This window comes from Tachyglossus aculeatus, chromosome X1, assembly GCF_015852505.1.
Source record: "Tachyglossus aculeatus isolate mTacAcu1 chromosome X1, mTacAcu1.pri, whole genome shotgun sequence".
NCBI lineage: Eukaryota > Metazoa > Chordata > Mammalia > Monotremata > Tachyglossidae > Tachyglossus > Tachyglossus aculeatus.
The window spans coordinates 112,066,397-112,186,799 of NC_052101.1; the positions used below are offsets into that span (position 1 = coordinate 112,066,397).

Consider the following 120,403-nt stretch of genomic DNA (forward strand, 5'->3'; position numbering starts at 1 on the left):
CTTGTACCTAGCTATTCTATTTCTTTTATTTTGTTAGTACGTTTGGTTTTGTTCTCTTGTCTCCCCCTTCTAGACTTTTAGCCTCCGCCTCCAGTGTCCCGCCCCCCGGGGCTGGGGCGGGGCGGGCGCGGTGCCGTTGCGGGGCGCAGCCGGCAGGAGGTGCTGGTGCGACGCTCCGGGAGAAACGAGGAAAGGGGAAAAACATTGGAGAAAGGAAAAGCAGCCAATTCCCTCCCCGCTCCCGGCCCCTGTCTCCTCCTCCTCCTCCTCCTCCTCCTCCTCCCGCCCGGACAATAACACAGCTGCGATGCTGCGGAGCCTCCGCCGCCCGCCGGCTCCGCGGGACTAACCCCACCACCGCCTCCAATCCTTCAAGGCAGCTTGGAGATCCTCCCCTTCCCCATTCCCTTTCCCCCTCCCCTTCCCCCTGTTCCCTCCTTCCCGATCATTCCCCGCCTCCTCGGCCGGCCAGAAGAGACCAGGACCGCGGGGAGATGGAGTGAGTAGCCCGGCGGGGGAGGGAGGGCGCCGATCCCAATTCCCGTGCACCTGCTCTCCAGGCCCAGTGGATCCGCATTGGGGGCTATGGGGAGTGTGTGTTGGGGAGATGCCTGGATTAACCTGTTGTATCATCGCCATTCCCATGACGCCTGATGTGTCAGGGCGGGGGGCCCCCCCTGGCCCCCCGATCCCTCTCCTCACTCTCCCCCGGTGGAGATGGCAGGTTGGAAGGCTTCCCAGAGGAGGCAGGGGGTGACCTCCTCCCCAATCCCAACCCCTCACCTATCCACCCTCAAGGCCTGGGCAGCAGAGAGGCGCAGTGGGGAGGGTGGAGAGGTGGGTGACTAGAGAGGGAGGATCTGGGTGACTCAGGGAGCCAGTTGCGGGGGGTGGCCCTGGTTAGACTCAGCCCACTGTTTTCCCCCCCCCTGACGTCTCCACGGCCCCCACTCTGGTGTTTAGGAAAGGAGGGAGCTGGGCCCCAGGACAAAAGAGGAATTTGCTTGGGTGGGTTGGTGGGGGCAAGAGGTTTACACCCCGTCAGATGTCTGACCACCTCCCCAGCCTTCTTCCACCCATTCTGAGCGTGGCTTATGACATCCTGTATGGAGGGCTTCTTCAACAACGAAGGGACATACAGTTCCATGGACCCCAGTTGGGGATGGGTGTTATGGGGAGTCAGATTTTGTTAGTGTGTTTGGTTTTGTTCTCTGTCTCCCCCTTTTAGACTGTGAGCCCACTGTTGGGTAGGGACTGTCCCTATATGTTGCCAATTTGTACTTCCCAAGCGCTTAGTACAGTGCTCTGCACATAGTAAGCACTCAATAAATACGATTGATGATGTTGATGATCCTGAGTATTGACCAGCTGGGAGGGGTGAACGGTGATTTCACATCTTCTGCACCCACCCCGCCATGGATCACACTTCCCCGTGTTGGTTCCTCCTTGTTATTTACCAGCTGTGGTTTAGTTGGGATTCTCTCCCCGTGCCCCTTCTCATCCCAGTCTCTCAGTACTGGGGGGCGGGGGGCATCAGAGGGAGAACTGGAGGTTGCGGGAGAGCCTCAGGGCCTGTGAAAGTGACTCTGGGCTTGGTGCTCTGGGAACTTTTAGAAAGTGACTGAGTTCAGGAAGTAGCTGATGGCCAGTGTAGTGGAGGGGTGTGTGCATTTTGGATTGGGAAGGCAGTGGGTGAAGAACTGTGAGCTTCTGGGAGAATGGGGCTTGCTGTCATTCCCCTCCAAGTCCCCTTTTCTGCCTGAAGGTGGGAGAGAAGGCTTGGGTTTCTGGGCTGCTCCAGGAAGGTGCTTTGAGATCTCCATGCCGAGAAGGACTGTGAACATGTAGGGTGGGAATTGGGGATCGAGTCGGGATTCCCCCTTATCTTTCTTTTCTGCCCAAACTGGCATTAGCCGAAGGATGTGTACCCCCACCCCAGCTGGTGGGCGTCCTGCAGGGTCTCAAGGCGGCAGCTATGAGGAAGGCAGGAGGCTCAGGATTTGGGGATCCAACCGGCTCTGAAATCAGCCTGGGCAGATATAGGGAGCGCCAGGCATGGCCCCGACGCTTCTCTGGAGGAGAGAGAGGCGTTGGCTGCTTGGCTGAAGTCTCTGACAGTGCAGGCAGATAGACAAAGCCCCCGTCCCTGAGGGACTCTGTCCTGGATGGGAGAGGCGACTTGGTGGATCTGGGCTTTCATCAGTCGGCTTGTTTACCCCCTGACCTCCAAGGGCAGCAGAGCCTTTTGGGAGGGGAGAAGGGGTGAGGAATGACGAGATGGGGGAAGGGAGCCTTTAGCGCAGGTCCTACCCAAACACAAGGGCCGGACCCAAGGCCTTTCTGGTGAAGGAGCCTGGTTTGTAGAGAGGATGTGGCCAGGGCCAATGGCAAACCTTTCTGTAAAATCCCCAGGAATCTCAGGGGAAGCGGGGTGATGTTTGTTGTTCTGGAGTGATCGATACCTTGCGTGTTCGGGAGAATCTCCGGCCTGGATCTCAAAACGTGAGGTCTGTTTAACAGTGGTGAAGGACCACTCCGCCATCCAGATGTGCTTTTTTTTTTTCTCTTTCTCCCCCACCCCGCCTCATGTGATGTGCTCTGATCCTTGATCTTCATGTTCCCTTCTCTGAGGGCTCTGCTGACCATGTGTAAAATCTGGGACCTTGAGTCCCCTCGGTGGAATTTAGGATGTTTCTCCAAATTCCTGACTCCGGGAGGGGGAGAGGGAAGAAAACTGAATTGGTCAACAAGTTTTTACTGAGCACTGCCCTGTCCCTGGACCCTGGGAGAAATCCCAGCGAACCTTAGGTCAGAAAGGATTCACACCCAAGAGCAGGGAGGGTGTGTGTGTCTGTCTATCCTGTCTTCCCTTGCGTCAGGGAGCTCCTGATCTGGGAGGGGAGATAGAACTGACCCACACACAGTTCCCATCCATTTGGAAGACTACAGTTGTGGCTGAAGCGGGAAGGTGGATCGTGGATGGTACGGGGCGGAGTGAATCTGGGAAGGCTTTCTAAAGGAGGAGGCAGGGCCCCAGAGAGGGGGGTGCTTTCGGGATAGCCAGTGGTGCCTCCGTCCCACCAGATGGTTTCTGGGGAAAGGTAAGATGAGTCCCACTTTCGAGGGGACCCTGTTGAGGGAAGAAAAGGAGACAGGTAGGTTGAGGCACAGGTGTAAGATGGTGGCGGAAGGCGCAGGGGCATATTCTGGCTCACTGATTGGATTCCAGGGACACTTTACCACTCCTCCAGGCCCACCAAAAAACTATCAGGCAGCAGAGCCCAACACATAAAATCAGGCAGCAGCGGCAGGGCTCCCCAGAAATGGAGCCGCCTCTGCTTCCCCTTTCTACTTCCTCCCTTGTCAGCTCAAACGAAGCCAGTCTGGTGGCTGGCGGATGTTTGTGTTTCTACCCCTGTGACCAGCAGGCCGAGAGGGTGGGTGTGAACTCAGAGAGGTGTAGAGGGCCTCGGGAAACCATGGGTGGGGCCGGAAGCAATTAACAGTTATGTCTTACTCGGGATGAGGTGATGGCTGGAGGCAATGTGCTGGGGATGGGGGCCTGTGGGCATATTGGCTCCAAAATGGACCCCGTACTAGGTTGGATGCCTGCATTTTGTGGTGGTTTGTGGGATGGTAGGTATCTGGGCCTCCCAGCCAAATATTCTTTACTCCCCCCGCCAAGCTTAACTCTTCCAGGATGGGTGATTATTTGTTAAGCGCTTACTATGTGTCAAGCACTGTTCTAAGTGCTGGGGTAGATACAAGTTAATCAGATCAGACATAGTCCCTGTCCCACAAGGGGCTCCTGCCTCCCGGTCCGTGTTTCCTCTTTAAGTAGGAGGAAGAACAGGTGGTAGATAGGGACATGTATGTAGACCCCGTTTGGAGATTGCTAGATTTTTATCAGGGTAAGGAAACTGGGAGACACTGAGGCAAAGTTGGAAAGGGACTCTGAGCCCTGGTCTGGTGCAGGTCCAGGATTTCTGGGCAGGAGAGACTGTGGGGGGAGATACAGGCAAGGGAGGTGTTTGGGGGTGGGGGTGCAGTTAAGCAGAAGAGGAGGAAGAAGGAGTCCCGTGCCCTTGTGCCTTGTGGCTGGTTTTCAAAGACCTGTTTGTTTAGACTGGAAACCAAAGCTGGCAGCAGCTTTGACTGCCCCCGAGGGCTAGGAGATCTAGGTTCTAACTCTAGGACCAGAACTGCCTTCCCCCTTTCTCTTCCTTACTTCCTTCTAGGTAGTTTAATGGAAAAAGGAGGAGCCTGCGAGGCAGGAACCTGGATGCTATTCCCTTCTCTGCCCCTGACTTGCTGTGTGATTTCAGTTGTCAGTTAGCCTCTCTGGTCCTCAGTTGTTTTGCTTGTCTGCATAATGGGGATTGCAGTAATCACCTCTCCCTCCCTTACAGTGATGCTGGGTGGATAAAGTCAAGTCACTAATGCGGAGGTACTCTGGAAAAAGAAAAGTGCTATTAAAGGGGGAGGTGCTGAGGCAGCCTGGGCTATCTGGGAGTCCCCTCAATTCCCCGGGGAAGAAAAAGTAGGGAGGAAGAGGTGTGTGGGTGAAGAGTGGGCACTGACCTCTGCAGTGCCACCCCATCCCGTGGCCTGGATTTGCTCCCTCCTATTTCCAGGAGCTAATCCAACCCTCTCCTGGAAAAGATGGGAGAGAATCTTTTTTTTGTTTTCATTTTAATGGCCAGCTGCATTCAACTGCTGGAAAGGTCTCCAGGCTTGAGCTCTAGATCAGCTTCTGGGAGGAGAAAACATGATTCCTGCCCTAAAGGGGCTATGATAATAATAATAATGATGGCATGTGTTAAGCACTTCTAATTAGAGGAGAGAAGACACATGTAAACCATAAACACAGTTACAAATAAACAGGAAACAAGTGACAGAAGCTTTAAAAAAAAAAACCAAAACCAAACACCTGACATAGGAGCATGAACCACAGAAACAAATGGCGATGTACCTAACTGACACAGAGCTACACAAGAGCTAAGAGGGGATTCATGACCAGAGTTAGATGGAGTTAATCTGGGAAGTGTTCCTGGAAAAGAAGGTGGGTTCTTCCCTTTGTTTTTATTAAAGGAGGAGAAAATCTGAGATCTCATCTTTAATATGCAAGTGCTAATAATAAAAATGGCATTACACACTGTGCTAAGCACTGGGCTAGAGACACAATAATAAGATTCCATGTCCTACATGGGGCTCACAGTCTAAGTGGGAGAACAGGTATCGAATCCCCACTTTACAGATGAGGAAAATGAGGCACAGAAGAGTAAGTGACTTGCCCAAGGTCATGCAGCAGGTAAGTGGCAGAGCAGGAGCTAGAACCCAGGCCTCCTGCCTCCCAGTCCATGGTTCTTTCCACTAGGCGATCCTGCCTTCCTTTAAAGGCACTTTTGATTTTATTTTTGGACCTATTGTCCAGAATGCTGACAATTCCTGCCAGACATCCATTTCACCCCCTCATTGGGAGTGGGGAGAGACCCCTGCCCGAAAGGGAGCTTTCCAGAATTAATGCTATAGTATGGGACCTTTTCTGGTGAGTATGATAACCGTACACTAGGTTGTACCTACCCCCTTTGGGTGTTGGCTGCCATGTTGGTGTGCTTCAGGGAAGGTGAGAGTAGTCTGTTAACTTGCTTGTTGGCTTTAGTCTCCTGTTGGGTCCATTCAGTGCAAAGAGGTTGTTTACAGTTACCCGGAGAACTTGACAAATGGTGTTTTAGTTCTCCATTCTGCCTCTATCAGCTGTTTTCCTGCCACTTGCTACGTGGACCTTTCAGCTGACTTTTCTTTTTTTTTCTTTTTGTGGGGGTGGAGGAGGGGAGCTGGGGCCATGGGATTTTTTTTTTTTTGATGGGGCCACATACCCCCAGTGAAGGATATTCCAAAGAATTCCCAAAAAACCCCTGTTAGAGAAGTCTACGTTGTCCAGAGGCTAGGAGCCAACTCTTTATTGTGGGGGTGAGGCTTGGGAGAAGTGGACAGACGGCAAAGAGCGAATAAATGAGCACGGAAGCTCTTGGCTCTTGTTGGAGACCCGGGGTGAATGAGGCTGAGAGTCTAGCCCAGACAGACATGAGGGGCTCACAGCCTAAGAGGCGAAGAGAGTAGGTATTTTTTTCCCCATTTTACAACTGAGGAAAATGGGTACTAGTAGAAACATTTACTGAGCACCCACTTGGTGCCATGGTCTGTACTACGTGCTTGGGAAGTACAGAATAAAGAAGTGACGTGTTCTCTGCCCATAAGGAGCTTACACTCGAATGCGGGAGATGAACACAAGGCCATATAGCAAGTCAGTAGTGAGCTGGGAGACTGGGTCTTATGCCATTCCACTAGGCTACCCTCCATGAAAATACCCCTTTCCTTCCATCCCACTGACTTCTTCCTTCCTCCCTTCCCTATGGCTTGATCAGCTGACCCCAAATTTGGAGGGGAAGGCAGGGTGGTGAGTGTGGAGAGCTGTGGCAGGTGAGGGAGGAGCCTGGGTCCAGACCCCTTTGGTGGGGGGCTGGTCAAGAGGCACTGAAAGGGGATGGTGGAGTAGAAGTGCCATGAACTCGGCAGGTGAGTAGGCTAAACTGCATGGCTTTTGCTAGGTGGCTTTAGTCACCGTGTATGGACTCCTCTGCTGAGGTGAATGGTTATTTTCATTTGGGGGGTGGGGTGGGTTGGTGAGTGGGGCAGATGAATTTCTCTGACCCTCGGCTTCAAGGCTCGCCACCTGTTGGCTCTTCCCTAATTGCCCTCTTCTCCTGCCCCATCCCAGCTCGCACTCTTCAAGCTTTCCAAGATATCTTCCTCAGGGTCACCATGCCAGCTCGCACCTTTTTCCCAATCTGAGACAATTTTGCCTTTCAGGGGCCAATCCAGGCCCCTCCTCTCCTTAGGTTGCTCTTACCAAGGATGGCTTCTGTCAGTGTTCGGAGGAAGCCGGCTGTCTTTTTTGCCAAAAAAAGATGGAGACGAACTTTAGTGAATTTCACTTTGGCCAGCTCAAGACTCCAACAAGCGCTTGCTAACACCTGGGGAAGTTCAGAGGTGGCCAACCTAGAGTGTGAGCATGATCCAGGAAGAGCTGGGTGTCCTATCAGCACTTCAAGCTCAAAATATTCCAAATTGAACTCTTTCATCTTCCCTCTCAAATCCCCTCCTCCTCCTCCTAACTTCCCTATCACTTTTGACCGCATCACTATCCTCTCCGTCTCTTGGGCCCACCACCTTGGCATTATCCTCAATTCTTACCATTCTTTCAATTCTTGTATTCAGTCTGTCACCAAGACCTCTGGCTCTTCCTTCACAACATCTCCAGAATCCACCCCTCCATAATTATAATAGTTACGATATTTAAGCAGCATGGCGTAGTGGATAGAGTTTGGATCTCGGACTCAGAGGTCATGGGTTCTAATCCTGGTTCTGCCACTTGTCTGCTGTGTGACCTTGGGCAAGTCACTTCACTTCTCTGTGCCTGTTACCTCATTTGTAAAATAGGAATTGAGACTGTGAACCCGAGTTGGGCCAGGGACTGTGTCCAATCCAGTTTGCTTATATCCATCCCAATGCTTAGTACAGTGTCTGGCACACAGTAAGTGCTTAACCAGTACCATTATTATGATTATTATGATTATTATGATTATTAAGCACTTACTATGTGCCAAACATTGTACTAGGTGCTGGGGTAATTACAAGGTATTCAGATTAGACACAGTACTTGTCCCACATGGGGCTCTTCGTCTAAGTAGAGGGAGTAGGATTAAATTTCGACTTTTACGGATGAGGAAACTAAAGCACAGAGAAGTGAAGTGACTTGCCCAAGGTCACACAGCAGACAAGTGGCAGAGCCGGGATTAGAACCCAGGGTCTCCAACTCCCAGGCCTGTTCTCTTTCCCCTAGGTCACGGTGCTTCCTGTGGCCCTTCCTCTCCTTCCAAGCACTTGTCATATCCCACCTTGACTACTGCATCAGCCTCCTTGCTGACCCCTCTGCCTTCCAGTCCATACTTCATTCTGTTGCCCGGCTCATTTTTCTAAAACATTATGTACATCTCCCCACTCCCAGCCTGTAGCAAGACTCCCCAATTTTCCACTTGTCTAGAAAACCCACTTCTCCCTTTCCAAGTTGAAATGTAGGCTGTCGGCAAGAAGTAGAGGAGAAGAGATGATCGTCTTAGGAAGGAAAGTGAATGAGCAAACCACTTTGATAAGCATCCCGATACCTTGAATTCCTATAGGGCTTTTGCCTTCATTATCTCACTTTATCTTCGCAACATTCCTGTGAAGTAGGACGGGGCAGACATTATCCCTATTTTACAGGTGAGGCCCAGAAAGGCTAAGTGCCTTGTCCAGATTTACACAGTGGGATCCAGTGGTAGATCTGAGACTAAAATCTAGGTCTTCTGAACCGTAGACCACCCATACCCTTTCCATTGGACCATGCTTCCCGCTTACTGCTAGAGACATCTTCTCCCACTGGGATTCTTCACCAAATTAGTTTCCTTGCCTCTGGGCAGAACCTGCCCTTCAACCATCCCAGACCAATGGGCAGGGTTATCAATCAGTCAATCAGTGGTATTTGAGCACTTACTATGTGCAGAGCACTGTACTAAGCGCTTGGGAGAGTACAGCAGAATTAGCAGACACGTTCTCTGCTCATAACGAGTTTACAGTCTACAGGAGAAGACAGACATTAATATGAATAAATAGATCACGCAGGAGATCGAGAGATCATGACCTACTCTAGGACCTTGCCAATCCCCTAATCAGAAATTCTTTATTTTCAGTTTAACCCGGCTCCATCCTGTTGCATTTCAAACCCTGGTCTCTGGGATAAGCTCTGGTAGCAAGGGGAAGCCTTCGGGCTTTCACTTTCCATGTCTTCAGTGGAAGAGAGGGATAGTTGAGAAGCAGCATGGCCTAGAGGAAAGAGCACAGGCCCGGGAGTCAGAACCTGAGTTCTAATCCTGGCTCTCTCTTGTCTGCTGTGTGACCTTGGTCAACTCACCTTTTTTATGGGTTTTTTTAAGCATTTACTATGTGCCAGGCACTGTATTAAATGCTGAGGCACAGTCCCTGTCCCACATGGGGCTCACAGGCTTAATCCCCATTTTGCAGATGAGGTAACTGAGGCCCAGTGAAGTGAGTTGCCCAAGGTCACACGGCCAAGTGGCAGAGCAGGATTAGAACCCAAGTCCTCCTGACTCTCAGGCCCATGCTCTACCCACTAGGCCACGCTGCTTCTCACTTCACTTTCTCAGTTTCCTTATCTACTAAATGATGATTCAATACCTTAGTACAGTGCTCTGCACACAGTAAGGGCTCAATAAATACGATTGAATGAATGAATACCTGTTCTCCCTCGTACTGCGAACCCCATGTGGAACCTGATTATCTATCCCAGTGTTTAATACAGTGCTTGGCACGTAGTAAGCACTCTGAGCCCCATGAGGAAGAGGGACTGTGTCCAACCTGAGTAGCTTGTATCTATCCCAGCGCTTAGAGCAGTGCTTGACACCTAGTAAGTGCTTAACAAATACTATTATTTTTATTGATCTTATCAGTAAATACCACAACTATTATTAGTCTTCAGAGGAGAGATGTGAGAGTTTCCTCTTGTGAATTAGCCAAGGGTTGGGGGTCATCCCCAGGCCCTGACCAAGACAACACGTAAGCCAGCCGTGTACAAAAAGACCAGTTTACCAGCCTACCCTGCTTGGCAGGATGGTCATAGTCTGTGATTCAGCTAGAGGGTGGGGAGAATTCAAATAAAGCAAAATATTCTTTACCATTAGTCTGGCAGCTGTTTGTACTTGCCATGGGCAAAGACTATTGGCAAGGTTAGACTGCCTTGAGGTCAGGGATCCTGTCCATCTTCTCTGTTGTAGGGTACTCTCCCAAGTGCTTAGTACAGTGCTCTACACACAATAAGTACTCAATAAATACCACCGATGAAGTCTGTTCTAATTCATTCTAGGATGCCCAGGCAAGTCCTCCAAGTGACTTGTTCTCAACTAGCCCTATTTCAAGGGAACTGGGCTTCCACTGCAGACACAGCCCTGATATGTGGAGATTATTGGTAGAGAACGGGTGAAGCTCCCAGCCTCCGGAGCCCCTGCTCTGATGTGGGAGAGTGGGACAGGCACAGGAAGGAATATGGTGGGGAGGAGAAGGGTGGGCCTGGATTGGACTGATAATCGGGAGAAGGCTTGCATCGGGGCTATCCTTTGTGCATCAAATCAGTGTTTTTCAGGCTGGAGTCCAACCTTGTTTCAGGTGACCTGGGTGCTGGACACAGCCACCGCACCCATCTTGGCGTCAGATCATTGGGTTTTTGACGCCCTCCCCCTCGCCGGCCAGGGACCTGACCCTAGTTGGCTCCTGAACATGAAAGGCAACCATCTCCCTGTGCTCAGATTTCCAATGTGGTGCCTACCTTTCCCAGCTCTCAGCGCAGCTGGGAACCTGCAAGGTCTGGAAAGAAAGTCTCTCGACAGTCGGATGTGTGAACCTCCTAAACCTCCCATTCCCAATGGGTATATGACTCTTCTTTCTCTTGTGTCTTTTTAAATTGTTACTATTTTATTATTATTTTCTTTTTAGAGACCTCCGAAAGTTTCCAGGAAGTTATTCTGCCTGGTCAAAATCTCTCCTGCTTCCATCCAAGTCTTGTTTTTCTTTAGGGTGGAAGGGGACACAGATTCTGCTCCAAGCCCAATCTTTGCCCTGCAGAATAACAAATGTTCCCCCAAGGGGAAGGCCCCTGGGCTGACCCAAATCGATTTGAACTTCTGGCGGGGTGGCTTCTCACCAAAACCAGCCCTTCTGGGAAGCAGCATGGACTAGTGGAAATCAATCAATCAATGGTATTTATTGAGCACTAACTATGTGCACAGCCCTGTATCAAGCATTTGGAAGAGTACAATTCAACAGAATTAGCAAACATGTTCCCTCCCTTAAAGAGTTTGCAGTTCAGAGGGGGAGACAGACAATGAAGAAGTCATTTATAATATATCATTTAAAGATATGTACTTAAGTGCTGTTCAGTTGGGGGTGGGGCGAACTCAAATGTCCAGAGATCTCAGAGCCAAGTGTATAGTCCACGCAGAAGGGAGGGCGAGCCGGGGAAAAGAGGATTTAACCGGGGAAGGCCTCTTGGAGGAGATGTGACCTTAATAATGCTTTGAAGATGGAGAGAGTGGGGGTCTGGCTTATATGGGGGAGGAGGAGGGAGTTCCAGGCTAGGGGAAGGATGTGGGAAAGGGGTCAGCAGTGAGAGGGACGAAACTGGGGCACATTAAGTAAGCTGGCACTAGAAGAGTGGAGTGTGTGGACCGGGCTGTAGTTGGACATCGATTGAGGTAGGATGGAGCGAGCTTATTGAATGCTTTAAAGCCAGTGGTAAAGAGCCCAGGCCTGGGAATCGGAGGACCTGGATTCTAATCCTGGCTCCGCCACTTGTCTGCTGTGTGACCTTTGGCAAGCCACTTCACGTGTCTGGCCTCAGTTCCCTCATCTGCAAAATGGGGATTAGATTCTACTCCCTCTACTTAGACCGTGAGACCCATGTAGGTCAGGGACTGTGTCCAATCTGAGTATCTTGTGTCTACCCCAGCATGTAGTACAGTGATGATGATGATGATGGCATTTATTAAGCGCTTCCTATGTGCAAAGCACTGTTTTAAGCGCTGGGGAGGTTACAAGGTGATCAGGTTGCCCCACGGGGGGCTCACAGTCTTAATCCCTGTTTTACAGATGAGGCAACTGAGGCACAGAGAAGTTAAGTGACTTGCCCAAAGTCACACAGCTGACAATTGGCGGAGCCGGGGTTTGAACCCATGACCTCCGACTCCAAAGCCCGTGCTCTTTCTACTGAGCCACACTGCTTCTCTAAGGCACGCTCCACTGAGCCACGCTACAGTGCTTGGCACATAATAAGCGATACCATAATTATTCTTATTCCTGGGGAGTGCTGAACCCAACCAGCTCTGACCCGAACTCAGGGGGTCAAAAGGCAGCCCCATGTTGGGTAGGGACTGTCTCTATATGTTGCCAATTTGTACTTCCCAAGTGCTTAGTACAGTGCTCTGCACATAGTAAGCGCTCAATAAATACGATTGATTGATTGATGAATGATGAGGAGAGGAGGACTGGGAAATTTAGGAGCATAAGGACCAGGCACCCCCACCCTCTGGTTCTTTCACTTGTGGGTCGGGCCTTCGTTCCCACTCCAAAGACTGACTGTCCTCCCCCGGAATAGTTCCGTTCCCCTCTGGCAGGGGCCGGGCGTCAGGACCTGGATGCTGGGGATTGGGAGGGGAGGCCAGGATGGAAGCCCTGGATCACTCCCCAGTTTGAGGGAGGCTGATGGGGGAGGGGTCTGGTTTTCCTTTGAGATGGGACTCAAAATTCCTGGTGAGTCAGGACAAGTGATGGCAGAGGTCAGGAAAGCACAATTCCTGGGTTCTTTCTCTTTATTTTCCAAGCGCCCTCTTCCCCACCCCCAGCCAAGAGGTCAGGAAGGGTCATGCTGGCTGGTTCCTTTCCATTAACGCAGGAATGTTCCCTAATTCCAGAATTTGCCTGCCGCCTGCCCTAGTAGGGCTGGCTGGGAGCTCAGCTTTCTGCGGCCCACATCCACCTCATCTGTTCTCTTGCCCCATGCCCGAGGGGGAAAGGCAGCCCCCTCTCCCGATCAGGTCTCCTGGGCCAGAGGTGTGGCAGCCGGGCACCTTCCTACCCTGTTGTACCCAGCGGGCTGAGGTTAAGAGGAAGTGGGAAATGTGGACTGACGGCTCTGCCCGGGAGGGAGACTGTGGTTCCAGTGGTTACTCCCTATGTGACCTTGGGCAACTGCTTCTCCTCTCTGGCCCTTGGTTTCTTCCTTCTGAGAAATAGACTTGACCACGTACCCTGTCTCTCAAGAGGTGGCAAGACAGATTGGGCAATATAGCTGCAAGACGCTGTACCCTGGTTGGGGCTGGAAGAGACCCTCTGGAGATCCTGGTTCCTCTTTGAGGGACACCCCTTTTCCATGCCATCTTGGCTTTGTGCCCCACTCTATCCTCCCTACTTACCCAGCTGAGGTTCCTCCTCCCCCCTTTAGCCCCTTCCACCCCCCAGTTCTCTCAGATCTAGGAGATCATGAGTCTGTCAGGAAGAAAGGGAGCTGAGATTTCTGCTCATCTAAGGGAAAGGCCAATAGCTCGTGGGTCGTGGGAAATGGGGAAAGTTGGAAAGATGAGTGGGTAGTGTTAGGAAGGGGAGTTGGCATGTGTTTTCCTGGGTGTGGCCAGGTGCATGTATGTATGTACCTGCACACACTGTAAAATATGTCTGCTGGGCTGGAGGTTTGATGGAGTGGAGGTAGGGCTAGAGCTAGGGCGTTTTATTTTCAACGTGGCTGGCTTTCTCCTATCTCTCTGCAGGGAGAGATTATTCTTGGCAACTGCAGGGCCGTGGGTGGGTGCAGGTGGGGCGTGGCCTAGGCTGTGGGGATAGCCGTCGCCGAGTGCGTGTGTGTGGAGCGGGCGAGGGGGGCTGCGGGGGGAGAAGGACGACAAGCTCCAAATTCAGCCATCTCGCCTCCCCTTCCCGCGCATCTGCCAGCTCCCTGGATGCCTGGCTAATCTCTGTTGCCATGGTGATGTTGCCACGGCACCCGCCTCCCAGCGGTGCCTGCTATAAATCACCAATAAGAGCCTTCCAAATGGGGCCCGGGCTAGCCCAGAAAGGGAGGTGGGAAAGGGGACACTGGAGATGCTGGACAGTTGGCTCAGTTGCCTGAGGTCTAGGATTTAGCTACTGGGGGGTTGGGGGAAGGGGGGTGGGGTGTGGGGATGGTCTGGGTTCCCGCCCAGAATCATGCTGTAAGAGATGTAACCACTCTAAGATTTATATGGAGGTGGGGAGAGGAACTGGGATGGGTCATCATCTCTGGCTCTTACAATAATAATAATAATGGTATTAAGCACTATGTGCCCCAAACTCAGGGGTAGAGACAAGTTAATCAGGTTGGACACAGTCCCTGTCCCACACAGGATTCACAGTCTAAGGAAGAGGGAGAACAGGCATCTACCCCTATTTCACAGATGAGGAAACTGAAGGACAGAAGGTATGTGACTTGTCCAAGGTCACATTGCAGGCAAGTGGCAGAGCCAGGATAAGAGCCCAAGTCTTGAATCTCAGGCCTGGGTTCTTTCCACTAGACCACGCTGCTTCTCTCCTCCTTCCCCATCTTTCTCCTTCCTCATTGCTGCTGCTCTGCTGCTCCAGTCATGGGACAGGGCTCCCTTTGGAATGCCAAATGTCCCAGACTCTTCTCCTTGCATTTTGCACTGGACACACCTTTACTGATCTTAAAGAGAGCTTGTTGTCCATCCCCAGTCAGAATCGAGAGGTCACCGGGTACTGCACTTGTCCTGTGCATCGGTAGAAAGGGTAGAGGGAAGAGAAGATACAGTTCTTCCCCTTCAAGGGGCTGGTGGTCTAGTGAGAAGACAGCACAGATATACATACACACACCTCCTATTTATTGATCTTCTGCCTGAGACTCATTCATTCATCCATTCAGTCGTATTTATTGAGCGCTTACTGTGTGCAGAGCACTGTACTACCAAAAGCTCCCTCAGTTTTGTTTTTTTAATTGATATTTAAGCACTCACTATGTTCCAGGCTCTGTATTAAGCGCTGGGGTTGATACAAGCCAATCAGGTTAGACACAGTCCCTGTCGCACATTGGATGAAGCAGCATGGCATAGTAGATCGAGCCCGGGGCTGGAGTCAGAAGGTCCTGGGTTCTAATCCCAACTCCCTGTGCCTCAGTTCCCTCATCTATAAATTGGGGATTGAGACTGTGAGCCCCACATGGGACAGGGACTTTGCCCAACCTGATTTGCTTCTATCCCCAGCACTTAGTACAGTGGCTAGCATATAGTAAGCACTTAACAAATACCACAATTTATTATTGTTATTATTTTACAGAAGAGGTAACTGAGGCACAAAGAAGTTAAGTGACTTGCCCAAGGTCACACAGGCAAGTGGTGGAGCCAGAATCGGAACCCAGGTCCCTCTGATTCCCAGTCCTGTGCTCTATCCACTAGGCCACATTGCTTCCCAGTTACCATGTTCTAATTTTTCCTTTCCCCTGTAATTACCACCAAGTAACTCTTCCTTAGCTTTAAGGAAGCAAAGTGGTCTAGCGGAAATAAGTACAGGCCTGGGAGCAGAGGACTGGGTCCTAACCCTGGCTCTGCCCCTTGCCTGCTCCGTGACCCTGGACAAATCATTTCACTTATCTGTGCCTCAGTTTCCTTTTTTTTAATGGCATGTAAGCATTTACTATGTGCCAGGCATTGTACTAAGTGCTGGGCAGTCGGTTTGGACACAGTCCATGTCCCACATGGGGCTCACAGTCTCAAACCCCATTTTACAGATGAGGTAACGGAGGCACAGAGAAGTTAAGTGACTTTCACAGGGTCACACAGCAAGCCAGTGGCTGAGCCAGGATTAGACTCACAAGCCTGTACTCTTTCCACTAGGGTATACTATTTTTTTACAGATGTTTCCTCATCTGTAAAATGGGGATTCAGTTTCTGTTCTCCTTCCTACTTAGATTTTGAGCCCCATGAGGGACAAGGACTGTGGCCAACCTGGTTATCTCATATCTATCCCAGCGCTTAGTACAGTGTTTGGCACATAGTAAGCACTTAACATTGTTATTGGTAGTATTATTATTAATAATAATAAATCTTGACAACCCAACTCTCTCCTGCTTCCATTGAAAGCAATTGTAGATTTCACCTTTCCTGCCACTTACATCCTTAGACATTAGAGATACCCATACAAATAACCATAAAGGGCCGATGATAATCTAGGAAGACTTTTTGGAAGAGGTGGGTTTAGGGAATGGGGCCCTAGCAAGGCCAATCAATCCTGTGTGCTGGTCTAAATTAGGCAAGGTTCTGAGGTTGAAGGTAAAGGGGTGGTTTGGAGGTGGGGTTGGACAGTGATTTAAGGTGCCATCCCTCCCCAACCTCCAGATCTCCATTTGGAAGAGACTGCGAAGTCCTGAGGTGGCTGGGTAGAGAGGGGCAGAGCAGAATCCTTTCCCCTCACCCTCCATCCCTCTCCTCCCCCACTTGTTTATCTTCCTCTTCTTAGACCTATTGTTGTGGTTTGGGGCAAAGAGGCCATCAGTGGCCTCACACACACATTTCTAATTCCAGAGTCTTCTGCCCTTCGGTTCCACTTCCTCTGGTCAGGCAGCAAACAAGTGGCTTCAGAGCAAAGACATTGGTGGTGTTGTCTTGCGGCAGGCGGCCCGGGCCTGAAACAGCCGCCTCTGTGTTTGGAGGCTGTGAAAGGCAAGGTCAGCCGGGGGAGACTGGGGACAAGCTGAGGCAGGAGAGAGAGAGGCGGTGGAGGGGATGGCACCACACCCCATCTCTCTTTTCAAAAGTCATATCTCTGGCTTCCCCAATTCCAGAGTAGTGCTGGAAATATCTTTGGGGTTGACTACCTCAGGACTTTGATACCTGAGGGCTTTGTTTGTGGGTGGGCACCTAGGCCAAGCATTCCTTCTCTTCCCTGCCCAAACAGAAAGGACCATGGTTGGGGCCTTCACCATGAAGAATTATCCAGTGTGATGCCAGCAGCTTCATGGTTTGGGGGCTTGGAGCATATGCATTGTGTGGTTAGGAAGCCACCTCAGGAGTCCTGGAAGTGCCTGAGGCCTTATTTGTCTTGCCCACTCTCTCTCTCTTGTATGTCCCTGAGGCTGAGGATCCCTTGCCCCAGAGCCAGGTGGTGCTTGTTTTACTGCTGCCCAGGGAAACCAGTGGGATTGGGCAGTGGGCTGGGCTCTAATCTTCTCCCTTGCTGTCAGTATTGATAGTGCCTTCTCTCAAACAAGGAAACATAGCTGTTTTATCACAAGAAGGAGGAAGCCCACAAAAGTGAAATCCATGGGTAAATCTAAAATACTCCTGTTAACCAATGATTTACACCTCTTTCCTTCCCTTCTCCTTCCTCCCTGTCCCCAGCATCTTTTTTTTTTCAGCTCTCTTGATGAATAGGGGAAGGGAGGAGGAAAGGAAACAGGGCGGGGATCATGTCTACCAACTTTACTGTATTTAACTCAAGTGCTTAGTACAGTGCTTTGCACACCGTAAACACTAAAGTACCATTGATTTAAAGAAAAAATGGTTAACGGGAGGAGGGTTGGGCAGTCCACAAGCTGGGAAGTCAACCTTAGGGAGATGCAGCGCCTGGGAGGGCTCTTCTGTCTAGGAAGAGGCTGTAGCTGCTAGTAGCCCCCACCCCCACCTGCTTATTTCCTAAAAGTGCTGCTTTTCCCCAGAATGGACCCTTTACTTTTGACATGGATTTCCTGAAATGGGTTCTGCGTCATGGACAGGGAGGGAGGGAGGGAATGGTCTGCCTCCCACATTACTGACCTCTGTCCCTGTGCTGGGCAGGACAGAAGCCTTGAGAGGAAATTTGAGCCAAGTCGCTGTTGACTCCTATGCTCTGATATAGTGGCCAAACTCCACCTGTGGAAGGGAGGAGGGCTCTGGGGCTCCCGAAAGAGCCCCTTATTGTGCCCTTTTACATACACATACTTACATACTCACACACACACACACATACGTGTGTGCTCCACTCCTCCCCAGCTGCAGATTTTGGCTGTGCCTGGCCTCAGAGGTTTTGCAAAATGATCTCCACCCATGAGCTCAGGCACCCGGCGTTCAGCAGAAACAATTGGAAAGGGGATGGGGAGGGGAATGTGGTCCAGCGAGGCGCGGCGAGTCCGGGTTGTTTGCGTCGCTCAATAAGGGGGTGGGGGAAGCCAGCTTGCCAAGCGAGACGAACGGGAGAGGCCGGCCTGGCGAGGGGCGGGGGGCTCGCAGAGCGGGTGCCCTAACCTACCACCAAACGGCGTCATGCACCTCAGGAGGTAGAGGCCCAAGAAGGGTGCTTCACCTGCCCAAGGTCACTCGGCGTATTCGAGCTGCAGCTAGAACCCAGGTCTTCTGACTTTCAGCCCCTTCTCTTCCCTCCCACCCCATTATCCGGGCTCCATCTTCTGGCCTGTTTGGAACCTGTTAGCCAGGGGGCTGGGAATTGAGGCGTAGGAGAACGAGTATACTGCTTTAATTTATTTTTCCTTATTTAGCTTTATAATTCAGAAGGATAAAGCCTCAGGCAAACGGCTGGAGGGTCCTCTTTATTTTAGCTGCAGACAGCTTGTTCCATCCTGGCCTGGTCAGGTGATGTCATTGCCAATCTCACCTACACCCTGCTCTCTTCTCCTCCCACACAGACTTGCCTGGGGTTGGAGTAAGGTGACTTGGGTCAGGGGAAAGGATGGCCCTGGGGTGGTAGGGAGCTGGAGAGGGGAACAAACCTTCACAAGTTGGCACAGGTACAGCTAGGTTCTCGTGTGCTCTCTCTCTCTCTCTCTCTCTGTCTCTCTCTCTCTCTCTCTCTCTCTCTCTCTCTCTCTCTCCCTCTCCCTCTCTCCCTCTCTCCCCCTCTCCCCCCCTCCCTCTCTCTCAATCTCTCTCTCCCTCTCTCTCCCTCTCTCCTCCCCCCAAACCAGATTCCCAGTCTGAGCCCCAAATCATGAATAGCTGCTTCCTCACTATCTCTCCTTCTCTCCTATACCATATGCATACACAGGTACCCATTTTGGCCTTTCTGGAGGTGGGGGGCCGCCCGGGCCAGATGACCACTTAGTTTTGGAAGATGGGAGCTGGTTATTCAGCCCCCAGGTTATGGGGGGGGAGGGTGTCCCTCCAAATGATGATCCCTGATGACTCAGTGTTCTGAGAGGTAAATGAAGACCTGGTCTCAGTGTGGCAGTCACTCCTGTCCCACAGTGAATGGGATTTATTGAGGGCCTGCTGAGTACAGGGCACTGTACTACAGAATTGGGAGAATACACTAGAAGCCAAAGACAAGGTTCCTGCCCGTAAGGAGCCAACAATCTAATGGGGGAAGACTAATACGCAGTTATTTACAAATAATGGTAGCATGAGAGAACATGCATATACTAGGTAGTAGGCAAACATCAGAATGAAATAACTGAATGAAGAATTGAATGTATAAATATATATGTGCTAAGGATAGGAATAAACTACATAAAGTTAATGGCTGGGTTGGTATGATTTATGATAATTAGGGAAGGCTTCTTGGAGAGGTAATCAGTCCCACTTTGCTTATCCCCACTACTCTTCTTCCCCCCACCACCCCCCAACACCTTGCAGGGCTCAGGGGTAGACATACTTTGTCCCCTGTAGAATGGGGGTGAACAGAGTCTGGATGCCCCAATGTCTGCCAGCCCACAGGGAAGGAAGCAGAAAAAAAACATAAGCTTTTGGTAGGGAACAAGCCCCGGCCTAACTGACTTCCACCCATAGGAGTGTGGAGGTCGAAAGGGGACAGGGGAACCAATGGAATTGGACTAACAGGTCAGAGAAACTCAATTTGGGGCTTTTTTCATTCATTCAATTGTACTTATTGAGCGCTTACTGTGTGCAGAGCACTGTACTAAGCGCTTGGAAAGTACAATTCAGCAACGTTTGGAAGCTCTGGGGACTTGTTGGGGGAGTGAGGCCAGGGAGTTGGGTCCAGATAGCAGCTAGAAACACGGTCGGGGTGGGAACAGCATCTTTACCCCTGGCTACAAACCCGGTGAGGGGTGGGGGCGGCAGCATGGGTCACACTTCCCCTCCATCACACTGAGTGAAGCTGATGCTCCCACCCCTACCCTTCCACCTGGTGGAAAGAGTGTCCTAGTGGCAAGAGCACCGGCCTGGGAATCAGAGGACCCGGGTTCTAATTCCTGCTCTGTCTCTTGCCTGTTGTGTGATCTTGGGCAAGTCACTTCTCTGGGCCTCAGTTTCCTTTAAGTCTCTCCCTTAGACTGTGAGCCCTATGTGGTACAGGGACTGTCTGACCTGATTATCTTATATCTACCCCAGTGTTTAGTACAATGCTTGGCACATACCATTGTTATTTTTACCACCTCCCTCTGGCCTAATCTGTAGGCCGAAAGAGACCTGGTGAGGTAATCTCACAATTAAAAGTGCATATGTCTCCCCCTGACTCTTCCTCCCCTCTTCAGAGACTTCTCTGCAAAAACTACCAGCTCTGTTTGAGCTTTAGGGGCATCTCCTTTTAGACTGTGAGCCCACTGTTGGGTAGGGACTGTCTCTGTATGTTGCCAATTTGTACTTCCCAAGCGCTTAGTACAGTGCTGTGCACATAGTAAGCGCTCAATAAATACTATTGATGATGATGATGATCTCCAGAGTTCAGTGTGGGGCCAAAAGGCCAGCGTGTTGCCCATGTCCAACTGACAGCCGAGGCTGTGAGAATCTTAAGAACTTGTGTTTGCCCCTTCTCCCTCCCTCCCTCCCTTACCTAGGAAATTGGTGCTGCCCTGAATCAGAGGGCAAGCGTTCAATAAATGCCATTGATCAGAGTGCAGGAAACTCAAAGCCTGGAGGGGGCAAGCAGAGTGTGTGGGTGGGGTGGGGAGGTGATGCTTGTGGTGTTGCATCAGGAAAGTCAACTACTGGAGGGCATGCCCAGGAGCTCTTGGTTCCCAAACCCCTCCCTACCCTTCGGGCCCACCCCTGCCTCAGAGGCATCAGTTCATTGGTGGCCAGTGAGCTCCCTGACTCTTTGGTTGCCCTCCATTTCACCTTCTATAAAATGGGACAGAAGGTCCTGTGTACTAAGAACTTTAATCTTGGGAAACCAAAAATAAATTTGTTCTGGCTTAAAGAAGTCAAGCTACAGGTGAGGAAACACTGGCCCTGGCAGTGGGGTACTCAATCCTCTCTCTTTCCCAGATGGTTGGGGGCAGAGATGGTGACAGGGAGTGTTGACCAGTGTCTGTTGTTCCCTTTAGCCCCTTTATATACCTCCAGGTGAGCAGTTTTGTAGGGGAGGGAGTGAGAGGGTGGGTGTGTGTTGCTACTGGCATTGCATTCCATCCCTTTTTCCCAAACGCCAGCAACCATGAGAACAGCCCTCAGCCAACCATAATAATAATAATAACGATGGTATTTGTTAAGCGCTTACTATGTGCCAAGCACTGTTCTAACCATAGCCACATCCTCGCCAGAGCCCCTTTCCTCTCCCCTTTCCTCTCCCCCAGCTGTTATAGCCATCAGCCAAGGCTTGCTCTTTTTTTCAATGTCCATTTCAGGAAAGAGCTGGAGTTTCCTGGTTGTTTGAATTTCGAAATAGGCAATGGGAACCAAAGGAAATAAAAATGATAGGACTCGTGAAAGGACTGGGATTCCCCTCCTCCCCCTCCCACCCCCGCCGCCCCAGGGTGGGAACAGGATGAGAACTGGTGTTTGTGCTGATTTTTCCAAGTTTCTGGGTGTTGCTATCAGTAATCCCCTGTCCAAACCTTTCCACCCTCTCCCCTGGGGGGCCTGGACTCTTGTCCATATCACATCCCCTTCACTGCCTCTGGAGTGTCACTGGGTGACCAAGTTGGGGGAGGGAATATAGATCTGACTGGGAGCGCGATTTCTGGGTTCTAATCCCAGTTTCACCCAATGCTGCCCGCAAGGGATTTACAGAACCCAAGATCCCTACCATCATTGGCTGGACTTGAATCTGGGGTGAGTTTTAAATTCTTCTCTTTAACATTGCACGTTTGAGCTGTACTGGGGGGTGTGACATCTGCCAGGAGTGCCTTCTTTGTTTTCAGGGGCAGGTAGTCAACTTTGTTGCTGTGAAGACTGGGATTATGGGTGCAGGTTCTTCCTGCCCTGGCTCAGCAGGGAGATGTGGAAGAATAGGGGACTTGAGGACATTTAAAGGAGTGCAGGTGGCCCCTTTCCATCAGCCCCTTATCTGCACCCACATCCAGACCCCACTGATGGAGACAGGGAGAGCAACCAATATGGAGGAGGATTGGGAGGAACGGCAGAGGGTGGGGAGTAGGGAAACATGGCCCTAGCTTTTAGGAGGCAGGAGGCTGCTGAGGTGATCACCCCCTCCTCTGCTCCCTGGGGCTTGGGGATGTTTTGGGAGCCAGTAGTCTCCAAAAAGGGACAGGGGGTGGGATGATCTCATTGACAGCGGCTGTAATTTCAACCTTGCGGCTAGGGAGAGAGATAACTGGTTTTGCAGCGAAGTTTAGGTTGGGTGGAACCTGGGAGGAGGGGGGAGACTGGCCCACAGTCTCCAGCCTCCCCCTTCGCTGAGCTGGCCAGCAATACCTGTGAGTGACCCTGGGGCCCAGTCAAGTCTGGCAGCTCCTAAACTGGAATGCTCCCACCTATTTTGTGTCCCATTACCTGACCTGTACCCCAGGGGGTTAGGGACTTTTTAAACTTTTCCGTGGAGCAAGGAAGGTCTCAGAATAAACCTTTGCCCCCAGAGTTTAAAAGCCATCCCTTCTGCCACCCCCAACCAGTAACCACTCTTCCTCTTTGGTCACTGCCACAACGGCCCTACCCTCTGCATTACCTGTTGTTGCATCCGGGAGGATTGAAGTGAAGATTAATGTGGGATCTCTGAGGAGAGAAAAGGCTTTGGAGAGATGGCTGCAGAGAGTGTGGTGGCTTGGTTTGGGGGGCAAAGCCACGGGTCCTGAAACCCAGGATTCTTTCTTCCCACCCATTATTTATGGGGTGCCATTTCCAGGGGGAGAGGAGAGATGGTGCGGTTCATATCGTATTTTCCCAAACACTTAGTATTGCACTCAGTGTGTACTCAAAAAAGACTAGTACCCCACTACATGGCTCTCACTCTCAGGGTGGGGCGGGAAGGGGAGGAGAACAGCTTACGACATCAGATCAGAGAACCAAAAACAACACTTACAGGGTCATGGCAAACTCTTATCTGGCCACAACCTCTTTAAATCAAAGAAAAGAATCCCCACCACTACCAACGGGATTACTTTCTTCTTCTTTGGGTAAGACCCCACCCGCCCCGAGGAACCGTTTAGCATTGGGTAGAATGGACAGGTTCCAGGGAACGGCCTGGGGACCTCTAACTCCGTCCCTTTGGCCCTTAGGGAGTCCAGATTTATACCTGGCAGGTGGAAGACGGTCCCTACACTCAGCTGAGGACGCGGGGTTCTCTTGAGGGGGGGATAAGGATGGTCGCTCTCGGGCCTCCGAAGTTCGAGTCTTTTATTTCCAAACTCCTGGCTCAGACAGCTCCCACCCGCCGCCGGAGACGATGGACTCGAACACGCCTCCCCGACAACGATCTGGGAGCGGCTGCTCCGCGGTTGTGTCCCTTTCCCTGCCCTGCCGCAGGACCTTGGTGGTGGTGGTGGTGGGGGCCGCAGAAAGGAAGCAAAGTTTCCCTGCCCGTTCAGCTCACGGGTGGAACAATCTAGTGACGTGGGGCGGGGGGCCTGGCTCTCTGGCCCTCCCTTCCCCGCTCCCCGGGCCGCAGGCCAGCCTGGTCAGCAGAGCCTGACAGGAGAGAGAGGGAAATCCAGGGTGCGGATGGGTGGGGGCCGGTGGAAGAGCCGTGTGGGGCTGATCATGTGGGACTAATCGAATTGACACAGCATTAGGAGCAACAATGGGGCTCTAGTCTGGCCCCAGCCTCACGGGGTCTGGCTAGTATCGGGGTGGGGAGGGGCCCCCAGGCCTGGGTTCCACCCTAATGGATTTGCACTTAACCGTGGCAAACGTTGTGCCCCCCCGCCAACACCCTGCGGGGCACCTATCAACTGAAGCAATATTCCCAGCCACGTTTCCCTCCACCCTGGACTTCCCTTTCGCCCAGACTGTAAACGAAGGCTCCTTTTCTCCCACTCCCGAGGCCCCGGGCTGCCCGCTGCGATTAGAAGTTTCGAGGCCTTGCGGGATTCTGATGGGAAAATGGGGCCTCCACCCACCCATCAAAGGGACACTGTTCCCCTGCCCTTCGTCCAGGTCACCGACCGAGCTGGCCTTCCCCCACTCTGTCACCCGAATCTTTCCCCTCACCCACTCTCCCCCCACCCTATGTCTCCTCTGTCCTGCGGTGGGGGAGAAGGAGGCCCTGGCCTGTCGAGTTTGGCCGCGCCGTCTCCCACTGGCTGCTCTAGGGTTGCTGGCTGCAGTGCACCCTCCACTTCCTCCAGCCCCATCCCTTCATTCAATCGTATTTATTGAGCGCTTACTGTGTGCAGAGCACTGTACTAAGTGCTTGGGATGTACAAGTTGGCAACATCCAGAGACAGGGCCTCTGCACCTGCGTCCACACCCTTGAGGAAAAAGTGGGAGCAAGGTGGGCTGGTGGAGAGAACTGCCGGGGCCCTGGCAGAGAGAACAGGAGGGGTTTGTTCAGGATTAATCCCCCACCCCTAACCTTCCCACCATACTCACCAACTCCTCAGTCTTCATGTGTTTAATAATAATAATGGCATTTTCTAAGTGCTTACTATGTGCAAAGCACTGTTTTTTTAATAGCATTTATTAAGTGCTTACTATGTGCAAAGCACTGTTCTAAGCGCTTGGGAGGTTACAAGATGATCAGGTTGTCCCATGGGGGACTCACAGTCTTCATCCCCATTTTCCAGATGAGGTAACTGAGGCCCAGAGAAGTGAAGTGACTTGCCCAAAGTCACACAGCTGACAAGTGGTGGAGTCGGGATTTGAACCCATGACCTCTGACTCCAAAGCCTGGGCTCGTTCCACGGAGCCACGCTGCTTCTCCAACACTGGGGAGGTTATAATGATAATAATAATAATGGCATTTGTTAAGCGCTTGCTATGTGCCAATCACTGTTCTAAGCGCTGGAGGGGGATACAAGGTGATCAGGTTGTCCCACGGGGGGCTCACAGTCTTCATCCCCATTTTATAGATGAGGGAACTGAGGCCCAGAGAAGGCTGACAATTGGCAGAGTAGGGATTCGAACCCATGACCTCTGACTCCAAAGCCCGGGCTCTTTCCGCTGAGCTACGCTGCTTCTCACTGATATCTGGTCTCTCAATTTAAACTCTAGAATTTTTGTCTGTGCATCTGCCGTCTCCCCTGTTAGTTCGTAAACTCCCCGAGCGTGGGGATTGTACCTTTTACTCATTACGTGGATATAATCCCGAATCCCTAGTTCAGGGCTCTGCCATAGGTGCCAACTTCCTGGCAACTGTCTGATGCGGGCTCCCCCGGGGGCTCCAACAAGACTCCAGAGCTTCTTTCGAGTGGGGCTGGAAAGATTCCAGATCGGATCTCTCTGATTTCATTTACCTGCACAGACTGCCCAGGCCCATCCCTATGGGCCCCCTGCTAAAATTTCCATCCCCAGACTCCCAGCGAGAAGGTAGCCCCCCATATCCACATCCAGTAGGAGCTCAGCTAATCTTCGAATTTGCTCCCCACCCCGGGTGTGCCTTGCGTTTAAGAGCCACCCTCTCCCATTTTCCTCCCTTCAGTTTCACCCTCCTCTTCCCTCTCTGCAGGATCCCTGAGGCCACCATGCAGCAGGAGCGCCTCCAGGCAATCGCAGTGAGTATTGGGGGGGCCCCTTGGGGCCTGGGGGTGTTGGCCGATTAAAGGGGGGCATAGGTGGGGACAGCCACAGGCTAAATGTGCTAGGGGAGGGAGGCCCAAAGTAAGGCCAGGGGTTGGTGAGCAGTGGAGAGGCGAGGCCCAGCCTCAGGCTCTGGAAAATCCAGGCCTGTGTTTACTTTCCCCTCCACCATCTTTTCCCTCCAGTGCCTTTCCCAGCCCTCTCTGCTTGCTGGTTGCTTCCCTCCCCCACCTGAGGGATGCCAGCCCCCGTGGTGGAATCTCTGGGGCCGATTATAGTCATTAGAGGCCGGGGGCCTGAAAGCAGCATCCGCGCCTAATGAGTCTTGTGTGTCAATCTAGACTATGTCTACCTCCCTGTTGGGTGTAGGGGGAGGTGCCCGTGTGTGTGTGTCTGCTGTCTGTGCCTGGTGCTGTGTATGTATCCGGGGTGGGGCTGTGGGTTTGTGAGAGGCTGGAAGCGGAATGGGGAGGGTCTGTCTGGGAGGCTCTAGGGGTTTGTGTTTGTGCATTACCGGGAAGACTCCAAGGCGGCTGCTTAATTAGCATGATTTACTGACCGAGTGCTAATTACCATTCCCAAATCCCAAAGATCCCTTGCCTTCCCCCGCCCCCCGCAGTGGCCTTTGGCTGACGTATGTAGCTGCTCATATGTGTATGTGTCTGTCTCTGTCTCCCATCTCCTTCCCTCCCCAGCACAACATACCAGGCTAAGATTACCCTAACAAGGTCAAGAGGGAAAAAAATGGCCTGTGTATGCCCATGTCCTTCTCTGACCCAGGCATAACATGCTGGTCTAATATTACAGGAGACAAAACCTGTTTTTGCTCATCTGTGTGTCTAAAGAGGCCTCCCCAGAAGATGAAATTTACATGGGAAATCACGTGTTCATGAACCCCTATTTCCTTTTTCCCCAGTTGGATTATCGTTGATTCTTTTTTTTCCCTCCCCCTTCCCTCATCATCTTCTTTGGAACTGGGGGGAGGCCAATTTCACTTTGTTTTGATGACCAGGCTGGGCCCAACATTTAAGGATCCTGGCATTTATCCCACCTGGCTATACCACCCCCTCTTTCCCAGTCTCTTTCTCTTTTCCCAACTCTACTCCCTCCGTTTTCTTCTGTCCTTCTGTGGGGTCTTCCTGTGGCAGTAGGCAAGGCAATGGGGGGGAGGTGTGCGCGCACGTGTGCACACACAAGATGAGAGCCAATGGCCCCTTCTCCCTCCTAGTTCCTGGCTGTGAGGAAAGCCATTGTTTTCCTCATCCACCCACCCCACCCCTGGACTGCAGTCTGGGCTAGACTTCCAGCCTCACTCACCTCTGTCTCTATCTTAGACAAGACTCAGAAACTTTTTCTGAGCCAGGCTAACTCACCCAGATCCAGTGAATGGCCCACAGATGATGTGTAAAAAATAAATAAATAAATAAAAAATTCAGACCGTGGATTAAGGCATTGCTTGTAATGGTACTGCAGCCACAGAAGGCTCTTCCCTCCCCCTCATCCTTACCCCCTGAAATAGTCATACCTGCTGTCGGACAAATTGTTTTAATAGTCATGATTAATAGTCATTCCTAGTCCAAGTAGTGCCTTCTGTTCTTCCTGCTTCTTTCTCTGAGAAGTCTTCATACCCTTTCCCAAAATGATTTCCTCCATTCTGTCTGGTGCTCGTTTCTCTCACTTAACATCTCTGGACCTCAGTTTTCTTATTTATGTTGTTTGCCCTAGCTCACAGCAAGGAGGTGGGTCCAGGATGAGTCTATGTAAGGTTGTCCCTGATGGTTACTGGGAGGATCAACTGAGAAGCAGCATGGCTTAGTGGAAAGAGCACAGGCTTGGGAGTCAGAGGACGTGGGTTCTAATCCCGGCTCCGCCACTTGTCTGCTGTGTGACCTTGGGCAAGCCACTTCACTTCTCTGGGCCTCAGTTACCTCATCTGTAAAATGGGGATTAAGACTGAGCTCCACGTGGGACAACTTGATTACTTTGTATCTACTCCAGTGCTTAGAACAGTGCTCGGCACATAGTAAGCGCTTAATGAATACCGTCATCATGATTATTATTATTACTACCTGCATGAATTCATGGCAGCTGCCCTCCCTGCCCCTTCTCTCTCCCTGAGACTGTAGTACCCCTCTCCCCACCCCAACCTGGGGAATGGAATTCTTGATTCCCACCCCTTCCCAGAGGGGGGGTAGAAAAGGCCTTCAAGAGGAGGAAGAGGAAGAAGACGAAGCGGCAGCTAGCGAGGGTTTTAGGCTGGCTTAAGGTCCCCGACACATCTCAGAGCATTCCCTGCGGGCATCTCTGAGTCTCTTCTCCATCCCCACCTCTTCGGTTTCAGGAGAAAAGGAAACGGCAGACGGAGATTGAGAACAAACGGCGACAGCTGGAAGATGACCGGAGGCAACTCCAGCATCTAAAGGTATCAGCACTTGGGGGTGGGCAGATCTGGGGTGGTGGGAAGAGAAGAAGCTTGGTATTCTTTGAATCCAGAGCTGTTGGAGCAGGAGGCAGAGGTGGGAGTGGGGAGAGTGTCGTGAAGTGTGGGTGGGGCCTGGGCACATGTCGAAGGCCCAAGGGATTTTTTTTTCCCAAAAGTCTATCTGCAAGACTGATTTGAAAGGATCTTCAGGAAAGAGGAAGAGGGTAGGGATAGGGGAGAAAAAGAGAGGATCTGATCCACCCTGGGGGGATGCGATGCTTCTAACTCTTCATTCTCTGGCAGTCCAAGGCCCTGCGGGAGCGATGGCTACTAGAGGGTGCCCCGTCTTCTGCTTCCCAAGAGGATGAGGCCATGAAGAAGCAGATGCAGGAAGATGAGCAGAAGACTAAGCTCCTGGAAGATACCATCCTGAGGTAATGGCAGTGTGGATGAGGCCAAGGAGGGGAAGGGGGAATGGGAGGTGGGAAGCATCTAGTGAGATGGTAGGCCCTGGCTTGGGGACCCCCAGGTCCCCACTGGCCCAAAGGGAAGGAGGCTAGAGGTGGGGAGCTAGTGGATGGGAGAAGAAATCAATTAATTGTATTTATTGAGCACTTACCGTGTGCAGAGCACTGTACTAAGCACTTGGGAGATTACAATATAACAGGGTTGGTAGGCATGTTCCCTGCCCTTAATGAGCTTACAGTCTAGAGAGGGAGACAACTCACTCTAGCTTGAATTTTGATAGAAAGTGCTCTTGGTGGATGGGGGGCTGGGGTAGGGGGGATTTGTGTCCCTCACTCAGCAGCAGCAGCCATGACCATCCTAAGTGCCAAGGGGCAAGGCTTTTTAGTGGGGGCAGAGCAAGCAAGATAGGAGCTGGGAAGGGGGGGCAGACGGACTGCGCAGAGCTACGAGGGTCAGAGACTCAATTTCCGGCCCCACTCGGAAGCTCCACGTTGTGGCCAGAACCCTTGGGGGAGCGAATCCAGCCCAGGCAGCCACGGGGACAGGAACAGCGGCTTCACCCTTGGCTAGGAATCCGGCATGAGGATTGGAGCGTGGGGATAGCACTGGTCTCCATCCCCCCACTCCCCTTTGGAGCTAGAGGTTCTATCTGGGATTGGAAAATTGGGGGATTTAGCCGGGAGCAGCTTCCCCCAACCAGCTGAAGCCTAGAGCTCCACTGATGCCCCCTCTCCCTGTGAGTGAGCTTTCAACCACTTTTGAAGGGGCCTGAGACAGGCGGAAGAGAGGTCTCCTGCAGGACAAGGGGTCACTGCCTTCCCAGCAGGCAGGATGGTAATCCTGTGAGAGAGCATGCCGGATAGGAGAGACAATGTCTTTGGTCTGTCTGCATCTTCCCCAGGAGCAGATGGGAGCAAAGTCTCCTAAGGGTTGTTCAGGGTCAGATGTGGTGGGGGGTGTCAGAAGGATGGGAGGGGCTGGGAATACAGGCCCCTGGGGATTCCCTCCGGTTTGGCCTCCAGCCCACTCAAAAACTTCCTGTGGTTACCCATCCCTCTCCGCCTCAAGCAGAAACTCCTGACCATTGGCCTTACGGCACTTGATCTGTCCTCTCTTCCCCAGTATTTATCCTCTCCCACTGCACCCTAGCTTGCACACTTTGCTTCTCTCAAGCCATCCTACTTACTGTGCCTTGATCTTGCCACTCCCACCTCTGAATTCTTGCTCACACCCTCCCTCCTGCCTGGAATTCCCTCCCACTTGGAATCCACCAACCCACAACTCTCCCCATCTTCAGAGACCTTGCAAAATTATATGTCTGCCGGGAGGCCTTCCCCGACTAATATCTCATCCTCCTTCCCCCTGCCATTTCATCACCAGCTATGCATAGGGACCACTCATAGCACTTCTGCACATATCGACTTACATGCCCTGTTATTGAATAATAATAATAATATAATAATGGCATTTATTAAGCGCTTACTATGTTTAGAGCACTGTTCTAAGCACTGGGGAGGTTACAAGGTGATCAGGTTGTCCCATGGGGGGCTCACAGTCTTAATCCCCAGTGACTCATGTGCGTGGCCACTTCTCCTTCCTCCTATCTGTAAATAATTTGAGCGTCTCCCCTGCTAGACTGTAAGCTCCTTGAGGGCAGGGATTTCATTCATTCATTCATTCAATCGTATTTATTGAGTGCTTACTGTGTGCAGAGCGCTGTACTAAGCGCTTGGGAAGTACAAGTTGGCAACATATAGAGACAGTCCCTACCCAACAGTGGGCTCACAGTCTAGAAGGGAGAGACAGAGAACAAAACAAAACATATTAACAAAATAAAATAGAATAAATATGTACAAATAAAATAGAGTAATAAATACATAAAAACATATATACAGGTGCTGTGGGGAGGGGAAGGACTGTACTAAACACTGAGGTAGGTACAAGTTAATCACGTTGGACAGTTTATTTCTCATACATAGTTCTCAGTCTTAATCCCCATTTTACAGATAAGGTAACTAAGACAGAAGTTGCAACTTGCTCAACATCACAGCAGACAAGTGGCAGAGATGGGATGCCTACTGATCTTATTGTTATTCTCCCAAGTGCTTTGCACATAGTAAGTGCTATTGATTGGACTGAGCTAGAGAGGAAGGGGAGAGAGGAAAGCCACCCCTGGGGTCCAGGACTTGGCTAAGGAGTTCAAAGTCCCTCTTCTGCCATCAGCTCTCAGCAGGCCAGTGACCGGAGGGCATCCTCTGTGATTTCCTTGCCCCTTTTTGCTCCTTTTGGTCTTTCTTCCTGCTCCCCGCTATATGAGCCATTGCTCCCAAGCACACCCAAAACAGATAGCAGGGGCAGGTGCTTAAAGAGAGAGACAAAACTCCAACTTGTCCAGTGGTCTGGCAAGGGAGCAGGGTGGGACAAATAATTTGACGGAGAGGTTTGGATTAACAGTGGGTATCCATTACCCAGGCTTCTGTGGTCCCCAGGACCATGGATGATAAAGAATGGGTGGTAGAATCCTCATAAAGGCCTTGATTGGGAGAAGAAAGGGGATGAAGAAGTGGGATAGTCTGAGATTCTCCCTGCTTTACAGACTGGGGGGACTAAGGCCCTGACATGCTCTTTTCCTCCCCCCAGCCCATTGAGAAGTGGAGGACAGAACTGGTATTCAAACCCAGGCTTCCCAACTCCAAGTCTGGTGTTTTCTCTCTTGTGAAACCTGCAGTCTCCCCTAGGGAAAAAAAAAAAATTTTGCAACTATAATGGGAAAAAGAATCTACAAAATCTCTACCAGAATTTTCTGTTAGAAAGGGGAGGGGTGGAGGGAGGGAAGCGATATGTGGTCCTGCCAAGAGGCAGGGGATTGAACAAGATGACCTTTGGAGCAGTCTGCAATTCTGTCCCAGGGTACTCTGCTCATGAACTTCTTGGCTTGATTCATTCAGTCATATTTATTGAGCTTACTGTGTGCAGAGCACTGTACTAAGCGCTTGAGCCCTGCTGGTTTGGAGAAACCAGGGCAAAGGAAATGGCATGCTGCTGGTTTTTCCATCTGGATTTGTTGTGGAAGGGAAGACAGGGTTCCTATCCCGGAAAGAGGAGTGGGTGGCTACCCCAGATTGGTGTGGGGAAGGAGAGAGCCATTTAAAGGGGAAGGGCTGAATTACTGGGCTGAGATTTAGCACAGCTCTCCCCCACCCCTCCCCACTCAATCCCCAGGATAGGCTGTTGGGCCTGTTGGTGAGAAGGACAGCAATGATGCTCTTGCAAGCCAATCTCAGTCCTCCCTCCCTCCCTGTAGATCTCCAAGCACTTTATAAGCCTACTTCAGCCCCCTACTTAAGCATTATAAGGCAAAATCAGCTGGGAGGGTGCCGTGGAGAGCATAATAATAATAATGATGGCATTTGTTAAGCGCTTACTATGTGCAAAGCACTGTTCTAAGCGCTGGGGAGGATACAAGGTGATCAGGTTGTCCCAGGTGGGGCTCACAGTCTTCATCCCCATTTTACAGATGAGGTAACTGAGGCCCAGAGAAGTTAAGTGAGTTGCCCAAAGTCACACAGCTGACAAGCGGCAGAGCCGGGATTTGAACCCATGACCTCTGACTCCCAAGCCCGGGCTCTTTCCACTGAGCCACGCTGCCTCTCTCAAGCATGGGACAGAAATGGAAATCTAACCTAGGCGTGCCTGATCTCCAGCTGTTTGTGGGCTTTCATTCTCATTCTGGGAAGAAGAAAAAAGACTATAGAGAGAAGTCAAAGGTGTTGGATTTTCTGTCACTAACAATGAGGACAGGTGTCCGGGTGGGCAGCGCTTAGAATAGTGCCAGGCACATAGTAAGAGCTTAACAAATGCCATGATTTTTAACTGTGACCACGTTTCTCCAAGTGTCCTGGTGCCATTGTGAGAGATGGAGTCCTGGGCTGGACTGTCTGACCGCTGTCTGACCGGGGACAATGGTGATGAACATGACATTCTCATGTCTATTCTAGTGCTCTCTCACACTTGCTCGGGCTTCTCCTGCCCTGCCCCACCTCCCACTAGAGCAGTGGGGAAGGGCACATCCCAATCCAGGACCCAGCCTCCTGTTTCCAGCTCTGGTAGTGGTTTTGAGGTCTCAGATCTGACCCTACCTCCCACCCCCACGATAAATCTGGGAGCCTCTTCATGGAGACTGAGCCTGGTGGGGGAAGAGGCATAAATCAGAGATAACAGGGTTAAATCAATCAATCAATCAATTGTATTGAGCAGCTACTGTGTGCAGAGCACTGTACTAAGCACTTGGGAGAGTATGAGTTGGAAGACATATTCCCTGCCCCCAGTGAACTTAACAGTCTAGAGGAGTGAAGCTTGGAAGGTTTCCTGGAGGAGGTGATGTCGTAGAGAAGGGGAGGGCACACAGGAGTAGGGAGGCTGGTCCATACCTGAGGACTGGCGGGGTGGAGGGAGGCGTTCGGGGTTCCTTGTATTGAAATTCCTGGCTTTGCGGAGTCCTCGAAGGGTCATCTGATCCATTCCCCCACCCACTCTGGGTGTCTCTGCTCCCCACAGACTGGAGAAAGAGCTGGACGTGCTGGAGAATGGAGACTCTGCCACCTCCACCCAGGACAGCCTGGCTGAGGTGGTGGCCACAGTGACTGTCAGAGAAGAGGTGAAGGAAGAGAAGGTTGTCAACGTCCAGAAGGTTAGGTGTGGGGAAGCCTCAGGCTGGCTGAGCCCCATCTAATCCCAAGGGGAAGAGCACTGGGGGAGTGAGTGAGAGAGGGCCCAGCCCTTCACGGAAGTAGAGCCAAACTGTCGATTACTCATGGCCTGGTGATCAAGTGAATTATCCAGTGACGTCCTTGCTTCTTTCTCTGCCTTGGCACCTCTCCTTGGAGAAAGGAGCTGGGCCAGAGTGGAGAAAGGAGGTGGAACTGTCCTGTGTTTCTCCCCCTCATCTGGGGGTGGGGGGGCTTGTGGGGAAGAGGATGGATTGGATGATTAAAATGAGGGATTTGGATTATCGACACTCCCCTAGGATGATAGATCACTGAGACTTGGCTCTAATCCTGGTTTTCCACTTGGATCAAAATCCAGTGGCATCTGAGGCTAAACTAAGACCAACAATTAGTCTATTATATTTCTAGAGTGGATATTCTATTATATGCAGGTATTATATTGCTGTATTGGATTTCTCTCACACGACTTTCCAAAGGACTCAGAGTTCCTTACCTATCCATGAGCTCACTCGTCCTCCCATGCAGTCCCCTTGAGCCAAGGAGGGACATGGATTACTCTCGCCCCATGAGGAAACTGAGGCCAAGAGATTAAGTGATTTGCCCAGAGTCACACAGCACCCTGGGAAGGAGCTGCCATTGGCCTACTTGCTGTCTTCTATGACCTCCACCCGAGACTCTATCCTTGACATACTCCTTGCTCAGGCAGAAGACCCCTACTTGCCCCTCCCTGCTCGCAAGACCCGTACTTCCCCCCGCGTGTCCCGTTACCCCCCTCACCCCCACCATGGGCTTCTCCCTTACCCTCCCATTGCTGCAGGGAAATATAGACACTCCTCATAGTGTCTGTTCTTGGTCTTTTTGGCACCCCTCCCCGCAACCCCCAAGCCTAAACGGGAGGCTGCAGCAGCTGTCTGATCCCACCAACCTAGTTCCTCTACTGGTGACCCCAGCCCAGGGAGGGGAAAGGGAGGGTTCAGGAGACACCTGGTCCTTAGTCTTTGGCAAAAGCGCCTCCCCCCCCCGCCTTCCTTCCTCTCTGCTTGGACATTCCTGTCCTGCCTCCTAGTAGGTCAGACAAGGCTATGTGTCTTCCCACCAGTGTCTGGCCCCCTCCCTTGCTGCCGTTTGGAGCCTACACAGATCTGTTTGTTCTCCAGTTCTCGGGGCTCCCTTAGACACTGGGGTAGCAGATCAGAGATCAGAACCCCAAGGTACCCTGTTGAAGTGGGTGAAGGGGGAGACTGGCCCATGCTTCCAGGACAGAAGTCATTAGAGAGACTCCTAGTATCCTGTTTGCCCAGTTCCTCCAGCCCTAGCCATCTCTCCACTAACCCCAGAGCCTCCATCCTCTCTGCTCTGTTTCCTCCTCCCCGACCAGCGGGTATTTTGTTTCAGTAACGGCCCCTCCCGTGATCAGCCGAGGTGGGTGCCGTGAAGGAAACGGATAAAAGGAAACGGCCAGAGAAGCAGCGTGGAAAGAGCACGGGCTTGGGGGTCAGAGGTCATGGGTTCTAACCCTGGCTCCGCCACTTGGCAGCTGTGTGACTTCGGGCAAGTCACTTCTCTGTGCCTCAGGTACCTCATCGGGAAAATGGGGGTGAAGACTGTGAGCCCCACGTGGGACAACCTGATCACCCTGTAACCTTCCCAGCGCTTAGAACAGTGCTTTGCACATAGTAAGCGCTTCATAAATGCCGTCATGATGATGATGGCTTAACCGATACCATCATCATCATCTGCTTTGCAGTTTGCCCAGCCGGGTTGGTTTTGCCCCATGCCACTGGGTTAAGTCCCAGACCCTTAGTGGGGGGATGGAGGGTGTCAGTGGGCCCAGTTTTGTCCCCTGGAATGGTGGTGGATTTGCGCCAGTTTTCCCATCTCTTAACCTCTTTGTCTTCTGTCTTGCAGACTCCTCTGGGCACACCCAAAGGTAGGTCGTGACTGGGGGTGTGGCGCCCCCTGGTGGGCAGAAAGTGGGGGATCGTGGAGTCGCTGAGGTGTCTCCCCACCTTTGCCCCTCGACTGGGGTGCGGCCAGTGGAGTTGGGGACAGTCCAGATGCCCCCTTCAGAGAGCCGCAAGCAGCTTAAGGCTCCCTTACCCCCCACCACCAGTTCAACATCTGGAGCGGGGCTCCCCCAGAAAGCTTTTTAGGGCTTCCCTGCCCCAGGGAGTCCAACTCATCATCGATCGTATTTATTGAGCGCTTACTGTGTGCAGAGCGCTGTGCTAAACTCCAGGACGAATGGCGGAGTGAGGGTGGAGCTCTCTGTCCTGGCAGATTTTTGACAGCCAGGAGGGCTGTCCGTCTGTTTCGGCTGGGTTTAGGGGTTTCCCCAGCTGAGGGGGAGCTACAGAAGAAGTGTGAGCCGAGGGGCCGGAGGAAGCCTGGAGCTCTTGAACCCTCAGCCAGATAGTAGTAATAATTGTGGGGTTTTTTTAAGTAATAATAATAATAATGATAGCATTTATTAAGCGCTTACTACGTGCAAAGCGCCGGGGAGGTTACGAGGTGATCAGGTGGTCCCACGGGGGGGCTCACAGTCTTAATCCCCATTTTACAGATGAGGTCACAGAGGCGCAGAGAAGTGACTTGCCCAAAGTCACACAGCTGACAAGCGGCGGAGCCGGGATTTGAACCCATGACCTGTGACTCCAAAGCCCGGGCTCTTTCCACTGAGCCACGCTGCTTCTCCAAGTGTTTACTATGCTCTTAAGTGTTTACTATGTGCCAGACAAGTTAGGTGGGTGATTCGTGGTAGGGTCGAAGAGCTGTGTTCTTTTTCTCTGTATATCAAATTATAATAATAATAATTGTGGTATTTGGTAAGCACATACTATGTGCCAGGCACCGTGCTAAGTAGTGGGGTAGATACAAGATAATCGGGTAGGACACAGTCCCTGTCCCACATAGGGCCCACAGTCTTAATCCCCATTTTATAGATGAGGTAACTGAGACACAGAGAAGTTGTGACTTGCCCAAGGTCTCACAAAAGACAAGTGATGGAGTTGGGATTAGAACCCAGGTCCTCTGACTCGCAGGCTTGTGCTCTTTCCAGTAGGCCATGCTGCGTCTCATCCGTTCTGTTGTTCATTTCCCCCCCACCCTCCATGCAGAAAAGAAGGTGACCAACAGTCCCATGAAGGTGGTGGATGGTTCCAGTCTAATGAAAGCTGGTAAGTGAGCCCCCCGTCACCTCCACCCCTCCCATCTCAATCTTGTTTTCTACCCCCTTTCCAGGACTGTCCCAAGCTCTGTGTCTCAGGAAGGCAAGTCACAGCAGATTTCAGAGTTACCAATTAATCAGTCGGTGGTATTTATTGAGCGCTTACTGGGTGCAGAAAACTACTAAGCACGTGGGAGAGTACAGTGGAGTTACAACACAATCCCTGCCCACAAGGAGCTTACCAAGATGCTTCCCTCTTCCTCCTTCCTCCACTGACCCACCCCAATCAGAAGCTTTTGAATGGTCAATCACCTCTCCACCATTTAAATTGTAATTAATAATTTTGGTATTAAGCACTTACTATGTTCCAAGCGCTGTACTAAGAACTGGGATAGGTCCAAGATAATTAGGTTGGACGCAGACCCAGTCCCACGTTGGGCTCACGGTCTAGGAGGGAGAACTGGTCAAAATAATAATAATAAATAGTGGTTTTTGTTAAGCGCTTACTCTGTGCCAGGCACTATAATAAGTGCCGGGGTGGGTACAAGCAGATCAGGTTAGGCACAGTCCATGTCCCCCATGGGGCTCTCAATCTTAATCCCCATTTGTGATGTGGGGCTGCCAGTGGGGTGATTTTTGAAGTGTTTAAGGGGTTGATACTACAGGCAATATTGAAGGAAGGGCAAATAGGTGGAGAAATGGAAAGTCCATAGAGAATAGGAAGTGCAGGGATAACCAATAGAGACCAGCATAGCAGATGAGAGCTCATTCATTCATTCAGTCGTATTTATTGAGCACTTACTGTGTGCAAAGCCCTGTATTAAGCACTTGGGAGAGTAAGATATAACAGTAAACAGACATATTCCCTCCCCACAGTGGGGTTACAATCTAGAGCTTGTTGTGGGCAGGGAACATATCTACCGACTTTGTTGTATTGCACTCTCCTGAGCATTTGGTACAGTTTTCTGCACATAGTACATGCTCAATAAGTACTATACTAATGGAGAAGCAGCGTGGCGCAGTGGAAAGGGCATGGGCTTTGGAGTCCAAAGTCATGGGTTCAAATCCCAGCTCCGCCACTTGTCAGCTGTGTGACTTTGGGCAAGTCACTTAACTTCTCTGGGCCTCAGTTACCTCATCTGTAAAATGGGGATGAAGACTGTGAGCCCCACGGGGGACAAACTGATCACCTTGTATCCTCCCCAGCGCTTAGAACAGTGCTTTGCACGTAGTAAGCGCTTAACAAATACCGTCATCATCATCATAAGATAACCAAGGCACAGAGAAGTGAAGTGACTTGGACAAGGTCACACAGCAAGTGGTGGAGCTGGGATTAGAACCCAGAACGTTCTGAGTCCTAGGCCCGTGCTCTGTCCATTGGGCCACACTGCTTCTCTGTCCTGAATCCCTGTTGTTCAGATGAGAAAACAGAGGCACAGGGAAGTTGTGACTTGCCCGAGGTCACTTAACAGGCAAGTGGCAGGGTCAGAATTAGAACCCAGGTTCTCTGACTTCTAGATCTGTGCTTTTTCCACTAGGCCACACTGCTTGTTCCCTGGCCTACCCATGGAGGAAGGGGCGAACACCGAGGATGGGGTGGGGGGACACCTCCTAATTCTGTGCTGTGACTTTCCTTCTCTTGGGCTGGGAAAGTGGGAGGGAGAACTTGACCTGAAGTTGCCCCCTGGACTTCTTGGGGAAGGGTGGGGGCTGAGCAGGCCGCCTTCCTCCTGCCCACCAAGGGAGTTCAGACTTTTTTCTTTTTTTTATGTTAAGTGCTTACTATGTGCCAGCCACTGTACTGAGTGCTTTGCTTTCTTAGCAGCGGTTTTCCATAGAGGCAGGGGGCTAGTCCAGATGACTTTGCTTCTGTGAACCACCAGCCACTGGGCGGGTGGGGAGAAGAGGGGGAAGGTTGGTGTGCTTCTGCATTCTCTAACACGAAAATGTGGCTTTCAGCAAGATCCTGGATGGACTGCTTTGGGACTGTGCGGGCCAAGTAGCTTTTCTATTGTTGCCCCACTGGAAATAGTCCAACCCCCGTGCATCTCCCCAGCCTGTGGCTTCCTCGCTTACCTGGCTGCTGCTGGCAAGTGGGGGAGGCAAGTCCCAGGGCCCAAACTGGCAAGCCAGAGCATCCTTCCTGGCTAATGCAGATTTTTCCCTGACTTGCACTCCCTCCGCCCTAATCCTGCTCCAAGCTAGGGCAACAACTCAACCCATTTTGCGTTCCCTGCTTCCGCCTCCGAGAGGGTCTGGTGGGAGGGAGGGGCAGAGGGGTACCAAGGCTGGAGCGCGGAGTGAAGAAGTGAGCAGAGAAGCCCTAGCCGGGTCCCCGCCAGACTTCTGGTGGGGTGAAGCCAGGAGGGCAGGGGCACCCCGACACCTTCGGGGGCCGGGGGCCGTAACTCTCCAGGGCTCAGGCCGGGGGCGTCTGCCTGGCGTACCAGCACTTCTTCTTGGCTGCTGCCCCCACCTTCTAACATCTGCCTCCATCTTTGCCCAGTCCTCTCCCCGCCACCCCCACTCCCGACCCTGCTGCCTGCCTTGTTTCTGCTGCTGAGTTCACGCTCCTGCTGAGAGGATGCACGGGCAGACGGTGAACAGGGTGGGAAGGCAGAGGAGTCGGGTCTCTTAACCGCTGTCCCGTTTACGTCCCAGCCATGTACTCCGTGGAGATCACGGTGGAGAAGGACAAAATCACTGGGGAGACCAAAGTGCTTTCCAGCACCACCCTCCTCCCCAAGGACCTCTCTCTGCAGGGGGTCAAGGTATACGAGGATGAGATGAAAGGTAGGGCCCTCCCCACTTGTGGGGGCGGGGGAGGAGGAGCAGAGCTCCCCAGCCTCTCTCCCCTCCTTCCCCTCCCCGTCTCCCTGCCCTCCACCCCCACCCCCCAAGGGGGGCCGATGCCAGAAATCACTCAGCCAGGAGATGGGGTTGAGAAGTGCCAAAGTTGGTCCTCGGCGTAAGAAGCTAATCTCTACTGCTCCCATCCTGTGCTGGTGATGGGGAGGGGCCCGAGGCCCGGGACCACCTGAGCGCCAGCGGGACTGCAGCTCTGAGCCGGTAGCACTGCGGGGGCGAAGTCGTTGTTCCCTCCCCCGCAGCCGTCTGGGCCAGACTCCCGGCCTCGGCCCGCACACCCCCAGACCCCAGAACTGCCAAGCGGGGCTGAAGAAACCCCAGATCGGGGTTCGTGATCCGTTGCTTCGACCACCCTGCCCACCCTACACCCCCATTCACAATGCACAGCTGATACCTGTGTACGAGTCGGAAGTTACCAGGTGACCGGGGACATCTTGCTGAGTGCAAGAGTCCTCCAGCCAGGGTCAGCACAGGTTCCAACAGCCAATGCCAACCGGACTCGAATAAGGCCCCACCACTCTCTATGAGAGCCAGAGGGGATGGGTGAGTCTCCATAGGTGGGGGCCGGTCCCCATCCCAGCATAGGGGCTGGCCCCCACTTCCCCCAACACCCTCTTACACTAGCTTCTGTGTCTAGGTATATCTTGGACAGTTGCTGTGGGGGACAATTCCCCCTCCGCCCCCGCCACACACATGGAAAACTCCAACCTTTGGGAGGATCCTGAGCCCTTCTCCCTTACCCCTTAACCGCCCCTGCCCCCAACCCACCGTTTCTGGCCTCCCAGTTTGGTTTCAGCCTTGGGCAAGACCATTGGTGTGGCCCCTTGGCCACGGTCACGTTTTCCCATCGATATCCCAGTGCGGGGATTAGTCGTGCTCACCATTTTTCTGATGGATGAAACCAGAAAGGTTGCTGGGTCCTATATCACAGCAAGAAGAGGTGCGTTGAATCAAAATTTGAACCCCACCCACCCGAACGCTCAATCCAGCCGGGAACACTGAGTGGATCAGCCCAAGGGCAGAGCAGAGATAGGGTTGAGTGGGGAGGGGAGAGAAGAGTCTTGTCTGGTGATGTCCGTATATCCTGCAGTATCATGGGATATATGTAGCGGCGTGCTGTCCTGGAAAGAATTCATGCAAAGGAAGTTTTCTTGTCTTTTGCCCCAGTCAGGTCTCATGGCCTTATCCTCTGGTTGTGGCCAATGAATGGGCCTCGGTCCTGAAGATGTCATGGTACGGGGGAGGGGAGGAATCCTGCTGGAGAGATAAGCAGGAGCAAACCCCCCTCCCCCTACCCCCCCGCCCCCAAGGAGCCTCCCTTCCCCATTCCCCTCCCAACTTCAGTTCTAGCTCTTTCTTCAGCCCCGTGGTGCAAAATCGGGGCTCTAGATTCTAGAGACACTGGGCTACGTGTGACTTCCAGGTGGCTGGCCGTTCGTCGACTCGTGACATGGGCAGCCTCGGGATGGAGGTTGCGCTGTGGGGATGGGGGCGAGACTCTCCTGCCCTGGCTTCCCTGCCTCTCCGGTTCTCACGCTCGTCTCTCTTGTGTCTCCCGCCCCCCCTCGCCCCCCGACAGTCGTGCACGCGGTGCGCACAGAGGACGGGGCCATGGAAAACGGGATTCAGCAACTCAGCTCCTCAGAGGTGGATGAGCTGATCCACAAGGCCGACGAGATGACGCAGAGTGAAGCCTCGGAGCAGGAGCCCCCCGGCCGCGGTCCTGGCCAGACGGCCACCCCCCGCAAGGAGATCGTGGGCGTGCGGGCGCAGCCAGGAGAGAACCCCGTGGTGACGGGGGTTGTGGCAGCAGCACCGGCGGCGGCAGGAGGGGAGGGGGTGGCTGAGCCCAGCCAAGAACAGCCAGTGACCATGATTTTTATGGGCTACCAGAACGTGGAGGATGAGGATGAAACCAAGAAGGTGCTGGGCCTGCAGGACACCATCAAAGCAGAGCTAGTGATGATTGGGGACCCCCCGGCGGTGGCCAAGCCCGATCCCCCCCCACCCAACGGCAGGGCAGCGGAGTCCCCCACGCCGGCCCCGGCAGAAGAAGCCCAGGCTGCGGCCCAGCCAGCTGAGCCCACGGGGGCCGAGCAAGACCTGGACATGAAGAAACAACGTTGCAAGTGCTGCACCGTGATGTGAGCCCGGCCCCGCCCCCCCCACCCACCATTCTCCACCTTCTGATGTACAATCCAGACCAACCCTCCCCCTGCTCCCACTCCCACAAACTGCAGATACACAGTATTTTATTTACTTATTAAAAGGAAAATCCCTCCCCTCCCTTCTCTCCCTCCTCCACTCCCCCACTCCCCATCCCCACGTTTTTCTTAGAGATGGGAGAGTCCCAATTTCCTATTTGTAATGTGTTCACGCTCCATCACGAGCTTGGGAGGAGCCGCAGCTGGGGCTGCGGGCACCGCTATACCACTATCCACTCTCTGCCCCTTGCCGTGTAGCTCGGGGGGGAAGGGGAAAATGGCTTGGGGGTGGGCCCAGGTTGCCATTGACGATCCAGCTCCAGGGCGCGGAGTGCACGGTCAGCTCACCATCTCGGCAACCCATCTCGCTGCTGGAAGCCATTCACCTGAACCACTGCTGCTAGTTGGATGTGGCCCATGGAGCAACTTTAACTGGAGTTGGAGGGCAACCCTCTGCCCCTCCCCAGAACTGATCTACCACCCGGAACGGAGTCCAGGACTGTCGCAAAGCGGGGAGGCGGGGGCAGCAGAAGGATGGAGGGGGTGGCGGGGCAGCGCTCTTAGCTGTGCCCACCGTGATCGGGATGCGGTCTGGGAGGAGCCAAGGGCTGATGCCAGCAGTAGGAGGCTCAGCTACCACTTCTGGAAGACAAGGGAGGGGATTGAGAGTACCTGCCCCAGACAAAATCAGTGTTAGGAGCGGGGGTTGCCCCCTCTCCCTTCCTTCTCTGCCTAGAGCCCAGATCTGCAAGGCGGGGGAAGGAGCTGGCTTGTCTGGGGTAAAGTACCAGCCCTGTCGCCCTCCCCTCCTCCCCCTACCCCCAAACATATACACACACACTCTTCTGAGCCACGTCTCCTAACCCTTGCAAGCCTGTGCCAAGACTAGTGTCTGCTCCTGGAAGGCTGGAAGTCTCACTGCTGTTCTCGCTGTAGTCTATGCTGCTTTTAAAGCGAGGCTAGTTGCCCAGCCTAGACCCAATCTGATCCAGGAGTCCTGGAGGAGCGTGCCCGCCTCCCCAGTTTTGGGGTTTGGCGTGGGGATCACCCTCAACTGCCCCATTCTAGCTTCTCTTCCCGCTTTCCCTACTGGGGCCCAATCACTTGGTGCTTTTCTGATATTTGGCTGAGCCAGGCCCCAGGAGGGAGCACGCTAGACTCCTCGCTTCAGGCTTCTATTTCTTGGTTACTACCCCCCTCCATAAGCCTCCCACCTCTGCCCCTGCTGAGCCTTGGCCTAGCACCTTATTATACCACCATAAGGTGCAGAGAGGGCAGAGGGTATTGCCCCCCTCTGACCTTTCTGGCCCTGCCTCTCCTGTAAGCCAGCAGGGCCAGGGGATGTCTGAAAGGGTGGCTCTCACCCTCCAAAGGAGTAGGCTGGTGAGGGTGACTGCTTGGCAGTCTTGTTTCTGGGGGAGGTGGTTGGGGGTGAGGGGGGAGGTGTGGGCAGGGTGACCTCCCTCCAATCTGTGCCATTAGAGATGCCAGGCTACAGGGGTAAGCGCTCAAAGGGTGTGGGGGGGATGCAGTGTGGATGAGGGCTCCCAAAGCACTGGTGCTAGCCTGCTTTGGTGGAGCTGATGTTGAGGGACCACTGCCTTTTCTTAGAGAGGGCCCTCCCAGCTACTGGGCGCTGGCCCCAGGAGATCTAGTACCCATCAAAATGACCAGCTAAAAGAAAATCAACCCGTTCAGTCCCTGCACACTTTCTCTCTGGCCCTCTTTGAGAGGTGGAACGATTTGTGGGTCAGAGCTGTCTCAGTTGGTTCTCAGCTGGGCTAGTGAGTCAGCTGCTGCCAACCCTGGGTGGGGGCATTAGCGGGATGATTGGGCCCCAGTCGGACCCTGAGACAGAGGGGCAAGGGGCAAGACAAAAGCGAGAACGTTGCCCCCCACCCCTTTTCTCTTTGCCCAATTCTTGGCTCTGTGACTAGCCTTAGCAGTGGGATCCCCTCTTGAGGCCTTGGCTGAAGGAGAGGTGATTTAGCGGGGCCAGGGTTCTCCCCCTGCCTCCCTCCCATCTGTTTTCTGTAGGGGTAATCGAGTAGGATGGTTTAAACGGGCTGACCCAAGAAGCGGTCCCTCCCGTTCTCCAGCGGTGTCAGATTCTTCATCTTGCCCACCACCTCCCCGTAGCCCCTCGGCGAGTTCGCCCCCATTCCCTCCCGCTGCGTGATGATGCTGAAGTGCCCTTCGCCCTCCCGTGCGTGCTTTTTACTCGTGACGAGGCCGTTTGAAGTTTCCCCGCGTTGTTTGTACTCTACCTGGAGAAGCCAATAAACGGTGTGAATGACCCTGACCTTCCCCCCCTTTAACCCTTCCTCGTCTTCTGACTCGCTTTTTTTGGTGGATGGCGTTGGGGGGAGAGCCCCTTCCCAGAAGGACTGGAATTAAACCAGAGCTGGCCGGCATGGACTTCCAGCAGAAGAAAAGCCAAGGAACAGCAGGGTGGAACCCCAGCCCACGTGGGGCGGTTCGGCTTCGCCCCCCACCTCCCTCTTTACCCTACCACTCTCCGGGCAATAATGACGACTCTCCCCTCCAACCCAAGTTGCCACGCAAGGCTCGTTAGGCCTTAGGAGTCGGGGTCTGCCGGCTTGTGGGACGGATCGAACCAATCACCCAAGTTGCCCGTCTCCACACGGGCCGTCCGTCGTTCGCTCCTGAATCCGCCCATCCACCCAAAGATGGGATCCAAGGGAGTCATGAAATAATAACCATAATTATGGTATTTAAGTGCTTACTGTGTGTCAAACACCGTTCTAAGTGCTGAGGTAGATACAAGGTTATCTGATTGATCACAGTCCCTGTCCCGCATGGGGCTTGCAGTTTAGATAGGAGGGAGTAGAATTTAATACCCATTTGATAGAGGGAAACTGAGGCACTAAGTGAAGTGACTTGACCAAGGTCACTTAGCAGACAAGTGGCAGATCCGGGATTAGGTTCCAGGTCCTTTGCTTCCCAGGCCCATGTTCTTTCCAATGGGCCATACTGCTTCTGAAAACCCCATCTCACCCATTTATTTCTACCTGGGCCAGCCCCCGGGCCAGCTAGCCGAATCCCTTCCTGGATACCCCAGAGGTGTGCCTGGGGCAGGTAAATCATGCCCAGCCATCCATTCATTCGTTTGTATGTGAGTGCTTACTCTGTGCAGGGTACTGTACTAAGCACTTGGGAGAGTACAATGCAATAATAGACATGATCCCTGCCCACAGTGAGTTTATAGTCTAGAGAAGGGGAGACAGCTCATGGGAACTTTTAATGAGGACTAAATTTGTGCCAGGGCTCAGCAGTTTATAGTGTTGGCCCCTCTGGGGTTTCCATTTCACTTGTAAAATTTTAAAAAGCCTAGATTTTGGAACTGTAAACATACGTTGTAAGCACCTACCGCTTGAACAGTACTTTACTAGTCGACTGCTCTTTCAATTAAACTTGTTATAACTGCCTGTGGGGCAGTAACGTCCTTGGCAATAATGATAATAACCCTGCAGATTCAAAGTCATTAGAAATTTCCAATGTAAAAATGATGTCATCGTCTGAACCCTGGCGCCTCTTTCATTCACAACTCGAGGCATTGCTCTAGGGCAGGGGGAGCCCAAACAGGATTTTTTTTCAGGTCGAACCAGCCTGGCTTGATGGAACAGTGACTGGGAAGCTCTGGGGCAGGGGACAAGGTGAATCCGTGTCCAAATGGGTTCCTGTACCTGGTGGCATTCACCAAAGGCCATGGCCACAGGAAATGATTCCTTAAGCGTGTCGTCTTAGTGCTGACTCAGCATCTTCAGGATGAGCCAACAGCTCTAAACTCTGATTCTGGAGAAGGTAGAGAAACCGAGCCCTCCTGGGTTTGTATGGTGCAGAAGGACCCCAAGAACTGGAGCCCTGGCACCCAGGCATCCTGGCCATGGGCAGAAGTTTCTGGGCCGGGGGCTGGTAAGCAGCTGTTCCCATCCCTGTGACTATTTGGCCCTGACTCCCAGCCTTGCTCTCCTCCCAGGCACCAATATGACCTGAGAGCTTCAAGTCCCTTCCTGCTTCCCCCTCTGAAGAATGGGACAATGTGTGTCCACTACCTGATGTGCTGTGTGACTCCAAGTCAGCCACACTACCTCTCTGGGCCCCTCCACTAAAATGATCTCTTCTCCTTCCTCACCCCACCTCCCAACCAGGGGCCTGGTGAGATTAAAAAGACACAGAGGGAACGTGGAGATGTGCTCGTGAGTTCCTTCTCATTATTATTCTAGATAGTAAAAATAATAATAATTGTGGTATTTGTTAAGCACTTACTATGTGCCAGGCACTCTGCTAAGCGCTGATAATCTCTTGGGTCAAGCTTCTCAAAGCCCTATGTCGTCCTCTGCCTGCAGGCAGGGACCCCTGCCTCCACTGTGTGAAGTCACACAGCAGGCAAAGCGCTGCTTTTTTCTTTCACCCAGAGCACCAGAGGGCCTCTGCTGAGCCAAACCACTCCCAACTCCCTCTTCAGCAAGCCAGGGTCAGAAGGCAGGGGTTGCCAGCTTTCGGTTTCACTCTGGCTTCCTGATTTCCTGAAACTATTCCCCCTCCCTCTTCCCCCATTGCCCCTCACCTGTTCTTCCTGATGAGCAGAGTCTCCTGGAGATCCTGCGATATCCGAGGAGAGAAGCGGCGTGGCTCAGTGGAAAGAGCACGGGCTCTGGAGTCAGAGGTCATGGGTTCAAATCCCTGCTCCGCCAATTGTCAGCTGTGTGACTTCAGGCAAGTCACTTAACTTCTCTGTGTCTCAGTTACCTCATCTGTAAAATGGGGATTAAGACTCTGAGCCCCCCATGGGACAACCTGATCACCTTGTAACCTGAACAGTGCTTTGCACATAGTAAGTGCTTAATAAATGCCATTATTATTATTATTGAGAGACAGAGACACAATTACTACTACCCAGAGAGAAAAGGAGAGAAAGAAACAGGGAGAGCATCAGAGACAAGCATTTGGAGCAAATCGGACAGAAAGAGAGACAAGCAGTAAGAGAGACACAGAGACACACAGAAAGAGAGACACCCTGAGAGACAAAGAAACAGTAAGACAGAAATGGTCAAAGAAAGAGACACACACACAGACAGAAGCACAGAGATTACAGAAGGAACAGGTTGGCACCAGCAGCTGTCTGGTGGCAGATTATATCTCTACTGATGCTGCTCCACAGGGCCTGGGCACAGGGACCCTGGGGAGGGGGCTGCCAAGGCTTGGCCTATGGAATTGGCCCTCAGGTGAGGGCAGAGATGAAACAGTGGCTTTGGCTCCACACAGAATATGATGAGGGGGCAGTCCCTACCCCAACACAGAGGGCCCAGCCTATCTTGTTGAGCTCCTGGTTGGATGGGGGGTGAAGGAGAACAGTCCATTTCATCAAACGATAGGGAAAATGGGCAGAAAGACAGTCCATCCTGTCAAGCACTCGGGGAGGGGTGAAGGGCAGGGACAGGAAACAAGCCATGGTCCAGAGGACCAGCTGGCTTCCCCCTCCCTAGAAACCCTGTCAACTTGGAAAATCCCGGGGGCCAGCCACACCCCCATCCCATAACAGCCCTTCCTTCCAGCCCTCCCATGGGCCAACCTCTCAAAGGTCCCGAGAGCCATTAGATTATAAACTCCTCCATTACAGTTTAAGCTCCTTGGAGGCAGGAACGTGAATTTTGCTTCTGTTGTACTTTCTCAAGTGCTTAGTACAATATGTGGAACTCAGTAGGGGCCCAATACATAGGATTGCTGAAGGACACCCCTGGCTTGACTCTTCCAACTTCCCGACCCAGCCCCGGGGAGAATCACTTGGGAAAGAAAAACATCCACTGAGTGTCAGGCTTCAGTCGGGAGACCATCAGCACAAGATTAAGAGAAGCAGCGTGGCTCAGTGGAAAAAGCCTGGGCTTTGGAGTCAGAGGTCATGGGTTCGAATCCCAGTTCTGCCACATGTCTGCTGTGTGACCTTGGGCAAGTCACTTAACTTCTCTGAGCCTCAGTTACCTCATCTGTAAAATGGGGATGAAGACTGTGAGCCCCCCGTGGGACAACTTGATCACCTTGTATCCCCCCAGCGCTTAGAACAGTGCTTTGCACATAGTAAGCGCTTAACAAATGCCATTAAAAAAAAAGATGGGTCTTGAGTCTGCGGGGTGGGGATGGGGGGAACTGCTGTCTATGTTGGAGAACAGACAGAGCCTCTGCCTTCAGGGAGTCCCCAGACTGGAGGGGAAGATAGGCTCTTGACCTGGTGGGGGAGACGGGATGGACACACCGACAGTCCCCCACACATGGATAGGCTGACAACCATCAGGGCAGAATGGTGCATTTTGGTAGGGAGTTTGTGTGGAAAGAATCCGGGAGGGCTTCCTGAAAGAGGCAAATCTGAGCTGCACTCAAGGATTCAGGGAATCGACTGGAGGGAAATTTCAGACCTGGATGAGAGCAAGCCCTAGGAGAAGACGGAGTCAAGCTTGTATCCTGGAGGAAGAGAAAACACTTGAAGGGCAGGAAATAGTGGGGAGGGAAGCAAACACACTGACTAGGCTATGGAGGTGGTCAAAAAAATACCAGTGCCAGAGTGGATCCCAAGCCCTCTCTGAGTCAGAGACTTCAGAGGGATGGGAAGAGGGAAGGGATGGGCGGGGGGCCTGGGGCAAGCCATATAGGAGAGGAAAAGGAATCTGGGAGGGCAAAGGGCCACTCTCTGCCCCATCTCTGCCATCTCCTCCCTCCCCCAAAATTGAGGACCCCCCTGGGGGAGGGGAGTGGAAATTATGAAAACTATGATTGCACCTAAACAGTCTGATGATTCAGCTCATTTGGGGGCAAAAAAATCCATTGTGTCCCTCATGATCTAGAGATTTGAAATAGGCAGATTTGATGGTCTGAAAGAGCCAAAGGACTTGGATAATCTCCCCTAGTAGACCCCTGCCTAGAAAGCTGGAGTTTCTAGAGAAAAAATGAGCTATGGGACTAGGGTCTTAGAGATGGGGATCCATAGAAAAACAGCAACTTTAGTTTCTCTCCTTCTCCCCTCTCTCCCCACTTTCAACTCCCAATCAATCAATCGTATTTACCGAATGCGTACTGTGTACAGATTCATTCATTCAATCACATTTATTGAGCGCTTACTGTGTGCAGAGCACTGTACTAAGTGCTTGGGAAGTACAAGTCGGCAACATATAGAGACGGTCCTTACCCAACAACGGGCTCACAGTCTAGAAGGGGGAGACAGACAACAAAACAAAACATGTAGACAGGTGTCAAAATCGTCAGAACAAATAGAATTATAGCTATATGCACATCATTAACAAAATAAATAGAATAGTAAGTATGTACAAGTAAAATAAATAGAGTAATAAATCTGTACAAATATATACAAGTGCTGTGGGGAGGGGAAGGAGGTAGGGCAGAGGGGGGGATGGGGAGGAGGAGAGGAAAAAGGGGACTCAGTCTGGGAAGGCCTCCTGGAGGAGGTGAGCTCTCAGTAGGGCTTTGAAGAGAGGAAGAGAGCTAGCTTGATGGATGTGTGGAGGGAGGACATTACAGAGATTACAGATCTCTGAACAAAATGCTTAGGAGAGTACAATACAATAGAATTGGTAGATATGATCTCTGCCCTCAAGGAGCAGGGGGAGACAGGCATTAAAATACATTACAGATAGGAGAAATTGCAGAGCATAAAGATATGTTCATAAATCCTGTGGGGCTGGGGGTGGGATGAATAACACATGTTTAAGGGATACAGACTCAAGTGCATAGGCAACGCAAAAGGGAGAGGAAGTAGGGGAAATGAAGGCTTAGTCAGGGAAAGCCTCTAGAAGGAGATGCAATTTTATAAGGGTTTTGAAGGTGGGGAGAGTAGTGGTCTGTTGGATATGAAGGGAGAGGGAATTCCAGGTGAGAGAGAGGATGTGGACAAGGGGTGGGTGAAGAGAAAGACAAGATCGAGGTACACTGATAAGGTTGGGCTTAGAGGAGCGAAGTATGTGTGGGCTGGGCTGTAGTAGGAGATCAGCTAGGTAAAGTAGGAGGGGAAGAGCTGAGGGCTGATCATGGAGGAGGCATGCCTGCTCTGTGGGGGTTGGAGAAAGAAGGGAAGGGGAGGCTTGGAACCCACCAGGAGAAAGGCAGAGCTGTAGGCTGGGAGTTGCAGGGGAAGGGGGCAGGAAAAGGGAAGAAGGGGAGACCATGGGCAAAGAGGAAATCTGAGCTAGAGGGGGACTGAGAGAGCGAGCCAGTTGGGAGGAGAGAGAGAGTGAGAGGGAGGAAAAGAGAGAGAGGAAAAAAGAAAGAGAGAGAGAGAGAGAGAGAGGTATGGTGGGAGCTTTTAGGCTCTATTCCCGGTTTGGAGGGGGGAGGTAGCAGAGCTGCCCAGCTCATTAAAGGGGCAGAGACAGAACAAACCACATTGTTCCTGTGGCCACAGTTTGTGCTGAGGCTACTGCAGGACCGGAGAGCTTCCACAAGGGACTGGAAAGACCCCAGATTGCATCTCTATAACCCAATAGTTCTACACAGCCTGGCCGCCCCTCCTCAATCCCGTCCTGCTGGCTTTCCCCCCAAAGCCCCACCCTCTTTCCCCCCCCACTCCGTTCTCACGATGAGAAATTGGCATCTGTGCCCCCTGCCTCTCCCTGGCCCAGGGGTGCCACCCATAGGTGTGTCCATGCCAGGATTCTGTCTGAGGCTTTTCTGCAGAGCACAGGGGACTTCATTATCTCCGATGTACTGGGACCTCAGAGGTTCCCATCCTGTGGCTTGGAAAGGGTTCAAGTTTCACTGGAATCTTTGGTGGGGTGGGAGGCATGCTCTCTGGACTGTAGGCTCATGGTGGGTAGGGAATGTGTCCGTTTATTGTTATATTGTACTCCCCCAAGCACTCAGTACAGTGTTCTGCATATCTCCGATGTACTGGGACCTCAGAGGTTCCCATCCTGTGGGTTGGAAAGGGTTCAAGTTTCACTGGAATCTTTGGTGGGGTAGGGGGCATGCCCTCTGGACTGTGGGCTCATGGTGGGTAGGGAATGTGTCTGTTTATTGTTATATTGTACTCCCCCAAACGCTCAGTACAGTGCTCTGCACGCAGTAAGCGCTCAATAAATCCGACTGAATGAATGAATTGCCACGGGGAGATCCAGGTGAGACCAAAGGAAGGGGTTCCCAAGCACAGAGACTGTTGAGACCCAGACGACAAAATATGTCATCCCTCTCTTCCTCTTCCCTGCATGACCCCCACCCCGGTGGCCCCTCCACTGCTTTTGGCCTGAAGGCAGGGGCCTAGACGGGTCGACCTTGGAAGAGGGGTTCGAGTAGTTGTCCCTCCAGTCGGAGGACCCCCACCCCCCCCCACCCAGGGTCCGGTCTGCCAGCAGCTCTCGGGCTCTGCAGAAGCAACAGCAGCAGCAGGTAAGCGGTTAAGCAGGGACCAGACGCCCTCCTTCCCCTTCCTTCACCGTGTAAGAAGAGCCCTTCCCCTTCCCTCCTACCTTCACTTTCCCCCACCCTCCTGCCTGCCAGGAAGCTGTGGACTTTGGTTCCAGTGGAGAAAGCCGCAGGATACGGCCCCGCCTCCGCCCCCAGCTCTGCCACTCCTGCCTCACCTGCCTGGAGGGCCCAGCAGGAGCTAACTCTGCTCCCTAGGGAGGGGCAGGCCCAGGTTGGTGCTACCTGTCCAGCTCCTGCAGTGGAGGACAGCACCGCTGCTAAGACCCAGGAGAGTGAGGTCCCCCCCACCAACAGAAGGGAGCCGGTGAGTGGCTTTCTGCTTTGGGAGGGCATGTTGGGGGAGGGGGCCAAGCAGGGGGCCCAGGGATGGCGAAGAACTCCCGCTGCCCGTATGTGGCCTCCTTCTGTCTTCTGTGCCCCCAGACTCTGCCCCCCCACAGGCCTCCACGCAGAATAGACCGGTTCAAGGCCCCCGCCCCCCATAAAACCATCCTCCGAGTTTGAAGTGGGCAAGGGGCACCCAAAGGATGCCCAACTGGTGGGGACATGAAAAGCGCCAAACTGGCTGTCTCTGCAGGGTGGGTGGCACAGGGTGGGGCACCCCCCAAGACGGGGAGTTGGGAGAGACAGCGTCGAGCCCCAGATTCGGCCGACTAGGTTCGGCCGAGGGCTTGAGAGAGTCCCGATTCCTCCGCCCCTCGGTACCCCTTCTCCGGCTTCCTTCCCTGTTGGCTGCCTAGGAGATACTGTCCCCGCACCAGGAGCTCAAGGTCTCGAGCAAACAAGAAGGGGAGGAGACGCCTTCACGCACAGGGAGTCCGGGCATCCTGGGTGCCGAGGGCGCAGCAGGGTCCCCGGCTGGCCAGGCTTCGCTCCACAGCTCAGCCAAGGCCCTTCCAGGCTGGCTTTGAGCCCGGGATTCCTGCCCGAGGATTTGCTAGGCAGAAACCCTCCCTCTTCCCCTTTCCTTCACCTCCTCCGACCTCCCTATCCCAGCCTAGCTATGGCTGCCAGCTCCGTGGGGGCAGCGATGGGGACCGATGTACCCCCGGGAACCCAGCTGAAACCGCCGTTCCTGCCCCAGCTGCCATCTGGGCCTTACTCCCAGCCTTGCTTCCCCCAGGGCTCCGAGACCCCAGAGCTTCTGAGAGGGACTGGAGAGACCCCCAAATTGTGGGCCACCAGCCTACCCCTCCCCAGCACTCTGCAATGCAAAGGTCCTCCTTCTTCCCATATGAGGGACTGCACAGATGGCCCAGGAAGCACTTGTCTTGCTGTCTGACTCTCTCCCCAGAGATTCTCTGAGTCTCTCATTTCTCCTGCTATGAAGGTCCCAGTTCCAGGGGGCTTGCCCTACTCCCTGGGCCCCCTCCATTTTAGGTGGTCAGAGATCTGGGTGTGGGGACAGTCCTGTCAAAACAAGCCATTGTTGCCCAGCCCCTGGCACGGGACCAGGGGAAAGGGATGGCATAATGGTAGATTCCTGTCCCATCTGTTGCCATCAGGGCAGGTGTAGGGACCGTCTCTATATGTTGCCAACTTGTACTTCCCAAGCACTTAGTACAGTGCTCTGCACACAGTAAGCACTCAATAAATACGATTGAATGAATGAATGAAGGTGAGCTGTAGGGGGAGCAGGGTGAGGGTGGAGGTGGTGACAACTGAGTGGAAGAGAGAGATTCTCCAAATTCCTCTTGGGACTTGGCCTATCAGGAGGGCCCAGGCCCTCCTCCATTCCCCCCACCCCATTTCTGACAACAGACTTATATAGTTGCACCAGTGCCTGCAGCCCCCCCCCCCCTCCACCTCCCCTCATAGTCTCCCTATTCATCCAGCCTTTGGCTGGCCCAGGCCCCCAGATAGGGCTGCCCGGCTTGGCACTGAAAGTATGGAGGCGGGGGAGGACAATGATGATTTCATAATTGATCGCGCAGGAACAGGGGTTGGGAAAGCCAGGACCCCCTTCCCCATTACTACACCACTTCCCCATTTCATTCTCACTCCCCCCTCAGTGTCCCCCCCTCTCTCTGTGAATTCTTCTCCCTCCTCAATGTCCCCTGACCATTCACCTCTCTTTCCTTCCCTCCTTTCTCTAAACCGTCCCGCTTCCCTTCCCTCTCACCACTGCCCTCCTCCCCCTCCTTCACCCCGGCTATGGGATAGATGAGCTGGGCCGGTGGGGGTGTAGATGTGACAAAGGCAAAGGAGGGAAAAATCCCCACCTGTTAATCTGAAGGGAGAACATGAGTGACATTTTAACTTGGCAAGCACCTAAGCCAACCAGACCCTATGAGCTCTCCACCCAGGAATGACCAATACCCGGAACCGGGAGTTCTGCGGGGTGGTGCCAAGGGTGCGGCCACAGCAGCAACAGCCACCGGTGGCCTTGGCTGCAGTCAAGGGAGTGGAGAGGGAAAACACATTTCTCTCTTCAATTGCATGGGTTGTGTGAGACGGGGGGTGGTGGGGATTGTGGGGGTCAGGGGAGAGCAGGCTAGCAGAGAGGCAGCAGGCCTGAAGGATGAGATGGACAAGGTGGAAAGGGTTGGATCCTCAAAGGGACCTTGCCAGGGGGAGGCTGAGACAGAGAACCGGGTCTGGTTCCACCCGAGCCAGTTTTGGGGCCCCTGTGCTTGGAGGCAGGGGAACTGGGAGTGTCTCCAACTCCCTAGCCCCTTGGCCCCAGGGGGTGAAGACTGGGGAAGAAGATCTGTAAGGTGCTCTGAGATCTTCGAGCTAGTTCAGAGGGCAGGGTGGAGACACCGCCCTTGGGAGGGGAACCTGTGCTCTCCCTGCCCCAGTGCCAAGCCTCTGTCCTACCCCGGGATATGACTCAGGCTATGCTTGGAGGAAGTTTGAACAGTGGCCTTTGGCCACTCACCAGGCACCAATCCTTGTTCCTCCTGGGGGTGGCTTTTTGCTCCCATTCCCCCCCCCTTCCCAACACTTTCCCCTCCCAGGAGCCAGAGGCCAGTTTCAGGAATGCGATAAGGAGCTCACTCAGTATGTGGTCTCAGGGACCATAAACTCTCATTCACTCTAGTTTCACCTGGAGCAGACTCAACACTGAGTTAGGACAGCCTTGGGGGCTGGGTTCAGTAAGATCCCTTCCCTCTTTCTGCTCCACCCCCCAGGGTGGGGAGCGTCCCAGAGTCTTCCAGGACAAATATGTGGGAGACTCCACCCCTCCCCAACCCCACCAGTCTCTCTAGGGCAGAAAATCTGGGGTGGCCCATTGTCTCGGTCACCAAGGGTGCAGCAAATGTGGTATTTGGTGCAGGAACACACCCTAGGGGTGGAGAGGGTGGTTTTGCACCCCAGGCCCGTTCTTGTGATGGAGGGGATTGGGGGGTTAGTGCCTGGGCCAGGTGTGCCCGCCCTCCCTGACATGTGTCCTGGTGACAAGAGGAAGCAGCAAGGGAGTGGGGGACACTCTCCCTCCCCCATACCCTGCAAGTCCACTTTTCCTATCAGTCCCTGGTGGAAAATTCTCAATCTAATATGAGGCCAGGTGTTAGAGGTGCAGGAGCTAAGGCAATGGGCTGGGCTTAACACGGGTCAGGCCCTACAAGAACTAATCCTCATTTCTACCCGTTCTTCTCCTAGTCTCTTTGTTGGTTCTGCAGAGGGAAGTGAGAGGAGTGTGAGGTTTGGCCCAGGCCTGTTGAGCCTGCAGACCCTTGTCCACTTGTTCTTATCCTACAAAGTCACCCTATCTGGATGGGGATATGGAAATCTGGAGGATTGATGCTCAGCCCACATCCCTCCTCCCCTTCCTGACCCACTCCCTGCCCAGGTTTAATTTGGCTGAGCCTTCTCACCTCACCGAAGCCCAGGAGCTGGGATGGGGGATTGGAGGGGACGGGGAAAGATCTCCAGCCGCTCTAGCTAGTTGGCCGAAGCTGGGGTCGGGGGAGGAGGGGTACAGGCACTCCCCACCCCGATCTGGGAGAAGGAGCCAATTTCCAAAAAGGCCAGAGCTGAAACTGCACAAGAACAGGCACCCCCCTTTGCCTGATACCTGGCACATGATTGGCATCTTGTTCATTCATTCATTCAATCGTATTTATTGAGCGCTTACTGTGTGCCGAGCACTGTACTAAGTGCTTGGAAAGTACAATTCGGCAACAGAGACAATCCCTATTCAACAACGGGCTCACAGTCATCATTAATCGTATTTATTGAGCGCTTACTGTGTGCAGAGCACTGTACTAAGCACTTGGGAAGTACAAGTTGGCAACAGAGACAGTCCCTACCCAACAGTGGGCTCACAGTCTAAAAGGGGGAGACAGAGAACAAAACCAAACATACTAACAAAATAAAATAAATAGAATAGATATGTACAAGCAAAATAAATAAATAAATAAATAGAGCAATAAATATGTACAAACATATATACATATATACAGGTGCTGTGGGGAAGGGAAGGAGGTAAGATGGGGGGTGGAGAGGGGGACGAGGGTCTAGAAGGGGGGAGACAGACAACAAAGCAAAACAAGTAGACAGGTATCAATAGCATCAAAATACATAAATAGAATTAGAGCTATATAAGCATAATTAATAAAATAAATAGAATAATAAATATGTACATATATGCACAAGAGCTGTGGGGCAGGGAGCGGGGCAGAGCAGAGGGAGGGAGTAGGGGCGATGGGGAGGAGAGGAGGAGCAGAGGAAAAGGGGGGCTCAGTCTAGGAAGGCCTCCTGGAGGAGGTGAGCTTTCAGTAGGGCAAGATTCATATCTTGTTTAATACTAATAATAACACAGTCAGTTCTCTATAACACGAGGGTTGTGTTCTCCCACATGCACACAAGCAGCTTCTTCCGATAATGGAGGAGGCCAAGTTCAAACAGGCTCACGTTGTGAAGTGAACATTCCCTAATTCCCTCCTGGCATTCTAGCCGAAACTCAGAGTGGGAACCTAAATGTTCTACCTGCCCACTGGCCTGGGGTAAATATTAGTTTGGGTCCAAGGAGGAGGGGATGTGGGAACCATTGGTGTGGGCTGGTAAATGTGTTGCCCTTACTGGTAAGGCTGATTATGCCCAGCTGCTTCTCCGCCGGTGACCTAGTTCATCTCATGTCCCTTCCTGATGACCCCTAAGAGACCTGTTGGGGGCAATTCTCCCCAGGCCCAGCTTCACTCAGTGGGGGTCTGGGCTTAGAGTTTTATCTCCCAGCTAGCCCTGCTGCCCACCCTTCCCACCAACTGGGAAAGTGTGGGCTGGCTCAACCTGAAGACACCTTTGGTGGGAAGTCTCCTATAGGTCCCAGGCTCTTGGCTCACAATCTCCCCTTTGTCTGTGGCCCCTGTGGGGCCTCAGCTACTAGGCCCTCCAGTTGGGTTAATGTTCATGGACTTTTATGAGCCCCACGCCCAACTTTATGGCTTCTGCCGGTCAGGAGGTCCAGGAGGTCCAGGAGAAGGAGAGGAAGCAAAGGTTGATTCCCATCTCAGGGCCATACTGGGAAGGGTTTTTTGGCTGAAGGTTTTCTGACTCCTGGATTTCCCTGTGTGGCTTTCTCCCTTTCCCCTTCCCCCACCCACTCTCGACTCTGGAGTTCAGTAGGGTGATAATCCTTGGAAATATTCTCCACCTTTGATCTGAGTCCACCGCATGGTATGGCTAATCCTGAAAGGCGAGGGGTGAGAACACTCGCCTGAAGAGGTGCCAACTGGGAGAGAGCGATGGAGAACTGGGGAATGGTACCCTGCCAGTTCCCAGCTGGGGGCAAAGCCACCATTCCTGCCTCCATGTCCATCGGGGCCAGACTCCCAGCCTCACTTTCCTTGGGGTTCCGACCAGATCTGAGAGACTCTGAGTGAGGCTGGAAAGTCCTCAAACTGGGTCTCTCAGAACCTGTTAGCACGAAGCAGCCTGGCCCAGCCCTCCCTCCTCAGGCCAGTCCCAGGTGCTCCCCTTTCCACCTCCCACCTTCTCAAGGAGATGTTGACACCTCTGCCAGTCTGTGTTTTACTTATCTGATGACCTGGGCCCCTGTGGCCAGAATGGGCTGGCCTGCCTGCAGCTGGTTTGGGTTTGTATCTTTTTGCTCAGGACTCAGGCAGGGCAGGGATGGCTGACCCAGAGTTGGGTGGAAGATTGGAGTGGGAGGTCTGAGATAAAATACTACTAATAATAATGATGATGGTATTTGTTAAGCGCTTACAATGTGCCAAGCACTGTTCTAAGCACTGGTGTACATGCAAGGTAATCAGGTTGGACAAAGACCCTGTCCCACAACATGGGGCTCACAGTCTTAATCCCCATTTTACAAATGTGGTAACTGAGGCACAGAGAAGTTGAGTGACTTGCCCAGGGTCACACAGCAGACAAGTGGCGGAGCGAGGAGTAGAACCCACATCCTCCGACTCCCAAACTAGGCCATGCTGCCTTGTGTCCCACTCCTGGTGGTTCCCGAAATCACAGGAGAAAGTGGGGGTGGGGGTGGGGATGTTCCCTAGCACACCTAAGGTAATTGACTCAACAGTTAGGGTCTTATCATCATCATCATCATCAATCGTATTTATTGAGAGCTTACTATGTGCAGAGCACTGTACTAAGCGCTTGGGAAGTACAAATTGGCAACATATAGAGACAGTCCCTACCCAACAGTGGGCTCACAGTCTAAAAGGTTATTTCCTAACCTGGGTCCTTCAGTCCCTCCTGCAGCCTCTGAAGATGACACTTCTGCTGTTTGGGCATCTTCTTTTCTTACCTTCTCCTGTCCCTGCTGGCCTTCCCAAGAGCATCAGTCGTGTGTGTGTGTGTGTGTGTGTGTGTGTGTGTGCGTGTTTGTGTAAGTATATGTGCCTGAGTAGGTGTCGGAATGTGCGTGACGGTGCGCAGCTGAACAGGCGTGTGAATGCAAATATGAATGTTCTGAATGTGTGAATACATTTGACTGAGTGTTTGGGTCTCTATCTCACTGAATCTTTCGCTCTTCCACTTTTAGTTTTTTCTCCCCACTTCCCACCCGTTACTTGGATTAGTTACCCTGCTCCTGGAAGCTTCACAACCTGTGTCACGTGTAAAATAGGTGGTATAGAACCTAGCTTTTATGAGGAATTGCTGCATATGTTTTTATGCTTCTCCTGGGGGAGTGTGTGTATGTGCATGTCCTGTCTCTCCCCATCCCACTTACAGACCCTAGAGGGCTGAAACTGTGTCTTCTCCTTGCTCTGCCTCTCTTCTGAGTACCCAGTACTGTATTAGCGCACCCAATGGAGGCTCAGTCCTGACAGCTGGCTAACTGACAGTGACAGATTAGGATCCCAGCCCCCTCTAACTGAGCCTTGCAGATAAAACCAAACAATTTATCAGCCCCCCCAAAATCCCTGTCCAGCCTGCTCCACAACCCTGCCCTGCCACTGATTCCCACCCTGGCTCTCAAACCCTGGCCTCCAGCGAAAGCCAAAGATGTTAAATCAAACTATTGGCCTTTCCTAGGGCCTCCCACTCCCATCCTTGGTCCCTGGTCCCTGGCACATTACCCTGGGAAAGTGCTGGGGTAGATGCAGCATGGCTTAGTGGAAAGAGCAGGGGCCTGAGAGTCAAAGGACTTGGATTCTAATCCTGGCTCCACCACTTGCCTACTGTGTGTGACCTTGGGCAAGTCACTTTATTTCTCTGGGCCTTGCTTTCCTGATCTGTAAAATAGGGGTTCAATACCTGTTCTCCCTCCTATTAAGACTGTGAACCCTGTGAGGGACAGGGACTGTGTCCAATCTGCATTTACTATGTCTCCCACTGTGTTCGGCACTTAATAAGTGCTTACAAACACCATTATTATTATTATTACTCTCTCTCCTCAGTTACTGACTTTGTGACCTTTGCCTTTTTAATGCTGCTCCTGTTCCTCTCTTGCTCCCACAGTGAACTGACTGTATCCCACAGGCCACGGCCCAGGCTGAGCCCTCCCCAACCTCAAGTTTGGGAAGAGGCGCCTCCTAGAAAAATGGACCGAGTGACCAGGTATCAGATCTTCAGCATCCCCCATTCACCTGGGGCCAGCAGCTTTCAGGTGGAGGAAGAGAGCCGCTACAACTTTGAGGCGGTGGGGCTGAGGCCGGAGAGTTCCTGGGGGGGCCCCAGCTGGAACCGCTCTGACTCGGTGCTTAGCCCCGATGGGGAGTCCAGCTCAGGCTTTGGGGGGTCCTGGGAGGAGACCCCGGGCCTGAGGGTGGTGACCGTGACCCAGGAGGGCTTCAGTGGCCCCAGGGAGACCCTGGAAGCCACATATGTACTGACCGAAGAGGCGAGGCACGGCCGGCCCCTGTGGAGCCCCGGCACCGTCCGAGAGTCTAAGCTGCAGGTTCTGGAGACCGTCCCGGCCTACAGCCCGTGGGCCAATCCAATGGAGTACATCACGGTGGAGGAGAACGGGGAGTACCGGATGGGTCCCGGAGATGGTGTTCCCCAGGGGAGGGGGGCCCTGGAGCAGGAGCGTCAGGAAGTCATTCAGAGCCAGGTGGTCAAGCGCAATACCACCATTGTCCGGCGCTGGAGCTCCCAGGAGGAGCTGGAGAAGATCAACGGTGTCGACCCGGAGAAGGTGGACACGGGGCAGATCGACTTTCTGTCTGCCCGGCGGCAGTTCATGACCCTGGAGAAGGCGAGCGCGAATGCGGGCCCCACGCCGAGCAGGGGGGCGGTGAAGTCTGTCCAAGGGGGCGCCGACAGGGGTTGGCAGAGCCCGCAGGGCTCCCGGGTCAGCAGCACCCGCAAGACCGAGGTTCGCTCTACCCCCAGTGGGGTTGGCTGGCCCCCGCAGCCACCAGGCTGGGGGGCTTCCCAGGAGCCTGGCCAGGCGCCCTACTCCCCCAAAGGGAGTGCCCCCCGCCATAGGGTTGGAGTGCCCCCGGGCCTAAGGGAGCTGGCCCCTGAGCCCCCACCGGGGTCGTCCAGTGGGAAGGGCCACCCAGGGCAAGAGACGCCCATCGAGAGGGAAATCCGGCTCGCTCAAGAGCGGGAGGAGGAGTTGCGCCAGGCCCGGGGGCTGCGGAGGCCCAGCAGCCGGGATGAGCTGGTGGAGATCCCCAGCCGGCCCCTGTTGAGGGGCTTGGCCCTCTCCTCGATGAGCCCCGGCCGGGGCCGGGACCGGGGCCGCCTGTCACTCTTTGTCCAGCGGGAGATGGTGCAGGAGACCCAGCGGGAGGAGGAGCACCGCCGGGGGGCCCGGCGGGAGGAGTCTCCGGGGTCCCCCACCCCATCGGGGCCCTCGAGGCGGCGGACCACATGGAGGAACTGCCAGCTGCGCCGGGCTCTGAGCTCTGACTCCATCCTGCACTCCGAGCCCTCCCAGGCCTCCAACACCTCGCCGGAGGCCAGCCCGGGCAGGAAGGTCAACCGGCTCCACGCCGAGGCCTACCAGCCCTACCTCTATCCTGCTGACCCGGTCGGGGGCCGGTCCTCCGGCCACGTTTCACGGGGGTCCCGGGGCGACTCCTGGCCCAAGGAGAGGGAAGACCTGGGCGGACCCCAAGGCTGGAGCCCAGCACAAGAGCCTGGGGTCACTGGGGAGAAGGAAATCTTGCCCCTTGCCCGGGAGCAGCAGGAAGTGCAGCGCCACTGGTCCACCTGGGAGTCGTGGGAGCCCCAGGCCGGGGTTCCGGGGCAGCCGAGGGGGGTGGATCCCCTTCCCCAAGGCACCGTGGTCCGCAAGGAGTACTTCACCCTGCAGCCCCTGAAGATAAAATTCACCTTCGCCCCGGGGCCAGGGGAGCCTCCATCCAGGGAGTTTCTCCAGGGGAGGACCCTGAGGCCCCAAGCATCTGGCCTGCTGGAGAAAGAGATCCAGAGTGTTCTGCAGAGGGAGAGGGAGCTGGCCCAGGAGAGGAGGAGCGCACTGTTCCCTGAGGTGTTCTCCCCGTCCAGCGAGGCAGAGGAACAGACCCTGAGAGACGGCTGTTGGTCCCGGGGCTCATCAGAGGCCTCAGGTAAGGAGGTAGACCAATCAATCAATCAATCTATCAGTCAATCGCTCAGTCATATTTATGGAGCACCTGCTGTGGGCACTGTACTAAGCACTTGGGGGAATAGAAGAGATGTAGAGGCGACACAGTACCCACCCTCAAGAAATTTACCCTCTAGTGGGGCAGATCCATAATCATTTAGAGACAAGAGGAGGAAGTGCTTTAATAATAAAATATGGAAATCGATAGGGTCAAAAGTGAAAAGAGGGACTTGTGAGTGCGAAAGGACAGAGGAGACAGTGGGGAGGATGTGAAGAAGAATTAATCTGGGAAGCCTCTTGGAGGAGGTGGCATTTCAGAAGGGCTCTGCAGATGGAGAGAGCTGAGGACTGATGGATAATAATAATAGTACTTATTAAGTACTTGCTATGTGCCAAGCACTGTTCTAAGCACTGGGGTAAATACAAGTTAATCAGGTTGCACCACAGTCTCTGTCCTACATAGGGCTCACACACTTAATCTTTATTTACTGATGAGGCAACTGAGGTCCAGAAGTTAAGTTACATGCCCAAGGCTCACACAGCAGACATGTGGGCAGAGCTGGGATTAGAACCCAGGTCCTCCTGACTTCCAGGGCCATGCTGTATCCACTAAGCCATGCTGCTTCTCATTCATTTGTTCAATCGTATTTATTGAGCGCTTACTGTGTGCAGAGCACTGTACTAAGCGCTTGGGATGTACAAGTTGGCGACATATAGAGACGGTCCCTATCCAACGGCGGGCTCACAGTCAAGAAGACAGTCTCCAACCAGGGGATCCAACACTAACCCCCAGGAGCGCCGGTTTGAAGAACCGGATGATAGATGTGAAGAGGAAATGGGGAGCCAGGGGTCGGGAGGTGGGAGAGCAAGGAATGAGGGCACAGTAAGAACGGGGAGCTTGGGAGGAATAGAGAGTGCAAATTGAAGCGTAGTGGGAGAAGCAGCGTGGCCTAGTGGAAAGAGCCCGGGCCTGGGGAGTCAGAGGACCTGGGTTCTAATCCCGCTCCACCACTTGCCTGTCATTTGGTCTTGGGCAAGTCATCTAACTTCTGTGTGCCTCAGTTTCCTCACCTCTAATATGGGGATTCAGTACCTGTTTTTCCTCCCACTTAGCCTGTTAAACCTGTGTGAGACAGGGACTGTGTCTGACCTGATTCTCTTTTATCTATCCCAGCACTTAAAACAATGCTTGGCACACACAGTAAGCACTTGACAAATACCATCATCACTGTCATCATCATCATCATCAAGAGAGTGCTTCAAAGGTGCAGATCCAAATGCATAGGTGATGCGGAAGGGAGAGAGAGAGTAAGGGGAAATGAGGACTTAGTTGAGGAAGGCCTCTTGGAGGAGATATGATTTTAGTAAGGCTTTGAAGGAGGAGGGGGGATGTGGGCAAGGGTCAGCGATGAAATAAATGAGATTGAGGTACAGTGAGTAGGTAAGTCAGGTAAGTGGAGAGAGGTAGGAGACAGGGAGGTTAGCAAGGAAGCAGATGCAGTAGTCAAGGCAGGGAAACGTTAAGTGCCTTGCATCAGCGTAGTAGCAGTTTGGATGGAGAGGAAATGAAGGATTTTAGGGATGCTGTGGAAATAGAACTGACAGGATTTGGCGAATATGCAGTTTGAATGAGAGAGATGAGTCAAAGATAATGCCAAAGTGATGGGCTTGTGAGACATGGAGGATGGTGGCACTGTTTTACAGCGATGGGATATTCAGAGGAAGATGGTTTAGGTGGGAAGATAAGGAATTCTACTTTGGCCTCACTGACATCATCCTCTCATTCATTAATTCAATTGAATTTATTGAGCACTTACTATGTGCAGAGCACTGTACTAAGCGCTTGGAAAGTACAAGTCGGCAACATATAGAGACAGTCCCTATCCAACAACAGGCTCATAGTCTAGAAGATTGGTTCTCCTCCTATCTCTCTGACTTTGCCTTCTCAGTGTCTTTCACAAACTCCTCCTCTGCCTCCCAACCACTAACTGTAGGAGTCTCTCAAAGCTCAATCCTGTGTCCCCTTTTATTATTATTATTATTATTAATAATAATAATAATAATGGCTTTTGTTAAGCACTTACTATGTGCAAAGCACTGTTCTAAGCGCTGAAGGGGGGTTAAAAGGTGGTAGGGTTATTCATCTATCTACAACCCATTCCCTTGGAGAATTCATTTGCTTCATCTACCATCTCTACAAGGATGATTCCCAAATCTGCCTCTCCAGCCCTGACCTCTCTCCTTCCCTTCAGTCTCACATTTCCTCCGCCTTCAGAACATCTCTACTTGGATGTTCCACTGACACCTCAAGCTTAACATTTCCAAAACAAAACTCCTCAGCTTCCCCTCTGTCCTCCCCCGAGTTTCCCATCACTGTAGACAACACCACCATCCTCCGTCTCACAAGCCCACATTACCCAACATTACAAGCCCACATCTTTGACATTATCCTCAACTCATCTCTCATTCAACCCTCATATTCACTCTGTCATCAGACTTACCTACTCACTGTACCTCAATCTCATATATTTCATCGCTGACCCCTTGCCCACATCCCCCCTCCTCCTTCAAAAGCCTTACTAAAATCATATCTCCTCCAAGAGGCCTTCCTTAACTAAGTCCTCATTTCCCTTACTCTCTCTCTGTCACTCTGTCATTCACTCTGTCAGTTCTACCTCCACAACATCTCTAGAATCCGCCCCTCCCTCTCCAACCAAACTGCTACTGTGCTGATCCAAACACTTATATCCCCTGCCTTAACTATTACATCAGCCTCCTCACTGATCTCCCTGCTTCCAATCTTTCACCACTTCAGTTCTTACTTCAGAATGCTGCCCTCATCATTTTTCTAAAAAAAATTAAGTCCACATCTCCCCACTCCTCAGAAACCTCCAGTGGCTGCCCAATCACCTCCCGCATCAACAGAAACTCCTTAAACCAATGGTAGATTGAGGGCTCCTCAAGTTCAGGAACCATGTTTTCGCTGTCTTGTCTATTTCAATGCTGACCGCTTGCCTACATCTTCCCTCTGCCCTGTACGTCTCTCCCAACACCCACCCCCCCTCCCCCAAACTGCAGTCCACCCACCTTCCAAACATTACTAAAATCACATTTACTCCAAAAGGCCTTCCCCAACTAAGCCCCCCTTCTGCATCACCTATGCACTTGGGTCTCCCTTAAACACTTGATAGTCAATCCACAGCACTTACATATACATCCCTATACTCTGCCATTTCCCCTATTCATAATTTAATGTCTGTCTCCCCCTGTAAACTGTAAACACCTTGGGAATAGGGATTGTGTCTACCAGCTCAATCAATCAATGGCATTTATTGATCACTGACTGTGCACAGAGCACTGTACTAAGCACTTGGAAGAGTACGACAGAGTTGGTAGACAGGATCCCCGCCCACAAGGAGCTTGCAATCTACAGGAGGAGTTTACAGTCTACGGGTTTAGCCTCAGTTTTCTCCTCTGTAAAATGGGGATGACCTCACACTGATCTTCCTCCTACTGAGATATGAGCCTCATCTGAAACCATGTCTGATCTGCTTACCCTGTATCTTCCCCGCTGTTTAGCTCAGTGTAAGTGCTTAACAAATACAACAATTATTATTATCATTGTCATCATCATTATCAGGTCTTTGAGAACAGGTGAGGAAGGGAGAGGAGGAGAAATTGACACAGAGACTCCCCATGCCGAATCCTCCTCCTCCTCACAACCCTATCTTTTCCTTGGGCTTTTACTTCACTCCCTACAGCAGGAGGGTGTTAGGGTAGAGATCAGGGAGAATTTCTTAATGATGGTAAAAATCCTGGAGCACATCCCTCAAGGTCTTTGAAAGGAGGCAAGATTCCTTCTGCTTTACATGAGGTGGAGGCAGGCCTGGGGGCGGCTGGGCAGGGGGGAATGGTGGGGGAGACTTAGACTAGATGACTTCTCAGAGGCCCATTGAGCCCATGGGAGTCAGAACTGATTTAATGGAGGCAGTAGAGGCCCCAGGCCCTGGGGCAAACTTTCCACTAAAGCCGAGGCATCCTGCCTCCTGCTTAAACATTCCCTCTATGGGCTGGGCAAATTCCTGGAATTCCAGGCTACTAAGCAGATGTTTCCAGGGGCTGGCCTTTGGGGATTGGTGACCTCACTCAGGGGGTAGGGTGGCAGAGCTAGGGGACAGGCTAGAGGTACTGCTCTGTTCTTCTTTCTTCTTCCCCCTCCGTGCAAGTCACCATGCAAGTCATCTGGCCAATGCTGTAATGCCTGCTGAAGTCAACCCTGGACCCAGGTGTTCTGACTTCTAGACCAGAACTTTCTTTGCAAAATCACTGTGTTCAGTGATGAAACACTAGAGCTTTTTTTGTGGAGAGCCAAGCAAGTCACAGGAGGACCAGGCATGGCTCTCTGGTCCTTTTCCAGATCATATTGGCTCACTCCTGGTTTCCCGGCTGTCCATTTTTCAACTCAGTCAATCATATTTATTGAGCACTTACTGTGTGCAGAGCACTGTTCTAAGTGCTTGGGAAAGCCAATATAACAGACACATTCCCTGCCCACGAGCTTACTGTCACCTAAGCACATTTTCTCTCTTTGGCCTTCTGGGGATAAGATTTCCCCCAACCAGAGCCAACTTTTGAAGCTGCCACGGGCTCGGTTGGGTCTGAATGACAGGCGCCGGTGGTGACCAGGAAAGCCTTGGGAAGGTTAGACAGGATTGCCCAGCAACCTCGAAAGCACAACTCCCCGTCTCCTCTGGCCTCAGAGAGTTCCCCAGAGAACCTGCTGGAAGCCGCTACATTCAGCGGCACGGGCTGGGCCCGGGGGACCAGTGCGACTACAGGGGTGCCTTCCCAGGGAGGATGGCAGCCACCAAAAGCAGAGGAAATATTTCTTTTCTTGTGCCCCTTGTGGAGGATTTCACAGAGAGGTGACTTGCAGCGACCCCAGCCAAAGTCCCAGTGTCCTCCTTTTACCTTTGTTCAACCCCTTGGAGAAAAGGAAATGCTGGACAATGCTAGACATAGTATTCGAGGGCGGGGTGTCTGCGTCCACAGGAAGCCGTGCAGTCAGAAAACTTCAGCAGCTTCCAGAAGTCAATAGATAGCTTCATGGACAATAATAATAATAATTATGGTACTTGCTAAGCACTTACTATGTGCCAAGCACTGGGGTAGATACAAGTCAATCATGTTGGACACAGTCCCTGTCCCACCTGGGGCTCACACTCCTCACACTGAGGTAAGTGAGGCCCAGAGAAGATAAGTGGCTCGCTCAAGGTCACACAACAGATGAGTAGCGGAGCTGGAATTAGAACCCAAGTCCTTCCGATTCCCAAGCCCACGCTGTATCCACTAAGAGAACAGAGTCCTTGTTGGACTACTGGAGGAAAAGTCGTGGGAGTTGGATGGTCATCCCCAGCCACAAGGACAGGTTTCCAGGAAGGCCACCATCCCAGGGTTCCTCCAAGCATCCTGCTGCTGCCGTTGGAGACGGAACCCTGGGCTGGGTTTTTCAGGGGTCTGACCCAGTAATGGCTTTGGGCATGCTCTTATGTTGTTATCTGTAGGTGTGTGTTCAAATGTGTGTAGTAACGTGTAGGAGTGGGTGGGTGTATCTCTGTGTAGAGGTGGGGGTGTGAGTATGTGAATATATATCTGTGTTCACATATGCGTGTTAGTGTTTGAATGGGGGAATCTGTGTGAGTGTCCATGTGTTTGTGTGTGTGTGTGTCTGTCTTTGGGTGAGAGAAAGAAAGAGAGTGTGTGTGTGTATGTTTGGATTGGCATGTGAATGAATGTGTGAATGCATGCTTAGATTATACCCTACTAGGGGCAGAGAGCTGTCCTGGGCATTTGCTATGAGTAGAGCACTGTACTGGGTGCCTGCTGTGTGTAGATCATTATGCCAGGTTCTTGGGAAACATACAAAAGAAGTAAAACCTGGCTCTACAGGAACCGACAATAATAAATAATAACAGTTGTGTTTAAGTGCTCACTCTGTGCCAAGCGCTACCCTAAGTGCCGTAGGAAATGCAGGATAAACAGGTCAGATACAATCCCAATCCCACATAGGGCTCAGAGTCCATGTAGGAGGTAGAAATTGAATCCCCATTTGACTTATGGCCAGAGAATTGAAGCGACTTGCCCAAGATCACACAGTAGGCAAGTGACAGGGTCAGGATTCAAACCCAGGTCTTTTAACTCCCAGGCCCGCGCACTTTCCACCAGGCTACGCTGCTTCTCAGTCTAGGGGGAGAGACGGTAGATGGCAATCTAGAAATATACAATTGTTAAAAGAGTGTGTGAGTCCAGAGGGTCACAGGGTCAGGTTAGAAGTAGGGTGAAGAAAGAGAGGCACAATACAGTGCTTAGTACACTGCTCTGCACACAGTAAGCGCTCAATAAATACGATTGATTGATCTGTCTCCGAAGTGATATGAGGCCACCAGTAGCCTTGTCTAACACCGCTCTCTTTCTCCCCTTGGGGCTGACCGACCACAGGCACCTGTGGAAGCTACTCTGTGTCCACGTCTCCCGTCTTCACTCCCATCAACTTCCACTCGGAACTGGTGTGGAAGGTGACCCCTTCAGCCAGAGACCCCCAAATCCCCGATTCACTTCCCTGGGCTGAAACCTACAAGGCCTCTCTGACTCACTCTGACTGGGAGCCAGTAGACGACTCACCTTGGAGAAAGAAGAAGGAACTGGGAGTAAGGATGGAGGAAGTGGTGGGGAGGGCTCAGGGGGCGGGGGGTGACGTGGGGAGGAACAAGTGCCGACTGCTTCTCCGTCGGAGAGGTAAATCAATCAAGTGATCATTCAATGGGATTGATAGAGCACTTATTGGGTACAGAGAACTGCACTAAGCGTGTGTCCAATAGGCAATTGCTGGGCACCCAGGGAGTGCGATGGGTCACAAAGATTAGACCTGTTTTAGACCCACCTGCCCCAACTCAACATTTTGGTCAACAAGTCTGCCCCAGGTCTCGTTCTGGGTGCTTAGTCAATCAATCAACCATTCAGACAGACCACCGCTCTCCCCACCGTCAAAGCCTTATTAAAATCGCAACTCCAAGAGACTTTCCTCGATTAAGTCCTCATTTCCTCTACTCCCTCTCCCTTCTGCATCACCCTCGCACTTGGATCTGTACCCTTTATTCACCCCACCCTCAGCCCCACAGCACTTATGTACACATCTGTAATTGATTTTCATGTCTGTCTCCCCCTCTAGACTGGAAACTCCTTGTGGGCAGGAAATATGTCCTCCAACTGTGTTATAGTGTATTCGCCCAAGTGCTTAGAACAGTGTTCTGCACACAGTAGGTGCTTAATAAATACAATTGAATGATTGTTTTTATTGAGCACCTATTGTGTGCAGTGCGCTGTGTACTAAGTGCTTGGGAGAGCACATTTGAGAACTAGACCCCTGGCCCATCCCGTGGCTCAGTAGAAAGAGCGTGGGCTTTGGAGTCAGAGAGCATGGGTTCAAATCCCGGCTCTGCCAATTGTCAGCTGTATGACTTTGGGCAAGTCACGTAACTTCTCTGTGCCTCAGTGACCTCATCTGTAAAATGGGGATGAAGACCGTGAGCCCCCCGTGAAACAACCTGATCACCTTGTAACCTCCCCAGTGCTTAGAACAGTGCTTTGCACATAGTAAGCACTTAATAAATGTCACCATCATTATTATTATTATTATTAGAGAGCCCCAGGTCTGATGGGTGAGGCAGGACAGAACCACAACAATCCCCATCCTTATGGACAAAATGGACCCAGCCAAGAAGCCAGGGCAGGAAGAAACAGCATGGCCTAAGGGAAAGAACATGGGCCTTGGCGTCAGAGGACCTGGATTCTAATCCCAGCTCCACTTCTGGTCTGCTGGGTGACCTTGGACAACTCACTTAACTTCTCAGTGCCTCAGTTGCCTCATCTGTAAAATGGGGATTGAATACCTGTTCTCCCTCCTTCCTTGGACTGTGAGCCCCATGTGAGACAGGGACTGTGTCCCACCTGATTAACTTGTATCTACCCCAGCATTTAGAACAGTGTGCTTAACAAATGCCATAAAAAAAGACAGGGAAGAGCTGAGGGAAGGAATGGGGCCGGGAGGGTTGGTGAACTGTAGGGGGTGGGGAGGTGCGTGAATCCTGGAAGACTTCCACTTTTCCCTGGGGGAAATCAGGAAAACTGGCCTTGGATAGGGGGTGGGGAGGAAGGTGTTGACCCTTCCCCACCATCTCTGCCACCTAAAGAGCCCCAAGATGAAGTCCAGAGCAGACTAGACTGACATCCTCTCCCACTTGTCCCCACTCCTGTCTCTCTCTGCCAACCTGGGAGACTGGTTTAAATGGGAGATCTCAGAGTAGAGATGCCTAAGAACAACTGGGTTGGAAAGAGGAGAGGGAAAATCTCACCCAGTTCTGATGTTTCTGCTTTCCTCCCCCAGTACGCTGGCATTGACGTATCTGACAACATCAACACAGAGGTAATGGAAATGCATCTTTTGTTGGACTGGGGTATCCTGGGGAGGTTGACAGGGGAACCAGGGTGGGAGGAGGGAGCTGCTCTTCCACTCTTTTCCCTCTTGCTCCCCTCCTGCTACTAGTGGGGATTGTATTCCATTTACTAATGTGCCTCTGTCGCTTTGGGAAAAGAGCAGCCCCCCACACTACCCCCCACCTGGAGGGTCTGTTTGGGAGTGGTGGCAGCATCAGTTAGTGGAGTAAGTCAGGAAGGCTTCCAGCAGAAATTGTCCTCCCCACCCCAAATCCTCTCAGTTCCCTGGCCCTTTCCTCTCTCTCTCCCTCCCTCTCTCCCTCTCTCCCTCTTATTGACAGTCAACAGGACTCCTGGCTCCCCCATTTTGGTTGGAGCCTTCCCCATGACCCCATGATCCCATTTCCCATGCCGGCAGCTACTTGCTTTTCCTCTTCAGAGTGAAACAAAGGAAAGACATGGCTAGACTGCCCCCCTCCCCTTGTGAATTTTGGCCGGTCATGGGGGTGGGGGTGGGGGGCATAAGGGGGAAGGTAATGGTTGGATAATATTTGAGAATGTGCCTTCTAAAATCTCTCCAGGGGTTTCTCCCCTGTCTTGGAGAGAATGCCGAAGGGGATATACGCTGACCAGTGGAGGGGTGGGGGACGAGAGTCCTCTGCCTTTGTGCTTTGCAGCTCGTGGAGGCCACACGGGTGACTCGCCACAAGAATACTTTGGCCGCACGCTGGGAAGCCCAGATCTACAGTCGGGAGGAGGAGGACTGATCTGGGGGCCAGTGGGCCAGCCTGGGACCGAGAAAACCCAATGTTTCTCTACCATCGTGGGTGTCTTTCTGCGCTTCCCAGGATTTCCCACAGTGGAAACTCCGAGACTCCAAGCAGCTTTTTTCCCTTTTTTTTTTTCTATTTTACAACTGAAGAATCAAACCTGAAGAATCTTGCTGAAATTAGAGGGGATATCACAGTTTCAACCCCAGAGGGGGACTGTTTTCTTTTCTCCCCCATGGATAGATTTTGTTTCAAGTTAGGAAAGTTTACAAATCCATCTCCCTAGCAGCGCTTTTGCCAAACACACTGCCAGGGGTCCAGGCCAGAGGGTGGGCCAGAAAAAGTTGAAAGGATATCCTAGATTTTGCCTGACTTCAGTGAGCTGGAGATCATCCAGGAAGTCCCTCAAGTCTCCTGCCTCTGCAGGGCTGGGGTGGAAGAAGGGAGGAGAATAGGTGGATCCCTGGAATCCTTTTTGCCCATCAATCATTTATTCCTCTGAAGGGCTTCTTTTCCTGGAGAGAGGAGGCAGAAGCAGGAACAGAGGCAGGGCAGATGGTGAGGTTGGGGGCTGCAGGGAGGGGAGGGAGGGCAAAAGGCCCTTTGGAAACAAAGATCAAAGAAGGAACTGGAATCCAGAACTGAACGTGCATTGTTTCATGGCTTCCCTCCTTCAGAAGGAAACCCCCAGCCTATCCAGCAGGAAACCCCCAGTTGGGAAGAACACACGGGAGGAGTCTTTTTCCCAGCCTTTCTCCCCACCCCCCTCCAGTAAAACAGGAAGTCAAAGTTGCTGGGATACAGAGAAGAGGAGCGGGGTCTGAAGAGCGTCAGCAGGGTCAAAATGACCTATTAACTCTAAGCCCAGGCCTCAGCTTTGGGGAAGATTCATAAGCACCATCTCCATGGAACCAATGGGGGACAGTGCCGTTCCCCACACACCCCCGGGTTTCCAGCTGGCGGGGAGCTGCTGTTCCCGTCCCCCATGGCCATCTAGGCCTGACAGCCAGCCTCGCTCCCTCCAGGGCTCCCACAAGATGTCAGAGCTTCTAAAGGGGGCCGGAAAGATCCCAGATCAGGGCTCTTTCACCCCTGTTCGCTCTGAGGTGCCTGCCCCTGCCCCGCAAGACCTATCCTGCTGGCGCCCAAATACCCCCACCTTACAATGAAAAAAATGGCACCTCTGGAAGGCTTTAATTCTTGAATCTGGGAGTTGCTGAAAGGGGGCATTTAGTCAATTTTCTTCTTTCCCCTCCCTTGCTTCTCTCCCCCCACCTCCCCACCCCACCTCACCACACCAAGCCAAAAGCTGTTTTTATGGATGGATTCCTACAATGAGCTGAAAGAATAAAAACGATTTACACTTCCTCTGTTGTGGCTGGGGATGACGAGTGCCTGCTCTTGTGTCCCCCTGTCCCTGCTTCTTACCCTGGACTAGGGCTAGGTTTCCCAGTGGGGAGGATCCACCGGGCCATAATCAGATTTGGCCAGATTTGCTCCAATTTTCCCAGGCCCTAGCTTTCTTTCCCTCTCCTACCCATCCCCCTTCCTTCTTTGCCTGGGGAGACCCATGGGCTCCTCAGGAATCAGCCAATGAAGTCTTCTGCCTTGGGGCAGATGACTGTCCTTCGGTTCTTAAATATCTCTCTGAAGGAGCTGTCATTCATTCATTCAATCATATATACTGAGTGCTTATTGTGAGTAGAGCGCTGTACTAAAGCACTTGGAAAGTACAATTCGGCAACAGACACAATCCCTACCCAACAACAGGCTCACAGTCTAGAAGAGGGGAGACAGATAACAAAACAAAACAAGTAGACAGGTATCAATAGCATAAATAGAATTATAGATCTATACACATTATTAATAAAATAAATAGAATGATAAATATGTATAAATATACATATATATGCACAAGTGCTGTGGGGCGGGGAGGGGGATAGAGTAGAGGGAGGGAGTAGGGGCGATGGGGAGCAGGAGCAGAGGAAAAGGGGGGCTCAGTCTGGGAAGTCCTCCTGGAGGAGGTGAGCTTTCAGTAGGGCTTTGAAGGGGGGATGTGAGGAGGGAGGGCATTCCAGGCCAGAGGTAGGATGTGGGCCAGGGGTCGACGGCGGGACATTCGAGAACAAGGCACAGTGAGGAGGTTAGCGGCAGAGGAGCGGAGTGTGCTGGCTGGGCTGTAGAAGAAGGGAGGTGAGGTAGGAGGGGACAAAGTGAGGGAGAGCTTTAAAGCCAATAGTGAGTTTTTGCTTCATATGAAGGTTGATAGGCAACCACTGGAGATTTTTGAGGAGCGGGGGGGTGGGGGGGTGAAATTGCCCAGAGAGTTTCTGTAGAAAGATAATCCGGGCAGCAGAGTGAAGTATGGACTGATGGACTGAAGTGGGGAGAGACAGGAAGTTGGGAAATCAGAAAGGATGCTGATGCAATAATCCAGTTGGAATATAATGAGTGATTGTACTAAAAAGGTAGCAGTGTGGATGGAGAGGAAAGGGTAGATCTTGGCGATGTTGTGAAGGTGAGACCGGCAGGTTTTGGTGATGGATTGGATAGTGCTTTGCACATAGTAAGCGCTTAATAAATGCCATCATCATAATGAGAGAGTGGAATCAAGGATGACACCAAGGTTGCGGGCTTGTGAGACAGGAAGGATGGTAGTGCCGTCCACAGTTGATGAGAAAGGCAGGGAGAAGACAGGGTTTTGGGAGGAAAGATAAGGACCTCAGTCTTAGGACATGTGAGTTTTTAGGTGGTGGGCGGTCGTCCAGGTGGAGATGTCCTGAAGGCAGGAGGAGATACGAGCTTGAGGGAGGGAGGGAGAACAGGGGAGGAGATATAGATTTGGCTATCATCTGTGAGAGATGATAGTTGAAGCCGTGGGAGCGTATGAGATTCACCAAGGGAGTGAGTATAAATGGAGAACAGAAGGGGACCAAGAACTGACCCTTGAAGAACCCCTACCATTAGGGGATGGGAGGGGAGGAGGGGCCCGCAAAGGAGACTGAGAATGAACAGCCAGAGAGATAAGAGAGGAACCAGGAGAGGAATGGAGTCCGTGAAGCCAAGGTTGGATAACATGTTGGGGGAGAAGGGGATGGTCTACAGTGTCAAAGACAGCTGAGAGGTCGAAGAGGATTAGGATAGAGTAAGAGCCATTGGATTTGGCAAGAAGGAGGTCATTGTGACCTTTGAGAGGGAAGTTTTGGTGGAGTGAAGGGGACAGAAGCCAGATTGGAGAGAGTCCAGAGAGAGTTGGAGGAGAGGGAATTCAAGGCAGCAAGTAAACACGACTCGCTTTGGAAAGGAAGGGTAGGGAGGAGATGGGGCAAATACTGGATGGGGATATGGGGTCAAGGGGGGGGTTAGGATGAGGGAGACATGGGCATGCTTGAAGGCAGAGGGGAAGAAGCTATTGGAGAGTGAGCGGTTGAAGATGGAAATTAAGGAGGGGAGAAGGGAAGAGGTGAGAGTTTTTATAAGGTGAGAGGGAATAGGGTCAGAAGCACAGGTGGAGGGGGTGGCACTTGAGAGGAGGGAGGAGATCTCCTCTAAAGATACTGCTGGGAAGGATGGGAAAGTAGAGGAGGGGTCAAGAGCGGGGGTGATGGAGAAGGGGGTGGGGTGACTTTGGGAAGCTCAGACCTGATGGTATTAATTTTCCTAATGAAGTAGGTGGTCAGATCGTTGGGGGTGAGGGATGGGGGAAGGAGAAGAACAGAGGGCCTGAGGAGGTAGTTAAATGTCCAGAACAGTTGACGGGGATGATGGGCATGGGTGTCAGTAAGGGAGGAGAAATAGTTTTGCCTGGCAGAAGAGAGGGCAGAGCTAAGGCAAGAAAGGATGAATTTAAAGTTAGGTGAAACAAAATTCTCACTCTTCCCACCTGTCCGCCTGCCCTAGGTAGAAGCGAGGGAGATTCTGCTTGAGTACAGTTATTGAACTAATTGGCAGGGCCAGCGTACCCCAGGATGCCAGGGCACAAACAGCCCTGGGAGCTGCTACTGTGTGGCTATTATGATACTATGCTAAAAAATCAAACCCCTAATTCTGTCCTGCGATGGGAATAATAGATCAGGCCTAGGGAACCCGGGGTCAATTTCCTACTACTTGAAGCCCTGTGACCAGGAGAAGAAGCAGGGGTGGGATGGAGAAGGCTAGGGAAAGTCTCTGGAAACACACCCTAGAGTATGGATTCACTCAATTGTGTTTATTGAGCACTTACTGTGTGCACAGCACTGTAGTAAGTGCTTGGGAGAGTACAATATAACAATAAAGAGACACGTTCCCTGTCCACAAAGAGCTTACAGTCTAGAGGAGCTTAGTTAGGCCCTGCCCTTCCCAGCCTGCTAGGAGTTATGGGGGTGGAGGGGAAGAACCCAACACCCCCCCCGCCACCCAAACTGTTTTCAAATTCTGCTACCTCCCTTCCTTCCCCCATTGAGGGCCTGGAGTCAGGGGAGGAAGTAGAGATTGTAAAATGTTGTTTATTGAAAGCCCTATCCTAGTGCTTAGCTCAAAGGCAGTATTATTTTATTTATTTAATGGCATTAAGCACTTACTATGTGGAAAGCACTGTTCTAAGCGCTGGGGAGGTTACAAGGTGATCAGGTTGGTCCACGTGGGGCTCACAGTCTTAATCTCCATTTTACAGATGAGGTAACTGAGGCAGAGAGAAGTTAAGTGACTTGCTCAGAGCCATACAGCTGACAAGTGGCGGAGCTGGGATTTGAACCCATGACCTCTGACTCCAAAGCCCGTGCTCTTTCCACTGAGCCATGCTGCGCAGGGCAACTGTGACCAAGGTCACCACCAGCAACTTGAGGGGAGATCACAGTCCCTTGGGGTGGTGGGCTGAGGTGGTGGGGAATGGGGAGTAGGAAAGCTTCAAAAGGTGCTACTCAGCCACCTTCCTCTCAGAACTGTACTTCTAGAGATTGGTGATGTTCCCCCATATATTCTCTCCCAGCGCTTAGCACAGTGCCCTGCACGCAGTAAGAGAAGCAGCATGACCTAGTGGAAAAAACACAGGCTTGGGAGTCAGAGGACCTGGGTTCTAATCCCGGCTCCTCCACTTGACTGCTGTGTGACCTTGGGCAAGTCACTTCACTTCTCTGTGCCTCAGTTACTTCATCTGGAAAATGGGGATTAAGACTGTGAGCCCTATGTGGGACAGGAACCGTGTCTGACTCAATTATCCTGTATCTACCCCAGCGTTAGTACAGTGCCTGGCACATAGTAAGCTCTTAATGAATACCACACTTTTTTTTTTGTTATTATTCTTAGTAAGGGCTTAATAAATACTGCCACTACGTAGACATCACTAAAAGGGCCAGCCTAGGGACGAATCAGAAGACCCCCCCCCTCTCCCAACTCTAGAATAAAGTGAAGATTACTCAGCAGGATGCTGAGAAGGAAGAATCCAGGCTCCTGTTTATTGTTCTCTAGACCAAAGTGTTCAATAGGGCTGGTCGAATCCCAAGGACTGCGCTTAGTACAGTGCTCTGCACACAGTAAGCGCTCAATAAATACGATTGATGATGATGATGATGACCAAGAAGAGCCACAAGAAGTCAGCCACGCCTCACCCGTCTCCCTACCCTAAGCAGGCCTCATCCACCCAGCCGCTGGGCACCCATCGACTCTCACACCCTCCCTCGCTCCTTCTTAAATGTCCACGTTCCTTCCTCTACCCGTGGAGGGAATGCCCTTTGCCCCGTTCTTAAAGCAGAAATCGATACCGTCCCATGAGGCCCGATCACGTCGATAAAATGGAGGACTGTTCCTACGGAGACTTTCCCAGAGTGATAACCAGAAGACTTTGAGTCTTGCCAGGTGGTGCGTTTGTGGCCCCCTTTCAAAACAATTCCCAGCCTGCTCCCTCCCCTTCATCGGTGTGCAATCCATCTGTCCAATTTGGGGAGACAAGGGTAGGAGTGGAGGGGGACGGAGGGAGTCTGCAAAGGCCCAGGAATGTGGACTCAGTTCAGGGGCCATCCCCCTGGGCCCCCTCAGAGCCAGGATGGAGTTACAGCCAGGGAGGCAGGGAGAGGGGAGGCGGGGAGAGGAGTTTTAGAGGCAGAGAGCTTTGGAAAGACAAAAGGGTCTCACTGGGAGAACCGACCCAGAAGCATCAACAGGATGGAGACTGTCTTCTGAAAGGCCTAGAGACACTGAGGCAATTCTGTCCCTAGTCCTGAATTGCAAATAGATGCCAGTCCAAGGGCTGAATGGAGAGAACGACTTCTCCATGTCCAGAATCTGTCCAGTCTGCTCCACATGATCCCAGGTATTTGTCCAGTCTCAGCTTGACGACTGCATCAGCCTCCTCGCTGACCACCCTGCCCCAGAGGCAGCGTGGCCCAGGGGAAAGAGCACAGGCCTGAGAGTCAGAGGACCTGGGCTCTAATCCCAGCTCCGCCAATTGCTCTGTCAATTGCTTGCTGTGTGACCTTGGGCAAGTCACTTAACTTCTCTGTACCTCAGTTTCTTCAACTGTAAAATGGGGATTCAATACCTCTTCTCCCTGCTACTTAAGACTGTGATTCCCCAAGTGGGACAGGAACTGTGTCCAACCTATAGAGAAGCAGCGTGGCTCGGTGGAAAGAGCACGGGCTTGGAGTCAGAGGTCATGGGTTCAAATCCCAGCTCTGCCAATTGTCAGTTGGGTGACTTTGGGCAAGTCACTTTCTCTGTGCCTCAGTTACCTCATCTGTAAAATGGGGATTAAGACTGTGAGCCCCCCCGTGGGACAACCTGATCACCTTGTAACCTCCCCACTGCTTAGAACAGTGCTCTGCACATAGTAAGCGGTTAATAAATGCCATCGTTATTATTATTACCTACCCCAGCGCTTAGAACAGTGTTTGACACAGAGTAAGCACTTAACAAGTACCACCAAACAAATAAATAACAGTCTCTCCCCTTTCCAATCAATGGTATTTATTGAGCGCTTACTGTGGAGCATCAGCACTGTACTAAACATTTGGGGAGCATGTAATGCAACAGAGTTGGTAGACATAAGGCACCTTCAGTCTAGAGCGGGAGACAGACACGGATACAAATAAATAAATAACAGATGTGTACATAAATGCTGTGGGGCTGAGGGTCCAGTCCATATTTCACTCTGTTTCCCGGATCATTTTTTTAAAAATGTTCTCCTGCACGCATCTCCCTAGTCCTCAGGATCCTCCAGTGGGCTGGCTGCCCCATTATTTTTCCGCATCAAACAGAAACATGTGACCACTGCCTTTAAGTGATTCAATCAGCTCTTTCCCTTCTACTTATCCACTCTATTCTCCCATTACACCCCAGCTCTCACACCTCATTTTACCCCTCCACAGAATATGCCAGACTTCCAAACTCGACTCCTCTTTCCCACCTGATTTCCCAAAGCGCTAGCTTGAAGATAACAAATAATCCCAGCCAGTATCATCTTCCCCTTGGAGTTTTCCAGTGTATCCCCATATTGCCACGGGTCAGGTCGGGGTTACAAAATGGGAAGGGCAGAGAGAGGTCCCTGGCTAAAGGAGAGCAATAACTTAGCCTGATGAAGAGGCAAGGCCTGAGGCCTGAAGGCAGTTTCTATGGGATAATGGTTTCTGAAGGGCTGACCACTGCGACTTTCAGATTGATCCAAGATAAGGGGAGGGGGGTGAGGGAAAGGGAGAGAAAGGGAAAGGGAGAAAGCAAGGGGAAGAGAGGACACAGGCGAGGACCTGTAGAGATCCTGAGTGGAAAAAAGTTTCAAGGATCAGGCATACCAGGGAGAGGGAGAAGAGTATTTAAAGAGTGAATCCTGATTGAGACCTTAAAAAAACAAACACAGTGAGCTATGTCTTTTTTTTAGAGAGTTTAGGATTAACCTCACCTGACCTTGGTCATTCCATTCACTCCAGCAACTCGTTGGTCCTTTATTCTGTGTGGAATTAGGAGTGAGTCGCTGGGGCTTGCACTCGTCAGCTTTTCTTAGGGTGTGTGCCTCTTTCTCTTGGGTGTTATTTGTTTGCTGGTTGATCTGGGACTCTGTCCTGCTTCCACCATCAGATTGTCAGCCACTCGAGGTCAGAGATAGCATCACCTCTTCCCTCTGTCCCTTCCCCCAGCACAGTATGTGTGTGTGTGTGTGATAGTGTGCATGTGTCTGTGCATGTGGGCTCTGAGTCCTTTATCAAATGTCAGTTCCTCTCTCTGGACCCTCCCCCCATGCCCCAATACAGGATCGTGTGGGGTTGTGGGGATTTCCTGTCTCCCCTCATCAGACCATCAACCCCTCGAGAGAAGGAATTATTTCTTCTCCATTCTCTGTCCACCGCCACACCCCCATACCCCCGGCTCCCAGTACACAGTACAGGCTCAGCACCTGGGCAAAGCCAACATAATCCTTGTGGCCCTGAGATGTTTCATTGGAGGGCTCAGAAGACCTTATCCAGCAGGTTGATCGCACTCTAATTACCAGGGGATAGCTCTGAAGGATCTCCGAAGCCTCAACCCCTCTTCCCTGGCAACCCTCTGTGTGACTTTTTCCCGGGGCTCAGCTACTGCTTTGAAAAACTCCTCTCAAGCTCTCTTCCCTCTTGAAGTCACAGCATTTTCATCATCAGCTGATCGCCTCTGCCTCTCCCTGCCGCTCTTCTGGCTAGTGAAACCACTTTGAAGAATTCCGGTGGTTGGCAGTGGATACAGATATTCAGAATGAAGGAGAAATCCTTCTTCCCAGCCAGGCGGAATAGAGAAAGGCAATCTGCTCAGATAGCTCTTGGAGATGGCTACCTGACTCCGGTCAGTCACAGTGGAGGGCAGGCCAATTAAAAAGAATATCTATATTTAACATCAGATTGAGTAGCCCGCAGTACGGTGTTTGCTCAAAAAAAAAAATATGTGGGCTGGTAAAGTTTTGACTTTATCAGACAGGCTAGTTTAAATCTTCACACACACAAAACACACACACACACACACACACACACACACACACAGGTGTGAACATGTTTAACCCTTCTGGCTATTTCAGGTAATGGGGGGTGGGGAGGGGGATTTTGTACTTGTATCTTTTGTCTACTGGTGTCCCCGCAAAAGAGTTGGGGAACGTCAGTACAGGGACACTCCTGTGTCTAGCCGCCTTCAAAAAAATCTTGATTAAAGACATGATCCTGCTCAAGCAACCGCAGAGTGCTTCTCTAAAACTAGGTAGATGATGAACTCGAGGAGTGTTTTTAATCGCCTCACAGTAATTAAAGCCTTGGTTATCGCCTATTTTTGGAAAATCTGAGCAAATTCAGTGCACACACATGAAGAGAATGAAAATAGATGCGTCGCCTGGAGCGCCAGGAGGCCTGAAGAGATGTTATTTGTCAAAGACTTCTTAGAGACAGACATGCCAACCTGAATGTCTCTGCCATGGTGGGGTCTGGAGTAAGGTAAAACTGAAGAACCAATTGTTACAATAAACAAACATTTCCTTTTCCATATGGGTTGCTGGAATCTTCCCATGCTCCTTTGCTTAGGTATTCAGGTTAGAGAGTCTGAACAAGGGCCTTTGGTCATACAACTCATTGTATTATACCCTCCCAAGTGCTTAGTACAGTGTTCTGTACGCAGTAAACCCTCCAAGGATCCCTCCAGGAATGACCTTTCCCTTGAGTAAAAATACCTTGAATTTCTAGAGAGCTTTGATTTTTCTCTGGAGTATTGTCACATTTTCACTAAACCACACTATCTCATCTGACAGCCATGGAGAAAACAGAGGAACAGACACATAAGAAATGAAAGACAAAACACTTTATTTTGAAAATGAGGGTGGAACTACAATCTCCTTGATGGGATTGGAAGAGAATTCCACCTGCCTCAAGTACCTATATAAATATAACGTTCAACGTTCTTACAAGTGATTAATTTTAAAGATATGTTTTTCAGTGCTTCTTTGCTTTGTTCTTGGTTTCTTATTTAAATAAACTTTAAACATCTATGTAAAACTTTTACCTCTATGGGTATATTCAGGAGAATTCACTTCTCTAGCTTATGGATCATTGTAGTGCTTTCCTTATATTTGCCTATCTTACTAATATTTATTTTAAAACTATAAAGAATGACAACAAATTTGTATGAATAACAGAAAATGAAGTTAAACTTTTAGTTTGCTACTCTCACACTAAGAAACTTAAGCAAGGGAGATTACAGGGCTCTTTCAAAACTTAAAGCTATATCTAGAATGGCTTAACTATTTTTGTTCTGGGATTTCAACTTAATCATAAGCATCTTCACATCTTTGACCTTTTCCGTAGGCCCAGGAAACTCCCTTCAACTCATCAGAGAATATTTATGCTAAATTTCAACCGTGCACATTGAATCATGTCAGTCCATGGTGTCTTCATCTTCTTTGAAACCAGACGGAGAGACATGGGGAGGAAGTTCTACTTGCTTGAACTCTTCTTGGTTTTTAACATGTTGCAAGATTGTTTTCATCATTTTCTCCCGCCTTTGTCTTGAGAAGAGGTTTCTTACAAAACCAGATCTGATCCCAGACTGAGCAGAGAGGCTTGGGGGTAAGATAGAACGGACTGTTGCAAGTCAGCATATCCAGGGGTCTCTTGCTAGAATACTGCTTGTAGTCGGTAATCGGACAGTTTTCCGGGGTTTCGAGATCTTCAGTGATATGATTCTGCTTATCAAAACTTGGGTTTTCATCACCATGCCATTCCAGGACCTCTATGTTGCCACGTTTCTTCAGGATAATTTGGCCCCAAGTCACAGAAACATTTTGAAATTGCTGTAAAGCACCAAACCCTCTGATGCTGTTGACAATCATCAGATTCAGCAGGCCTTCAGGGTGCAATCGACTCAATATCCCTGCCTTCCGAAGATCGGCCACTTCTTGATCAGTTAAATTTTGAAGCATCTTCCAATCCCTTTGCTTTTCTTAAGGAATAATTGTCGCCCCCTTTTTTTTGAGAACTTCCTGGGATCCCCGGAATTCAGGCCCTTTTACTATGTTGCATTTATAGTTGTGCTTCTTGAGGTATTTATCTATGCCACTTTGGAAGAAAAATAGAGAACTGGCTGAAAAATCGGTGCCGTTTTGCTTTTGGATCCCATTGAAAAAGGCCATCAGCAATTGGTTGAGCTCAGCAGGGGGTATTGTGCATATTTCACGAGTTTCAAAAGGCTTAGTGAGTTTGATCCAATCTCTGAACACTTTTATGTCAGTTACGCTTCTAGTTTTCTTGCTAGCTCTTTTACCTGCTTTTATGAGATAAGAGAAACAATGGTGAATGGTTGATAATAACAACAACAACAACAATAATTGTAGTGTATGATAAGTTCTTACTATGCACCAAGCACTGTATTAAGCACTGGGGTAGATACAATGCAATCAGATCTGACACAGTCCCTGTCTCACATGGGGCTCACAGTCCAAGTGCTGAATCTGTACTAGAGAGGAGAGAGTCTGGCTGAAAACCAGACCGTCTTAAAGCCAGGCAAATGACCACCCTAAAGAAGAGACTTTGCTCCTAGATTGTAGAATGAGACATCAGGGCCCCAGTACTTCTTTGAAAAGCATGACTTCTGGAGATAAACAAGGAGAGAAGATGCTGTTTAACTGGAAACCTTTTTTTTTCCTTTTTTTTTTTAACAAGCCTGAGTTAGCAGAACAGCAGCTCATCAGTTTACACTGTGGTACGTTAGCATGGCTCTGCCTCTGGGCTTCTGGAAAAGGATTATAGCGCAGGAACAAACATGTAGTTGTGCAGGGAGAGTGACTCAGACAAAATAGGAAAGGTAGGGTGGGGGCAGAAATGTGAGGAAAGAGAAGACCAGTGCGGTAGGGGGAGTTGAAGGGGAGGGAAGGAGAGTGAGATGTACAAAATACAGAACAAAGCTGACGATGTGTCCTCTAGACTGCAAGCTCTTTGTGAGCAGGGAACCTGTTTACCAACTCTGCTATGTTGTGCTCTCCCAAGCATTTAGTACAAGTGCTCTGCACACGGTAAGTTCTCAATAAATGTGATTGATTAACTGATTGATTGGAGAGGAAATGCTGTGGAGGGGCAGGATATAGCAACAGACTGAGTGTGAAAGGAGAACAAGGATAATGGCAAGGTTACAGGCTTTGGAAACCGGGAGGATGGTAATGTTGTCAACTCCGATGGAAACGTTAGGTAGAGGGGAGGAAGGTTTAGGAGGGAAGATGAGGATTTCAGTTTGGGACATACTGAGCTTGAGTTTCCAGCTGGAGATCAGGGTGGAGGTGTCCCTCGGGCAAATGGAAATGTGAGATTGCAAATGGGGAGAGAGGTTGGGAGCTAATGAGAAAGATTTGGGGGTCATATGCATAGAGGTGGAAGTTGAAACCTGGGAGCAAATGAGCTCCTCAAGGGAGTGAGTATGAAGTGATGAGGGACCCAGAACCAGCCTTGAGGGGCACCCAAAATTAGGGGAGATGGGCATAAGAAAAGGCAGCTATAGAGACTGAGGAAGAGCAGTCTGAGAAACAGAAGTAGGAGAATAATAAGGAGAGAACAGTGTTGTGAGATAGCAATTCTAGGAAGAGGGAGTGGTCCATGGTAACAGGCAGATCAAGGGGAATTAGGGTAGCATAGTGACCACTTGGTGGTCATTGGTGACCTTGGAGAGTGCCATTTTGGAAGTGAAGGGGTAAGAAATCATACTGTAGAGGGTCAAAATGGGAGTTGGAAGAAAGGAGGTAAAGACAGTAGGTGTGTACAACCTGTTTCAGGATTTCAGAACAGGGGAAAAGAGTGATAGCTGGAGAGTGCAGTGGAAACAAGAGAAGGCTTTTTTGAGAATGGGAGAGACTTAAACATGGTTGTGGGTAGAGGAAAAGGAGCCATCAGAGAGTGAGTAATTAAAGCCTATGGTCAGGGAGGAAAGAGGGGTGGGAGCAGATGTTTTTAGAAGGTGAGAGGGAATGGGGTCAGAGGCACAGGTGGAGGGAGTAGGTGGGAGATTTTCTTAAGAGGCACCTGGGAAAGATACAAGAGTGGATGTAGGAGCAGGAGAGAGCTGGGGAGCTCAAGGGGAATAACAAAGTAGTTGGTGAGGTTGTTGGGGTAAGAGATCAGGGTTGGGAGATGGCACCAGGGGTTTCAGGAAGGAATTAGAAGTCTGGAATCATTGGTGGGGAGAATGGGCATGGGAGTCAAAGAAGGAGGATAAGTAATGTTGCTGAGGAGAAGTAACGTTGCTGAGTTTTGTACTGTTTTGGTTGTCTTTTATGGTCAGCTTTCTAGGTTGGGGTAAATGGAGGAGGGATAGATAATAATAATTAATGTGGTGTTTGTTAACCACTATGTGTCAAACTCTGGAACAATAATAATAATAATAATTGTCGTATTTGTTACGTGCTTACTGTGTGCCAAGCACTGTACTAAGTGCTGAGTAGAAAAAAGCAAAATCGGGTTGGACACAGTCCCTGTCCCACATGGGGCTCACAGACTCAATCCCCATTTTACAGATAAGGGAACTGAGTCACAGAGAAGTGAAATGACTTACCCAAGGTCCCACAGCAGACAAGTGGCAGAGTCAGGATTAGAACCCATGCCCTTCTGACTCCCAGGCTCACAACCTAAGTAGGCGGGAGAACAGGCATTGAATCCACGTTTTACATATGAGGTAACTGAGGCACCGAGAAGTTAGGTGACTTGCCCAAGGTCACACAGCAAGTACGTGGTGGGGCTGGGATTAGAACCCAAGTTCTCTGGCCCCCGGACACGTGCTCTTTCCACTAGGCCACACTGCTCCTAGCTAGATGGCCAGAGAACAGTAAACATTGAGCTAGCATAGTTTAACGAATCATCTGTCTGAAGAGCTACCCAAAAGCAAAATGAGGGCTTCTGGAGTCAAAGAAGGAAGCAGGTTGGAGGCTAAGTGGCTTCCTTCTAGAATATTGGGCAGCATCTACTCTGTGAGGGTCTCGCCTAACAAATGCTTTCTTTTTAAAGTCCGAGCCAAACGTTCCTAAACATGTTAATGGTTTTCTAGCAAATAGTTCTAATAAATCGAAAAATGATTTTGTTGTCCCAAGCCCACAACAAGGCGGGGGGGGGGGGGGGGGGGGGGGGGGGGTACCCGATGGACCTGGAGGGCAGAAGCTTCAAAACACAGAAGGAAAACACTTCTTCACTCAGAGGGAAGTGAGCTTATGGAATTTGTTCAAACGGGAGGTAGCTGCAGCCAATTATATCAGTGGATTTGGATAGATTCCCAGATGAGTCTCTTAGTCCCCCGAGCGTGGCTCAGTGGAAAGGGCCCGGGCTTTGGAGTCAGGGGTCATGGGATCGAATCCCAGCTCCGCCACTTGTCAGCTGGGTGACTTTGGGCAAGTCGCTTCACTTCTCCGGGCCTCAGTTCCCTCATCTGTCAAATGGGGATGAAGACTATGAGCCCCCCTTGGGACAACCTGATCACCTTGTATCCTCCCCAGTGCTTAGAACAGTGCTTTGCACATAGTAAGCGCTTAACAAATGCCATTATTATTATTATTATTATTATTATTAGTCTCTTCCTCCCTTCAAGGCCCTACTGAGAGCTCACCTCTTCCAGGAGGCCTTCCCAGACTGACCCCCTCCTTCCTCTCCCCCTCCTCCCCCTCTCCATCCCGCCCGCCTTACCTCCTTCCCTTCCCCACAGCACCTGTATATATGTATATATATGTTTGTACGTATTTATTACTCTATTTATTTTACTTGTACATATCTATTCTATTTATTTTATTTTGTTAATGTGTTTTGTTTTGTTCTCTGTCTCCCCCTTCTAGACTGTGAGCCCACTGTTGGGTAGGGACCGTCTCTATATGTTGCCAACTTGTACTTCCCAAGCGCTTAGTACAGTGCTCTGCACACAGTAAGCACTCAATAAATACGATTGATTGATTGATTGATTGATTGATTAGTCTGTGAGCCCCATGTTGGGCGGGGACTGCGTCAGCTCTGATTATCGCGTATCTACCCCAGTGCTTATTCATTTGTTTATTCATTCAATCGTACGTATTGAGTGCTTTCTGTGTGAAAAGCACTGTTCTAAACGCTTGGGAGAGTACAATATGACAACAGACAGACATATTCCCTGCCCCCAACGAGCTCAAACTCTAAGAGGGGGAGGCTTGGCGCAGATATGTGCTTAATAAATGACATCATTATTATTCATGCATACTGTACTTCCTATGAAGGGAAAAGAAAGAACATTAGAAGACCTGAGAAAGATTTAAATAGGTTCATGGATGATAGGTCTATGATGGGTTACTAGGGGGAAAGGTAGGAATATCTAATGGTCATCCAACACCTGATACCGCCAAGCTTCTTCTGGTGCCCCAGTCAGAGACAGAATCCTAGGCTGGATGGAAGTGCTAAAGTTCTCTGCTCTGGTGACATAAGCGTTCCCCACAGCACTTACGTACGTAGCCATAATTTATTTTAATGTAGGGGGAAGAGGAAGGGGAAGCTCACAGAAACTGAAGTCTGGAACACTTTTAGGTAGCGGGGTAAACTCTGAGCTGGGAGCCACCCACTGCTGCCTGCTGTAGAGGAAAGAGAGAATTGGTCACTTTTCTGTAGCTCTTAAAGCCAGGCAGGAGGAAATCAATCAATCAATTGTATTTAGTATCAATAGTATTTATTGAGCACTTTCTGCGGGAAGAGCACTGGACTAAGCACTTGGGAGAGGACGATACAACAGAATTGGTAGACACGTTCCCTGCCCACAAGGAACTCACAGTCTAGAGGGGGAGGCGGACATGAACTCATAAACGAATAAATTATGGATATGGGCATAAGTGCTGTGGGGCTGAAGGTGGGGTGACTATCAAGTGATAATAATAATAATGCTGGTATTTGTTAAGTGCTTCCTATGCGCCAAGCACTGCTCTAAGCACTGAGGTAGATACAAGGTAATCAGGTTGTCCCACATGTGGCTCATAGTCTTCATCCCCATTTTATAGATGAGGTAACTGAGGCACAGAGAAGTTAAGTGACTTGCCCAAGGTCACACAGCAGACAAGTGGCAGAGTCAGAATTAGAACCCACAACCTCTGACTCCCAAGCCCGGACTCTTTCCACTAAGCCACGCTGCTTCTCAAAGTAAGTGCAAATCAAGTGCTCAAAGGGAACAGATTCAAGTGCATGGTGAGACAGTTGGGGAAAAGAAGAAAGGGCTAGCGATGGACAATTTAAGCCTCCCTCCAGGCCAGGATTTGAGAATTCCAATGAGCTGGGAGACTGTCACCTCTGATCAGTATCTACAAGCCTCATTCTGGAGACACATACCTGGAAGGAAGGGTCAGGTGGGAAGGAGAGTGAGGCATCAGGAAAGCTTACCAGACTGTACAGTTGAAAATTCCTCTGGAACTTTGTTGTCAGGACTGAAGCTGCCAAAAATAGTTGGTGATAACGGCGGGAGTTCGACCACATCAGAGTCCTCGAAAAGCGCGGCCCACTTTGGTTCATTCTTCAGGGAAACAACCTTCAAAATGCGAGGTTGGAGGGGATATGAGGGTGAGTTGGAGACCAAAGAGCTGTCCCTTGAGCTGAAGCAAGGCTGCACTTCAGAGGTACTGGGCTGGTCGTCACTATATTCAGGATGCACCTTGGAGCCTGGGAATTGTCTAGGATTTTCTGCCATTGGCTTGGAATGGAGTGGTGGTGTTTCAGTAGCCATCAGTGGCTCTGGTGCTTCAGTAGCCATCAGTGGCTCTGGTGCTTCAGTAGCCATCAGTGGCTCTGGTGCTTCAGTAGCCATCAGTGGCTCTGGCAGATCTGCTTTCAAGTTGCCTTGTAAGTGTTTCAGGCTGCTCTCATTGTTTTCTGGAGTGTCCTTCTGAAGACAGGAGATGGAAATATTCCCTGGAACTCCAGAATCAGTACTCGAGTTGTCCGAGACCTTTTCACCACTGTCAGCTCTACTCACTACTGGATCTATAATCATGACTTGTGGATTCAGCCCTTCTCTTTGATTTCTTACATAATAATGATCCACCGGCTTGGCTCTAAAGGACTCTTGGATGTTCCAGCTGGCCTTTACCTCCTGGGCTCCCTCAATCACTTCTTGGTTTGGACTCTGAATAACAATGCAAGGCAGAAAACTGGAACACTTGACGGAGCTGGTCTGAAGCATTCCGGTACTCAAACATTCTTTCTGTGAAGATGTTTGGCCTAGTAGTGCGGTGGTCACCTCTGCCCTTCTCTCTGGCTTCTGTTTGATAGATGGATTCTGGGATTCTGTAGAGTCAGTGGTCGTGGGAGTTGTTTCAACCAATGGAGCCAACTTGAATTTCTTTTTTGATCCACCCTGCTCCTGCCAGACAGAGGCAGGACGTCTTTTCCGGGCTCCTTGAGTAGATGTCTGTTCTTCCATGAGTTTGTAGGCCAGAGGTCCACAGGGCCAGTTGTAGGCATGTCCGGCTTCACAGATCCACAGAGCAGATTTCCCTCTAGGAATATTCTCCTTATTGTGAATGACTTCTAAGGTCGGCAGCTTTTTGCAAATCATTCCATGTGTGTGGGCCCAGGCCACCAAATTGCACAGGTCGGATGTGGTGGAGCCTGATTTGGCTCCTTTTTCATAAGTACTCTCTTCCTGAAAAAGGACTTCCAGTTAGAATGAATGTCCTAGAAACTGAGTGAGGGTAGGGACTGATTGTGGAATCGTCATCTATTTTAAAATCACTATAAGCAAGAGAGGTTCTCTCTAGGTATCTATTTACCCTCCCTCCTCCCCTCCTTCCCCCAGCCCCGCTCCCCACCCCCCATAGCCCATATCTCCCTCAGGGCACTTACACTTAACACTAACACCCAAACTTTTACCCTTGGGTAAGGATGTGGTATCCATGAACATGGATCTCCATTTCATGACCAAAAACTCAGCCCACCAGGAGCATTGGCCCTAATTCACGAATCAAATCAAAGAGCTAAGGTAAAATGTAGTTACTGTGGCAACAATGGTTGATGGGGGTCTACAAGCAAACAAAGCCTTTTTTAAAAAATTTTGGTCTATCTTACCAATGTACATTATGTTTGAAGGTACCCTCTCTAAGTGAACACAGAAAAAAGGTCTGTGTCACGACCCAGTTATTTGCAGAATGAGTTCAATACTCTTTCAATCTAAACTAACAGCTTTGTCCCAGGAAAGTGCTCTGTCATGTGGACAAAATGCTTCATCAGTAGACATGAAAGCATTTGCAGCTCTTCATTTTAAAATAAATCTGCCTCACGAGGAAGAGACCCAAGCACAATGGGTGCTCCAAAAGCCTTTGAAGTACTTTATTAAAATGGCTAATATGGATGTGCCCATGGTCCTCTTGTTTATTTTCCTTTCTGGCTTCTTTGTTTCCTCTGGGTGGGAGCTGAAAGGACAACAGCAGGGCAAGGCAAATCACATGCTATTATTGCATTTGTCCCAGCACGTAATTTCATGTGCTTTCAGTGGGAAAGGTCTAATGTAGTGTTTTCAGCCACACTCCCACAGTTGGAGGGCAGAGTTTGTGGAGGAGACATCTTTTTTAGAGGAGGTTTTCCACTCCAAAGCTTGGTCTGAAAACCAAAACCCTCCCTTCAGAAGCCCTCCTGCCCCAAACCTCCCCCTGAAAATCGACCCCACCTCTTTGCAGACAGATAGGACCTGACCACACACCAAAGTTTCGACTGAATGACTGACTCCAGAATTCCCAGATGATGCATGTTGTACTACCAGCCAAACAACCAGCAGTGAGGTAATGGGGGAGCGGAGAAAAAGGTGGGTTAGGGGAGTTGGGGAGAGGCAGAGGATGGAATCAGAGTCAGTCGCAGAGAAAGGTTCTGTTAGTGGTCTTGGAACAAGTGGTGGTTTGCGGCACCATACGAGTGGGATGCATTGCGAGGTCCCAGGTAGAGTCACACAAAATGGCATTTGGGCCCAAATATATGATCTTGGTGTAGCAGTAGAACAAAATCCTAGGGCATCAAGGGGCATCATGCCATTGACCCATGACCAGGGTCAGGGGAGGAGGAAGGGCTCAAGAGGCTTCAGGAACAAAGATGTAGTTCTGAGACTTGTAATTCTGGGACTAGGATCTGTACATTGTAAATGCCTGGGCATTTTTGCAGTTCATTGAAAAACTCCAAGACTTTTAGGGCACAATCCCTCAAAGCAGACAGGGTTCTCTAGGGCCATGAATGGGCCCCCTAAAATCTCAGGGGACCTGGGGCAACCATACCAGCTGCCCTCTGATAATTTGACTTCTGTCTGCCGTACAAGCTGGTGATAGGTAGTTCCAGCTTTCCCTAGATCGCCTAGGGAAATGGTCCTGAAAAACTCAAACTCTCAAAGAACCCTCTTGTCTTCCCATAATGACACCATGGCCCCATCTCTCCCAGAATGCCCTGCCTCCATTTGCAATCGTTCTGGTAGTGTATCCATAGAGTTTTCTTGGTAAAAATGTGGAAGCGGTTTACCATTGCCTCCTTCCACACAGTAAACTTGACTCTCCACCCTCGACTCTCTCCCATGACGCTGCTGCCCAGCACAGGTGACTTTTTACTTGTAGCAGATTGTCTTCCACTCACAAGCCACTGGCCAAGCTAGGAATGGAATGGGTATGCCTCTGCTTGACTCTCCTTCCCATAGTCGAGACTGGTAGAGTACTGGAAACTCTCCAGGTGCGACCCTGAGAGAGGCAAAACACCCTCCATACCCATGAAATAGGAAATGGACTCACCATTCTGCTGGTTTTCAGTGGAGAGAACCAGGCTACAATTGGTCGTCAGAGAGAGTCTCAATCTGTTTGGTGGCTGGAAAGTAGCCCTTGATTTCTTTCTCTGTTCCTAAGAGAATTCACCTTGGTTAGTCATTATTCGGATTACTAAAAGCAGACTTGTTTCTCAAAGGCACAGCAACGTGAACACAACCATGTGGACAAAAGAAGCCCTTTGAAGACCCAGTGAAGCACAACCTCACACAGTGGGATGTAGTTGAGAGTTGCTGGGCGATAACAGCGATGGACAGGCTAGTGGGTGGCAATCTCCAACTGGGTGGCTCTTTTGGGGTAAAGGGCACAGACAGGCCTTGATTGAAGGGTGGTGGGGGCAGAATCAATAACAGTGCCAGGCATTGCAAATAGCCCCTGTAGCCACAGGGCAATTTCTCAGAATGTGCAGGATGAAGGGGCTGTTGGTCAGCCTTTTCAGCCACTCCTGCACACTGGACACAGATCACTGCCTGTGATATTATTATCTTCAAACACATAAGAGAGTAAAATATCCATCAACAAAATTAATGCTGGTAAATGAAAGTTAGGTTTCTACCAAGAAAACAGAAATCAGAACTCTGGAAAGAAAGCTTGACTTCACTCTGGAAATATCTGCCTCTACTAGTAGGTCCTCATTGACTGATTGATTGATTGATTGATGGTTCTGAGAACAAATAGGAAGACAGTCACTTATAGAAAGAACTGTCCTTTGTTTTGAAGATGGCAGTGCTGTTGGGGAAACTATATTCATGGGTGGGAGGGTTACACTGAGACTCTCTTGCACACGGTGCCCATTAAAATACAGTCCTGCCCTTTTACTGGCCCCTTGCCATTCAGAGTAAGCATTGCTTAGACACCAATACTTAAGAGAGGAAATGTACGTCTTACCACCAGCAGGAAAAGCACTTGGATTTGTGAAGTCTAAATGACCAAATGTGGAGTTGAGCCAGACACCAGCTCTCATTAAATATAGCAAGGGTTTAGTGATGGGAAATAAGTCCACTTAGTCTTCACCCCAGTGTCACCTAAAATCACTTTCCCAGCACCTTCCACCTGAACCTATTCTCCGCCTCCTTCAATTCCTCCTTCTTCTCAACATCATCAGTATTTATTGAACACCTACTGTTTGCAGAGGCCTATAGAAGGCACTTGTGAGCATACAGTAAAAAGAAAAGACACAATCTCTGGGCCCTTGAGGGATTTACAATCCATGCAGTAAGTGCTCAATAAATACCATTGTTGCTGCTGCTGCTGCTGCTGCTGATGATGATGATGATAAGTGGTTTTGAGAGTGGCTTTTTCATTCATTCATTCAATGGTATTTATTGAGCGCTTACTGTGTGCAGGGCACTGTACTAACTGCTTGGGAAGTACAAGTTGGCAACATATAGAGACGGTCCCTACCCAACAGTGGGCTCACAGTCTAGAAGGGGGAGACAGAGAACAAAACAAAACATATTAACAAAATAAAATAAATATAATAAATATGTACAAGTAAAATAAATAGAGTAATAAATATGTCCAAACATATATACATATGTACAGGTGCTGTGGGGAAGGGAAGGAGGTAAGATGAGGGGGACAAGGGGGAGAGGAAGGAGGGGGCTCAGTCTGGGAAGGCCTCCTGGAGGAGGTGAGCTCTCAGTAGGGCCTTGAAGGGAGGAAGAGAGATAGCTTGGCGGATGGTTAGAGGGAGGGCATTCCAGGCCAGGGGGGTGACGTGTATCCACCCCAGCGCTTAGAACAGTGCTTGGCACATAGTAAGCGCTTAACAAATACTATTTTATTATTATTATTATTATTGTTTCTTGCCCCGCACAAAGATGGCGCAGGTAGCTTGGAGGGAGGGAGGGAGGTTTTGAGATGGAAGTCCCAAAATAAAATGATTAACCGTTTTTTACATGAGAGCTGAGTCCGTGATGTAAGTGAAAGCTAGCCAAGTGTGAAAAAAAAACCATGTTTCAAAAATCCAAACGCTTGAGCTGATTGCCATGAGTAAGTACTTTCCCGGGATTTTAGGGCCAGTCTGCACAATGCCATAGTTCCCACCAGAGGGTGCTCTAATCTAGCAGTGCTGAAACGTGGCTCAGGACTAGACTGGTGATTTAATCGCTCAGCCAGTGGTGTTTATTGAGCGCTTACTGTGTGCAGGAGCACTCAACGAAGCGCTTGGGAGAGCACACTATACCACAGGAAGTGGCTTTTAACTTGAACAAAATAAGTTCAGCTGAGTCCAAAAGCCTTTCCATTATAATTCCAATGTGTGAGGCTTTCATAAATTAAGCAAATGTTTGTCTTGCCAAGCCTTGACTGTAAAGTTCTCCACCCAAACTCATTCTTTCAAGTCTCAAAAATTTCAGCCATTGTTTCTAAAGGTCTTTTAAAATGAATAGTCAATTTATACTTTGCCCCAGCCATGAAAGTGAATTCCAGCCAAGGGCTCAAAGCCTACGAGGAATCAAGCAATGAACCTAGTGAACATCAGGGCACAGACTTAATAATAATTCACGCCACACTGCTATGTTCTAATTCCTTTCATTTTTAAGGGATTGTGAAAGGACCCTGAGTTTATTTGCTTTAGGGGAAGCAGTGTGGCTCAGTGGAAAGAGCCCGGGCTTTGGAGTCAGAGGTCATCGGTTCAAATCCCGGCTCCGCCACTTGTCAGCTGTGTGACTTTGGGCAAGTCACTTCACTTCTCTGGGCCTCGGTTCCCTCATCTGTAAAATGGGGATTAAGACTGTGAGCCCCCCTGTGGGACCACCTGATCACCTTGTAAACTCCCCAGCGCTTAGAACACTGCTTTGCACATAGTAAGCGCTTAATAAATGCCATTATTTAGGTCCTAACAATGTTTGAGAGCAATTTACAAGACTGTTTTCCCAGAGATGATGATGATGAGGGTGACAATGAAGATGTCTTGAATTTATATAGCACTTTTATTTTTCCAAAGTGCTTCCACATCAGTCATCGCCCTTTCCCTCCCTACCCGTGTGAGGTAGGAAGAGGCAGGTATTATCCACCCTCCACCATTTACAGGGGTGGAAACTGAGGCACAGAGAAGTTAAATGATTAAGACCACATGGCCTTGCAGGGATATAGCTAAGACTTGTTAGACCGGTCTTCTGACTCTCAGACCCAAGCTTTCTGGTCTACCAGATAGCCTTTTTACATACTAGATTCTTGGTGTTAGGTTTGAAATCATTGATCCAAAAAAAGTGAAACAGGCTAATAATCTACAGAAATGTCCTTTCTTTTCAAAGATGGTGCCACTGACCATTTACTTTGACTTGTTTGGTGGAAAAGATTCATGTGTAACCGTTTCCCTGTACTATGTACATGAAAAACCTATGTTTGAAGCAGTTAAACCCTTCTGAAGACCCACCTTCTTTCTAACTAATCCCTCACCTTCCTAATCATGCCATCCCCTCAGTCACCTCAGCACTCTTAAAAGTACTCATTTGTTTATTTATCCACTTGTTTTTATTGTATAGATCTACTCTTATGCTCTTATTTAATTACTGTAGATTCATTCATGACTACTTGTCTTCTCCATTAGACTGTGGAATCCTTGAGGGCAGGGATCATATCTAGCTGTCTGTTCCCCAAGTGGTTGGTATAGTGCTCACTCAGTCAGTAGTATTTATTGAGCCCCTACTGTGTGCAAAGCACTGTATTAGGCACTTGGGTGAGTACAATATAATTAATGGACATGACCCCTGCCCTCAAGGATCTTACAATCTAGCAGGGGAGACAGACACTAAAATAAATATGTGCATAAATGATGGGGGTGGGGTTGGGGAGAAGGGTAAGTACCCAAGTGCCTGGGTGACACAAGTGCTGAAGTATGAGTGTACTCTCCCAACCGCTTAGTCCAGTGCTCTGCACACAGTGAGTGCTCAATAAATACAATCAATTGATTGGTTTAGTTATGGGGGAATAAGAGAGGGGAGATGAGAGGTCAATCAGGGAAGGCCTCCCAGGAGGGGAGGGGATTTCACAAGGGCTGTAGGAGGGAAGGCATGCACAAGCAAGAGTTCAGACAGTGAGTAGATTATCTTGAAAGTCACTTAAGAGGGGGAGCTGGGAGAAGAGACTGGATAAGTAGGAGGGAGAGAGCTGTACAAAATGGATGTTGCTGTTGTTACTGATACTGATGCGAACTATACAAAGGGTTCAAAATCATTCTAAAAAGCAAGAAATGTCCAGCCACTTTTTATTGTATTAAGTAAATCACCAAACCCCACTAATTTCAATGGATTTTTTTTCTGCCTAGAATCATTTGTAATGATAATCTTAGCCGAGAGAACAGAACAAATTCTCGGATCTTTCCAATTTTTAGAAACAAGTTGACTGAGATTCAGTGATCACTTAATCCTGACTTTAACTGATAAAAGCCCCTTAAGTCAAAGCAGGGGCCTACCCCTCCCTGAATTCATCCTGTACAGACCATTTAACAACAAATAGGCCAAACCTACCCTGCTCTGAAATGCCTGAAATACCTTGAACACAACGACTTTAGTTACAGTCCAGGTCCCGATGTCACCTTTTTGGAAATTCTTTCCAGATGGCTAGTGCCACACTGGTTGAAACATGATTTGGTTGAGAATGAAATGACCTCTACCTAATTACTTGGGGATGAACTGTAAAGTCCTTGCGAGCTGGACTCATGCCTACCAACTGCATGGTATTGTACTTTCCCAAGTGCTTAGTACAGTGCTCTGCACACAGTAATTGCTCAGTAAATACCATTGATTGATTAATGGGGGACGAGGGGGCAGTGCCTTTCCCCCCAGGTTCCCAACAGTTGCTGGAGGCTAACAAACGGTCCCCGTGGCTCTCTAGGTCAGACTCCCAGCCTTGTTTAACCGGAGCTCCGATAAAACCTAAGAACTTCTAGTCTAAGAGTTTCCGAATGGGGCAGACAAGCCTGAAGATCAGGTCTTTTTTACCCATTAGCATTTCAAAACCAACCTGACTCCCTCAAGCCCTATCCCTCTTGCTCCTCACCCCCAAGTCCCACCCTTTCTGTTTCCAGCCTTGCAATGAAAAGTTGGCACCCATATCTATATTTTGAAATTCCACTAGAACCCAGCAGGAGGACTAGAAACAGAGGGTAGGGGGCAAGATTAGTAGGGGCTAGGGGGTGTGGTGGAGGGGAGTATACACAAGGCAGGTTTCCCTAAATTCCTCCAAGAATTGCAGGTTTGGGGTGATTATGGTTGGGTTTTCCTTACTAGGTTTGGATAGAGAAAACTGGCCTACAAATCTCAGGCCAAATGTTTCCAAACCACATCGATTTCCAGCCAAGTAGATGGCCTCACTTTAAAAACAGTCAACTTCCTCAGGCCAGAGGCATTTCTGGTTCATGCAAAGAGTCCCTCTTGCCCCAGGTGAGGAACATTTAGGTTCTGTAACCTGAAAATAGTATGACTTCTTTCTCTCGCGGAAGTTTCAGAAGTTGCAATGTGGCCCTGTCCCAAGGGAGTCAAACAGTGAAGCTGTTTTCTGTGCCATCACTCTTCAGGAACATTGAAAACAGTCTCTGCATCATTAAGGAGCTAAGGAGTCCATTGAATGTCAACAGCTGCCTCTGGGAAGGCGCCATTCAATCCCGGGACCCTTACCTTTTCGACTTAATTGGCCTGGGAACAAATGCAGCTTTGATTCAAGGAGGAAATCTTCGCTTGGAGTCTAATGCAGATGAGGCCCAGGAGAATGATGTCTTTATTGGACAGCCTGGCAGGGCCAGCCCTTGTGAGAATTGGAGTTCACGCAAGGGAGCCACACTGGTGTTCTCTTATTTTTTTCTGATGGAAGCATATGACAATCACAGGGATCTGTATTGTTCTGCAGGGGCAATAATCAAGGTTTGGCCGAGACGCAATGAATGCCATGAATTAACAGAAGTGGTCTAGTGGAAATGGCATGTGTCTAGGAGTCAGGAGATTGGGTTCTAGTCCTAACACTGTCAGGGGCCTGCTGTGTGGTCTTGGGCAAGTTATTTAACCTCTCTGAACCTCATCTGTCAAATGGGGATAATAATAGCTGCATTTCCCTCCCTCAGGAGTCAGGGGTCTGAGGTCTAGTCCTAACTCTAGACTGTGAGCCCGTTGTTGGGTAGGGACCGTCTCTATACGTTGCCAACTTGTACTTCCCAAGCACTTAGTACAGTGCTTTGCACACAGTAAGCGCTCAATAAATACGATTGAATGAATGAATGAATGAATTCTGCCCCTGGCCTGCTGTATGATCTTGGGCAAATTACTTAACCTCTCTGAACCTCATCTGTAAAATGAGGATTATAATAACTGCCTCTTCCTCACAGGGATGTTGTGAGGACAAAGTGAGATAACTACTGTGAAAACGCTTTGGAATCATAAAAGTGCTGTTCAAATTCACGGTACTACTGTGACCTCCAAAACATAAACAGAGTCATATAAGTTCATTTCTCTGTAATGATGATGGTATTTGTTAAGTGCTTACTATGTGTCAAGCATTGTTCTAAGCGTTGGGGTGGATACAACCTAGTCAGGCTGGACACAGTCCCTGTCCCACATGGAGCTCACAGTCTTAATCCCCATTTAGATGAGGTAACTGAGGCCCAGAGAAGTGAAGTGACTTGCCCAAGGTCACACTGCCTTGGGGAATAATAATGGCAGTGTGCATTAAACACTCACTATGTACCAAGCACTGTGGTAGATACAAGATACAATATCCATTCCTTATCCCACATGGAGCGCACAGTCTAGAGGAGAGAGAATGGGTACTGAACCCCCAGCTTACAGATGAAGAAACTGAGGCACAGAGAAGTTAAGTGACTTGCCCAAGGTCACACAGCAGGTAAGTGGCACAGCTGGAATTCGAACCCAGGTCCTCTGACTCCCAGGCCTGTGCTTTTTCCACTAGGCAATGTCGCTTTCTTAGGGAAGAAACATGTTCTATAGAAGAAGAAAGTAGCATTAATTGAAATTGCTAAGAGATTGGTTAGAGTGGCACTTGGTACGCTAATATCTTGAAAACCAAGCAGAATCAGCGGGATCCTATTAAAATTCATCACTTTCCCAGAATCTGAGACTAGTCAAAATGATGTAACTTTTGCTGCCAATAGGCCATATTTTGTGTAAAAGTTTAACAGATACACAAATAAGGATGCCATTCTTTCTGATAAGGTGGAGGTCCCATCAGTACTTCCTTTGTATTTATTAGTAGAAGCCGATCCTTATACACTTCTGAATTAAAAAAAAAGACTAGCTCAGATAAGATTCAGCTATTTGTTATTTTCTCACAGAGAATTCTCTCAAGGAAATTGGAAGAATGTGTGTGTGTGTGTGTGTGTGTGTGTGTGTGTGTGTGTGTGTGTGTGTGTGTGTGTGTGTATGGGTGGCTGAGGGAGTGTGGTGGTGGCGTTGTGTGGGCCGGGGCTGGGGGACTGTAAATTAACAAAGAGGGCAATACACATGTCAGTCCGAATAAGCATCCTCCATTGATAGTCATATGGGTAATGAATTTGACATTAGCTAGTAGAATGCTCAACTATGAAATAGTTAACCTTATTTTGGCTCCCTGCGATACCCAAAAGACAAAAATGCTATCTTTAGAGTTACTGATCAAGATGAAGCAGAAAAGTTCACATTTCTCTTGAACTTTCTGGCTAAACAGCTGGCTGCATACTATTAAAAGTATTTCTGTATTTTCAAAGTCTCAAATCATCATCTTTCATTTAAAACAAGGGAGAACCCAGCACACTTTACAGGACAAAGTGCAGGGAAGCAGTGTGGCCTAGTGGTAAGAGCACAGGCCTGGGAGTCAGAGGACCTAGGCTCTCATCCCAGCTAGGCCACTTGCCGGCTGTGTGACCTTGGATAAATCATTTCACTTCTCTGTGACTCAGTTTCCTCATCTGTAGAGTGGGGATTCAATACCTCTTCTCCCCCTCAGTCTGTGAGCCCCATGTAGGACAGGGACTTTGTCCAGCCTGTTATAATAATAACAGTGAGCCTACTGTTGGGTAGGGACAGTCTCTATATGTCTCTATATGTTGCCAACTTGTACTTCCCAAGCGCTTAGTACAGTGCTCTGCACACAGTAAGCGCTCAATAAATACAATTGATTGATTGATTAATAATAGAATTTGTTAAGCACTTACTATGTGCCAAACACTGTTCTAAGGGTTGGGGTAGATACAAGATAATCAGGTTGTCCCATGTGGGGCTCACAGTCTTAATCCCCATTTTACAGATGAGGGAACTGAGGCACAGAGAAGTTGTCAGTTCCCTCATCTGTAAAATGGGGATGAAGACGGTGAGCCCCACCTGGGACAACCTGATCACCTGGTATCCACCCCCCAGCGCTTGGAACGGTGCTTTGCACATAGTAAGCGCTTAATAAATGCTATTATTAGTATTATTATATCGGCTGTGTGACTTTGGGCAAGTCAATTCACTTCTCTGTGCCTCAGTTCCCTCATCTGTAAAATGGGGATGAAGACGGTGAGCCCCACCTGGGACAACCTGATCACTTTGTATCCCCCCCAGCGCTTGGAGCGGTGCTTTGCACATGGTAAGCGCTTCACAAATACCATCACTATTATTATTACTGGGATTTGTTAGGCGCTTACTGTGTGCTGAGCGCTGTTCTGGGCGCTGGGGTAGATACAAGGTCATCCTGTCCCACATGGGGCTCACAGTCTTCCAACAGGGGCTGGGGGTGGGATAGGGATGGGTCCCCTGTTTGGAGAAGCAGTGTTGCCTAGTGGGTAGAGCCGAGGCCTGGGAGCCAGAAGGACCTGGGTTCTAATCCCGGCTCCGCCGCCTGTCTGCTGGGTGATCTTGGGCAAGTCACTTCCCTTCTGGGCCTCAGTTCCCTCATCTGGAAAATGGGGATGAAGACCGTGAGCCCCACGGAGGACAGGGACTCGGTCCAACCTGATTAGCTTGGATCCACCCCAGTGTTTAGTGCTTGACACATAGTAAGTGCTTAAATACTATAATTATGACTATTATTATTCATAATAATTTCCATATTACAGGCGAGGTCACTGAGGCACCGAGAATAATAATAATAGTAATAATTGTGGCTTATTCTGGGGGAATCTCCACATGGCCGGCAGGGAAGCAGCGTGGCTCTGTGGAAAGAGCCCGGGATTTGGAGTCAGAGGTCATGGGTTCAAATCCCGGCACCGCCAACTGTCAGCTGTGTGACTTTGGGCAAGTCACTTCACTTCTCTGGGCCTCAGTGACCTCATCTGGAAAATGGGGATTAAGACTGGGAGCCCCCCGTAGGACAACCCGATCACCTTGTAACCTCCCCAGAGCTTAGAACAGTGCTTTGCACATGGTAAGCGCTTAATAAATGCCATCATTATTATTATTATTCTGGGCCTCAGTTCCCTCATCTGGAAAATGGGGATGAAGACTGGGAGCCCCACAGGGGGGAAGGAATCGGATCCAACCCGATTAACTTGTACCCACCCCAACGCTTAGTAAAGTGCCTGGCGCATAGTAAAGTGCCTGGCTGCTTTACATGAGAAGCAGCGTGGCTCGGTGGAAAGAGCCCGGGCTTGGGAGCCAGAGGTCATGGGTTCTAATCCCAGTTTAGATTAGAACTTCTCTGGGCCTTAGCTACCACATCTGGAAAATGGGGATTAAGACTGTGAGCCCCCCCATGGGACAACCTGATCACCTTGTAACCTCCCCAGCACTTAGAACAATGCTTTGCACATAGTAAGCGCTTAACAAATGCCATTATTATTATTATTATTATTAATATTATTATTGTTACACAGCTGATAAGTGGCAGAGCCGGGATTAGAACCCTCGACCTCTGACACCCAAGCCCGTGCTCTTTCCACTAAGCCACGCTGCTTCTCCCCACCTACCCCACTGCTTAGTAAAGTGCTTGACACAGAGTAAGAGCCTAACACATGCCATAATCGTTATTATTAAAAATGGGGAAACCCACCCCTCCAGCAAAGTTTTTGGAAACATGGTGGCTTTCTTCCTCTCCCCTAGTATCACACTGAAATTTCAGTTGCTCCAGGGCACGTGGCATACTTTCCTGCCTAACTGTGTGTTGTTACTCAATTTCCTTTAAAAATTAGGCTCAACAAATGTTTTGCTCTGCTGGCAAATCAACTATGAACTCTTGCACAATCCAGAATTTGTGTTCATAAATTCCTAGCTAATTCTTAGCAGGGCTTCTGTCGTACTTCCTGAAACATTGTTAATAGCTGGGTGATAACTTGGTGATAACTTTTTCCATTTCTGACAAAGTGTGAATCTCCTAATGATGTGTAATTTTGTTCAAAGACTTTAAGGGAACATAAATTATGAATAACTTTTGAGCTGGAAAACTTGAAAATTAATATTGTTATCATATTGCTGTTGTTTTATTTATCTCCGGTAACTGAATAAAAAAGGATACTTACATTTCAGTTGCTTTACTGAATAACTTTGAGTTCAGTTTTAAAGGAATAGGCTTTTTCGAGGTTGGGAGTTACATTATAACTTCATTCTCAAATTAAACCTCCACACAAAGTCCAACCCAGATTCACAGGGTTGGAGGTTGGGGGAGGGGGAGGAGAGGAGGAGGAAGAAACATCCAGAAGTAAGGGAATATCTTCTGGGGCTGTGCCATCAGCCGTGAAGTTTTCTAACCGAAGAACCAACTAGGGCAGCGTGGCCCTAGTGGAAAGAGCCCGAGCTTGGGAGTCAGAGGATCCCAGATTCCCAACTTGCCCGCTGTGTGACCTTAGGCAAGTCACTTCACTTCTCTGTGCCTCAGCTACCTCATCCACAAAATGGGGATTCAATACCTGTTCTCCCTCATACTTAGACTGTGAGCCCCATGTGGAACAGGGACTGCCTCTGACCTGATGATCTTGTATCTCCCCAGTCATTTAGAACAGTGCTGGACACATAGTAAGCGCTTAACAAATACCATAAAAAAATGTTGGGCATTTTGTGTGGTGGGAAGCTCAGTAGAAATCCTGAAAACACCTGGATAGTGTGGATGGTGAAGATCACAGCAGCTACCGAGGTGGCTACCCTGGCTAATGCTTGCTGATCTATGGTGCTAAGGTATGGTATTGGGACTACGCTGTGGCCACTTTGGCCATAAAATTACTGTGACCATTCTGCAATGAGCTGCACGCCTGCCCACCTACTCACATGTTGAACCCACCGCCCCACTATTTATTTATTCATTTTATTTGTTCATATCTATTCTATTTATTTTATTTTGTTAACATGTTTTGTTCTCTGTCTCCCCCTTCTAGACTGTGAGCCCACTGTTGGGTAGGGACCGTCTCTATATGTTGCCATCTTGTACTTCCCAAGCGCTTAGTACAGTGCTCTGCACACAGTAAGCACTCAATAAATATGATTGAATGAATGAATGAATGAATGAATAACTGGCTGGGGTAAGAGAGTGCAAGCGATGTTGTATAATTCTATTGTATTTCGTAGTAGCAGTAGTAGTTGTAGTAGTAGTAGTAGTAATAGTACTTATTAGTAGTAGTATTATTCATTCATTCAGTCGTATTTATTGAGCACTTACTGTGTACAGAGCACTGTACTAAGCGCTTGGGAAGTACAAATCAGCAACATATAGAGATGGTCCCTACCCAACAATGAGCTACGTGCTAGGACCCTAGAGCTATAACTATACTTAAAAAAAATAGCAAATTATTTACTAGTAGTAGTATAAGTAATAGTACTCACTGTACTTAAGTGCTCACTCACTTAAGTGCTCACTCAGTGCAGAGCACTGCACTAAGTGCTGGGAGCGACTACACAGATGGGTATTCTCTGCACGCAGTGAGCACTCGAAAATACCATTGATTGATTGATTAATTGCACAAACCACTAGCCCTATAATCAATTCCTTGAGGCAGGTTCATGGTTCTGAAGTCTTTGGGACAGGACCAAGGCTCATATTGGAATCTTTCCAATGAGAGACTCCACTGCCAATCACCACTGTCATCAGCATCAAATTAAACAGTGATGCTCTATCTATAGCATAGTTCCTATCTGTAATTTGTCTGACTCCCCCACTAGATTGGAAGCTCCTTGAGGATAGGGATCACATAATACTAATTCTATTCTCCCAGGTACTTAATACTGTTCTCTGCTCACACTCAATAAATACTGTTGATTAATTGAATGCTATCTATCACTTTGTCTCTCAACAGTTACTGTGTCTCATCTCAAATATCTCAAGTTTGTACCATGTACTCCTATACGCTTATTTTTTTTAAAAAAATCTGGTTCTCTTTTTCTCTAAAATTTCACTTTACCCCCTTCTTGACCAGCCCTTTCTTGGAGGCTAATGAATTGCTTAGAAATACTAGACCATGCAACTTTATCAAATTTACCTGCAAATTTCACAGTCTCTTGGTGCGTACTATGTTCTTAGTTAGAATAACAAACTAAAACTGAATTCTAGGGCACATGGCATACACCTGAGGGCTAATGCTCTTATCTTTTATACAGAATTTTGGTCTGTGTGCCCTCAAAACCCAGGTTCATTTACAGAGCTTGAATTTCCCTGGCTGTACTCATCTTGCATCTGTGTAATCCCCAATTCAACAGCAGGTGAACAGGGAGTGAACCGTTACTTCATAGCATTAGGTGATAGGCTAGCATTTCAGTGAGTGATACTGCAGCTTGACAGGTGAGAGGTAGGCTACCCTGAGGAATAATTCATGAGCTCTAGCTCCAAGTTGCATTTGCTTTCTAAAGCCTGAACATCTGGCAGGGGTGGGTGAAATTGAAAGGTTTCTCCAACAGGAGAAAGCAGATCACTGCAAGGATCAAGATTCTGGGAGTAAAGGACTCTTCCAAACCCAAACACACACACATCTAAACAACTGGAACTTAACCAACTGAATCAGGTATTCTAATATTCATTCATTCAATCGGATTTATTGAGCACTTACTGTGTGCAGAGCACTGTACTAAGCGCTTGGGAAATACAAGGGAAATACAGAGAAGCAGCGTGGCTCAGTGGAAAGAGCCTGGGCTTTGGAGTCAGAGATCATGGGTTCGAATCCCGGCTCTGCCACTTAGCTGTGTGACTTTGGGCAAGTCACTTAACTTCTCTATGCCTCAGTTCCCTCATCTGTAAAATGGGGATTAAGACTGTGAGCCCCCTGTGGGACTCCCTCATCTGTAAAATGGGGATTAAGATTGTGAGCCCCCTGTGGGACAACCTGATCACCTTGTAACCTCCCCAGTGCTTAGAACAGTGCTTTGCACATAGTAAGCACTTAATAAATGCCATTATTATTATTATTACAAATCAGCAATATATAGAGACGGTCCCTATCCAACAGTGGGCTCATAGTCTAGAAGGGGGAGACAGACAACAAAACAAAACAAGTAGACAGGTGTCAATACCATCAGAACAAAAAGAATTATAGCACTATACACATCATTAATAAAATAGAGTAAAAAATACGTACAAATATATACAAGTGCTGTGGGGAGGGGAACGGGTTAGGGCAGAGGGAGGGAGGGGGCGATGGGGGGGAGGAGGAGGAGGAGAGGAAAAAGAGGGGCTCAGTCTGGGAAGGCTTCCTGGAGGAGGTGAGCTCTCAGTAGGGCTTTGAAGGGAGGAAGAGAGCTAGTTTGGCGGGTGTGTGGAGGGAGGGCATTCCAGGCCAGAGGTAGGACATGGGCCAGGGGTCGACGGCGGGACAGGCGAGAATGAGGCACAGTGAGGAGCTTAGCGGCAGAGGAGCGGAGTGTGCGGGCTGGGCTGTAGAAGGAGAGAAAGGAGGTGAGGTAGGAGGAGGCGAGATGATGGAGAGCCTTGAAGTCAAGTGAGAAGTTTTTGCTTGATTCGAAGGTTGTTAGGCAACCACTGGAGATTTAAGAATGAATATAAGAATGCTATTTATATTATATATCTTATCTTATTTATCTTATATTAATATTAGAATGCTATGCCTTTGCAGCCTGAAGGAAACTTGTGAAAACTGGATCCCTAACAAGGCTTTGGGACAACAGAAGCTAGGAGTTTCTGGAAGGTAAAACCTATGTGAGACTGACACCCTTTATATAGAATGCTAGGCATTAGGGCCATCATTAATTTTGAGGTAAAATTCTATCCACATGAGTAAGGATCCAATACAAGTACACAAGACTTTCTTTCAAAAAGGTCCCCAGGCAAAGGTATCAGCTCCTAGGGGCCAATGGGAGCTATTGTCCTGGCTGGGTTTCCAGCTGTGGCTGAAGCTATCTGGGCTGGACTCCCAGCTTCACTAACCCCAAGTCTTTGACAAGGTCAGTCAATCACAATACATGGTATTTATCGAGTGCTTACTGTGTGCAGAGCAGCAGACTAAGCATTTGGGAGAATACAGTACGATAGAGTTGGTAGATACAATCCCTGCCCTCAAGGAGCTGACGGTCTAATGGGATTGGCCAAGCTGGGCCGGAGAGACATCAAATTGGGTCTTTCTGACCCATTAGCTCTTCAAAGCCTATCTACACCAGCTCCATCCTGCTTGCTCCTCCACTGAAAGTACTGTCCCCTCGCCATCCCCCCCACCTCCTCACAATGAAAAGTTTGCCCCTAGGTCCCCAAGTCAATCAATCAATCAACAAATCGAATTTGCTAAGCGCTTACTTTGTGTAGAGCACTGTAAGAAAATGCTTGGGAGAATGCAACACAACAATATAACACACATTCCCTGCCCACAATGAGCTTACAGTGTAGAGGGGGAGACATTAATATAAATAAATTATGGTTATGGACCTAAGTGCTGTGGGGCTGGGAGGGGGAGTTGAATAAAAGGAGCAAGTCAGAGAGGCACAGAAGGGAGTAAAGAAAAGGAAATGAGGGCTTAGTCAAGGAAGGGTTCTTGGAGGAGATGAGCCTTCAATAAGGCTTTGAAGGTGGGGAGGGTAATTGTCTGTTGGATATGAAGAAGGAGAGCTTTCCAGGCCAGAGGCAGGATGTGGGCGAGAGTTGGGCACTGAGATAGATGAGATTGCAGTATAGTGAAAAGGTTAGCATTAGAAGAGCGAAGTGTGTGGGTTTGGTTGTAGAAGGAGAGGTAGCGAGGTGAGGTAAGAGGGGGCAAGGAGATTGAGTGCTTTAAAGCCGATGGTAAGGAGTTTCTGTTGGATGTGGAGGTGGTTGGGCAACCACTGGAGGTTCTTGAGAAGAGGGGAAATGTGGCTTGAATGTTTTTGTAGAAAAGTGATCTGGGCAGCAGAGTGAAGTATGGACTGGAATGGGGAGAGACAAGAGGCAAGGAGGTCAGCAAAGAGGCTGTTATAGTAATCAAGGCAGGATAGGATAAGTGCTTGGATTAATGTGGTAGCAGTTGGAATGGAGAGGAAAGGGTGGATTTTAGCTATATTGTGAAGGTTGAACCGGCAGGATTTAGTGATAGATTGTCAGACTATACCACCCATTAATGATGTCCCTAATGTCTAGAGTCCTATATGTTGATTGCCAGTTTCAAGAGTCATCAGGACACTCTCCTGAACCACAATTCCCAATGTCCCATGCTTTGCACACAGTGGGCACTTAATAAGTACCATTGATGATGATGGTGTTTGTTAAGCGCTTACTATGTGCCAAGTACTGTTCTAGGCACTGGGGTAGATACAAGGAAATCAGGTTGTCCCACGTGGGGCTCGTAGTCTTAATCCCCATTTTACAGATGAGGTACCTGAGGTGCAGAGAAGTTAAGTGACTTGCCCAAAGTCACACAGCTGCTAAGTGGTGGAGGTGGGATTAGAACCCATGACCCGTGACTCCCAAGCCCATGCTCTTTCCACTAAGCCATGCTGCTAGCCCTTGAACCCCCTGCAAAGTCGCAAAATGATAATGGGAGAAGGTCATAAGATCTAACCCATGGAAAGAGGCAAAAAGGCACATTACACTTCATTTCTGAAGAGATTTACTGCCCAGTGGAAGTGACTGAACTGCTTTAACCTCCGATAGCAAAACTGCCTCCTGATAATGTGCTTCCCAACCCAGTTCTGTGGAGGAAAGAGGAAAGGAAAACAGTGTTTATTTCTTGGCCCTCAGAGAAGGACTTGCAAAGGCGGTTGTTTGTCTAAATAAATGTTCATTCTTGAGCGTGGAATGCAAACTATGCTGCAGGGCTGGAAACAAGTCATTTTATGAAGTGGAGGCCAGTGTAAGGAACAGGCGGAAGGGATGAGGGAGGAGCGTACCAAGCCTTTTTATCAGCTCAGGGAGTTGCTTGTGCATTTTTGACATTTTCTGTGACATTTCTGTAAATCCTGTAGATTTTACTACTATGGAAAGAAAAAATGCTACACCCCCTCCCAGGATATGAATAGCACTAGGTTAGGAAATAGTATGTATGTCCTGTGGGTGAGCAATGACTGCTGGCATACAACAACCTGGTATAGAATTGGCTTTGGACATCTTCCTCAATGTTCAGCAGTCTAAGAGGAAGGAAGAACATTCCCATTTTACAGATGATGAAACTATGGCACAGAGGAATGAAGCGACTTGAGCAAGATCACACAGCAGGTAAGAAGCAGAGCCAGGATTAGAACCCAGGTCCTCCCTGGCCCGGGCTCTTTCCACTAGGCCAGGTGCTTCCTCTGCAACCTGGGTTCTAATCCCGGCTCCATCACTTGCCTGCTCTGTGAGCTTTTTTTTTAATGGTATTTGTTAAGAGTTTATTATATGTCACATATTGTTCTGAACACTGGGGTAGATACCAGTTAATCAGCTTAGACACAGTCCCCATCCCACATGGGGTTCGCAATCCAAATAGGAGGGAGAACAGGTATTGAATCCCTATTTTGCAACTGAGGAAACTGAGGCACAGAGAAGTTATTTAAGTGACTTGCCCCAAGGTCACACAGCAGGTTCTTGGTAGAGCTGGGATTAAAAACCAGGTCCTTTGGCTCCCAAGCCTGTGCTTTATCCACTAGGCCACACAGCAGCTTGCTTAACCTTGGACAAGTCCCAACTCCTCCATACCTCAGTGAAAATTCTCGCTCCCAATGGCACTTACAGATCCTTGGGCACAAAATTCAGCTCAGTAAAGTAACTCCTGGGCGTTTGTGAAGTCTCTGCAGTCAGAAGCACCACAGACTCAGTTTGGGTTGAGATTCTAGATTTAGAAAACGTCTACCGTTCAATCACCCAGGGTAATTTTGAAAGGAAAATCACCGCATAAAAATTGATTGCCAGCAATTGGACCTAACCCCTCCTTTCAACCAGTGCCCTGTGGCTAGTTCTTATAAAAGATATTCTTCAAGTCCCACTCGGCAAGTTATAGAACACGACTCTGCCGAAGGTAGTTCATGTTCCCTCCAAAGCTTATGGAGGGTTTGATTCTGAAATGAATGCCTATTTCAGAAAAGATTTGGGGATGGGCTCAGTGTGGCTGAAGATGAAGAAAAGAGACTCTGCCGTCAAGGACGAAATGCTGGACTTGCTATGGGGCTGCAGTTTGTACGGCAGTTTGAAGTAGCCATTGATTTAAAAGAGGAAAGAAACAGATGTCTCCTCTGATTCCACTGCCGCTGAGGAGGAGAAATTGGAAAATGAATCGAGAAGGAAAAATGTCAAGGAGGAAGGGAGCAGCAGAGATCCAAATCTTCTCCAAATGGAGGTGCTGTACTACTAAAATCACTTTAGGTTATATGTTGCTGGAAATATCCAGGCTGAGGGAGGAAGAAAAGTGGTGATAGTTTGAAGGATAAAAAGAAGTTCATTTTCTTTGATGCTGGTTTCTAGGTCAAGAGCCCTATCTGGACACAGAAATCTGCAATGTATTCAGGTGCTAAACTCTCCCCTTAGCCATTGTTGGACTGAAGACTGCTTTCTGCCGGTGGTTAAGCAAGACAACAGCAGTTGGATTTGTATGTTTATTCAATGAAAGAGCTATTCACTTCCACATAAAACAGAAATTAGACCGTGAGCAATGCCATTGGTGGGTCAGACCCCTGGTCCATCCAGGCCAGGATTTTGGCTCCAAAATTGACACCAAAACACTTGAAACCACTTTAAAGTTCCTCCCTTCTTGAGCACCCAATCCTCATGGTTATAGATCAACCACCTAACACCCTTAACCTTCCCCTAGACATCCATAAATTTTCCCTTGGCAACTTATTATGGACTGAATTTAACCTAACCTACTGCCATTTTCAGCATTCAAGCTGTTTGCAATATTCTAAATGCCCAAAGAGAGAAACCTAATAAAAGTGAACAAAACCATCTACCTTTGTGCTTTGAATGCTTAAATGATGAAAAGATAATAATGCAATGTGTTGTTGTTTTTTAGTGTTCTTTTCCCTTTTAAGGAAAATTACAGAAACACCAATACAATTGCAGTACCTGTGATTCATTCCTGCCTTCAACATCCTCTGGTCTTACCAGGGACACCTTTTTCTAATGGTTACCTGGTTTGGGTGGTTGCATAGAGGGTCTGTCTTTCCCTTCCAAAGGATGGGCGGTTGAAGAAGATCCAACTGGGAACTAGTTGTGTTGGACTGAGTTTGCTTGTAACTGGCTCATCCATTTTGTATTATTTTAGTATTTGTTCAGCACTTCCTAGGTCCAGTCAGACACACTGAACCCTCTGTCCCACATGGGGCACCCTGTCTAAGGATGAGGGAGAACAGATATTGAATCCACATTTTACAGAAGAAGACAGGAAACTATGGCTCAGAGAAGTGAAGTGACTTGCCCAAAGTCACGCAGCAGACAAGTGGTAGAGCCGGGATTAGAACCCAGGTCCTGCTCTCTACACTTGGTCACACTGCTTCTGATTGCTAACAGGGATGTTATCACCAAAGAATTGTTTCTGCTGCACACCAGCTCTGCCATTAGGAGGTAGTCTGCTTAAAATTTTCCAGTTTGTAAAATGGGATGTGTCTGGGACACTTGCTATAATAATGAATTTGAGCAGCAGGTTATTGAGTGGCAGCAGTGTATTAAACACGGCATACATCATAGACAAAAACATCGCCTCTGCCTGATGGTCTTAAAATTGAATTAAGGCAAATGGAAAAGTAAACACAGGAACACAAGGGGAAGACACACAAATGCCATTTGCAAAAGGTAATTGGCAGCTGCTTGTATTCTCTTCCTTTCTTCTTTCTGATCCTATCTCCAGCCCCTTTATTCTAAGAAGGCCACCTTCCAGGGAGTTGTCAATTAGAGAAGCTGGGAATTGTAAACTTAGGAAGCCTCCAGACCATCCAACTCACTCCCCAGACTCTGGGTAGGTCTACCCCCACAACATTTCTGAACGGCAAGAGGCTGTCCTATTCTTACTAATCTTGGGGGAAGATTTCATAACCGTTCTAGAGGGCCACATCAGAGTTTTATCTCCTTATTCCAAGCAGCTTGTCCTTAATAGCTAACCTGAGGCTTTGTGCAAGGTTAAACTCAGGGGGCGGGAAGGAGGGTGGTCAGGCCAAATAGAGGCCAAATATCACTGAGCAATATAATATGAAGCAGTATGTGTGTGGGGGTGTTGGGGGGTAGGGGGCAGGGGCACAACACACAGGAAATCAGTGGAACAATCAGAATGGCATAGTGGAGAGAGTACAGGCCTGGGATTTAGAAGGTCAGGGGTTCTAGTCCCGGCTCTGCCACTTTTCTGCTGTGTGACCTTAGGCAAGGCACTTCACTTCTCTGTGTCTCACTTACCTCATCTGTAAAATGGGGATTGAGACTGTCCCCCCATGTGGGCCAGGGACTGTGTCCAACCTGATTTGCTGGTCTTCATCCCAGCATTTAGTACAGTGCCTAGCACAGAGTAAGTGCTTAATAAATGCCACAATTATTAATCAGAAGCCATGCTCCTAGCTAGGAGTGAGAGATAATATTAGGGGCAGAGAGCAGAGGGCTAGAGAGAGAGGCAGGGAGTGTCAGGGGAGGATAAAAGAAGCAATGAAGATGACTCATCAGTGTCTTCCATGTGAAGTCAAACTGCTCCACAGTTTTTCGGATAAAATTCAGTGTGTGAAAATACAGAAAGAAAAGTAAGCCCTTGCCTGGGACCACACAGTGAGCACGGATGGCCGAGCCAGGAATACAACCCATCTCTGCTAACACCCAGTCCCATGCTGTAACCACATTCCCTAATTATAATGGGAACTTTCTTTCTATTTGAGCCGATGGAAAGTCCTCAGGAGTATCTCTGCTTCTAGGCATGAATAAATCATCCAAGTGCATGAATTATTCAGTGATAATCCACCCAGCACGTGACATAGACCGAAAAGAGTCAGTATGCTTAACCTAACCGTGCTGTTTAGTTCCTTAATTGCTTTTAAAATTGTGATGACAGGCCAGGACAATTGAATTCTAAAGAGAATAGATGCCACAGGGAAAGACAGTATATGAAGAACCAAATGGATGGCTGAAGGGATAAAATCAACTTTCTGTCCATTGGAAGAAGGTCTTTGCAAACACTGAAGTTCCTGCAAGTAGCACCAAATCACCCAAACAGAAAGTATGGCAAAGACAGTTTTGAGTATTTTTCTGGAGAGAGAGTAGCCTGGAAAAAGTCAGGGCTTTACATTAGGGACCGGCTGGATTGGCCTAACGGAATATGGAAAAAAAAAAAACCAGGCAGGCCCAGGATCTTACCCTGCATCAAGCCCTAGCAATGCCAACCCGATTCTCTCATTTTGGTGCTCAGCTCCCAGGCAGGCAGAAAAGGCCTCTCCTCCAGGGACCGAAATTTTTGGGACCAAAATTTTGAAGGGCAAGTAGAAATTCAGAACATGTGGTCATTTTTTGGATAAAACAAGAGAGGACTCACACTCACATGGAAGTTTGGTGGATTTTCTAGGGTTCCCTAGTGGCAGTAAGGGATCCTGGGAGAGAAAGCAAGAAAATACTGCAAAGTGTCCAAGGTGAAGTACTCGGGGGGGGGGGGGGGGGGGTGTGTGTGTGTGTGTGTGTGTGTGTGTGTGTGTGTGTGTGTGTGTGTGTGTGTGTGTGTGTGTGTGTGTGTGTGTGTGTGTGTGTGTTTTGAGGCAACATAAATTGATATGACAGATTCCTTCTGAAACCTGGCTAGGTATATCTTCTCTCTAGGGAATCCAGGTGTCTTCATAGTTTTTAGTGTTGATAAGGTAGATAAAAGAGAGGCAGGAAGAGTGTGGCATTTTGAGATCCTGGTTCCAGACTCCCAGGCAAAGTGAAGTAACTGTTTCTAACCCACTGTTTGGTTTAGGTCCTGGAGATAGCAAGGACTCTGGGATGCCTCTTGGAAAGGCACAGTCTGATCAGAGGCTGAAGAAAAAACAACAACAGTGCAAATGGAACCCATGCAAGAAAAAGAAATGAATCCAAAGGTTGATGTGTGAAGCATAGGGACATAAAGGAAACACAATGGAGAACCTGGTCATCTGACCTACAGTCATTTGACTTCTAGACTGACTGACAGAAGGAAGACTCCAAGTTCCCTAAGGAAGCTGATGCTCTCTGCGGACAGGAACGCTAGAGTCTCTAGGTTTGGGTTTTTCTTGCTTGGTCATATCTGTGCATTGTAAAGGTTAAGATTGGGCCATTCAAAAGTAAGCTGTAACTCACATACATTTGGCTTCAACGTTTTTGAGTAGTGGATAAAGCTGGTTTAAAGAAAAAGAATACCTAAAGATGACGTTTTATTTAGTATTCTCTTTCTCTTCTTTCTCCTCTCTTCATTTCCTCCTCCTCCTTGTCCTCTTTCCCTCCTTCGCCTCCTCAGTCACATGCCTATTTATCCTGCATTCCAGCACCTCTCCCCCTCCTCCCTGCAAAGGATGCTGGTCTTCATTAAACCAAACTGACATCCTTGGAAGAGTTTGAGCAGACAACATATCAACCTCTCCCCCGCCCCACAGAGACTTGGTTGCTAGATGGAAGAACAAAATTCTACAGCACAGGAAATGAGTCAGCAGAGAAGAGTAATAAGGACAGGAAAGTTCTGAAATAATAGACAGGGGTAATGCTCCTCAGGCCAATTTACGAACCATCAGCCCCCAATATCTGACTTTTCAGCATTTGACTACATTCTAGAGATTTCCTTTCTATTTTTACATGCATTTCCCAACCCTGGGCCCAGTCACCATTGTTTCTTTACTATCTTGAAGTTGTGTATTTCCCATAGCACTTTCACATAAATTATGTCGAATCATTTTATGTGCATAATATCCCTGGGAAGTAGAGAGGGGTGGATATTATTAACCCCTTTTTTCAGGAGAGGCTCAAAATGGTTATGTGAGTTGGCTGAGGTCACACAGCAGGCAAAGTTGGGACTAAAACCCAGACCTCTTGTCTCGTGATCTGTTTGACCACACCACCCAGAGGGTAAAAAATACTAAAAAGGAAGTTTCTGACTGTGGTATGTTCCTAAATGGCATGGATGTTTGCTAACCTTGTGTCTTACCTCATGAAAGGTGGCTTGGTAATGAGTGGCAATTCAACACAGGTGAGGAAGAGGGCAGAAAACTTGAGGTTAAAATTCACAATTAACTATGACAGTGCTTCCATGCAGTGAACTGGGAAATCACCGGAGTTCCCACAATTGGCAACAGCTAGCTGGCTAGAGGTTTTAATCTTTAGTCTGCCAATCGATCGATCAGTGGTATTTATTGAGTTCTTACTATGTGCAGAACACTGTACTAAGCACTTGGGAGAGTATAATAGAGACATGTTCCCTGTCCTCAAGAGGCTGACAGTCTGGTGGTGGGGAGGTGGGGGACAGACATTAAAATAAATTACAGCTAAGGGGAATGGCAGAGTATAAGGATATGAACATAAGTGCTATGAGGCTGGGGGTGGGGCGAGAAACAAAGCACTTAAGAGGTACAGATCCAAGTGCAGAGACAGCACAGAGGGGAGGGCGAATGGGGTGGGGAAATGAGGGGTTAATCAAGGAAGGCCTCTTGGAGGAGATGTGATTCTTAGGAAGGTTCTGCAGGTGGGGAGAGAGGTGGACTGAGGGAGGTAATGGGAAGGGAATTTCAGGCCACAGAGGATGAGGGCAAGGGGTTGGCGACAAGAAAGATGAGCTCAAAGTACTGTGAGTAGGACTCTGAAGACTGTTTGGAGACCCCCAGGTGGGCCAGCAGGGCGAAAGTCACGGCTGGAGCAAAAGGTAGAAGAGGTCAAAGTGTTCTCCATCTTTCAGGCAACTGTTCAGACATTGGTGTTTCTGGGGCAATTCCAGAAGCAGGGAGCAGGAACACGGTTTTACAGGCCTACCTTAATGTTTGTTTTGTCTCCACGGCTTCTGATCTGCCCATGTTTGGAGAAAGCTGCTCCAAGTAGAAATCAATCCAAAATGACACTTTCAAAGGAAAATTTCTCCCCACAAGACTCACTTGCCTCATGTGACTTTATTCACTGTGGGCTTGGTATCATACTAGGTACTGAGTAGCAAACTAGAAGGGCCCACTTAAAACAGTGTGCTTTTTAGAGAATTCACTGGAATATTTTCAAATTTCACACACTCGGTATCCTAGTTGGGCTTTGTTTTAATCCATCATTCCCTAGCTGAAGAATTTAGAAGAAAAAAATGTCTAAGAATAGCAAATGCAGTATTTTTGTGGGGCTGAGAAGGTTTTTGCTTTCTTTAGTTATCTTTTTTGCTCTCTCCTGGCTTCCCACTGAATAAGAATTTCCAAAAATGTGAGTCAAGCACAGATGAGCCTGCATTACAAACCATGAGTTGAGACTACTGTTGTGATGAAAAGTCATGTTGATTGCAATTTAATTCCTAGAGGAAAACAATATTACAAACTTTATAAGCAGAAAGAATATTAGAATAGACATTTGCAAGAACGGGATCCTGTTATTTTAAGGACAGATAATATTACTTTGCCGCTGTTGTATACAATACCAGGAAACAACATTGAAATACCAAAACCCAAGAATACTATCTCAGAGATAATAGGAATTTTTCTTTTTCATTTAGACTTATTTTATCTTGAATAGAGAGTGAAGCTGCCAAGCAAACAAGGATCTGGGGGATGCTAATCAAGAGAAAAATTCAAAGGCTTCTGTAAGCCTAATTATAATGAATCCTCAATATGCTGACCCACGTGAAAAGCAGTCAGTTTGAAAAACATTAATTATTTTGTAAAGTACTTAGAGCTGCAAGGGGAAGTTTGAATATGTTGAAATGTAGTGACACAGAAAGGGTTGAAGAAGGGAAAATAAAAGAAAAAAGAACCATCTGTGTTGCAGGAAGGTCCTTGAGCTGGGCCAGCAGTCAGACCCAGGAGACCCAGGGGGCCGGGCAGAGTGTTATGACCCAGGCAGGCACAGTTCCCTGCTGAATTGTGAGAAAGAAGCTGAATCATTGCTCAATTTGGGCCAGTTTGGGTATCTGGAGATGGAATATGAGATGATTCCTTCCTTACAGAGATGTTTCTGAGAAATTGATTTTGTCAGATGTTTCTACTCCCTGAGTCTAGGAGATGAGTTTCTATTCCTAGATAGTGTATGCTATCTGGGACAGACCTAACACAACAGTTAATGGGTGTCTTCTGCCACAGAAACTGACAGGCTAAAGAGGAAAAGAAAACAAACCTTTGAAGACCTTTTGTTAATTCACTGAGCCACAGATCTCTCTGCGAATCCTGGATGAATAAATTAATAGTCTACTCCCCAGGTACTATGTATTTTACACTGAGGCCCTTTTTAAATCAAACAGTGGTATTTATTGAGTGTTTACTGTGTGCAGAGCATTGTACTAAGCACTTGGGAGAGAGTACAGTTCAAAAGAGTTGGCAGACACAATCCCTGCCCACAAGGAGCTTACCAATCTTATAGAGGGAGACAGACATTAAAATAAACTACACATAAGGGAAAGGGCGGAGCTGACTCCACTGCCAGAATTATCTTTCTACAGAAACGTTCGGGGCATGTCACCCCTCTCCTCAAAAATCTCCAGGGGTTACCTATCAACCTCCATATCAAACAAAAACTCCTCATTATTGGCTTCAAAGCTCTCCCATCACCTTGCCCCTTCTTACCTCACCTCCCTTCTCTCCTCCTACATCCCAAGCCCACACACTCCACTCCTCTTGTGCTAAACTTCTCACTGTGCCTCTATCTCACCTGTCTCGCCGCCGACCCCTGGCCCATGTCCTACCTCTGGCCTGGAATGCCCTCTCTCCTCAAATCCGCCAAACAATCACTCCCTCCCGCCACCCCCCCCCACCCCCAGCACCCAAAGCCCTACTGAAGGAGCACTTTCTCCAAGAGAACTTCCCAGACTAAGCCCCCTTTTCCTCAGCTCCCCCTCCCTTCCTCATCACCTTGACTCACTCCCTTTGCTCTCCCCCCCCCCACAGCACTTATGTATATATGTATAATTCTGTTTATATTGATGCCTGTTTACTTGTTTTGATGCCTGTCTCCCCCCTCTAGACTGTAAGCCCATTGTGGGCAGGAGTTGCTTAGTACAGTGCTCTGCACAGTAAGTGCTTGATAAATAGGATTGATTGAATGAATGAATTAATGAATGGACATAAGTGCTGTAGGGATAGGGGTGGGGAGACTATCAAACTGCTTAAGGGGTACGGATCCAAGTGCATAGATGATGCAGAGGGGAGGGTAAAGAGGATGAGGAAATGGGGGGTTAGTCAGGGGAGACCTCTTGGAGGAGATAGGATTTTAGTAAGGATTTTATTTTTACCAGACCCTTACAAATTACAACCTGGCTGCATGGAAATGGGATAAGGGAAAAGGACACTTTCTTTCCTGTTTTTGTCTATGGTGTAAGGGGGTTGCCAAAAGTTAAGAGGCTGTCGTCCTGTAAATAGATGCTATTTGTCTATTTATTATTTATTTGTTATTTGTCAGATATTGAGGGCAAGGTGACTATCAAGTGCTTAAAGAGTACAGATCCAAGGTTCTCTCCCTTTAGTTTCACCTATGCATTTGGATCTGTACCCTCAGTCCTTACAGCACTTGTGCCCATATCTGTAATTTATTTTAACATCTGTCTCCCCCTCTAGTGTAAAGCTCCTTGTGGGCAGGAAATGTGTCTACCAACTCTGTTGTACTGTGCTCTTCCAAGTGCTTAGTACAGTGTTCTGCACATAGTAAGTTCTCAATAAATACCACTGGTTCGTTGATTGACTGACATGAGAATGAAATGATTTGTCTGCATTGTCAGACAAAATTGTGCCCATAGTCAGTAAGCACAGGTATAGACATCCTAGAGAGTTAGCTGGGGCTCAGTTCCTAGGCTGGAGACATGAACCTAAATCAATCGATGGTATTTATTGAGTTCTTACTGTGTGCTAAGCAATAATGATAATAATTATGGTACTTGTTAAGTGCTTAATATGTGCCAAGCACTGTTCTAAGCGCTGAGATAGGTACAAGTTAATCAGGTTGGACACAGTCCCTGTCCCACATGGGGCTCACTCTAAATCCTCATTTTACAGATGAGGTAACTGAGGTACAGAGAAGTGAAGTGACTTGCCCAAGGTCACACAGTAGATGAGTGGCAGAGCTGGGATTAGAACCCAGGTCCTTCTAACTCCTAGGCCCGTGCTCTATCCACTGAGCCACGCTGCTTCATGTACTAAATGCTTGGGAGAGTACAATACAAGAGTCAGTAGACATGATCCACATGCACTAGGACCCGATACATGGTAATAGATAACAATGCAGTGGGGATTTGGGGAATTCTCTCTGCTAAAGATCTTTCGGTATTCTTCAGTTTATTTATTCAGTCATATTTATTGAGCGCTTACTGTGTGCATAGCAGTGTACTAAGCACTTGCGAAAGTACAATACAACAATAAACAGTGACATTCCCTGCCCACAGAGAGCTTACAGTCATGAGAAGCAGAGTGGCCTAGTGGCAAGAGCACAGGCTTGAGAATCAGAGGTTGTGGGTTCTAATCCAGGCTCTGCCATTTGTCTGCTGTGTGACCTTGGGCAAGTCACTTCACTTCTCTGTGCCTCAGTTACCTCATCTGTAAAATGGGAATTAAGACAGTGAGCCCCACGTGGGACAACCTGATTACCTTGTATCTACCCCTACTTAGAACAGTGTAAGCACACATAGTAAGCGCTTAACAAATACCATCATCATTATTATTATTATTATTAGAGGAGGAGAGACAGACATCAATAAATAAAGTTACAGATATGTACATAAGTGCTGTGGGGCTGGGAGGGGGGAAGAGCAAAGGGAGCAAATCAGGGCAACTCAAAAGGGAGTGGGAGATGAGAAAAAGTGGTGCTTAGTCTGGGAAGCCCTCTTGGAGGAGATGTGCTTGAATAAGGCTTTGAAGGCAAGGATTTGATTTAGATTTGAGCAAGATGGATCTCTTCACCCACCTCTTATATGTATGTAATGTATGTATTTATTTAATACCATCGTTAGCCCTTGGGAATATCCATATAATAAATTGAACTTCAATTATATTTATTCTGATTACACTGTTTGTGAAAATTTCTATGGCTGTCTCTTGTGGGCAGGTAAGCTCTTTGTGGGTAGGTAGTACGTTTTCTTTTTCTGTTGATAATAATGATAATGATGGTATTTGTTAAAAACTTACTATATGATAAGCACTGTTCTAAGAGCTGGGGTAGGTAAAAGTTTATGAGGTTGGACACAGTTCCTGACCCAAATGGGACTCACAGTCTAACAAAGAGGAAAAACAGGTATTTAATTCCCTTTTTATAGATGAGGAAACTAAGATACAGAGAAATTAAGCCCAAGGTATGATCTACTGCCAATGACTCCCCCTGTATCAGCCCTCCCACTTAGTCTGTGAGCCCCATGAGTGACAGTGCTTTGTATACAGTAAGCACTCAATAAATAAGATTGGATGAGTGAATTAATTTATTTGCTGGAATGATGGCTAAAAAATTGGGATGCATGAATACAGACACTGAATAGCACAAAATTAGTCACAGTTGTAGAAGATGGATAAATGGACACCAAATGTACTGTTTTTCTGAAATGCTACATATAGCTCTTACTCTTTACCAGAAGGAAAAGCTCTTGATAGGAAGCAATGCAAGGAAATAAATGATATGCAGATGTGGATCATCTGTACTATTCATTCTAGACTGTGAGCCCGTTGTTGGGTAGGGACCGTCTCTATATGTTGCCAACTTGTACTTCCCAAGCGCTTAGTACAGTGCTCTGCACACAGTAAGCACTCAATAAATACGATTGAATGAATGAATGAATTCAGTCAGTCACATTTATTGAGCGCTTACTGTGTGCAGAGCACTGTACTAGGCACTTGGGAGAGTACAACAATAAACAGACACAATTCCCTGCCCATGACAAGCTTCACTATAAAACACTGATGCTGACTCTTCATTATGAGTGCTAAGGTGAAAAGGGGCTGGGTATTTTAGGGAAGTAGAAAAAGTGGGGTAACACTTGGGAGCTACAGACAGGATCCAAGAGGCAAATGGATCAGATATTGGCTCTTTTCAACCCAACTCAGAAACTCTGGGTTTTCCTCAACCCTGCTCAGACGCTCTCAGGTCCTGTCAGAGACCAGGACTGGGCAATGCTGAGAGTCTAGCCCAAAAAAGAGTAGGGGTGGGGTGAAAACAATGGCTTCACCCCCACAGCTGAAAACCTGGGGAAGCTGCCTATCAGCATCGCCCCATGTCTCTGCTCGGAGGCACCAAGAAGCATTCATTCAATCGTATTTATTGAGTGCTTACTGTGTGCAGATCACTGTACTAAGCGCTTGGGAAGTACAAGTTGGCAAGATATAGAGACAGTCCCTACCCAACAATGGGCTCAGTGTGGCCTGGTGGAAAGGGCATGGCCAGAAAGTCAGAGGACATGGGTTCTAATCACGGCTCCACCAAATGTCTGCTGCGCAACCTTGGACAAGTCATTTAACTTCTCTGTGCCTCAGTTACCTCATCTGTAAAATGGGGATTAAAACTGTGAGTCCCATTTGGGACAGGGATTGTGTCCGACCTGATTACCTTGTATCTACCCAGCGTTTAGAACAGTGCTTGGCACATAGTAAGCACTTGATACCAGAATTATTAGGAGGATCAATCAATTGATGGTATTTCCTGAATGCTTACTCTGTGCAGAACACTTGGGAAGAACAGTACAACAGAGTTGGTAGACCTCATCTCTGTTCTCAATGAATATACAATTCATTCAATAGTATTTATTGATCTAAAAGGGGAGATGTTCACTAAAATAAATTACAGGTAGGGGATGGCAGAGCATAAATGCTTTGGGGCTGTGGAAGGGGTGAAAATTAAGTGCTTAAGGGGTACAGATTCAAGTGCAAAGGTAATGCAGAAAGGAGGGTGGAATGAGGGCTTAGTCAGGGAAGGCCTCTTGGAGGAGATGTGATTTTAGTAGGGCTTTGAAGATGGGATACCAAGAGAATCTTCCTGAAAGACAAATTCTCAATTAACAGGAATGTTTCTAAGTAAGGGCGAGGAAGAAGGAAGGAGTGATAAAGAAAACAGAAGAGACACGAGGATTTTATTTTTTCACACCAATTTGACATATGGCAAAAATGACCAATGGCTCCAGTGACATCAACCAACATTGTTTCTAGAAGAGAATTAGACAACTTTATATCTACTCTACTAGCCCTGGACTCAGATAACCGGCTTTGTCTCTCCTGGATTATGATTTTCCTGCAGGCCTAATGTCTGGAGAGAAATCATTCTTTAACTTCTCGGATTAAAGTTCTATCCTTGGGGAGCCTGCATTTCCTAGAGAGGAGGAGGGTGGACACGAGGGGAAGAGAAAGTTTGAGTAGACAACCAGGGAGGGGGAAAAACAGGAGGAAGGGGAGAGAGGAAAGAGAAGGTGAAAGGGGAAAGAGGCATGGAGGTGTCAGAGGAAACCACAGGGCTGACACTTTAGATTTTCCAGGGAAATGGGGAGAAGGGGAAAGGAAAAAGAAAGTCCTTCAGATTGATCCCCAAGACAGGATTTGAAGTGGTTTACTACTATAGTCCTTATTTCAGAATGGAAAGTATGTAGCTGATTCACACTTACTCCATTTTAATTAGTTACAGTTCCTCCAGGGACAATTCTTATCTTGCTGGTGAAACCAAGTGTTAATCCAAGTGATTAACACTAGTCTAACAAACTAAAGTGGTTTATCTGGTAATTTGGGCCCTTTGCTCCCCTTAGTTACATAGACTAGGTTGTAAAATAGAGACTTTAAAATCTGTACATATTGACAATTTAATTTTCAATTCACTTCATTTTAGTTGTCCAAATTTAAAATAACCATCCCCTTCATTTAGCTAAATCACACAGATTTTCTCCAAAACCAAAGTAGAAAAGCTAGCTACACCATTCATTCAATCACATTTATTGAGCGCTTACTGTGTACAGAGCACTGTACTAAGCGCTTGGAGTAATAATAATGATGGCATTTGTTAAGCGCTTACTATGTGCAGAACACTGTTCTAAGCACTGGGGAGGGGATACAAGGTGATCAAGTTGTCCCAAGTGGGGCTCACAGTCTTAATCCCCATTTTACAGATGAGGTTAACTGAGGCTCAGAGAAGTTAAGTGACTTGCCCAAGGTCGCACAGCAGCCATGTGGCAGAGTTGGGATTTGAACCCATGACCTCTGACTCTAAAGCCTGTACTGTTTCCACTGAGCCCCGCTGCTTCTCTAAGTACAATCTGGCAACA

General features: G+C 49.5%; 2 protein-coding genes, 1 non-coding gene and 1 pseudogene across 8 annotated transcripts; 2 read left to right on the forward strand and 2 right to left on the reverse strand.

Moving 5' to 3' along the window:
• Window positions 1–313: 313 nt before the first annotated feature.
• On the forward strand, window positions 314–41,904 carry PALM (paralemmin). Of its 6 annotated transcripts, none has more exons than XM_038772365.1 (9): window positions 314–499; window positions 25,444–25,489; window positions 27,856–27,936; window positions 28,240–28,370; window positions 32,962–33,094; window positions 35,040–35,061; window positions 36,248–36,307; window positions 38,959–39,090; window positions 40,745–41,904. In XM_038772365.1, exons 1-9 carry the CDS (start codon window positions 495–497, stop codon window positions 41,311–41,313), a joined length of 1,179 nt encoding a protein of 392 aa, XP_038628293.1. In that variant the 5' UTR covers window positions 314–494; the 3' UTR covers window positions 41,314–41,904. The 6 variants fall into 6 exon arrangements, with proteins under 6 accessions (XP_038628293.1, XP_038628294.1, XP_038628296.1 ...); XM_038772366.1 differs by lacking the exon at window positions 314–499 and adding an exon at window positions 2,881–2,982; XM_038772368.1 differs by lacking the exon at window positions 314–499 and adding an exon at window positions 3,061–3,101 and having other exon boundaries at window positions 32,962–33,061.
• Window positions 41,905–51,009: 9,105 nt separating this feature from the next.
• On the forward strand, window positions 51,010–70,576 carry LOC119919655 (mitotic spindle positioning). Its single transcript, XM_038740234.1, has 5 exons — window positions 51,010–51,123; window positions 58,698–60,760; window positions 67,276–67,484; window positions 69,221–69,259; window positions 69,948–70,576. The coding sequence occupies exons 2-5, from the start codon at window positions 58,780–58,782 to the stop codon at window positions 70,035–70,037; spliced, it is 2,319 nt and encodes a 772-aa protein (XP_038596162.1). The 5' UTR covers window positions 51,010–51,123; window positions 58,698–58,779; the 3' UTR covers window positions 70,038–70,576.
• Window positions 70,577–79,857: 9,281 nt separating this feature from the next.
• LOC119919564 lies at window positions 79,858–89,815 on the reverse strand (annotated as a pseudogene).
• LOC119920222 lies at window positions 89,561–89,698 on the reverse strand. Its single transcript, XR_005447980.1, has one exon. It is a non-coding gene; the product is annotated as a small nucleolar RNA SNORA7 (small nucleolar RNA).
• Window positions 89,816–120,403: the final 30,588 nt, after the last annotated feature.

Bases quoted from the DNA above. Each gene is read 5' to 3' on its own strand.
- PALM (XM_038772364.1), top strand. The intron at 27,937-28,239 runs GTATCAGCACTT...ATTCTCTGGCAG, and splicing joins GGCAACTCCAGCATCTAAAG to TCCAAGGCCCTGCGGGAGCG. The intron at 39,091-40,744 runs GTAGGGCCCTCC...GCCCCCCGACAG, and splicing joins ATACGAGGATGAGATGAAAG to TCGTGCACGCGGTGCGCACA.
- LOC119919655 (XM_038740234.1), top strand. From the start codon at position 58,780: ATGGACCGAGTGACCAGGTATCAGATCTTCAGCATCCCCCATTCACCT. The intron at 60,761-67,275 runs GTAAGGAGGTAG...GACCGACCACAG, and splicing joins GGGCTCATCAGAGGCCTCAG to GCACCTGTGGAAGCTACTCT. The intron at 67,485-69,220 runs GTAAGGATGGAG...TTCCTCCCCCAG, and splicing joins GAAAGAAGAAGGAACTGGGA to TACGCTGGCATTGACGTATC.